A 144,179-nucleotide genomic window follows, 5' to 3' on the forward strand; every position below is an offset into this window, starting at 1 on the left:
AGATGACACTTTGTTATTTTGTGAGGCAAATGCAGGACATATCAAATCTTTGAAGGCCATTCTACTTTGTTTTGAAGCGGTTTCTGGATTGAAGATTAATCTGGCCAAGACGGAGATGGTTGCCGTTGGCAATGTTAGCAATATTAGAGGGTTGGCGAATATTTTGGGTTGTGGGGTTTCCTTATTGCCATTGAAGTACCTTGGACTCCCGTTGGGGGCTTCTTTCAAAGCTAAAAGTATTTGGGAGGTGGTGCTGGAAAAATTTGAGCGTAGGTTGGCCGGGTGGAAGAGGTTGTATCTTTCTAAAGGGGGAAAATCACACTCATTAAGAGTACCTTATCCAATCTCCCCACATATTACTTATCTTTATTTCCCCTACCTGCTAGTATTGCTTCTAGAATAGAGAAGATCCAACGTGATTTTTTGTGGAGTGGGCTAGGAGAGGAGTTTAAGTTTCACTTAGTAGGGTGGGATCAGGTATGCTCTCCTTTGAGAGATGGTGGATTGGGGGTTTGGAATGTGAGGGTGTTCAATAAGGCACTATTAGGTAAATGGTTGTGGCGTTAGAACCATGAGAGGGGAACTTTATGGAAATGGGTGGTTGACATGAAGTATGGTAGGGAAAGGGGGGGTTGGTGCTCTAAAGAAGGGAGGGGGACGTATGGTGTGGGGCTATGGAAGTATATACGAAAAGGTTGGTGCTCCTTTGTTAGTAATACTTGGCTGCGTTTGGGAGATGGTAGTAGGATTAATTTTTGGCAAGATGTGTGGTTGAGAGACACGGCCTTGAAGGATGCTTATCCTATGATTTTTAGAATTGCACGGGAAAAGGAAGTTATGGTGGCAGATTTGCGGGTTATTAATCAAGGTTCACAGGAGTGGAACATCAGCCTTACTCGAGATGCACATGATTGGGAAGTGACGGTGCTGATGGAATTTCTGAATATGTTGTACAACATCCCTATTGCTGTCACAACGGAAGATATGATGGAATGGCGACATTCTAGAAAAGGGAAATTCTCGGTATGCTCTTTTTATGACTTTATTACTATGCATCAAAGGCACAATTTTCCTTGGAAGAATATATGGAGGACTAAAGCACCTATAAAGGCTGCATTTTTTGTCTGGACGGCAGCTCTAGGGAAGATCATGACCATTGAAAATCTTAGAAGACGTGGCCTTATTATTACGGACTGGTGCTGTTTGTGCAGAAATAGTGGTGAATCGGTGGACCATTTACTACTACACTGTGAGTTTGCCCAAGATATTTGGACTTATTTTCTTAGTAGAATGGGTATAGCATGGGTGATGCCGGGTAGGGAGGTTGATTTGTTAGCAAGCTGGAGAGGGATCACAGGGACACTACAGATTGCAGCCATGTGGAAGATGGTTCCTATATGTATTTTCTGGTGTATTTGGAATGAAAGAAACGAGAGACTCTTTGAGGACCATGAACGTTCCTTGGAAGAGTTTAGGAGTTTTTTCTGGAAGACTTTATTTTTGTGGGCCATTGCTCTTGATTGGAATGGTCGCAGCTTTCATGATTTCCTTGTAACTGTTCATAGTGCTTAAATCGGTGTAATCACATGTATACTTCTAGTGTACCTGGGCTATGCCTGCTTTTATTAATGAAATAACTTATTACTTATAAAAAAAAAAGAATATTGTCAAAGAAGGCCAAAATGAATTTTCTTAGATGAGGTTTAAATATATCATTCAAAATGTCTTGAAAAGAAGCCAGTGCATTGATAAGCCCAAAGGGCATTACCAAGAACTCGTAGTGACCTTTGTGAGTTCTAAAAATAGTCTTTTGGATATCTTCGGGATGAATCCGGATTTGATGATAGCCGTACCTAAAGTCCAACTTGCTAAATCTGGTAGCACCATAAAGCTCATCCACAATTGGGATGGGAAATTTCTTTTTAATGGTTTCCTTGTTGATGGCTCTTTAATCAACATAGAGTCTTCAACTACCATCATGTTTTTGCACTAAAGGGACAGGTGAAGAGAAATGATTATGGCTAGGTCTGATTATACCATTAGATAACATTTGTTTGACCAATTTTTCAATTTCTATTTTATGGAAGTATGGGTACCTATATGGACCTACAAACATTGGTTTTGTGTCTTTTTAGAGTAAGATGTGGTAGTCATGTTCTCTTGGAGGAGGTAATCTTGGTTCTTCAAAAACTATTTGGCATTGATCAATTAATTGACTCAAGGTTGGGGCGAGTTCAACAAAAAAAATAAAGGGTTCTGTGGGTTCAATAAGCTATATAACTTGCCCCTTTTGGTCATTCTTAATAGCTCTACCAAAATTTTCCCCTTTTGTCAATGATAAACTAGTGGGCAATATGCCTTGAAATGTTCTACAAGTGCCCAAATAAGAGAAGAAGTCTTGAAAAATCCCTTAGAATAGGCCCTAAGGACCTCAACCATTGGATTCCCAAAACAATATCACATCCTCCAGTGTAGGCAAATAAAATTCAGTGGAGTAAGAATTACCTTGTATGTGAAGATGCACCTTTGAACCCATCCCTTCACTGCTTAGGGCTGCCCCATTTGCTACCTTCACTATAACCCCTTGGTAGGTTGGACCTTCAGTTGTCTTCCTAGCAATTGATGGATCCATGAAGTTATGGGTGCTACCCGTGTCAATAAGGATAACCACTACACACCCTTGCACCTTGCCAAGTAATCTCATAGTTCTTGGATTGGGAAAACCCAAGAGTGCATGGGCTGAAATTCTTGATTCCACTTCCACAATTTCTTTTTCATTCCTTGAGCTACATTCCCATTTTTCGTTGGTCCCCGTTGTTGGCTTTGGTTCATCTTCATCATTGGAGTCATCGTATTCCATAATAAACAACCTTGCCACCTTAAATTTATGTCCCTATTTCTCATCACAATTAACGAAGACCTTTCTCACACCTTTCTCTAATTTGAGTAGTGGATAATCTTTGAATTGGAACAATAGCCCTTTTCTTAGGAGAAGGAGGACCAATGACCAGCCTCGGTGGTGGAGCACCCACTTTGACCAATGTCACATTCTCTTCTTGCATTTTATCCAAACCAAAAGCAACATTCAAATTTTGAGGATTTAGCATATGTACCATGAATCTTATGTCCTCTCTCAGCCCCATAAGGACACAACTAAGCTTGTATTGCTAAGCTAGTCCCTGCAACTAATTAGATAAGAATTCAGATTCTGCTTTATAAGCTTCCACCATAGTAGTTTGCTTCAATTTAGTAAAAGCCTCCAAAGGATCTTCATAAGACGTTGGTCCAAACTATGTCTGCAACCCTCTAACAAATGCATCAAAACTTGTAATGCCTCTTGAAGCCTCCAAGTCTTGGAACCAAACTAATGCCTTGCCTTCCATACAGAAGGAAGCCAATAGAATTCTATGGCATGGATTAGTCTGGTGATAAGCAAAAAACTGATTTGCTCTATAGATCCACCCTTTTGGGTTGTCACCATTGAACCTAGGGAAACCCAAGTGAATGGAACATGTTTGAATTGCCCCATATTCTTCATATAATGGATTAACCATTTTTTGCCCTGACTCTGATATATTCTCCTCGAGTTGTTTCTCCTTGCTACAGACCAAGGACTACACATTGTTTGCTATTGCCTGAAGTTGTGAGCTAAGCCCTCCACTATGGGTGAAAAAAAACTGTCGAATCAAACCGAACCCAGTCTAGTCTAAAACCAGTTCCATCTTTTTAAAAATTGGTCAAAACCGGTCCGCTTCGGATTTTTTTTTTTCTAGCACCAGATCGGTTCATATATATTTTAATTTTTTATATTATATATAATATATATAATTATATATAAGATAATTTTATATTATATGCTAAATTGCTAATTAATATAAGATTAAGTTTTAAAATCCTATTACTCATAATAATTTAATAACATAAAATTAATATATCATTTGATGTAGTATAAAATTAATCTTATAGGCTGTATACTCGGTAAAATTGGGTTCTATTTGTGATTTCAAGGAATTCAAGTTGTAATTTTGACTAGTACTTTTGTAGTAGAGTTGAATGGCCTGTGCATTTGTACTAATATGCATGTAGTTAAGACAGTGAATGGACTGCACTCGTACTAGAATGCACGTAGAAAATGCGAGGTGGCTAGACTTTTTTAACTTTTTCATGCACGAAGTTAAAGGAATATGCTATCATCGTTCTGGATGGATGCAGATGTAAAATATTACAATCAGGTGATTTGAGTCACTGCTGTTGGTGTGGTTCCCGGAGTGATTGCCTTAGTTAAAAACATGCTCTGGAGCTGCAGTAAGGCAGAATCAACTATGTCTCGAGTCTTAGTTAAGATCCTAATATTTTTCACGGTAGCTAGTAGGCGTGTCAATATGTAAGCTTGTAAATAGAATTTTTTTTTCCCTAAAATTATTTCAATAAGAAAATAGTTATAAATATCATACATACACTTTTTATCCTAGTGCCTAGCTTGTCCGCAACAAAAGGTGTAACGTGGATACTTGGACATTGCAGAAACAAACATTCACATAGATACAAGTAATCTGGAAGACAACATTCTCGCAAATCTGGAAGGACTTTGGCAACGGAAAGAGAGACTAGACAAAACCTATAAAGGCAATTTAAGCCTATCCTATCCTACCCAACTACCTACAGCTACAGGACTTTTATCTTCTCTGTATATTTTGCAACACCCCTTTCCACTGACATGTGGATTGAAAGCATTGCATAGACTTTTTCCTGACTTTTAGAATTTAAAGTTGTTCCAATATGACTAATCAAGGAAAAAAAAAATATATTGTTCCAATATTACTACATATATAACGTGTGTTGATCAGGGACAGAGGCAATCCATCTTGGACCCACATCTGGCAAATCACTTGGGACTGTCCACCCTCCAATGCCAATGCCAATGCCTAACCCAAGCTTGTGTTTCTGTGCTGATTCTATTTGGTAACAAAGCATATAGGGGTTTGGCTGGAATTTGACTGTTTGAACACTGATTACAAGACTTAAATGCAATATAATCCCTGTTATTAACTTATTCATATAAAAGTCAATTTAAAAGTCTCAAATGGGGTGTATGATTTAATTTGATTTATCATTTGGACTCGACAGTTCTGTCCTCGATTACTATTTGCCGACCTACTTAGAAAAGGAAGCAAAGAAAAATCAACATTTACCACAATCTTAAAATGTGTCCAATCCCTCCACTAAGATGACAATATGATCCTCACTTTTTCTCTGCTATGGCACATTGTATCATGCATAAAGGACCTAGGAGGTGCTAATCAAACCTAAATGATTGGATTATTAACAGTTCCCTAACCAATCAATCAGATTATTTAGTTTTTTTTTATATATATATATTTTTGTTGGGGGGGGGGTGGTTTGGCGCGGGGGGAGGGGTGGCTCAGCAGTCTAGCTTTATGGCTAGGACTTGTGATTGTGATTGCCAACATGAAAATCTGTCTTTGAATGGACTTTCATGTTTTCTGATGAATGCTTTTCTAAGTATCATTGGTGGGTAAGTCAAAAAAGTAACAAATTATTATGATAATCCATTTATCACTTTACCATGCAACTGAACGCGACTTTATGATGGAAGTCGAGAATCTCCTTTTAATGCAGACTCGTGATTTTGAGAGAGAGAGACGGAGTTCTGTAGCAGCTAAATAAAACTTGGTGTTGATTTTGGGGTCCATTAATTGAGAAGGAAACGTGAAAACTTGAATGAGTGAGGTGCTTATAAGGCATGTTACCAGGACTGCATAAACACGATCCTTTCAGAAATGGCTAATGGCCTTTGTCTTCCTTGATTTCTCACTACTAAGTAAAAGTGGATAAATCAGAGACTGTAACTGATCGTACTCTTTCATCGATCCCTAATTATTTATGATTAGTTTTTGTCAATGTTTTCTTCCTCAATTTCCCAACAGACCTCAAGTTATTTGAGACATCATCACAAGAACAAAAAGTGTCGGAAGGACACATGAACTTATACATCTCTTGGGTAATTATACAAGTAATCATGATTTCATAAAAGTAGCAAATCATAACTTACCCTCTTTGATGACCTATAATTGCACAAAATATCTATCACTATAAAATGGATTTAGATCTTGTGACAAACCAGAGATGATCTGAGTGACATCCACAGAAATACAGGGAAACCCACTATTATTGATTATACAATAACTTAAATTTAAGGACGCTTACATATTTTTTGGTGGATTGGATTCGAAAAGCTAATATGTTGATGCATGGACTAGTAATTCCATAACCTGGGTAATGCACAAGTACTAGACAAGACCCTGTTGGTTGGAACCCTACCTGTGTTTTTCTTTCTAATCTTTCACCAGCAATATCTCCCTCCTTCCCTCCCTCCCAGTCTTATCAAACTCCATAAAGAAGTACTTTGATTTCAAATTTTGCAACCTTATTTTCAACATGAGTCAGAGTCATAATCCCATAATTTCATCAACAGATATGGAAGTCCTATGTCTGCACAATGCCAATTGCACACGCTCCCTCCAGCTCATGGATATTACTCTGCTTCTTTCTCTACTTAATTACACTCTTATTTTTGTGTATGTGTTGGAGTTACAGTTCCCCTAACATATATATGACAACGGCCTCCAGAAACCCTGACCCACCTGAAATTATGAGCTTCACATGTAGATCTGATCATGAATATATATATATATATATATATATGTGTGTGTGTGTGTGTGTGTGTGGTCGTTTTAGTTTCTCAAGTAGAAGTTGACCCACAGGAGTTAATTTCTGACCCACCTTGCGGGAACAATTTGGCATGGATATATGTTATGTTATGATGATTTGGAAGGAATCAAAGCGTCTCTCTCTCTCTCTTTCTCTCTCTCTCACACACACACACACACGCACGCACGCACGCACACGCACGCACGCACGCAATTTTGAAAGCCATTACACCTATTCCAACTTATATTCTTTTGCTCTCTTAGAAAGCGAAGCCCAAAACAAAATCAACTGCCCAATTCCCAATATATGGTATAAACAAACCAGAAGATCAGAGGAAGACTAAAATCTTACAGTCAGATGTTCACACCAATACTTCCTTTTTTCTTTTGTCAACACACTAGGCAGAACGCGTACCGGAAAGAAATAGATCAATATATACATATATATATATATATGTATATCTGTGTGTGTATCAATTAGATGTTACTCACCTGGTGCTCCATCTCTTCTGATGATACATGGCCCCGCCGATTTCAAGTTTCCGGCTGGCTAGTAGTACTTGACGTTCCTTAATTTGCTTACTGTGAGTTCGTTCGTTGTCACTTGTTTTTGCCACAGAATAAGAATTGGAAAGGGTTCCGTACTCGGAGGTGGATATATGGTTGATGGAGATAATAATGCTAGAAGCTAGTAGCAAAGAACATTAAATCCTCAAGAGCATATATATGCTAAACGGTGATAGAAGTTATTCGTGTTGAGGGGAATGAAGCCTGGTCCGAAATCATTCAGATGATAGCTTGAGCTTTGCATGAATGGTCTCGAACCAGACAACATTCCCCTCAACTTTTCATAAATCAGAGAGAGAGAGAGAGATGGCAGAGAGTTCTCGACATGGCCATGCATTATTTTTTTTTTCATGGGGTCCTTATATACGTGAGGACGAGAGAGAAATCTTTATTGGGTCACCCATGACATATTGTCCAATTTCCACACTATTAACCTGCTTTTCACACAGGGTCCCCAATTTATTAGAAATTTCAGATTATAATCTCCACAAAAACATTGTTTTTGGGTATAATTAATTAAAACCTACTCTTCAAAATACAATATGCAGGTTGCCATATATAAACGTTTGATATCCTTTTAGTAATATTAGGTTTACTACCATTACACACCATTAACATAGATAATAAACAAGCTGCTAAAATATTGAACAGCTCTCTTATCATGATGTATATCAACACCAGCCGGCCACTAAATTTCTGCTATATATACAAAAACTATATGCGTGTCATGTGTAGATGTCAAATATGCATGCATTGTTTCAGTCTTGCAGTAATACATATGTTATCCCTCGAACTGCACCCATGAGATCATCCTTCATTAGTGAAGCTGATTAGTTTTTAGGGTCTGACTTCTTTACAGGGATCTTGACTTGTGTTTGTAATTCTCGGCTCTTATGTAAAGGATATGTCTTTTGCTTGCCACTAGGGTAAAGGGGTGGTGGGAGGGAAGGAGAACCTTCTGTCAATGATGGCATATGGTGCTCATGTGATGCCAAGCTTAAATTCGAAGCTTAATTAACACATGAATGTTGGCCTGTTAAAGCTACAACAGGACCATCACATTTTGAAAAGGCAAAGTAAAATGTAAAGCTGCTATAAATTTGTGATTGCTGATCTGCATGACACTCTGATTATCTTCTCTTGACTTCTTTCTTATGTTTAAATATTGCTCATTTTTCTGCCAGACTCCATAAATTTGTGCTTACTGTATTCCATTAATGCTATATAAAAGCTCATTCGGGAGACAAATTTCCTTTTGGCGTTTGGGTGGATGGATTTGAGAGAAGATTTGTATTTGGGTATTTAAAATTCAAATTTCTTGTTTGGATCATATATTAAAATTTGGATTTGGATTTGCACTAAAGCCTAACAAGCTTTTAAGCTTTTTCAAATCTTGAATTTGAAATCCAAAATCTAAATTCAAATATAATCCAAATGAACCTATAATATCTATAAAAATAACTGTAGTATAAACTTTCATAACGTCAACTATTTAGCCAAACCTGTGAAAGCAGATTAGGCTAAAATGGTTGAGTTCTGTTATTGCATCATTTAAAGTTTACCGCTTAGATGGTCATTTTGATGTGGCACCACATGCTCGTGATTTATTATAAAAAAAACTTTTTAAAACCAAAAAGGCATTCAAAAACACAAAAAGGAGAATACTGAAATCCTAGATTTACTCTTTTCTTTTTGTGTGTCTTTTTTTTTTTTTTTTTTTATGTCTTTTAGTTTTTAATAAATCATGTGGTGCCACGTCAAGAGAGTCATCTGAATAGTAAGCTTTAGATGTCCCAATAGCATTATTCAAAATAGTTTTGGTGTAGGTCAAAGATTCATTCCAATCGTATTTTAGAATGGTCAATCAAAATAATTAACCATTATATTTTGAGAGAAATGTTTTGAGACAATTATTCGCAATAATCAAAATAATTTTCTTTTATTTATCTACCAGATATTTGATGGCGTGTTGTTAAAAAATGATAAAAGGATAATGATTAACATTTTTTTTGCAATGTACTAGCAAAGATATGACCGTCAAGATTGTGACCTCGGCCCCATTTAGAACTTGACTGAATTGAAATCATCTTAATTAAGTTTAATTTTAAATTGAATTTAATATCGAAATACTCAACTCTCAAATTATTAAATTCATCTCAATTCAAAATCTTTTTGGACATAGAACCCACAACTTTTTTGAACTCAATACCTCTTTATCGGCAGGACCCACAATATTTTTTAACTTTTTATAAATACATCTAAACTCATTATAATACTTCTAAACTCATCTTAGATGGGCCTTACAAAACTCACTCTACCATCTCAACTTATTACTATTCATAAAGAATTTAATTCATCTCAACTTAGCTCAACGTCTAAACGGGACCTTCATCTATTTTAACAAGCATAATTATCCGTGGAAGAGTGCGAAGTCATGTATTTATTTTCCTCATTTTACAAACCAATGAAACCATAGAAATTTCAGAGACATAGTACTCATGATGCGCCAAAATGGTTTTTAATCTACCTGCAGATGGCTGGTGTGGATAAGATAAGACTTGACAATCATGAATTGAGATCCAGCTAAGGAAAATCTGTACCAACACATTTCAGTGGACACAAGTCATCGTGGGTTTCCACCATTAAAAGGAATATCAACAACAGAAGAAATATCAGCAACACAGTTAGAAATACTGCAAAACCATTCTTGGCCCAGAAATCTAAATAATCCAATGGAAATCGTTCCCAATAATACATTTACTAGCTACCATGATTATGATCAGTTGGATCGTTAAAGTTTTAATATTAGTTGTTGGATAAGGAACTTGAGATCGATGGAAACCCACCTAGATCAAAAGCATGATCACAGATCAAATCTCACCAACACATGCAGAAAGAATAGAAGTTTTGAGGGGGAAAGATAGTACTGCTTTCTGTAGTCTAAACCATGGATCCAATGCACTTCGAATAAACCAAACAGAAAATGCCAAGAAAAAAAGAACAAACAGAAAAAAAAAAAAGCTTTGATTGGGGAAAGTTTCTAGTCAAAATGAGAGCATTTTGGGCCCTATTCAGTTCTGAAATGCAGGCAGAATAAAGTTCTTATGTATTACTTCCAACAACAATAGATAAATCCATCGCCAATCAAACTATACACAAAAAGCAAATGAATCATGACTTGTGTGCAAAATTAAAGATATTGGTGCTACACAATTAGCCTAAAAGTCAAAGCACCTTTTCGAATCGCATTCTGTTTCCACATTTTAAGCATGTTCTCCTCAAAAGTGTTGCCTTTTCTTTTTTTCTTTTTTTTTTTTTTTCTATTTTTATTTTTGGTTGGTTTGGTAGAGTTGTATAATTGAAACCACTTTTTATGAAAAAATGGTACCTGTCAATTTCCTTTGGTTAGGGGTACCATTGTAACAAACCAATAAATCCTTTCATACAAATAAAGTGCATCTTCATGGTGAGGTCCCTGTGCCTATAGAGGTTTAGTCATCAGCCATATGATTTCAAGATGAAGGTAATGTTAAACATCAACTCTCTTTAGGCAACAACCGATTGGTTCAAATACACTATAATTGAGAGTTGATAGTTTCAGTGAAGAAATAAACCTTGGAACAAGAGCATGGCAGAGGATCTGAGATGGGATGCTTCAAAATTGATTCAGCCCTACATCTCTAATTAATGCCAAAGTATTTCACATACTTTTTAGAGTGTATTTTGAGAAAGACAATAACAACCCATATGCTTATTTATTATTATTCTAAACAACAACCTGATCAGGAAAATGACACAATATATATGCCAGAGAGTGTACATGTGATACATTACCATCGTTGTCATAGACATCAATATTATTGTTATTGACGTATTTGCTCTCATGCATCGTTTTGGTCATATCTTGGGTTTACAAGGCGAAACTAAGGTTCCAACTTCCAAACTTTGATATCATTCTGCCATTGTTATTGCAGAATTGGTATTACTTTCTCTGCTGCAAGAAACTTTGCCTAATTACTGTGCTCTTTCTTGGCCCCTTGGGAAGTTTGAGATATTCATTTTCCATCCACTTTGTTTGATGCATCAGATGTGAAAAAGTTAAAAAGGGTCAGTTCCATGTTTATTTCTTGATATTAGAGCCCGAGGGATCTGAAACAAGATTTTGGTCTTGTCTTTGATCACATTCCACAAGAAATGAGTACCCTTTTAGAGTTATCGACCAAGTTCGTACAAAGCAGCAGGCTAAGCAGCTGCTTCAGTATCACAAGTCATCTCTATGGTTAGATTATTTTCTGAGGCTTTGTTAGTTAGCCTGCAATTTAATAAGTAAGATTCTAATAATTCTAGGTACTGTATTCATGATATTCATTACCAGCGTCTTGACTCTTATCCTTCTGGATGCTTCATTGCTTATCTCAGACTTTTGAAAAAAAGTTGTTAAGAATGACAACAGATTGTTTTGAAGGGATTTACGGTTGCTAAACAAAGATAAAAGCAAAGAAAGGCGCCCCCCAAAAGCGAAGATCACTTTGCTGCAGTGTCTGCTGACTTTTACCAACAGACATTGCTGAAATATTTGACATGTATCATTATATATATCAACCTGGTCTCCGAGCTGTTTTTTGACTTTTTTACGTTTCAGTTTCCCATGAAATTCTACCTCGTGCAGAGAATCATATAGCTTTGTGCATTCCCACCTCTTCTAGAACCAAGAAAAAGAAGCTGAAGAAGAATTTCAGTTTCCAGTGCTAGCTGTAATCGAGAGCCTGCAACCTCGACAAAGTTGACATACCTTTTAGCATGGTCTTCGACCCATGTTTGTTTAAGGTCGCGACATGTTCTTCACACACATCATAAATTCATAATGGGGATCAAAGATAAAGAATCAAGGTTGAAACTACTGTCTATATAATTTGCTTGGGAATTGTTTGATACACAAGATGTTTTATGGGATGATCTGCAATTCCGTGTGAATATCATTACTGGGGATGGTAAATATGTCTTGCTACTTGTTTGGTATGAAAGAAAAAAGAATAATAATTTTCCACGCAAACCAGTTGGGCATGAACGGACAAGCCTATTGAAGAATCTGTAATATTATTCAAATGTCCATTTTTGTTTTTCTCAACTTTGGAGGACTCTTAAAGCATCCTCGCGTATTTAGCTATCAGAGTACAAAATATGATCACAATGCTATAGTTACTTTCAAAAGAATTTCTAAATTTGAAGGTTATTGTATATATTTTATCAATTATCTCTCTCACTTTCTTTCTATCACATATTTTATCTGGGTTCATGTGCACGGTTTCATGTGTTGGGGGCTTTGTTCATACATTGATATATTAATTTGAGTTAGTGATATATTAATTTAATTAAAATATAATTATTCTGATTACTAATTAATATATAATAGATAGAATAGGAAAATATAATAAAATTAAATAAATTAATAATTAAAAAATTAAATATTTTTGAAATTATTAATTACTTATTACTATATAATAAATAAATGGATAATTCAATGTGGAGATTTGATATGAATAGTCAAAACCAAATTCATCTTATATTATTTTATTTTTATATAATGAAAAAAATAGTTATTTCAATATGAAAATTTATGTGAATGAAATAGTCAAAAGTCAAATTTCTCATACATTCATAAAAATTGTACTTTAACTTTGGCTAACCTATAAGAGCATTCTCATTGGATTAGCTAAAAGCTAAATCCAATGAGAATTTAGCTATTAGGTCAATAAATTGCTCACATTGAATTAGCTATATTCCAAATATTTGGAATATAGCTACAGTAATATCCAAATTAATTTCCAAATTTGGAACACACTATTCATTCATCAAATCCTTTTTATATTATTTATTTCTCTCTCCTTTTAATATTAATTATTTATCTCTCTATTTTAAATGACAATTGAAAAAATATAATTAAAATACAATTACAAATTAATATATAATATTATAAATAGTAAAATATGATAAAATAAAATAAATTTATAATTAAAAAAATTAAAAAATTTTCAAAATTATTAATTACTCATTACTATATAATGAATAAATGGATAATTCAATTTGGAAATTTGATTTGAATAGTCAAAATTAAATTCATCTTATATTATTTTATTGTCATATAATGAAAAAATGGCTATTCCAATGTGGAGATTTATAAAAATGGAATAGCTAAAAGTTAAATTCATCTTACATTCATAAAAAATGTACTTTAATTTAGCCATTCCAATGAGAGTGCTCTAAGGATGCTCTGATTAGACAAATGCCAAAAATATAGATATTGAGAGCTATTGAGATAAAATTCAGCCCACATTGGATTAGCTAAATTTCAAAAAAGCTATAATGACTTCCAAAACTATTTCTAAACTTGAAGGTGATTGTAGATACATCAAATCTATATTTCACAACAGACTCTGATTGTCGTTTGAGTGCCAACATCTTAGTTTCTAAATTCCTTAATTATGGATATGTGGACTGTTTAAGATATATAAGACCCTCTTGTAGTTGATTTAGGCGGATACCCTCTGCCATTTCTTGTATTCTTGCTTACAGGTCACTTGAGAACTTGTCTCTAGATATTACTTGTAACAATACACTGCTGTTTAGAAATACTCTTGTCTCTAGAAACAAGAATATTATAATTTTTGGCATAACAAACCCATGGCTCGGGGTACAGTGAAATACTCTTAACGGAATGGGGAAAATAATTCCCAACACCTAACTGTTATGTGATGCTAAATGGTAGTGATATAGTTACTACCCTATTACTACACATTTACTACTTACATGTATTTGAAAATTATTTATTTTTATATCATTTTTTTTAAGTATTTTTTCAACTTCCTTAATCATTAAAAAAAATTTAAAAATATATAATTTTATTAATAGTTACTCTATTAACTATTAAGTAAAATAAAAATATTTAAAAAAAATCAAATAAAAAAAAATAAATAAATAAATGGGCAATAAGAGTGTAGTAACTCTTTTATTTTCCAATGCTAAATGAAAGACAATAACCAGAGATGGGCATGAAGGCCCATAAACCATAAACTAACCCATCAACTATCTAATACTAACAGATCCCTTTCATTAACTCCAGGCCAAGGCCCATACCACCAAATGCCCTTATCCCCTAGCCCATTGACTTCAGACTTCAGAATTCAGATACACTTCACTTCCTTCCCTTCCCTTCACAACTTCCAGCGCCGCACTCCAGTTCTTGCACCGAACGCTTCTCCCTTCGCCTCCATGAACGGCGTGTGACAGGCTCAGAACGTTGCCCGACTGCCGCCGGTAATCCCACTCCACGAAACGAAACCTGACAACATTCTCCAGATGGGTTTAGGTTTTGGAACTCCACCTTCTGCTGCTGCCGCTGCTTCTTTTTCTTCTTCTTCTTCTGCTGTTTTGGCATCATCGTCTTCTACGAGAGCAGCTCCGGAAGGTAAACTTTCTTCTTTGTTCAGATACGCACACGAACCCACTACTTCAAATACTGACTCTTCACAAAAAGAACCATGCCCACATAAAACCATTTCAAGCCCCAAAATTGTACAAAGAAACCTTCTTTCCGATGCTCATGTCCAAATCCCAGTTGAAAAATTCTTGAAAACCAACTCTAAGTCCAGCAACATCACTCTTAATGAAGCGTTGCACCGCTTCGATCACATGCTTCGGTTGCAACCAGCTCCACCGATTCCTTCGTTCAATCATTTGCTTGGTGCAGTTGCTAGGAATAAGCATTATTCTAGTGTGATTTCACTTTTCAGAAGAATGCAGTCATCTGGGCTGCCTTCTGATTTTTTTACTCTGAAAATTTTGCTTAATTGCTTTTGTAGTGTAAATCGGGTTTGCGACGGTTTTGTTGTTATGGGGAGTATTGTGAGGAGGGGATATAGTCCCGACACTGTGACTTATACATCTTTGATTAAGGGATTGTGTAAAGTGGGTAGGGTTGGTGAGGCAGTCGGGTTATTTCAGAAAATGGTCAAGTTGGGTTGCGGGCCTAGTGTGATTACATGTGGGACTTTGATTAATGGGTTGTGTCGAACAGGCAATACAGGTGTTGCACTTGGGTTACATGAAGAAATGGTCAGTGGTCAATTTGGTACTGAGTGTAAGCCTAATGTGGTTTCCTATGGTGTGATTATTGATGGGCTTTGTAAGGATGGGACAATAGAAAAGGCAAAGGAACTTTTCCAGGAAATGAAGGGAAAGAGAATTTTTCCGAATGTGTTCGTTTATAGCTCTCTAATACATGGTTTATGTTGCGAGCGTAAATGGGAAGAGGCTAAAAGTTTGTTTAACGACATGGTGGATCAAGGCATCCAACCTGATGTTGTGACGTTTAATGTGTTGATTGATGCACTTTGCGATGAGGGGAAGATGAAAGAAGCAAATGGGTTGTTTGAATTGATGATTCAAAGAGGTGTGGATCCTGACATATTTACTTACAGCACGTTGATGGATGGGTTCTGCTTGGTGGGCAGGCTTGGTGATGCAAGGAAGCTATTTGATTCAATGACTAGAAAAGGACATAAACCTGATGTTGTAAGCTACACTGTACTGATCAATGGATATTGCAAGAATTGGGAGATGGAGGCAGCTATGAATTGCTATAGGGAAATGATTCACCAGAAAGTTACGCCAACACTTGTAACGTTTCGTATATTAATTTCTAGTCTATTTATGGAAGGTAAGGTTGAGGATGCACGGAAGCTATTGGGTGAGATGCACGTTCATGATCTGGGACCAGATTCATTTGGTTATAAAATTATCTTGGATTGGCTTTGCAAGAACGATCCTTTTCCAGAGGCAATGGAATTATTTAATAGTTTAGATGATTGCAAAGTTGAACCAAGCATTACAACTTAGAACAACCTCATTAATTGGTTGTGCAAAGCAGGGAAGATTGAAGTTGCCTGGCAGATATTTCGTAGATTATCTGATAGAGGCTTGGTGCCAACTGTTGTTACATATTGTATCATGATTGATGGGTTCTGTAGGGTAAGGGATTTGGAAAAAGCAAATGATTTGTTTTTAGAAATGGAAGAAAAGGGTTGTGCTCCAAATGTAGTCGTATATAATGTACTTATGCGCAGTTTCTGCGAGAATAATGAGTTGCAAAAGGTGCTTGAACTTCTTCACAAAATGGTGGAGCGAGAATTGTCACCCGATGACTCCACAGTCTCCATAGTACTAGACTTACTTTCTAAGGATGAGAAGTATCGTGAATGTTTGGATCTGCTACCAACATTTCCTACCCAAGAGCCTGGAGGTTGTAATGATGGATTTTCACTATGATTTTTACTTACCAATTCTATCTTCAAGGTACCTAGGGGGGATAACTCTTACACTGACCAAAAGTTACAAAATGTGAAGGCTTGTCACTGCACTGTCCAAAATCCCAATTCTGACTCTTCTCAAGTAAAGGGGCTTTAAGGGTTTGATCTAGTGAAGTTGCACTCGGTAATTGATTGGGATGTTTGTAGGACCACGGAAATAAGAAGCTTGCACTAAAAATGATTGTATTGAGCAGCTTGTTTGGGCTGGTGAATTTAGTATCTTCATGCACTTCTGGTGGTAAATTGCAGCTGATTGATCCACCTCTAAACGTCTCGCTTCACAAAATTTCTTTTAACATTACTCTTGGTTGATTGATGGATGGACAGGATCTGTAGTGACACCACCAACCATTGGATCTCTTGTAGCTTTATGCCTCAGGGGATATCTGAGGTGTGAATTATCTGATAATTGTATATACAAGTATTCGAGCTATGAAGTTCTTTATATTGTCTCCATTGGAAATTCCAAGCTTCTTGTGACATCTACATCTAGAGCCATATACAAGAATTGTATATTTAATGCACGAGAGTCTTTGCTAGAGTACCTTTCTTATCCTTTTATCTTGATATTGGTGCTATACAATTAGCCTTAAGGTCAAAGCACCTTTTCGAATCGCATTCTGTTACCACATTTCAAGCATGTTCTCCTCTTAAGTGTAGCCTTTTTTGTTTTTGGTTTTTGTTTTGGTTGGTTTGGTAGAGTTGTATAATTGAAACCACTTTTTATGAAGGAATGGTACCTATCAATTTCCTATGGTTATGGGTACCATTGTAACAAACCAATAAATCCTTTCATACAAATAAAGTGCATTTTGATGGTGAGGTCCCTGTGCCTATAGAGGTTTGGATACGTTTGGGTAGTGATAAGTGTTGAGAATGTTTGTGAATAGTAGTGAAAAAGTAATGAAAAAGTAATAATAAAATATTAAATAGTAGTAAAAAGTAGGTGAAAAGTAATGAATAGTAGAAAAGTAGGTAAAAAGTAATAATAAAATAAAGGATAGTAGTGAGAGTACTTGAAGTACTCTCACTTGCCAAACATAGTCCAGCCATATGATTTCAAGATGAAGTTAATCTTAAACATCAACTCTCTATAGACAACAACCGATTGGTTCAAATACACTATAATTGAGAGTTGATAGTTTCAGAGAAGAAATAAACCTTGGAACAAGAGCAGGACAGAGGATCTGAGATGGGATGCTTCAAAATTGATTGAGCCCTACATCTAATTAACACCAAAGTATTTTGCATACTTTTTAAGGTGTATTTGTAAATTATCTCCCCAAAATGCAGCTACCCATATTAAAAGAAAAAAAAAGGCCCTTAATTGAAGTGCATTTCTAAGTTATTATTCCATGTCTATGCATCACATGACATAATTAATATTTGGTGGACAAAGAATTTTTACCTAAAGTTTTGATAAAGTAAGAATGCTTGGTAAAATAACCAGTTAGAGCACCTAACCTTTCCTAAAAACCCATGTGCTTATTTATTATTATTCTAAAAAACAACCTGATCAGGAAAATGACACAATATATATGCCAGAGAGTGAACATCTGATACATTACCATCGTTGTCCTAGACATCAATATTATTGTAATTGACATATTTGCTCTGATGCATCGTTTTGGTCACATCTTGGGTTTACAAGGCGAAACTAAGGTTCCAACTTCGAAACTTTGATATCATTCTGCCATTGTTATTGCAGAATTGGTTTTACTTTCTCTGCAGTACGAAACTTTGCCTAATTACAGTGCTCCTGCTTGGACCTTTGGTAAGTTTGAGATATTAATTTTCCATCCATGCTTTGTTTGATGCATCATATGGCACTCGTTGCACATACTACGTGGCTTCTTGTAATTTTTTTTTTTAAAAACCAAAACGTGCGTTTTGATTCAATTTGAATGTTGGTTTCCTAATTTCATCCCGATTCGAGACCTCCACCCTCGATAGCAACCCGTGTCGGCTTCCTCTACCCAGCGCTCCCGGCGACGTCTCTCTTGTCAGCGCCACCGAGCGGCGCTCCTAGTTTGCCCAACGCCACTAGTTCCCGCGAGCTCGTTTAATGGAGTAAACCAGAAACCAGAAACGAGATTCAAATCTTGCGAAACCCACCCTCCTTCCTCGCCACGAACCCGCGTTGGCTTCCTCTTCCCAACGCCACCTCGCGACGGCGTCTCTCTGTTCAGCGCCACCTCGTGACGCTCCTACGTCTCCCCAGAGCCGCCACTCCCCTCAAACTTGTGATTGAACGGACCAAACGAACGACAAGTTCCAATAGCTCTATTTTGCCAAATGGTTTGCTCAGCTTTGTAGGTAAATATTGTACCATTTTCTCTTCCATACTATTATGTTCTTCATGTGTACATCGAGATGTGATTTTTGTGTTTTCTAAGATGGGTATTGTGGCTTAGGGCATGGAGAAAAACATTTTTCTTTCCAGAAAAACAGGGTTCGTAAACTATTGTTTTTTGTTAATACAACTTGAGTTTTGAAGACATGATTGGAACTTGTTTGTTTTAGTAGGGATGTGTAAATAAATATGTGTTTTTTTAATAGAATTGTAGTTTTGATGCTCAACTGCCTGATTAGGGACCTGCAGATGATTTCATTTTTGTAAGGTTATTTTTGTCTTGCCCTGTGATGAAAATTCTTGCTCATTATGGGTGTAGGGTTTTTTTTTTTTTTTTTTTAAATAAAGATGGCAACTAGAGAAAGAAATTGCAGATTTGGATGCCGAGAACACAGATGGTTCAAGGTTGCTGGAGCTTCGCAAGAAACAGTTTGATATTTTATTGCACGTGGTATGTGACAGTGTGCATAATATTTTTTCATGCTTTTGTTCATAATTCATGAACTTACTTGCCTGTTTTTTATTCACCATAAATTCTTCTCTCTTAGTTTTGCTACTGTGTCAACTGACAAACTTGCTACTTCTTTCACATGCCAGTTTAAAGTTTCTGTATCATCACTAACTCCCTTGGCACCATTACGACATATATATATGGGGGCCGGAAGATAAGTGTGCATATAATTTTTATTCCTCGAGTTAGATGCCATTTGAGTGTGTAATAAGGCCTTGATTGATTTATGGGGAATTAATACACTGACAGCACCTGATGGTAGCAGTAAATTACTCATTCTCTTTGAAAAATATGAAAAATATTTGGTACTGCTAGGTCTACCTCCACGTTACCGAGATGCATTCCTTGTTTCAATTTTTTTTTTTTTTAAATTCTAGATTTGGTGTTGCAATTTTGGCTAAATCTCAATTGGAGAACTCTGTAATTTACGACGTGCAAGTTTTGGTAACAAAGATAGTTCAGTTTTCAAAAAGTATTTATCTATCTCAGATTGGTGAGATCATTAGCAGATTTGAGAAGAAGGGGTTCAAATCCTCTATATTCTGTCCTAGAAGCAGGGAAACGAAAAACTAAAGGAAGCATGAAAACTTCTGAACTAGATGTGCAGACCTGAAGTCATAATTGGCAAAAGGAATATTTTGATGGAATTTTCCTTAGTTGTTTTTAAAAAATGAACTTCTCTAGTCTATGTTTAACTTATTCAAAATAAATAAATTTTTGCTTATCTTGTCTGAGTTTGATTGAAAAATACCACGGCCTCAACTGGGTATGGCTTAAAGTTAGCTGTTGAATATTGGAACTCCTTTTTTCTTCTCTAGTTGAGTACCTGTGACTTGTTTATGTTTATTATCCACTTGGTTTGGCTCTGGTGTCAACAGATTTTTTCAACTGTGGCTCTGATGAAGCTACGTTGTTTGCTGGAAGGTTATTCACGAAAGTGATTTGGTTGAAAGTGCAAGGAAAGAAATTGCTCTTTGGTTCCCCAAAGGCCCTGCTAACTGGGGGAGTAGCCTTCACCCTTGGATCTATGAGTAAGGAGTAGTACTTTCACACAACCAACACCATCAGGCAATGAGGAGATGTGAGGTTGTTGTACGACAAGAATGTAAACCGGACTTCTTGTGTGAGGTTTTGTGATGAAATTTGTTGTGGTTGTGAATAATGTAAACTGGACTTGTGGCTGTGAGGCTTTGTAATGAAATTTGTTATGGTTGTAAAGAATGTGATGGACATATTTGTTGATTACCTATTATACTTTGAAGTCTTTGTATTCTTGAAGTTGGTTAATCTTGATGTTGATTGAAATATAAATATAAAGATTTTCTTTACAGGTAGATTATAAAAAAATGTTCTTGCATTTAAACTCTTTCCAGGTGGATTATTTTTTTGTTAGATTAGAATAGGTGTTGGATTAATATCCTTTAGGAGGAAATTAAGTCAGGAGATTTGGTGGGATGTACCTGAGCATGAACATGTGGGTAATGTGGTGTTGGGGGTCTTTTTTAGAGTGATAGTTAATGACAAGAAGTTGGTGATGTCTAATGATTGGTGCTGTTGTACATACATTTGGCTTTAAAAAATGATAGTATGCCTCATAATTCTACTTTTCAACTTAGTTTTGCTGTTCGTGAATCCCCTGTTTCTTTCCCTACTCATTTTTCCATTTCCAAGCAACTGATATGATTTTTCTAACTCAATTTCCATTTGCAAGCAACTAACATCCGTCCATCCAAGCAATGCCATTCCCACAAAAGCTAAACCAAGGACATGTACACGTATAGTACCATTCTTCCAAATCAAATAATTTAACATCCATAGTGATACTCAAATCTTACAAAGCACACATTTATTAAAAAATATTCATATAGATTCGACAATTATAATTATGGCTAAAGGATCCATTTACAATTTTTCTATTAATACAATACAAAGCACCAACATGATCGATCCACCATAAGAATTTAATAGCTAAAACTGCTGCTGCAAGGCCAATTGATTTTGTGATCACATCGAAGAGATGGTCTTGAGTAGGCCTTCACAATAGCTCTTGGGAAAGAAGGCCGTATGATGGCAACTGTTCCAACCTTGTTATTCCTTCAAGCAATTGCTCTTGTTCCAGCTGATGACGGGTCGATTTCATCACCGCCTGTAAGAAACACATATGAGTGAAAACAAATTTTCCTTTTTTTTTATTATTATAAAGTAATATAAGATAACACAACCTACAAGTTTTGCATTTCAAAAAAGAATGATGAATTAGGTGAAAGTAGAGCTTCCTCCCATATAAGCTCTACACCAACTTCCATAAACAACAATGTAGAATAAGCAGTATAAATATTGCTCCCATCAGTGTCCTGACGAAAATCATTAAACTCCTATTTAAATTACTTGATTGAAAGATAAAAAATCCATAGGTGCATGTCTCCAATTTGGCATTTTTATCAACCACTATACTCTAGGACACAATCATTTCAGAAGTTTATAAAGATACATCAACAGAGATCTCTATCAAATATAAAATCCATAACATCGTAGAAGTACCAAGAATTCTATTTCATTGCCCCTCATGCCGAAACAAAACAAAAAAGCAGATAATTGCTCATAACATGAATTGAACAAGAAAAAAAAATATTAACCTGCTTCCAGATCAAGCATTTGAATAAGCATGAATGTGATGTTCACACCACCTACAGCAAATGGGTATTCCCACATTGACTGATCACCTTCCTGCTTTTGGAGAAGATCCTGGAAGGTTTTCTAGATTTAAAAGTTCAGTGAGCTTCAAGAGCAAAAATAATAGCAAGAGCTGCATAGAAGGCCGTACTTAAACTTGCTTGACTCTAAAAATTAATCTAGTTGGAAGAGTGCCACAACTCTAGAAATAAAAACAAGTTGATGAGGTACATAGAATAGCAGGGTGATATGTATGTAGTACCACACAAGATATAAACTTCTCACGCCTTGTTGTCAGCATGAAAAACTTGAATCTAAAAATGAATCTAAAAATTTTATACATCTTTAAAACATTTTATAGTAAAAAATATTTTAAAAATTATATATACTATTTTAAATTAAATATCTTAAATTATCCTTGCACATTACACCGAATTTGTAACTAGTATAAGAAAAAAACATCTAGCCAATTCTACCATATTTAGAGGAAATGTTATGCAATTAATTTAACAAGACAAAAACAAGTGGCATTAGTTCTCTCTCTCATTCACTGCAATGTAGACAGAAGCTCATCTCTCATAGAATTCACAAGTGCTTCTCCATTTTCTATGATCAAATTTCTTCAAAATTGTTGGTAACAAAAGCATTTCCATATATCAAAACATCTATTTGAAAACATTACAAATAATTATGGAAAAAAAGCGGGAGGGGTATAGAGAACAATATAAGAAACAACTATACCGAAAAATTCTTGACAAAGAACAACAAAATCTCCAATGATATGAAACCACCACCTCTACCAGACAAAAATCAAAATTCAATTAATTAGAGGAGAAAAAGGAAAACCAAAATTAAAGCAAGGGTTAAATACACTTTTAATCCCAAAACTACCAAGGGTTTTACACTGCAACTTAAACTTCCAAAACTGACACATTATACCCTCAAAAGGCTAGGAACTATTAAGCTCTCGATACCTTATACTTCCCGACAGGAGGGCTTAGTCTTTAAGCATGTACATGCAAGAAATTGGTGGGGTTGGTTTAGAGCTGCCGAGAGAGAGGTTTGTGCAAAGCCATGAGAGGCAACATCTACAGAAGGGTACTATTAGTTTCTAGCAAATACAGAGAGAAAAAAGAGATAGAGTAAACAGAGAGAGAGAAAGGAAATAGAAAAAAGAAAAAAGAGAAATGTATGCTAAACCCTAGAATCACATATTATTTTGAAGAAACGATACATTACCCTCCCGTAGATCTGAGGGTTTCGGTGGACTGAGGGCAGCTTCACGTTGATGGACTGAGGCTTCGTTGGTGGACTGAGGGACCAAGGGCTTGGGGATTGATTTCCTCGGGAAGGCTGAGGTCGTGGTGGGGAGGGCTGAGGTTGTGGTTGGGAGGTCATGCTTGGCTGAGGTCGATGGCTGTGCTTGGCTTCAATGGCTGATGTTCAGGTGAGCTTTGAGGGCTTGGGGTCGGGGGGGCGGGGGAATTCTTGAATGAAGGGAATGAGGGTTAAGAGACAGAACGGAGCAAACCGGTTCAGTGGTGTTAGTGAACCGGTCTACACGTCATGTGCGCATTGGATGCAACGAAATAGTGGATTCTGCAAAGATTTTCTGAAGTTAAAAAGGCTCAGTTCCATGTTTTTTTCTTGATATTAGAGCCCGAGCTAGGGATCTGAAACAAGATTTTGGTCTAGTCCCTCACATTCCACAAGAAATGAGTACCCTTTTAGAGTTATCGAACAAGTTCGTACAAAGCAGGCTAAGCAGCTGCTTCAGTATCACAAGTCATCTCTATAGTTAGATTATTTTCTGAGGCTTTGTTCGTTAGCCTGCAATTTAATAAGTAAGATTCTAATAATTCTAGGTACTGTATTCATGATATTCATTACCAGTGTCTTGACTCTTACCCTTCTGGATGCTTCATTGCTTATCTCAGACTTTTGAAAAAAAGTTGTTAAGAATGACAACAGATTGTTTTGAAGGGATTTACGGTTGCTAAACAAAGCTAAAAGCAAAGAAAGGCGCCCCCCAAAAGCGAATATCACTTTGCTGCAGTGTCTGCTGACTTTTACCAACAGACATTGCTGAAATATTTCATGACTTGTTGCATTATATATATCAACCTGGTCTCCGAGTTGTTTTTTGACTTTTTTACGTTTCAGTTTCCCATGAAATTCTACCTCGTGCAGAGAATCATATAGCTTTGTGCATTCCCACCTCTTCCAGACCCAAGAAAAAGAAGCTGAAGAAGAATTTCAGTTTCCAGTGCTAGCTGTAACCGAGAGCCTGCAACCTCGACAAAGTTGACATACCTAATTTTAGCATGGTCTTCGACCCATGTTTGTTTAAGGTTGCAACATGTTCTTCACACACATCATATATAAATTCATAATGGGGATTCAAAGATAAAGAATCAAGATCGAAAGTACTGTACGTGTATATAATTTGCTTGGGAATTGTTTGATACACAAGATGTTTTATGGGATGATCTGCAATTCCGTGTGAGTATCATTACTCGCGGGATGGTAAATATCTCGTGCTACTTGTTTGGTAGAAAAGAAAAAAGAATAATAATTTTCCACTCAAACCAGTTGGGCATGAACGGACAAGCCCATTGAAGAATCTGTAATATTATTCAAATGTCCATTTTTGTTTTTCTCAACTTTCTAATGACCAAACATCATCTCGATCGATCGTTACCGCTTCCATTGGACATTTGAATAATACAGCTGCATTGTACATTATAAACTTGGTCATGTCTCCGGGTAATCAGCCAGATGTTATTATAGATAGTAGTCTTGTAGTATTTATTATTATTTTATGTGTCTCATTAGCCAAACAATATTAAATGTATAAGATGGGAATTAACCCCCTTCTGATTTTTCAGTTGAATTTTAAACCTAGAATGAATGAGAGACACACCAAATAACTCATACAATATTTATTGATGCTCGTTTGAGTCTATAAAGACAATAAGTAACTAATTACTCAACAAATATTCTATGGATCATCATTTCATGTTTTCAACTTTTATGTCTCTCATTCTAGGCTTTCGATTCCAAACGAACATATTGAGATTATTATCTTACTTTACGTGTATGTTTTTCTCACTTTAAAAACTTAAAGTCTTGGAAAACAAATACACATCTATAATAAAACTGCTTATTTGTTATAGTTATTTTTAGCGAAAATGATTATTTTTTGTAAAAAATGAATGTATTTCTATCGCAAATAGTTATTATCGTCACAAATATACATTAGACCCTTACCTTAAACTACCAAGTATTTTGCATATTACACCCTCAAACTATGAAGACAGCTAGTTTTTAAACTTAAATGATTAAAATATTTGATGTAAAGTAAAAATAATGTGAACCATTACGTATGTTCAATATATCGGTTCGGTTGTCTAGATTTAAATGAAAATGTGTTTGGTAGCTTGAATCAATGTATGCCTCTTAGGGATATGAGTCTTAACCGCTTCCCAACCAAACAAATAGTTGTGTCATTTGGTGAATTAAAAACATTTTCAATGTATTCTCTAATATTTGAGAAATTTTGATTTTTTAAAAGTGTTCATTCATTTTAGTTGTGACTTTTCTCTAATATCATTTTATTTATATAAGTTGTGAATTTTCACAAGTACCATTTCGTTTATGTGATGTGACTTTTCACAAGCATCATTTCATTCTCTATAAATAGAGAACTCTACCCACAAATTCATTGACTCCAAATTCTCTACAAAAATTAGAGAAACACTTCCTCTTTTATTTTTTCTTTCTTTCTTTGGGTTTTGGCTATTTTATATCGAGTTCGAGGATCTCATTTTGTTTGTGTTGGCATGAGGTTAATGGGAATCGACGTTGTTGTATATTAGGAATAGACTATCAAGAAGCCTAGTGTATGTTTAAAATTGGAGGCGGCGGAATTTACTCTAAGGAAAGCATACATTACAACATGCCTCAACACCGGGTTCTCTCTTTCTAATTTGTTCTTGTTATTTTACATATTCTCTAATTTACAAAACATTTCAAAATATTTCTTAACAATCTTAGAGTAGATTCTCTTTGTTAAACTAGATGTGTGTTTTAATTGGTTGCCACCATAACTTCAAATGAGCTTATTGTACTCAAGAAATTAGGAGGAGTCAATTTTAAGTGTTGGTAAGAAAAGATGAAAATCTTTCTTTCAATACTTGGATTATATTTTGTTATTGAAAATGATTATCCTTATGATGATTTACATGAGCCCGCACATATTATTGAATTGTAAACATATGTAGAAAAAGATAATTTGTGTAGGTATAGGATTTTAAATCATTTAAGTGATATACTTTTTGATGTTTACCTACACATTAAATCTGTCAAAGATATTTGGAATGCTCTTGATAAGAAATATGGTATACAAGACGTCAGAATGGATAAGTATACCACAAGTCAATTTCTTAGCTTCAAGATGGATGATTCCAAGTCTATGGTAGAGCAAGTCCCATGAGTTAACTATCATTTACTATGAATTGGGCCAATGGGGAATGAGAATTACCAAGTGTCTCCAAGTTGCTTGTACAATATATAAATTGCCTCTTTCATGGAAAAATTTTGGCCTATTTCTTAAACATAAGACTGAAGATATGAGCATAGAAACCTTGATTTTTGCCATTAGGATCCAAGAACAACATTTGGAAAATGATCCTATCCCACCATTGGTTTATGATTTTCAGTCTAAAGCAAATATTGTAAAAAACCATAAAACATATAAGAACACATTACATTAGAAGTCCAAATTCAATAAAGGTAAAACTAATTATGGGAATAATTTGAAACCAAAGTCCTATATTAACAAAGATGATAAGATACCCATTTGTTTTAACTGTAACAAACAGGGTCACTTGGCAAAAAATTATCACTATAAGATGAGGAAATATCAAGGCAATGAATAACTAAGATCGCCTAACCCACAGGCTCATATGGTGCTTTCCGAGACCGACTCTGTTGGAGCCTATGAACGGTATATAACTTTAAGTCTCAAAGTTTATCTGGCTTGTAGTGCTATTGATTGGATAGTAGACACAGGAGCCAATATACATGTCACTTCTAACTGCAATATTTTTTCAACATATCAGGATACAAGTGGCATGAAAGTGACGATGGGTAACTCTACCTCTGCACAAGTATTTGGAGTAGGAAAAATTGAACTCAAATTAACGTCTAGAAATACTCTTCCTTTAAAAGAAGTATTTTACGTACCAGAGGCGAGGAGAAACCTAATTAGTGGATTTTTACTTAGTAGGGCAGGCTACACATTATTATTTCAATCCAATAATTTTTTTTTAGTTTTTTTTTATAAAGATAATAATATCATTAATCAATAGAAAAACGATTATAGACAATTATCAAGCCAGATGGCTTGAGAAATACATTCTAGAATACAATCCCACCAAACATCAATACTTTCAACCTTGAATGCATATCTAGCCAACTTATGTGCTACCATATTGCCTTCTCCATATACATGTGAAAACAAACAATTCTCAAAATATATCACAAGTTTCTTTATCTCATGATATAACACCCCCAAATAAGAGTTAGTCATGCTATCATTTTTTAGTAATTCAACGCATAGCAAACTGTCACTCTCCACAATAATGTTAGAAAGACCCATAGTAGCACATTGCTGCAGACCCATGAAAATGGCAAGCAGTTCAGAGCCTTCAACCTCTTCCATTAGTACCTCAGCCTTGCTAAAAGCCATAAGAACTCTTCCATGTGCATCCCTCAAAACTGAGCCCACACCTGCTCTACCCCACTCAACAAAAACTGAAGCATCCACATTTAATTTGACCCACCCAGATTGAGGTGGCTGCTATTTGTAGTGTCTCATGAGCCGAGTTCTTGTTTTGTGCTTAACATGGTCATAACTATGCAACAAAACCGTAGCATTCTCTACTACCAGTTTATGACGTATCAACTCTTGATCATGAACAAATTTATTCCTACAGAACCAGAAACCCCATGCCAACACAAACAAAATAGCTAACTGCTCATACACTTTCCTATCACATATTTGCATTGCCATCTCAATCAAGGATATATTATTGTCCAACATCAAATCAAGTAGGAAAATTCGCCACATACCTTGGAGAGCAGGACAACTGAGCACCGCATGAGTGATAATATCATCCCTTGTTGCTAAACAGAATCTGCACTTGTCATAAATAACCACTTTTTTCTTCATCAAGTTGACAGCCGTAGGTAAGCCATCTTTGCATGCACGCCATGAAAAAATTCTAATCTTATTTGGCACCTTCATCTTCCACAAATGCTTCCAAAAAGCTTGTTGATTCCGCATGTTTGATGATTTAGCACCCTGGAAACCAATCTGCATATGTATAAATCAATAACAACTTCGCACACTAAATATTCCATTTCTTTCATGTCCCCACACCCTTCTATCTTCTACATTATCAAAACATAATGAAACTTTTAGAATATTTGAGACTACATTTGGATTGAAGAGAGATCTTAGCTTTTGAACATCCCACATATTTGCATTATCCGAAAATAAAGAATCAACAAAACCAACTCTTGTACCATCCCTTTCCACTCCCCCTTCCAAGAGCAAAGAAGTGTGCCTTGGAATCCACATATCTTTCCAAATGTCGATAGACTTTCTGTTCCCTATCCTCCACCGACAACTAGCCACAAGCCATTTTTCGTGCCTCCCAAATGCCCCTCCAAGTATAAGATGGATATTTTCCCAAACTCGTTGTCATGAAACTGGTATGTGGGAAATATTTCGCCCTTAGAAGTTTATGAAGTAGAGAGCTATCGTCTTGCAATAATCGCCAGCCCTGTTTTGCTAGCAAAGTAAAATTGAAACTTTTTAACTCCATGCATTTTCTTTTGACACAATTTACTTCAACTCAACCAATGAATCTTCCTCTCATTTTCTTTTTGTCCCCACCAAAACTTTGACATCAAGCCTTCCAACTCCTGACAAAAACTAGAAGGTAAGAGAAAATAGCTCATTGTATAAGTTGGAATAGATAGGGCAACAGCTTGCAAAAGGATCTCTTTGCCGTCTTGTGACAGCATCTTCTCTTTCCAAGCTTGAAGCTTTTGCCATACCTTTTGTTTTATAGATTGGAAAGCCCGTTGCTTAGACCTCCCAACAATAGTTGGAAGTCCCAAATATTTCTCATACTGTTGTACTTCACTATTGCTCCAAAGCTGCTTAATCTCACTCTAAAGTTCCGCACTCACATTTCCACTAAATACCATGGCAGTTTTTTCTTTATTGATTCTTTGGCCAGAAACAACTTCATATTTCTCTAAAAACCTTTGCACCCTCTTATTTTCTTCCACATCAGCCCAACAGAAAACTACACTATCATCTGTAAAAGGCAAATGATTTATGTTGGGTGCCCTTCGACAAATTTTAAGACCAGAAATATCTTTTCTCAGCCCAGCATTTTTCAACATGAAAATTGGTCCTTCAATGCAAAGAAGAAATAAGTAAGGGGACAATGAGTCCCGCTGCCTTAATCCCTTAGAAGGCACTATTAGACCTCTAGGCTCCCCATTAATTAATACAGAAAAAGAAACAGATCCAATACAGTACATAATCAGCTCTATAAACCTCAGGTGGAACCCCATTACTTTCATAACAGCCCTTATAAAACTCCACTCGACCTGGTCGTAAGTCTTGCTCATATCCAATTTCAAGGACATAAAGCCCTTTTTACCTTTCTTTTTATGTTTGAGGAAATTTACTAGCTCATAGGTAATCAAAACATTATCAGTAATGAGACGTCCGGGAACAAAGGCACTCTGGCTCTCACTTATGATACTTGGTAAAACAGCCTCGAGTCTATTAGAAAGGACTTTTGCAATGAGCTTATAAGTCACATTACATAGGCTAATAGCCCTATAATCTCCCATTTTAACAGCACACTTCTTCTTTGGAATCAAAGCAATGCGAGTGTGATTCAAAGTTGAAGGAAAAGAACCTAAATTCAGTGCTTGAAGCACTGCTGAAGTAATATTTGCTCCCACCACATGCCAATATTTTTGAAAAAATATTGGAGACATGCCATTAGGTCATAGGGCCTTCGTGGACCATATTTGGTTTAAAGCTGCCTTCACTTCATTTGCGCCGAACACCTTCATCAAATCCATATTCATATGAGTAGAGACTTTTCCAGCCAGAAGTTCTAAGAAAGCCAAAGAGTCAACATCAACACTTGAAATTGAGCTTGAAAACAAAATCTGAAAATAATCAAGGATAACTCTATCTCGTTGATTGCCTTCTTGCCAATGACCCGTTTCATCTTGGATCTTTAAAATTTGATTCTTTCTTCTTCGCTGAGATGCCTTATATGAAAATATTTTGTATTATTATCCCCCTCTTTAAGCCACATGGCCTTTGAACGCTGCCTCCACATAATTTCATTTCTTTCCAACCAAATCTGCACTTCATCTCTTGCTACATTCAGTTCTTCAGTAGGAATTAAATCTGAGCCCCTTTCATATAAAGAATATAAAGCTCTCTAGGCCGTACTCAGCTTAGTCTGAACATTTTCAGTTTAGGCCCTACAACTGAGTTCCACATTCTTTCAGCATTTCAGAAACATCTGCCATAGTAGTAGGCGCCACACACCTCCCCTAAACACCTTTAATAATATCTTCACACTCTTTCACACCAACCCACATGGCCTTAAACTTAAAAGACTTTTTAATAAAATGGGGCACTGTTACACCCTCTAAATTTACCCGAATGGGTAAATGGTCAGAATAAGCAACCACACCATGAGTCACTCGTGCATTAGGAAAACTATCCCACCAATCAGAAATGGCAAAGAATCTGTCAATTCTCTCACTAATACAGTGATCTCTAGTTCTCTTATTAGACCATGTAAACTTTGGGCCTGAGAAACCCAAATCCCTCAAATTACACTCATCAATAACCTCCCTGAAAGCATAAAGTTGTCTTTCAGACCTAGGTTGGCCACCCCTCTTCTCATGATTGTACATTACTTCGTTAAAATCTCCCATCACTAACCATGGCTCACTGTTCACACGACACAAAGATCGAATCAAAGCCCATGTATTATGCCGCAAATTAGTTTCTAGCCATCCATATATAGCAGTAAAAAACCAATACCCTAGTCGTATATTAGGATCTCTAACAACAACATCAATATGATTCGAAGAATAATTAAGGACAAACAAATCAATATTTGCTTGCCATAACAATACAATTCCCCATTTCCTACCAACAGAACTAATAGCCAAGCAATTTTGGAAATTTAATTTGTACTTACAGGATTCAACTTCTCGAGAAGAGAGTCTGGTCTCCTGCAAATACACTACCTCGGGCCCTTCCCTCTTGATTAAATCAGAGAGGGTTCGAATGCCCCGTGGGTTCCCAAGCCCACAAACATTCCAACTGAGGAGTTTCATGGCTCCCAACGGTGCTGTTCAACAGACTACTGATCTCTCAAATTCCGAATCACAGCCCTTCTCATCCCGAACGTTGTCCACATGAAGGCGCTTTACTAACCCACCCTTTGAACGCCCCTCCTCTGGAACACCCTTTCTCTTCTTCGGACGCCCTTGCAACGAAACACACCTAGGTTTTGCGTCTAGAGACAGCACTGAAGTCGTTTCATGCAACTGAGCCGTGCGTTTCCACTTCTTACTGCGAAGCCCATCAGGCTTTGACACATCACCCTTCTCATGGCCCTCCTTCACACTACTAATCATCTCCCGTTGAGGCCCATTAGGCCCATAAGGCTGACCAGCCTTACTCAGCAAGAATTATGTATCGTGCACAATCCTTTTCGTTGCAACCGTCCCTAACCTTTCGCCCACCTCAGCCTTCCCACTCTCATTTTGGACTTATATCTCCCGCATTTTTCGTAGTTGCCACCGAGCCGAAATGAGTCTTTGACGGAAGCAGGTCACCTCCTTCCACCACCGCATCGTCCGCCACCTTCCCATTGAGATCCTTTCCCCTGGAGACGCCAGCAACAGAAGACGAGGAAGAATTAGGTACCCCATTAGCTCTGTTTTGCCCTGCAAATGGCGAGAACCAAACCCTTGACCACCATGAAGCCACATTCCATATGGGAAATTCTTCACTACATGCAACTCCAAGCCCCTAACGCATTCACACAATCCTTCTCGCCATGGTCCAAACATCCACACCAGAAGCAGAAATTTGGAAGCCTTTCATAGGAGAAACAAACCCACACCAGTTCCCTCCCTTCAATCAAAAATTTCGATCCTTTGAGCAAGGGTTTTTCTACTGGCAGAGTAACCCTAACTCGTAGATATTCCCCCCAACTCCATCGCCCCCGTCCTCAACATCCACTTCTTCTACAACACCAATTTTTCCCCCCAATAATCGACCCACATACTCAGTACGAGCCATTAAAGGCAGATCATGAAGCCTTACCCAAAAAGTTGCCAAGGGAAACTGGATCTGTTAGACCTGCCTTCTACCATCAACTTTCGTCATTAAGACTAGATGTTTGTCAAAGGACCAAGGGCCCTCAAGGAGAACCTTTTCCTTGTGCCGAACGTCTTCAAAATCAGCAAGCATGATCTTGGAATTCAAATCTCTAAATTTCACCCCTCGCCCCAAATGCCACACTTTCTTCATCATACTCTTGAAAAAATCTTTGTTGTAGTGTTTCTCGGTAAACACCTTCAGAATCAAGCACTTACCCCCACTTTGGAAAGCATCCCCCAATTTCCCTGAGTCGACCACCACCTATGCATTTTCTGTTTCGGTCAATGAAAGGCGTTGGTACAGATCGTTGAGAGGCTCCTTCATGAGAACTAGAGATCACACCAAAGAATAGGACATGCACAGACGGCAATAATAATGACCTTTACTTAGATAACCCACGGGAACCTAGAAAGGAAGAAATCCACTTAAACTCCTCTATTTTTAACTCAATCCAATAAAATTATTGTAACTAAATATGGATCATTTGTGGGGAAAGGCAATGTGGTGGTGGTTTGTTTGTAATAAATATTTAAAATAATGTAGTAGACAAATTTGATTCTAATAATAAATTTGTATTTTTTACATGTTCCTCTTCAATATGACATGCTAGATTAGGCCATGTTAATTATCATAATGTTAAAAAAATGATGGATTTAGAGATTATTCCTAAAGTTCCTGTTGATTTAGATAAAAAATGTTTAATCTATGTTAAATCAAAACAGCTTAATAAGTCATTTAAATTTGTTATAAGAAATTCATCGTTACTTGAATTAATTTATAGTGATGGTTGTTATTTAAATGGTGTCTACTCTAAAGGTGATAATAAATATTTCATTATTTTTATAGATGATATGTCCAAATTTTGTTATGTTTACTTGATGAAAACAAAGAAGAATCATTTAGTAAATTTATCGTCTATAAAACTGAAGTTGAAAACCAATTGGAGAGAAAGATTAAGATTATTAGGTCTGATAGAGGATATGAATACTCATCTAATCAATTGGTTCAATATTGTGAGGAGAATGATATTACACATGAGGAAACAGCTCCATATTCTCCTCAATCCAATGGTGTTTTTGAAAGAAAAAATATAACCTTGGTAGATATGGTCAAATCCATGCTTTCTAATTCCAGCCTATTTGAGCAATGGTAGGGGGAAGCAATACTTGCATCTTATTTTATCTTGAATAGAGTACCATTTAAAGGATCTAACAAGACACTGCATGAACTCTGGAAGGGTAGAATACCCAATATTAATTTCTTTAGAGTTTGAGATTATCTTGCAAAGGTTAATGTTCCAAAAATTAAGAAAAGTGAATTAGGTCCCAACATAGTAGATGCAAGATTCATTGGGTATGCTAGACATAGTTCTGTATATAAGTTTTTGATTATCAAATCAGAAGTCCAAGGTATTGATCCCAACACCATTATGGAGTCTAGGGATGCAACATTCTTTGAAGATCTATTTCCTTTCAAAAATAAGTTAGAAAGATTTTTACCTACAGTAAGTTTTTCTTCCACCAATAGTCAACCTACCATTATATCTAATTCTGATAGTGCATCTGGATTAGAAAATGAACTTGGAAGAAGAAAACGAGTTAGAAAGGAAAATGATTTCGAACATGATTTTTATATTTATTCTATAGTGGAAGATCCGTTGACTTTCAAGGATGTCATGCTTTCCATTGATTCGACTTTCTGGAAAGAAGCAGTAAATAGTAAGATGAAATCTCTTAACACTAATGGCACTTGGAACTTATGTGATATTCCTCCTAGATGTAAAATTATTGGATGTAAGTGAATTTTTAAAAAGAAATTGAGACCTGATGGTATTATTGATAAATTTAAAGATAGACTGGTCGCAAAAGGCTTTACATAAAGAGAGGGTATCGATTCTTTTGATACATATTCTCCTGTTACTAGAATAACCACAATTCGTGTTCTAATTTCTCCAGTAGTGATCCATAAACTTGAAGTCCACCAAATGGACGTAAAGACCGCATTTTTTAATGGCGATCTAGAAGAAGAGATATATATGGATCAACCAGAGGGGTTTGTAGTTCCAGGACAGGAAATGAAAGTTTGTAAACTTATTAAATATCTCTATGATTTGAAGCAAGCCCCTAAATAATGGTACCAAAAGTTTGATGAAATAATTTTATCTTATGATTTCAATATAAATGAATCTGATAAGTGTTTATATACTAAAATAGTAGATGGCGCATGTGTAATGCTATATCTTTACATTGATGATATTCTTATCTTTGGTATCAATATAGATATTGTTCTTGATGTTAAAAAATTTTATCTAAGAATTTTGACATGAAAGACATGGGAGAGGCACATATAATTCTTGATATTAAATTAATGAGATATCGTTATGGTATTAGCATAAATCAATCTCATTATATTGAAAAGATTCTTAAAAAGTTTAGGAGATTTGAATGCAAACCTGTCAGTACTCCTCTTGATCATTGTTTGCATTTAAGTAAGAATTTTGAAGATCCTATGTCACAACTAACATATTATCAAATTATTGGTACGTTACTGTATATTGCTAATTCTACTAGACTTGATATTTCAGATACTATGAGTAGACTTAGCAGATATACTAGTAGGTTTGATGATTCTCATTGGAAGGCATTGGAAAGAAATGTTAAATATTTGAAAGGAACCATGACATATGATATCCATTATTCTGGGTATCCCACTGTATTAGAAGCATACAATAATGTTAGTTGGATAACTAACACAGTAGATCGTAAGGGAACGAGATATATTTTCAGTCTCGGTGGAGCAGTTGTGGCTTGGAGATCTTTCAAATAAATTGTGATTTCACGATCTACTATGCAAGCTGAGTTAATAGTCTTGGATACTACCGGAGATGAGGTAGAGTGGCTTAAAAATTTATTATTAGAAATTTCACTAGTTAAAAAATCAATGCCAGCTATTTTTGTTCTTTGTGACAATCATGTTGTGATAAGTGTTTGTAATAATAAACACTTTAATCATAAGATGAGACATTTGAGTATCAGAAATTTTACGATAAGATATATGATAAAAAATGGATACCTGACTTTGGAATATGTAAAGTTAGAAGATAAACTAATGGATCCTTTGATGAAAGGACTGGCAAAGTTGAAGGTTATACGTACATCAATGGGATGAGATTGAAATCCATTAATTAGGTCACCGGTAGCGACAATCCAACCTTCTTGACTAGAGATCCTAAGAAGAAGGTTCAATAGGAAGAACAAACTATTTGAGTGACTGGATAACACTATTAAAATATTATTATAGGTCATCCATAGAGTATGACGGTTTCAAATGCAATGACAAAGGAAAAATGAAATGCTTTGAATGAGTCCAAGACTAATGTGAGGTATTGAATTGCAGGTACCCTTGGAGAACTCATCTATGTGAGTGTGACAATGAGGCCGCAATTTTATGGTAATTGGGCTATTCCCTAGAGTACTCATAAATCCAAGATACGGTACATAACCTTTATGCATCAGTTTGAAATGAACCCGATATATGTTATACTATGTGTGTGGTGTAGAGAAGTCTGAGTTAAAAGATTCTGATTCAAGACCTGTTCACCATGAATCCTTCAGATGGAAACACGTTAACACTAGGTAGACATTTAAAGTTGCAAGCTACCTCTATTGATGCATAGTACTTAGTCCAAAAAAGATTGTATTATATTCTGTTCTTTAAAATATTTTAATCAGGTGGGAGATTGTTGGTTTTTAAACTTAGAAATGATTAGAATATTTGATGTAAAGTAAAAATAATGTGAACCATTACATATGTTCAATGTATCGGTTCAGTTGTCTATATTTAAATGAAAATGTGTTTTGGTAACTTGAACCAATGTATGCCTTTTGGAAATATGAACGTTAACCACTTTCCAACCAAACAACTTTGGTGAATTATAAACATTTTCAATGTATTATCTAATATTTGAGAAGTTGTGACTTCTTAAAAGTGTTTCTTCATTTTAGTTGTGACTTTTCACAAATACCATTTCATTTATATAAGTTGTGACTTTTCACAAGTACCATTTCACTTATATAAGTTGTGACTTTTTATAAGTACCATTTCATTTATGTGATGTGACTTTTCACAAGTATCATTTCATTTAAATAAGTTGTAACTTTTCACAAGTGTCATTTCATTCTAATTGTGACTTTTCACAAGTGTCATTTCATTCTCTATAAATAGGGAACCACACCCACAAATTCATTAACTCCAAATTCTCTACAAACATTAGAGAAACACTTCCTCATTCATTTTTTCTTTCTTTCTTTGGATTTTGACTATTTTATATCGAGTTCGAGAATCTCTTTTTGTGTGCACCGACGAGGAGATTAACAAGAACCGACGTTGTTTGTATTTTAGGAGTAAGCTGTCAAGAAGCCTAGTACATGTTTAAAATTAGAGGCGGCGGAATCTACTCTAAGGAAAACGTCCATCACAACATGCTTCAACATCGAGTTCTTTCTTTCTAATTTGTTCTTGTTATTTTACATATTCTCTAGTTTACAAAACATTTCAGAATATTTTCTAACAATACTTCGCACCATAATTCTGATAATTAAAATAAATAATAAATAAAGATTGGATCTTAATTAGAGAGGGTGCAAAGTATTACCTTTTTATTGTTTGAGGATGTATGACTCACAATATGTGTCTACATGTCACTCACTCCAAGACTTTAGATTTCAAACACATATTGAGATTATTATACTTTATCTATCTTTCTCGCATTAAAAATAAATAAATTATTGGAAAAATATACTTTTACACTCCTAAAATATTAAGGGTGTTGCACATAATTTTATTATCCAACTATTAAAAATGGAACTATGCTCTCTCATTTCATTTTAGCAGTTAAAATAGATAAAAGAAAATTGACCAATTAATTATTTGGAAAAGTGTAGAATGCCATTTTTAGATAGAAGGATTAAAATAAATTTATAAATTTATATGATTTGATCTCATACCTTAATATCTATTTTTTCATAAAAGAATTTTATGATTTAACGTAACAACACATATTTATCTTCATAATATCCCTTTGCGGATGAAATATTTTTGTTTGAAGATTGCATTGTATCAAGTGTAAAATCATATTTATCAATGGCAATTTGCATGAGATCTTATTCCCGGATATCCCCTCGATCAGTCACGCGTGACCAGTCTTGGATGCTCCCATTCAAAATTATTAAAGGTGCCAAATTCCCCCATGATATCACTTAGGAGTGATTTAGATTCAAAAATGAATTAAGATGATTTATGAATAATAAAATAAAATTTAAATTACTTATTATATTTTGTATGAAAATTTTAAAAAATTTATTTTGAAATTTGAAAAAGTTAAATTATTTATTATATTTTATGTAAGAATTTAAAAAAATTATAATAATGAGATGAGATGAATGAAAATGAGTTAATGTAAATTGTGAATGCAAACGAAATATTGGGTTTGGTTATATAAATTATTTATTTAAAAAACTAAAAAACAATAATAAAAAATCATATTATAATAATATTTATTTTACTGTTTAACATTCATTTCGAATAGATTTAGATGTTGAAGTGAGTTGAGTTGAGATGATAAAATATTATTAAAATATTATTATTTATTATTATTATTATTTTGAGATTTAAAAAAGTTGAATTGTTTATTATATTTTATATTAAAATTTAAAAAAATTATAATAATGGGTTGAGATGAACTCAACTTCAACTTCCAAACAAAGCCTTCATCTCGAGTAACCAAACACGATTTTCAAATAAAAATAAAAATAAAAAAAACCTTACTACTCTCTCTATCTCCCACTCTGTCTCTCTCTCTCCTAACCTAGACGCTACGCTCTAATCGGTGTCTCCCCAGCTCTCTCCGTGCGGAAGATTTCAAAGACTGATCCCTCTGTAAGTAGATTCAATCTCTAATATACTACAGATAAACTTCGTTTATTGTACGCTGTTTATTCTGTTCCTTTTTCCTCAATGAGTTTTCCCCCCTAGGGTTTCATATAAATACGTTAATAGGAGTGCGTATGCGTATTTGTGTATCCAAATTGTTCAGTTTCTGGAACTCGCTGTGTAGCTTTGAGGTTTTGTGTGATGATTGAATTTGGTTAACTTTTGATTTACATGTTAAATATGGGAAAGGACGGCGAAATGCCATATTAAGACTGAGAAATTGCATATTTTTGGCTTTAAGATGTAATCGGAATTGTAAAATTTTTAATACTTGGAAGTTGTTAAGTGGATATGGAAAATTAGTCACAGTTGGGAAAGCTTGGATTTGCTGCATCAGTTTTTCATTCACAACTAGTTTTTTTTTTTTGGCAGTCATTTACATAAAAGAGTAGTTAACTTCATATACTCATAGTTTGATGAAAATGTAGATAAGGTGTAAGCAGCCAGTCCTTTTCTAATTTCTTTTTTTTTTTTTTTTTTTTGGGGAGGGGGGGGGTTGTTCTTTAATATGTTCAATTATAGATGTACATATTAATTAGTTTCCATAGGTTGGTTTTTCGCAGGAAGCACTGAAATGGCTAATGAAGATGTAAATGAACACGAGTCAACTGATGCGCCTGAGAATATAGATCCTCCACAGAAAGAAGGATCTCAGATTGATTTGAAGGGAAGTGGAGAAAAAAAGTGGCCTGGATGGCCTGGAGAGAATGTATTCAGGATGTTGGTTCCTGTGCAGAAGGTTGGTGGCATTATTGGTCGCAAGGGAGAATTCATTAAGAAAATCATTGAGGAGACAAAGGCTCGGGTTAAAATCCTGGATGGTCCTCCTGGGACCTTTGAAAGAGCAGTGAGTTACTTTTTCTATAGATTTATATTTATTGGGGGTTTATCCTTATGTTTTGGGCATTTTTGTATTTGTTTCATTTTCTGTGTTTAAATTATCAATCATCTGATGATCCCATATATTTTTACCGTATAATGGTTTGACTGATTATCTAACCTGCTTTTGATTTGTGAAATGAGTTAGAGTTGTTGCCAATAGCATTCTTGTTCTCATGTTTCTTGTGATATAAATGTGTGGAGTACTGAACTCATTTAACATAGCCTTAACTTCAGTTTAGTTGGGGAAACCTATGGATACTTTTTAACTAGTTGAGGTCGTTAACATGTATATTTTTCCTATGATAATCATGTTCCGTGGATCTCCCCTGACTAAAATATCCTTTCTTAACGTGAATTAAATAAAATCATGTTTCGTCATGTGTCATTAGTTGGTCTCCATGACACGTGATGAAACAATCTTAAACACTTATCTCATCATTTTTTCTTAATAGGAGACACCTCTATCTTAAAAAGGATGACTGCATTCATCACCTAATCTTTCCTTGTAGTCCTACTCATCTATCTTCAAATTTCTTATTTTGTGTACGTTTATTATTAGGTAAATAACCATGTAAATCATGCATAAATTTGGATGGAAAACGCTTGACATGTGCAACATGCATTTGATCAATGTGAAATGAGGAAAATTCTCTGAAGAGAAATTGGGACCCAAACTCACCATTTATGACCCTATCTATTAGTGGGATGAATCAAATGAGTTTAGTTCCCAGTTTCATTAAGGAGGGCGGCCGGCGGCCGGCGGCGCTGGGTTGGGGGGGTGGGGAGGTTTCCTTTTTTTTTTGTGTTTCACTTTTACATCCACAGTTCTTGCAAAAAAAAAAATGAAACTAGCAACTTGAACATGGGCCCAAATGATCATTTCCCAAGCACCAACATAACAAAATGGAAGAGAACCCTATAGCCAAAGTTGAGCAATTACTAGAATTGTCAGGAAGCTCTTATGGACCCAAGATCTAACCTGGTTGCAAGATGTTGCCATCTTAGCCCAAGGGACAGAGCCCTTCCAGGAGGGGTAAGGATTCTCTCAAATATAGAGTATGCCCTACATGCTACCTGTGTGCTAGGGCTTTGCCTTTTGTGTCTTTTAATAAAATCTTTGATTACTTATTAAAAATAGTATCCAATTTTTTTTTTTATAGTTAAAAAGAGATCCAATTAGTTAAGATATGAGGTGTTTCGGTCATTCCTGTCAATGTAAATTTTTTGGAAGCCAAATTACCAAAACACCTTATATTTTGCACTAAAGGGATATCATTCATTTAAGATGAATTGGAAAAAGATCCTATTGTTTCTGGGGGATCAGGATGAAACTTGGCTGTGGCGGACATGCTTTTTTCAGCGGTGAAGTGCGCAGCTTCCATAACTTGCAGCAATATTCTATATTGTAAAGAGCTTCTGTACTCTATTTGCATGTCTTATTGCATAGACACCTAAAAAGAGAGTTTGATATTGCAGAAACAATGAATTCTCATAGGAGAACTCTTTTTGGGGTTTTCGAAAGGGGAAAAGAGACGATACAAAAACAATTGTAAAGGAGCAAAGAAGTAGAGGCACGGAAAAGAGAAAGATGGAAAAGTAGTTCTTTCTCATACATTTTCTTGTCTTCTTAAATCAGTTCAATACCCATCTGTTTTGTCCTACCCCATAATACCACATTGATTTCCTTTTGAAAACCTCCTCTTTATGAACAAAGACCGAGAGATCTTTGGATTGTCAAACAGTGACTGGATGGATAAGAGCATTCTGCACGTGATATATGGTTTTTCTTTTCCTTCTCCACATTGTCTGTATAAGTTGGTCATTTTCTATTTCAGAGGTTCTTTGATTATTTTACATAGCAAAAGTGCGCATGCATGAAACACTCTGAAATTTCAAATTAGGAGATTGGTTGCAGTAATTTTAAGTTTGGTGGTGTGTTTGAAAATAGGGGGGTATTTTTAAATGAAGATGTTGATACGTAACATCTCAATTAATGGGTGCAGTTTTATTGGTTTTTTTCTTTAACCTAATTAATATGTGCAGTGCTATATACTCTAGAATTGTTATTGGTTTGGTATTGCTTGTTGGAAGTCCATGAAATAGATGCATGAAGCTTCTTGTTTGTAATGAAATCACTATCAGATGTTTCGAACAACCACTGCTATCAAATGTTCACAGAAGGACTAACTGTTTATATTGATCTGAACGCAGTAACTAGCAATAGATGAACACTGTCATTTATAATAAAATATGTTCACTCAAATATTTAAAAGAGATGCCAAGAAAATTGGGTTACTTAATTTTTTTTAAATTGTAAAAGATAATAAGACTGAAGTTGAAAGGTGAAAAGAAATTAACAGAGGCTAAATCTAAAACAGACAAAAAAGTGTCTTTTGTCACAATAACCAAAATGAATGTGTGCAGGTTCTTCGCATATCTAAGGCAACAAATCAGTGAACAAAGTGGCTTCAAACTAGAAGAACCAAAGATCAAGTTTGCAGGGATCTGTTCTGAGCATTACAATTGCTGAAAAGTTCTTTTTGTCTTAACAATCAGGATTACATTGTGCAGAATTTGGTATCGTGAAGCTTTCACTGTATCTGGTAACTACAGAACTTGGTCGCTGGTGTCTTGCTGGACACTGTTAAACTTTGTACTAGGAAACTCTTAAATTGTCATCACTATGATCTAGTATTACTAACAAGCGTCACAAACTTGTTCCACATAATATTGAATTAGCCCAAACTAAGTGAAAGCAGAGTAATATAGCTTGTCAAAACATTGACTAAAATCTAGAATGTGAAATATGTCTCAATCCACTTTACCACTAGAGTGGCATAAGTAAATAGCTTATTAGTAGTCCTAAGAAAGTCATTTAAACATATAAGTTTTAACATAAATAGACAAAAGGTAAAATGCATACACAAAATATGCGAAATATTAAAATGCTTGTGTTCAAGATTTTATTCTTATCATGTCTTAATATGTATGCACCACTCTGGTTTTGGGGTCTTGGTTTTTCACCACCACCATGTCAAAAACCTTTAAATTGATAATGGAGTGGTTTCTTGCTAAGAAAGGTTGGAACACAGGTGTTGTATGGTTTTTGGTGATTGTTGTGTTAGCTTCTCCTGACCCTCCCCGCTCTCTCGCAAACCCCCAATTTTCCTTGTCCTTGTGGACTACGTTAATCAATTTTAGTCATGTGTTCCTCAAGTCTCCTGTATGTGGCACCTTAATGACAGTTTCACAGTCTTAGCACTGTGGTGGTTTTTCATCTACGTATTGTGAAATTCTTTTAGTTTGATGTATTGTTTGGATGATTAGACAGATCAGGATGGGATGGAACACTTCTTTCCAGTATTATAACATAGATTATTCATTGTGTTGTTGTAAGAAGCTAATTTTTTGTTTCAATGGATTAAAAGGTTGAATAAAGTTTTGGTTTTGGTTTTTCTGTCTTCCATGAACTTCATGAGCCACAGCTGGATGTTTTGTCTCTTAAGAATCATCGTTTGCTAATGTTGCTATCTTCACTGTTTGATTCTCTTGCCTTTTGTAAGGTGATGGTTTCTGCTAAAGAAGAGCCGGATCTCCATCTTTCTCCTGCCATGGATGCTTTATTAAGAGTTCATAAACAACTTGTCGACTTAGACACTGACCCTGCTCATGCTGTATCTGGTGCCATGGGCACTATTACTACAAGGATTCTAGTGGCAGATATTCAGGCAGGAAGCCTAATTGGGAAGCATGGCTCCACTATAAAGTCTATTCAAGATGCTTCTAATTGTACCATCCGTGTTCTTGGTGCAGGTAATCTTGCAAAATATTATTTCCATACAAGAATGTTACTTGTTTTTTCTTCATTGAAGATTTTGAGACAATGTAGTTGTATTCTTTGGGTTGTGAGAAATGCATTTGTTAGTTTTTCTGTGCTGCCAAAGATATGAGGGACTCAATTTACTCCATCATAATGTTGATAATTTGACTGTTAAATGTATATCACAGAAAGGCTGCTTCAATGTCCTGAATTTTATCATAATTTACCGCAGAAAATCTGCCAACTTTTTCTCTGCAAGATGATAGTTTAGTTGAGATACAAGGGGAACCCACTGGTGTGCACAAAGCAGTTGAATTGATTTTGAATCATCTCAGGAAGTTCTTGGTTGACCGCAGTATTGTTGGGGTATTTGAAACTCAAGTAAGTTTCTTCCTTGAGTAATATAGGATTAGAATTCATGTGGGACCTGGTAGGAAGTTATGTAAATGTGCTTGAATCAAATGTTTTTGCTTCTAGAAAAGTTGAGATGTAGAGTTTGACCCATTTTCTCAGCCAAATTACATTTTCTTTTTGCAAGAGTATTGTGGGCTCAGGGTGGGTAGCTTTGATTGGTTTTAGGCAGTTATTAGATTTTTTCTAGTCGCCCACCTATTTTGACATGTATAATTGTTTCTATTGGTCAGATGCAAATGCCAAATGTCCGAGCAAATCAGAATGTTCCTCCACACCAATCCTGGGGTCCACCTACTCAAGGTTTTCCAATTAGTGACGGTGCTGGACCTGGTTTTGCTCCTAATACTCAGTATATGCAGCAGCCTCCACGTCATAATGAAAATTATTACCATCCTGCTGAAATAACTCCTTTGGACAGTAAGCATCGTCAGGGGCCTCCTATGTATGGAAGGGATGCTTCTGTGGGGCTTCGTTCGTCAATTGGGCAGCCACAACAACCAGTGGATACGAAGGTTCTTTCTGCTTGCTATGATCTTGACTACTATTAAGAATTTGACTTGGGTAATCACTATGATATTGTTACCTTCGAGTTGAAATCCAAAATCTTTGATAATAGAGCAAATGACAAGAAATGACAGATTTTTGGATTTTATCTCACTTTTGATCTTTTTGGTTTAGGAGTCGTCTTCTGTAAAATTTATACCTATCAAGTGTTTTTGGTTGAAGGGTAAAACTTATTATGCATGCATTTCCACCACATGCATCTGCTTTCCTTTGGCTTTGACTCTCATAAATAAGGGATTGGGCTGGATGGTATTGACGCTAGAGGTCCGGACCATAATTCTTTAAAGCATCATTGGGCCAGAACTCTCCTTTTGTGGCCCACATAGTTTTTGTCTTTTCTTTTTTGCTGAGGAAAACTGCTTTATTTGTATTGCTGCTGTGAAAATGAACGTTTGGTGTGATATCAGTTATTCAATCTGCTTTATAACTAGCACCTTAGTGTAACGTTAAATAATGTATGAAAACATTCCAAATTAGGGGGTTTGTTCAGTAACTTTAATCACACAAAAATTACAAGTTGCAACTGATTTTTTTTATTGTATTTTTCTCCTCCTAAAAACCCAGAAAGAGAGTGGCAGCAGGGAGGGAGGGGGTTGGCTTCTTCTATCACAAGAATATTTATATATTATGCTGTTTAATTCTGTTGTGTAGGTTATGCAACACATGCAAATTCCTCTATTATATGCAGATGCTGTAATTGGTAAATCTGGTGCGAATATAAGCTACATACGTCGTGCAAGTGGGGCAAGTATTGCAATACAGGAAACAAGGGGTGTGCCTGGGGAGATGACTGTTGAAATAAATGGATCGGCTTCACAAATACAAACAGCTCAACAGTTAATTCAGGTATACATTACAATTCTTGTGGTTGTAACATGTGCAATGCTTGCCTTTATTCTCTTGTTTCTTTCAGTTTAATTAGTTTAATTAGTATGATTTTGTTTGTTTGCCAGTCTTATTTTTATTTTATGATGGTTATTTTCTTATCTGCACTTTTTAGTACTTTGAATTTTTTCCTTGATTTGGTACTGGCATGAAATCTGAAGTGGTATTTGCTTTCTGTTTTTCAGTTGTATGTTTTACTTGTTTTGTTGAAATAGATAATAGGTAATTAGAGTATGAATGGATATGATTTTTCTAGATGTAGTTTAGCCGTCGTGTTAAAGTTTGTCTGTTTTATAGTGACAGTTTTCATGCGTTTTCGTGCTGTGTTCTAGTTTTTACTTATGAGACTCAGATGTATTTATGAAATATGAAAACGTAACTATCTTTTTATTTCCTGAACAAAAGAGAGCCTTCCCATCTGCGTGGTGGGAGATGGGGGAGGATAGACCCTTTTTTTTTCCTTCTGAACAAAACATAGCTGGTTTTGAAATCTATATTTGATATCTACTGCCGATACTTCAATGTTGTTTGAGTATAGGTTTCTGGTTACCATCATGTGATGCATGTCTGTCTCTCGCTGGTGCTTTACCTTTTACCTTTACCTGAAAACCCCTTACTCCTATATGCAATGATGCAGAATTTCATTGCCGAAGCTGCAACCTCTACGCAGAACCCAACCGGGAGATCAACCAACCAGGGTTATAATGCTTATCCGGGGCATGCTGCATATGCGTCTCCACAGTCCAACACTGGTGGACACACAGGCCATGTTGCACCTGGCCCTGACTTCGATTTGGCATATGGCAATAGTTATGGTTACTGAGAAGCCGGTGCGGTTTTTGTTGGTGTGTGTTCAGAGTTGGACACATCAATATGTTCCTGAATCTGATGACATTTTGTCTTCCATTTCTTAATACATGAACCAATGTGTTTGGCCTTTTTAGCTTCGGTCACAATACCCTCTTGCTTTTATTGCTACTTTGGTCCTCCAATCAGGTCTACTTTATTTTTCGTTGACAGAGAAGGAACTCGCGAAATCCGCACGGAAAGCTCATCATTCTTTCTTTCAAGATGAATGTTGGAATGCGTAAGCCTTTGCTTGCAACGCATATCTAAAAACATAATGATTCCTGAAGAAAGTTGTTCAAACGACTCGAAAAAAGCAGTTTCACTTTATTGATTACTGATTTCATCTATAACCACCTACTCACTTTCTGTCTTTGCACTCATATTAGAAGCTTGCTCGGTAAATAAGCAAAATAATGCCATTCTTTGTCCATAGTTTTTCTACTAATGCGGTACAATAATACTATTCATCATCTTAATTTTCATCATCTTCTCATCTTTCCATCATCTCATAATGTAGCAATTGGAAGTTATTTATTATATTTTACTTGTGAATTTATCTAATGTCACATTATGGGATGATGAATAAAATTTTTTCTTTTGAAAAATGCTTCTCCCACCTGATTGTGTGTTTTTTTTTTATATTTTTTCTTTATTTATTCATTTATTTAATGGTTAAGAAAGTGTTTTTTAATAAATTTTTAATTTTTTTTTCAAAATGTCTAAAGGAATTTAAAAATTATTTAGAAAAAAAAAAGAAGAAATAAAGAGAAGTACAATTTGCACCATCGGTGCAAAGGTCACATTTCTCAATGCCCTAGCATTGTCCTATTTTATTGTCTGTGCTGGCACATTTTGGTGGTGATTACGTTGTCATAATACGGAGAAATAACATCATCAGTGTCACAAGTTCGAAGATGCAAGTAAATATTTACAAATCTCAAATCCTCCGCAAATGCCATTAAACTCGATCAAGTCTGACTTGTGAGATGGGTGAAAAATAAGGAAAGCATTATAACGTAATTAAAAGCAAAGGAGGGGGAGTTGAGCTCTATAGAAACAATGCAATGGCCAATATTTAAAACAAACAATGGAGTGGACATGTGAAGCTGTCGCCTATCTAAGCTGAATATTTCTATAGAGAATCCTATGAAATAATTAAGGAAAAAATTCTGAAAACAAAGGCAGCTAAAAACTAGAGCTAGACAAATCTCTCTCTATATAGGTGCTGCACATGTTGTTCGAAAATGGCCAGTCTGATTGCAGCGGCTGCAATGCACAACACGTTTCACACGACCACCATCCTCCGAACGAACTCGCCGTTTCCTTGGTCGTCCGGGTGGCCGGAGTGATTTTGGTGGGTTTATGACCACCTCAACATCTTTATCCCCGTCATTCTGAAATACCTCTGACGTCTTCCACATTGTTTTATCTGGGATTGGGTGTATCGTTTGTGAATATGCCTTGCGATAATTTGCCACTGTGAAACAACTTTCAGTAAATCGATAAACATTCTGCCTGCAAGAGAGAAGAGCTGCCACAGCATGAGCACAAGGCAGCCCACAAAGTTGCCATCCACGACATGAACAGCAACGGGTTCGGATGTCCACTATATGTGAGCCTTCATGTGATATGACTTCAAATTCAGCTTCATTTGCTCGGAGCACTTGGTAGTTATGTGCACACTCAATAGCATCTGACACGCGCTGTTCAGCAGAAGGAACAAGTATAGTCGTCCACTGCATGCTTGCTTCACGACGCTCGTTAAACCAAGTCATCAGCTGTCGACGAATGTACTCCATCATTTGAATGATTGGAAGCCCAGAAGCTTCAACTATCCAAGTAGTCAAATATTCAGCTATATTAGCTGTCAGATGGCCAAATCTTGTACCCTCAAAATACGCAGTGGCCCACAAGCGAGGTGGGATTCGTCGAATCCAATAGGCAGCATCCTGTGAGATCTCTTCAATCTCAAGGATTTTGGCTTCAAACTCAATGATAGTGAGAGCATGAGCAGCCTCCCAAAGAAGATTGATGAGAATGGCACTGTTGAACTCCTTCTGGAAACTGTCACTAAGATGGTGCATGCAAAACCCATGGAAAGCAGTTGGGAAGTTTGCTTCTACTCCATCCACGATTGCCTTCTTCCTATCAGACAAAAGTGTAAGCCTTGGCATGTTCTCTGCATTAATTTCAAGCAGGTTATGCAGCTCAGAAAGGAACCACATCCAGTTATCATCATTTTCCTCATCAACCACCCCAAATGCCAAAGGAAACAAAGCACCATCTCCATCAAAACTAGAGGCAAAAAGTAACGTCCCAAGGTATTTGCTTTTCAAAGAAGTCCTATCAAGTCCTATAAATGGCCGGCATGCATTTAAAAACCCATAAATTGATGCTTGAAAGGAAATAAATAGGCGTTGGAAACAGTTATCATCAACAGGATTCCCATGAACGAACGCCATACTTCCTGGATTTTTCATTCTTATCTGGTCACAATACTGGGGAAGCAGACGATAATCTTCCTCGAATGATCCGCGAACTGAGGCCATGATTCGCTCCCTCCCCCTCCATGCTTGCTTGTATGATAATGCGATCCCATGGACCCGGTGTATCTCTTCTAATATCTCCTTCGGTCTATAATTTGGATTTTCCCTCAGGCGCTGTTCAACAGACTCTGCAACCCACTGCACTGAGGCTTGTTGATGACCGAGATGGGTAATTCCACCACAGGTATGTGGCTTATGGATGGTTCTAATTGTGAAGGTAGGAACACCTGGAAGCTTTGCAGCATGAATTCGCCAAGGGCATCCCTCACTTGCACATTTGGCAGTAAAACGAGTTTTGTCAGACTTGATTGTCTGCATCTCAAAGCGAAGAGCAATGGCTGCATCCCTCAGCGCCCTTCGGCAGCTATGGACATCAGAAAACTCTTGTCCAACAGTCAATTTGACATCAGAATCCAAAACTAGGGCTCTGGACTGGAGGACAGGAGTACCAACTAGCTCAGGTGCCATATCTGAGACGGGTATGATACCCATCTCATGATTCTGGTCCACAGCTAGATCTAAGCTCACCTGAAGATCATGGTTTTCTACAACAACCAACTCATGAGTATCACATAAACCAAGGGCATGATCCTGAGCCGTATGAGCCAATTCATCATTATGGTTTTCAGCATCAGTATGTTCTTGATCAGCTTCATAATCTTTATTTCCGTCCAATTCTAAACCATCTTCTTCACAATTTGCAACATCTGCATGTTGAGGAGCCATTCCGTGTTCATATGTCAACCCAAGAGCTAGTCCGTGGGTATGTCCTAAACCCAAGCCATGGTCATGGCCATCACCTAAGTCCATATCAATATCATGGGTCTGTTCAAACCCTGAATTATGACCATGGCCCATGATGAGATTGTTATTATGCTCTAGTGCGAAATGATGATCCAGCATCAACGACAAAATCCCAATTTTTCCTGAGAATCAAGTCATGGTTCACCATAACAAATCTAACAGTTAACAATTAACGCAACCTGTTAATGAAATCAAAAGCTCAACTTACAGCCAAAAGAAATTTGTTCTTTAATATGTGTTTTTCCTATTAGACCTGTCCAGAAAATAAATACTTACGGATCTTTTCTGTTACCTCCCACACAGGGCACAAACATATATATATATATATATAAATAAAAAATTCGGGACACTGTTCCTGGACACCCGGTGCCAATAAAAAAAAAAAAAAGAAGCAAAAAACAAGGTCAGAATTATTGTATCGAAAGAGATTTACCTAAAACTACATTCGCAAAATGCGTTTTTGCTATCCACCAGCGTTTTCCTCCAGCAGAAAAATCTTGTACGAATTAAGCTGAACAAACTGATAAATAGAGAGATAATACCGGTAAACACAAAGTTCATGAAGAGAAATCGAACTTGCAAAGAAGCCACATTAATGTTAGAAACAAATTCATAACATTCAAAAATCTTAATGTTTGTCATTATTTAGGACTAGACACTAGTTGTGTTTCTTTTCCTTCAAGAAATCAAAACATATATAGAGTCAAAGTTTCCATGACGCTGCGAAGCCTAATGAAATTACGCAACTGTTCGATTTACATTGGTTTTACTTCTCTTTTCAGTGGGTATATGTAACTAGTAACTGGTTGAGTTAAAAGTTCTATTCACTGTGAAGCCAAAAGCAATACAATTTTATTTCCTTTTCGTTAAATTTCTAGGGACCCAGACAGAAAAAACTTTCGCTCAGATAGAGAAAAAAGAGCACAATGAAGAACTCACGTTTAACAGAACCTTCCCGGAAACAAGCTTCAAGAGAACCCTGCAAAATAAATAAATAAATAAATAAATTATTAATTATGAAAGAGTCGATTTAGAAAAATAAAGTGAGCGTTAATATCATTTAAGAAAAACTGCGGAAAAAATGAATGAGATAGAGAGAGAGAGATGAGAGTTTGAGGGAAGGGTGGTGGGGGGGTTTTTTAGGGTTAAAGAGGGGAAAACCTGAAAGATGAAGGGCAGAGAAGGTGAAGACAGAGAAATTTCGAGGGGCAAAAGGTTTGGGTTCGCCTGCTCAGATTCGAGGGTATTTACGTCATCCCATTGTCCCTTTCGTACCATTTTATACCATTCCTTTTATTTTTCTTACCCACATTATTATAAAAAATTCTATTCATCACATACCATTTACCACACACATTACATAATTTTTTAATTTTTAATTTTTTCTCTTACAAAATATATAGTGTATAAATGATATGTAAAAAAAATTCAATTAATTTAAGAATAATAAAACAAACAAAATTAAAATAAATATAATGTATAGAGATGATGAGTAGCAAAATTCTATTATTATTATTGTTATTTTTTGGGTTATTATACTGTATAACCTCCATTATAATAATAATTAAAACGAATTTTCATAATTTGTAGAAATTATTTTATATATTTAATTAAGTAATCTAAATTTTCCATGATTCTTGTCATACAATAATAAAAGAAGATTGAAGAACTTAAACGTCCAAGGAACCTTATGAACCCTTCATGAACAGAAAAATTCCAATCCAAAGTTACCAAGTTCTTATTTAAGAAATAATTTAAATGATTCCTTCCAACTTTAAGGGGATTGTTTGGTCACAGAAGTCTGAGACATGCAGTTTCAGAAGTATGATCCTTTCCTTATATTGAAGTCGGAAAAAAGGAAAAGTCTTCTTAAAAGCAAATTCACACACCATCCCGCACACCGATCCTAACATATATGACATCCGTTTAATGAAACAGTACAAATTGAATATGAAAATGATTTTCAAGAGACAAAAAGCTTTTTTTCTTCACTCAAGATATTTTTTCTTTAGTTTTTTTTAATAAAAAAAATTATGTCAACGTTGGTACACAATTTGGTGTGTCAAACCATTTGTAACTAGAGGCTCGGGAAAAAATAGCATTACAATACCGACATTACACAAGGAAATGCTGCAATGGTGCAAAACAAAAAAAAAAAAAAATGAAAGATCTTTACAACGCATGAAAAATGCTGCTTGCAGAAACCCGGGTCAGATTTAAAGCTCTCGGTGCTATAATGGTAAAGCAACACGATCACCAAAATCCTTGCTGAAAGAAAACATTAGGGCTCTCCAACCATGTTGACACCTTGAGCCATGCTTTGCTTTAGCCAAAAAGTACCTCATCTGTTTTGGTCGATATGAGTCCAATCTGTGTTTAGTGTCCCACTCGTGGCAGTAGAATTTTGAATGCAACCAAACCCAACAGAACTGATAGGATTGAAATAGTTCCAACAAAATCATGTCCATTGCTGAAAAGCTACTGTGCATCCTAATCTCTCAAGATAGCACTTTTCCATCAGCGCTTAAAGAATTAAGCTTCGGCAGCAATTCGGAGACCACCTTCTGTAGCGCAATGTGTTTCAGCTGGTTGTTTGTTCCATTTACGACAACTTTTGAGAGGAATGTAATTTCTTGAGAGTCCAAATTTTCAGGAAGCATTTCTTTCCAAAATTTATCATCCTCATTGAGGTCAGCCACCTTCATTAGTTCTATTACTTTCTCCAAGGTTGCTACATTCCTACCTGCACCACAACCCATTGCTGTTGCAGCACCAACTGCATTTGCGATTGCTAATGAACTAACCATGGGGATATTGTGTATGAAACCAAATGCAATAGCGGCCACAAAACTATCTCCACACCCAACAGTGTCAATGACGTTCACCTGATCACATCGCAGCTGATATTAGGTAAGAAAGGAAGATGGAAAAGAGAATCAGACGGATCAGAATCATAGACCCCATGGTGTGGATGGATCTGGATCTGGACTTCTTCATATGGAAAAACTATTTTGTACTATTTAGTTAATATAATAGGTTGAAACAAAATATATCAAACAATTGTGTTCAATGCATGTCCAATTCCAACTCTTGGGGTTTTATATTATTATTATTTTAACAATCTTAACATGATTTGTCACAAAAGCCTTCCACTATGATGCGAACGAAAAATATTTACTTTTATATTGATCCTGAAGAAAAAAAACTGAGTGCCCATTATTAACCCCAAACCAGAGGCTGTTCTAGGGAGCACAAACACAACGTTCAACAACAGTCATTAACATAGTGGCATCAAATAAGTTCGAAAGAAACTTATGAAACATCACAAGAGAGTGTGTTTGGATTGTAAATAATACCTTGAATGCAGGAGCACAAGATACACTTGACATGGTTATTAAAATTGAACCCCTTGATCCCATCTTAACAATCACCCATTTTGTGCGCACCCCTTTCTTGAGCAACTCCTGTCCTGCTATTATTGGATTTTTTATGCCAGTCAATGCTTCAGCCTGGTAAATCATTAACATAAGGGAACTGGATTAGGAAACAATTATCCAGTTTACTAGAAACAAACACAATTTTGCGTGTTAATTCAGAGATCGAAATCAGAAGATTCGTTACTACGATGAGGGGCACTCCAAAGAGGTAGGGACTAAAGAAAAAGTTCCTTGTGCTAAGTCATAACTTATTCCACACCAACATGATTCAATATTTCCATTAAGGCGAGTGGAACTTTACAATCCTAATAAATCAACATTACAATGTAATCTTTTGGTATTCATTGCAAGGAGGACTCATTACAATACAATTATTCCATCTATGCAATTAAAAGTCAATCAATTGTGAGCTTCTCAGAAATATCAAAATGCCATGGATATTACCACTCCTGCCCCAAATACTTGGAAAAAAAAATTAGGACCATATGGAAACTATCTCAGTATGTTCTGAACAACTGACGAAATTGAGCCAACCCCCACTACCCATCAAAATGAGCCAACTCTTTCAGTCCCACTTACATCAAAATTTGGTTCCAATATAATCACCAAAAGCTTGTGCGGACTAATTTCTATAATTTCAAGACTCACATTAACTTAATAGCCACTGCAATTAAATCACATTAAAAAACGCAGGTAGAAGTACTAAGAAAGATATGTTAGAAATGACAGAAAGGCTAGAAAAGATAGAATGGCAAAAAAGGAATACAAGAGGGTGATCCTGATTAATCAATGAGGTTCCTGACCAATTGGGATAGGTATGTCTAGACACCTGAGTGTTGACTGATTGATATAGACCAATCAAACAGAACGGAAACTACAGTATAATGATCCAGCCATCCACTGATATACGAAATGCGATCAACATCTACCATGCCCACAGATTGCCTAGCCTAACAAAAATGTTTAGCAAAATAAGTGACAAACTGACAGAAAGAGGGTTAAGGCATTTTGGACATGCATAAAGAAAACTAGTGTCTACAACACAAGGTCCAATGCATTTCAAATTGGAGGCGCTCCAAGGGCGTGAGAACAACCAAAAAGGACTGAAGATCAAGGAATAGATGACAAGAGTGATGATTAATGGCTGTAACCAGAAACAGAAATGATCTTGAGAGAAGAGTGGCAGACTAACATCATATTTTTTGCTTTTAAAGAAGTACAATTATTACCACAAAACATTGGAAGCCAAGAGGTACATGGCAACAGAAACTGAAACATGAAAGAACACACAGACAGACAAATAACCCAACAAACAACAACAATTAACAACAACAAAATTAAAAGATCATCTCATAACATCAAGCAAAGTTATCAGTCAAACCTCATCAGATGTCAGAAGGAGAACATCACTCATTCTCAAAAACTGGCCAAGTGCCCTCTGTTCTTCAGGTGTTCCATTGCAAAGGCTCTTTCCACGTGGTCCTGGATCGAAGAAAATTGATGTGCCAACCTCAACAGCAAACTCTAGAGTTGAGGTAATCAGCTTGGGAGAAAGCTCGTCAAAACCATAACCATTACAGAAGAGGATCTTTGACTTCTTGACAGCCATCTTTACATCCTCAGATAGTCTGCTCAGCCAACTGAATGCAGGCTCCTTGCTAAAATCAGCTCGACTGATAAACATAATAGGTTCATTCAGATACAACTCGTTGACAAGGGACATGTTCAGGAAGCTTCTCAAAAGCATAGCAAGTTTATATATAAATATAAGTTCAATATTTTACCTGCAAAATCCATGTCTTTGCAAAGGGTCCACTAGAACCCAGCAAAGAAGTGTTTCATAAGAGGCACTGAGATCATCAACAACATCAGTATCTTCACTCATCCCAACAATACTAATTCCCTCATCACGAAGCACATCTAGGAGGAAATTCCCGTAAAGTTCATTACCCACATGACCAATTGAGACACAACGAAGTCCCAGTCTTGCTGCTGCTATTGCCATATTGCAATTACCACCAGCTTCCCAATATTTCTGTATACGCAAATACCATATATTCAACGTCCAAAGCATTAGCAGCTGAGGCAAGAGATTAGTTTTATACAAAAAAAAAAAAAGACAACAAACGGTAGAAAACTAACATCTAAAATATTAGCTCCACAAAACATTCATAATATTCGATACAAATTAAAAAAACCATAAGATTTTTAGATTTATATTTGTTAATCCTGATTCATCGCATTCAAATTCAAACATCGTAGTCACATCTGTTTCAACGACTTTAACAAAACAAGCTGAAGATTTAATCAAATCCAGACAAAATTAAGATTAAACACAACAGTTAAAACCACTTCGATTTTATTTTAAAGAAAAAAAAATACAAGTAAAAATCCTATGCTCTGAGACACAAAAAATAAATCGATCAATTAGAATTTTGAACACATTTTACATTCACAAGTTTAGTACATACCTCTCTAAATATTTCATTTTTATGTGTAAAAATGCTTCAAGAATAGAAAGTTAGAGAATTTGACAACAGAGAACCGAAACCCGAACCTTATCGGGCGGTGAAGCCGATAACCGGTCCATATAAGCCTTGCGGTCATGGAGGTTTTTCGGGGGCAACTTGGGAACGCTGAGCACAATATCTACGCAGAGATTTCCCAAGGTCGCAACGTCTATATCTTTGACTCCGACGCCCCTCAGTTTCCAATCCTGCTGCACGACACCGTTCTTAGAACCGGAGCCGTGCTCCGGGGGAGAGACTTGGATTCCGACGCCTCTGCAACCGAGGACGGATCGCGGGATTGGCGGGATAATGGGGTGGGCCAGACTAGGGCGCTGAGGGGAAATTGGGAGTAGGGAGGGTCCATGGTAAGGGACTGGGGTTTTGAGAGTTATCAGGTGGAGGAGAGGCATTCAGAGTGGAAGAATAAAGATTTAAGAAGAAAGAACAGTGTGTGTGCGTGTGTGAGAATCACTGAAGACCGAAGAGGCCTTAAATAACTTAAAAAAAAAACTAAAATATTATTGGAATTTTCTTTATGGGTTTTAGATTTGAAAGGTTTATATCATATAAATGCAATAATAATAATGTATGATGAAATTGGAATGGCTGTAAAGTCTCTCTCCAAAGCAAGTGGAAATGTGGGGATGCTCGGAAAAAAAAATAAAAAAATAAATAAAAATGTAGAGAGTCTGGGAGAATCATTTTTAATTAGAATTCTAAAATTTTTACTATTTTTTTTATAATTGACACATCAACATATATGGTTGGTTATGTAAGTAAAATTGTAAGTATTGATAATATTTTTATTTATTAAATGTAAGTATTTTTATTAGGATTAATTAAAGTGAATGCAGATGATACACAAATATTAGAGCTCGTTTAGACAGTGAGATGATATGAAATGATTTTAGATGAGTTGAATAAAATATTATTTTTTAATATTATTATTATTTTGAGATTTGAAAATGTTGAATTGTTTATTATATTTTGTGTGTAAATTTTAAAAAATTATAATAATAAGATAAGATGAGATGAGATGAAACTACCTCTATATCTAAACATGACCTATAAGTTTATCCACGATTGGAGGTCCAGAGTCAAGACATAAAATGCATATTCTAAAATCGACTTTCATTGCAGCCGTCAATTTAAGAATATGTTCTTTATTCTATGATGGTGGCGGCTGACGCTGTGAGTCTTTGAGATGGAATAACTAGCGAAAAGGCATCCAAGTTGCATACCAAATTGAAGGGGGTAAGGCTAGCAAAAGCATATATATATATATATTATTTTCTAGCAATCTTTATACTCCATCACCCCATTCTTTTGCAGCTTCATATTCCCGTTTCAGGGATATCCGAATGATCCCCCAAAAACTTCAATTCTATTCCAAACATCTAAAAATGGTGCCTATATTAATAAATCCACCCCCCACCTCTCTCTCATCAAAAGGTTTGGTTTGTGCTTTCAAACTTTGACCCAATTTTCCTACTTTTGTTTTAGCACTTTCCAATCCAGAATCATCTTTTTCTACCATTCTTTGCCTTTCATCAGCTAACTTTTTTGAATTTCAAGATAACTCTTGCAATACGTATGGCAAGCTAGATTGTTTTGTACCCTTGATATCTTGTTTACGTATTCATAGATACATCCAACAAAAGAGCCTACGTATGAAATCTAAACCACCTTATAAAATACTCCTCATTTCAAGTTCGGACCCATATTTCTTGATGATCATACTACAAAAACCATTTAGTTCTTTCAAGAACTTATGTGGCTCCTGGAAAGCATCATACATGAAACCTTATTTTGATTTTCATATTTGCAGTCAAACTGATTTATCAGAATGTAAAATGGGTGATTTCTTTTGATCAGTTTAACATTTTTCTTCTTCTCAGGGTTGCATGCTCGATCCCCATAGACAAATTAACTAGTACTTACATTGTTTTTTTTTTTTTTTATATATATATAAAGGGAGTGGGAGGTTTCAAATCCAAAATTTTCATTTGGAAAACCGAGCTTGGTATTCCACTTCTGCAATTGAAGGTGCGACAATAGCTTGCTTCTTTGCCCCCCAAGACAACAAATTATTTCCAAGAAAACTGCAAAACCAGATGTTGAATGTCTGCCATCTCTAGAACTTGCCCAGTCGGCGTCACAAAAACCATGCAAAACTGTCATGGATGTTTTTGTGAGATGAAGACCAGATTATGGTACCCTTGAGATACCACAATACGTTTAACAGCAATGAGATGAGAAGCTTGAGGTGCTTGCATAAATTGGCACACAAAATTTACAGCAAAAGTAATATCCGGCCTTGTCATAGTCAAGTATTGTAATGTTCCTACCATCTTGTGATATTCTGTTGGATCGGATAGGAGTTGACCTACATGTGCAGAGAGATGTGCACTAGATGCAAGTGGCGTTGTCACTGGTTTGGCTCCCTCAAAACCAAATTTTTGTAATAAGGTTAGCAAGTATCAGGACTGAGATAGAGTCAATGAACTGGAATCCCGTGTAACCTGTACTCCAAGGAAAAAATGTAATTCACCAAGATCCTGCACATGAAAAATGGTGGACAAATGAGAAATGATTTTTGCAAGAGAGGAAGTTGATGTTCCTGTCAGAATTATATCATCCACATATATGAGCAAAATAATAATTTCAGAACCTTGACACCGAAAGAACAAAGAAGTATCATAGGGACATCTTTGAAACCCCATTTGATATAGATAATTGCTGAACTTGAGATATCATGCCCGGGGAGCCTGTTTTAAACCATAGATTTCTTTGTGGAGATGACAAACATATTCATGATGATTTGGCTTCTCGAAACTTGGAGGTTGAGTCAAGAAAACTTTTTCTTACAAATTCCCATGCAAGAATGCATTACTTACATCCAATTGTTTCAAAGACCACCCATGAGATAGAGCTAAAGTGAGAATTAAGCGAATAGTCCCTGGCTTAACAACCTAACTAAACGTTTCTTCATAATCCAGCCCCTGCAATTGAGTGAAACCTCGTGCCATTATGCGAGCCTTGTATCGTTCAATAAAGCCATTAGCATGGGTTTTAATTTTGAATACCCACTTGCTAGTGACAAGGTTCATGTTCGGTGATGAAGGCACAAGTGTCTAGGTTCAATTTTCATGAAGAGCATTGATCTCCGATTGCATGGCTTGCTGCCATTTTGAGTCCTTTAAAGCCATTTTATATGTCTTAGGCTAAGTTGAGATGGCTTTCAAATTTGCAAGAAAGCATGTAGGTAAAGGATGCTTTGTGGAGAAATAAACTTTAGGTCTCCGTGTGCCATCTTGTGATCGAGTCACCATGGGGTGAGTTCGAATAGGATCATTGTTGTGTGAGATTGTAAGAGCATTTAAAACCAAGTTTGACTCTGAAATTTCTACTACAGGTTCCAATATTGAATCAACCATATCTATGTGATCAGAGTTAGGGGCCATGGTTGATGAAGAAATAGCACTTGTAAAGTTGTTATTAGTAGGCATGGTGTTTCGGGGCTCATGTAAAAGGCTCTTAGGTAGAGCTTGAAGCTTGAACTATGAATATTTTCCTGGAGGATGCACCTGCGTAGAGGAAGAAAAATGAAAACTTTCTTCATTAAAGACAATGTGTTTGGATATATACACACTGCCAGTTTCCAAATCCATGGATCTATAGCCTTTGTGATGGGGCGAATAGCCAACAATTACACATGGGATGGATTTAAGATCAAGTTTGGAACGGCCGAAGGCGACAGTTTGGAACACGGCAGGCTAAAATTTATTTGGAAAGGATGAATGGGCCGTTAAGGTTAGAGATGTATCAACAATGTGGCAATTATGCCTTTCTGCAAAACCATTTTATTCCGGAGTTCCAGGACAAGATAATCTTTGAATAATGCCTTTAGAAAGAAAATAATCTTTTTATGTGTTTGATTTACGAACTCCGCACCTCCATCACTTTGAACAATTTTTACACGAGTATGAAATTTATTTTCCATTAATTTAAGAAAGTTGGGGAAGATAGAAATGAAATCAGATTTTCTAGCCATAGGAAATAACAAGTATAGTGTGAGTACTCATCAACAATAACTAGATAGTATTGGAAGTCATATGATAAGGTAATAGGTGCAGGGCCCCATAGATTCCCCGACACTTTATTTGCCACAAAATTAACTGGAGATGCAATGGGAGACTTGAAATGCAGTGGGTATAGTCCGTCCTCCAAGAGTCCTTTAAGAAGTACTTGTTTCGTCCTCAGATTCTTGATGATAAAGCCCCACAGATAGAACATGAAACAACAATTATTGTCAACAGTAAACTGAAAAACCAAAAACAATTTTTTCTGGAGAGCAAGAACAATAAGAGTATTCTTCATAATAATATTGGTGTTAGGCACTTAAAAAACGGGCTAATGTATATATTTTTTTATTGTTATTATATACTTGGAAAGGGTAAAAGTGTCCCATCAGAAAGTAAAAGAGAGAGAAGAGAAAATGGAGAACAAAGGCTGGGATGTGACTCAGGAGAGTAAAGGGGACATAAAGCATAAGGGAGTGGAAGAGCGTTGGGGATTTTTTCAGGCTTCTTGGGCTTCAAGGCGATCAGGAGAGAGAGCTTTTAACCTCCGTCTAGATGGGGATCTTAACTTTATTATATGTATAATGAGTTAAGAAAGATCATGAGTGATAGGGGTGTAGAACTTGATCATTTTTTTTTTTTCAATCCGGTTGGAAACTCAGAATTCGGATGCATCCAGGCAGGTGAGATACATCCGAATCCCGTTACGGATCCGGTTTTGTAACCCAGTTATCCGTAATCGATTTTTTTTTTTTTAAATCCTGACTCATTCTATTTTCTCTCTTATGGTTTCTACTCTTTCAAATCCTCTAACTTCTCTCTCAACTCTCTCGAGTTCAGAATCGGCAAATCCTCGCAGCTTCTCTTACCCATTCGATTTAGTCGTTTTGTTTTTCTTCGCCAATTGAGCCATATTTTGGAGAGGTAGTACTGAGTTAATTTGCCAAGGGACCTTACTTCCGGTTGGCTTTCCTTCCCAACTCCTGAGAGTTATCATCACTATTGCTCATGGAAAATAAGCCCATATTCGCTTGTGGCTCCATATTCATTGCTTCCATATTCTTGGCTATCCAATGACATCCTCACCAATTCCAGCTTTAAGATGTGAAGAGTAGTAGATTATATTAGTTTAATTAATTATGATGTATTATTATTTATTTTATTTTTTGTAAATTAATATTTTGTATTGTGAATTTGTGATGTAACAATGATATTATTTATTTTGCATTATTATTTATTTTGTCCTTTATTTTATTTTAAAAAAACCTTTAGAAAGTGTTTAAATTATGTTTTCAAAAAATCTGGGCAATTTAAAGATGATATCATAATTTATTTAAAAAAACTGCTATAAAAATACTTTTTAAAGTTTTAAATAGTTTTTTTTTTTTTTTTTTTAAAAAGAGTACTAATAAATCCGGATATCTAAATCCAGATTAAATCTGATTACAATCCAGATATCTCGATTTATAGTCGAAAAAGGAAAAAAATCCGGATATTTGATTACAATCCGAATATCCAGATTGTAATCCGATTATCTGCCCAAATTATTTCTAGATTAATCCAGGCGGATAGGTTTTAAGAATCCGGATCCAATTATGGCCGAATATTCGGATCCGGATCTGGATCCAATTGCACATCCCTAATGAGTGACTGTAAAACATTCTTATTTATCGTGGATCTGTACTCCAAACGACCCGTAAATGTTGGTCCAATATTGAATCACATAAATCTGCGTGCCTTATCATTGAATCGAATATCTATTTTCATATTTAGTTGATTAGACAAGCTGAACATGATGAATTCTCTAAAATGGGAAAGAAACTGTAATACTCGGGTTCTAGACCCAATTTCGGTTGAAGCCAGCCCGATTGCACGAAGCCTGGCCCATGGTGATCACATGAAGGGAGGCTCGATCAGCGTCGTTTGGTGAGTGTTTTTGCTACGTTTCTGTTCTTCTCTCCGTGTGTCCTCGAAAACTCATCGCCGCTGACTTGGATTCCACGACAGTGAGTCATCCCTCTCTCCCTTCCTTTGTTTTCTCTGTGCCTCTTAGACAGTTTTGTGAATTTTCTTCCTTTGGGTTTCGACAATGTGAAGCGTCTTTGTGGGTCTCAAAATTTTGTGCCATTGTCGAGTTCACTCTCTGGAACTTTTCTCTTCCGTAATCATCCCTCCTATTCACTAATCTCACTTCTAAATTTTTGTTCTATCCTCTGTAATTGCACACAAACAGACCCTCTCTCATTATATTTTCTTTGGTTGTTTTTCACGCACACACCCACTCTGTTTTGGTTTGTCGTGCAAACACTCTAACCCCTCCACGCAGACCACTATCTCTTTTACTAGAGATTTCAGTGAAATTTGGGTTTAGATTACAATGGGTTGCACCCATTCGAAGTAGTTCGAAATTTTTTTTGTGACTCTTTGGGGTAAGCTTGTCCTTGGTAATTTTTTTGAATATTATGGTTGGATTGTGAAATGTAGTAGGGTTACTAATATAATTGGGGTGTTGATCAGAGTTTGCACTACTATAGTAAACTTTTGGCAATTTGTTAACTATGTTAATTTGTGCTGTTTTGGTATTTTATATGTTGGATTGTGGTTGAGTGTGATGAAATTCTTGTAGTTGAGGAGCATGATTGTTTGGATGGCTTGTGAGACTGTTTCGAGCTATTTATTGGGACTGTTTAGTGTAAATTTTTGGGTTATTTTTAGGCTGGTTTGGTTGGGTTAAGTGGTTGTTGGGTGGAAATTACTTCGTGGTGCTAGAGTGAAAATATTGACGGTTTGAAGTGAGCTGTCCAGATTTACCTTGTGACGAATTCTAGACAAAAAAGGGACTGATTTAAGTACTATAAATTGAGCATAGTGGTATACATGTTCGGATTATTAATCATGTGGTATATATTTATTGTTTTAGGTTGTGATACGATTAGAGGACAGATCCAAACTTTTTGTACACGGAAGTCAGGTAAGTGGGGTTCATATACTAGTTTTGCATAAAAGAAATGAAATGAGGTTTTCTTTGAAATAAGCATGTTTATTTTTGAAAAGAAATCTGAACACGACCTCATATGTTTATTCTGCATATGCATAAATTTTATATAAGAGAAAGTATTTTCTGTCATGGCTGGTGTAGACATAAGCTAATTTTGTGCATTTTGTTTCTGAACTATGCAAAAGAGCGAATATGAAAATCTAAAAGTTCTGTTATGAATAAATGAAAATATTTTGATTCTGTTTATTTTGAACATGTGAAGTGATCTAAAGATATTCAGTATTTTGTTTTGATATGATGTGTTATCTGAAAACCTTGGCATGAAGTTCTGATTTTGTATATGAATGTGATCTGATTCCGATGATATTTGTTCTGTTTTCTGTTAAGGCTCAGCCACGGGTATAATGGTGGTTTATAACCATACTACGGGGATTAAGCATGATATTTGCCCCGATGTGATGCTAAGATAGGATATGATTATAATGTTTCAGTCTGAAAATACCAATGGATTTTTCTTTTTGGGAAATAAGTTTGTATCTTTGGAAATTTCGCTGTAGTGTTTTTGTACCAAGCTTGTTTATGCATTTCAAGAGTAAATATGTTATTTTTATATTCTGTAAGTAAATATTTTATTTGCATACTGAACGTTATAAATGCTAATGTTTACATGGTAGTATATGCTTTCTGATTGCTGAGTTGTTGATAACTCACCCCTCCTTAATCTTCATAATATTTCAGATGACATTGATGGTTCAGCTATGGATCAGTATTAGAGATTGTGGACAAAATTATCTGTGAATAGATATTGGGTATATCGCGGTATTAGTATTGCTGTTGGATATTATGTATTTATTAAGTTGATTTCTATGGATTTAGACGGTTTATGAGGACTTATGTCTATTTTATTTTATTTTTAGTTTGTTATTTGGGATCTGAAGAAGATTTGATATTTTTATTTGAGTTGTTGGATTTAGGATTTGATATGTGAGTATGTATGGTTTATTAATTTGAAGTAGTTATATTTGATTTGAAGTTTTGGAAGTATATATTCTTGGATTTATAAATACATTAGGATTATTAGAATTGATTATTAGATTATATGAGTTAACTCTTCAAATCTTCGAATTCTCTGGGTGTTACAGAAACTCATTCTGAGAATAATCCATCTTTTCTTCTAGAAAAAAGAAGAGTTTTCTTGTTCAAAGTTGGGAATCCCAGCTCATGAAGTTTGAATTTTCTCGTGGGAGTGGTATCAAAACTTGTTATGTATTCAATATTTATGGAAATTGGATGTGATGTATGAACATGATAATTAAGCTACCTAGGACACCTAAAACTGGGTACAGCAACAAATCCATCATCATTTTCTTTCTAAGATCAAAAGGTACAAGACTTCTTTTCACATTAAGGACCAAATTATATGTACGAGGGGCTAAATGCTGGGATCCCGCATGTGGTTTTGGGATTTTTTTTTTTTTTTTGGTATTTTTTTTACACGTATTTTTTTAACATCATTTTGCTTTCACATTTTGATACTTTATATATTTTAATTTTTTTTTACTTAATAGATAAAGAAATAACTATTTGTGTATTGATTTTTTTAATATTTTTAAAAAACATTTTTAAATGATAAAAGATGTGAATTAAAAAAAATAAAATGTTAAATTTGGCCTAGCAGTCAGATTGAGCGGACAACTCTAGGCAGCAGAGTTGTCTAGAGTATTTTTAAGTATTTTCTTAAAATCTTTTATTATTTTATTATTTTTTAAGTATTTTTTAAAAATCTTTAATCATTAAAAAGAAATTAAAAAATATATATAATTTTATTAATAATTCCTTTCTTAATCATCAAATAAAATAAAAATTTTAAAAAATTAAATACAAAAAAAAAATAATAAATTGGTTGGTATCCTATCAGGGGTTCAAAACTTCAAACCGAACTTTCAAAAAAGGAACGACAAAACAAATTGGAAAATGCTAGGTCTTTCGTTGGGCTCCTGTTGGGGTCTAATAAGTGTATTTCTATGTGATTTTTTAAATTTTTTTTCTATATAAATTTTTTAAACAATTTTAAATATTTTAAAAAATAAAAAAAATCAAAATATTATTAAATAATATTTTCTAAATCACGAAATTTATTTTACTTCATGATTAAGAAAATATTTTTTAATAATTTTTTTTTACTTTCTAATTAAAGAAATTTTTTTAATAATATTTTAAACTTATTTTATTTTTTAAAAATATTTAAAATTTTTTTTTCTATACAACATTCCAACCTCCCCACATCATATTTTTCAAACAAATTATCATTCACAGGATCACATGTTTGAAAGGAGCTTGACCAGATGTGCTGGCCAGTTAAAAGGCGGCTATTTCAAATATTTCCTCCACAAACTCATATATTCAGAATTAGCCCATATTCAAGCATATATCCCACAATATCTCTTAACATTTTCGTTTACATTTTAGATTTTAAAAAGAAAAAGAAAAAGATAGATTGAGGAGATCTCATACTATGTACTAAATATTTGATAAGAAAAATGAAAAGTACAACGATAAAATGTACCGATGTTTTTTTTTTTTTTTTTTAAGAATTTGTGTGTTTATTTTTTAATATTTTGAAAAAAGAATAAACACAAAAATACTTTAAAAAAAAAAAAAAACAAAAATATAAAAATGATCGATCTGTTGCACCGTTCAATTGATATTGTCCAAATAATTTAATTTTACTTCATAAATGTGGCATATGCAAATTTAAAAGAATTGGGGGGTGATTAGGGTTAGAAGTAAACTTGAAATAGGCATTTATATAAATTTGCCAAAGAATTGGGGTGAACCTGTGCAAATATGTTGAAAGATACCGCACTCCTACCATATTATAAACACCCACCACCATCAACTGGGCCAATCTTCAAACATAGATTGTGGTATCCAAAACACAAAAAGGGTCAACAAAAGGTGTCCGAAGAAAAATTTACCAAGGATCAATCAGCCATGGAGTCGCTCCAATTCCTGGCCTTTGTTTCTCTGACTGTTCTTCTTCCCTTGCTTTCATTTTTCTTCCTCACCAGAACATCAAAACCCCAAAAACAATCTCCACCTTCCCCCAGTACCATTACTACCCAGCTCCCAAAATCCTACCCTTTAATCGGTTCTTTCTTTGCAGTGTACGCCAACCGGAAACGACGTATGCAATGGATGACTGACGTTCTGAAAAGCTCACCCTCCGCCACCATTGTTCTCCGCCGATCCTTCGTCGGCGACGAGGTCATCACGGCCAACCCTGCCGTCGTCCAGCATATCCTCAAGACCGAATTTCATAACTACGTCAAGGGAGGCAATTCTCACCGTAACCTCAAAGACTTTCTCGGCTCCGGCATCTTCAACGTGGACGGGGAGTCCTGGAAGTTTCAGAGACAAGTCTCCAGCCATGAGTTCAACACCAATTCTCTACGTAAGTTCGTCGAGACCGAAGTCGACACCGAACTCTCTGACCGCCTCATCCCCATCCTATCCTCGGCTGCCGCCAAAACCGGAACTGTCCTAGACTTCCAGGATATTCTTCAGCGGTTCGCCTTCGACAATATATGCAAAATCGCTTTCGGGTTCGATCCTGCCTACTTGTTGCCCTCTCTTCCAAAAGCCAAGTTCGCGGAAGCTTTTGAGGAAAGCGTCAAGATCAGCACCGAGAGGTTCATTTCGTTAATCCCCCTCGTCTGGAAAATCAAGAAGCTGTTAAATATTGGGTCCGAGAAACGTCTGAGAATCGCAGTATCAGAAGTTCGAGAATTCGCCACAAAGATTATAAGAGAAAAGAAGCACGAGCTCGGCGAGAAGTCGCTCGACTCCGTCGACCTCTTGTCAAGATTCTTGAGCTCCGGCCATTCGGACGAGAACTTCGTGACGGACATAGTGATAAGCTTCATACTTGCCGGGCGTGACACTACCTCGTCGGCTTTGACATGGTATTTCTGGCTACTTTCCAAGAACCCACGTGTTGAGGCTGAGGTTCTGAAGGAAATCAGAGAAAAATCCGAATCTCCTATTTATGATGAAGTCAAAGACATGGTGTACACCCACGCTTCTTTGTGCGAAAGCATGCGGCTATACCCGCCCGTCTCTGTAGACCAGAAGGAGGCCGCCATCGACGACATATTGCCGGACGGGACGGTGGTGAAGAAGGGAATGAGAGTGACGTACCATCAATACGCCATGGGAAGGATGGAGACGCTGTGGGGTTCGGACTGGGCAGAGTTTAAGCCGGAGCGATGGCTGGAGAAGAGCGAGGAGGAGGAGAAGCATTGGAGGTTCGTAGGGAGGGACGCATACACATACACAGTGTTCCATGCGGGACCGAGGATTTGTTTGGGGAAGGAGATGGCATTCCTGCAGATGAAGAGGTTGGTTGCGGGGATTCTAAGGAGGTTCAAGGTGGTGCCGGTAATGGAAGAAGGATTTGAGCCGGAGTTTGTACCGTACTTGACTTCCAAAATGAAAGGTGGGCTTCCGGTGAAGATTGTTGAGAGGGAAGATGCGAAAGAGTGACATGCATGCATCCAAACATGCCTTAATAATCTATGTAGTATGTACTACTAATATTTTAGTGTGTTTTTTTAATGTCCCTATGTTTAGTTCTTATTATATTAATTTTTTTGATTTAATTAGATAATCTTTCCATTTGAATCATTCGAATGTATTATGATTAATTTAAAAACCTAGACATTATCAAAAAATGGGACGAGGTGTGGGGAGCTTGTCCAAAATTCACGTGGTCTTTTTTCCCGTCGTGGTTTTTTATTCTGCCGCTTCGCTAGATGATGGGTAAAAGACTGACATCAAACGTGGGGTTTGTCTGTACTCTGTAGACCCTGACCTTACATAATCCATATTATCACATAAACTTAATTAACAAAAGTCTACCATCATCCTTAATTTTATAAACATTCCAAAAAAATCAATCCATGATCCGTCATAAAGCAAACTTGGACAGGCACATAACTCAATTCCAAAACAACCATCATATATATCCAACTCCATGTCTAACATGTCCCATTAAAATATGATGAAAGTACTATTGAAGTTGGTACAAGAAACAAAAAACGTTGAAGACCCCTAGCTATTAAAGACACAATTGATTCCCGCTGCGCTGGTTACTGTAAAGATATTAGAGATTCCTGCTGAGTGGAGTACTATTAAAACACTTGCTTTTTAACTTTACTATGGTCAAATGAACATTAAAAAAGAATTTACTGTTAACTATTGTTTATTGCACTTGTAAATTTGTAATCTGCCCATTTGCCTATATATATATATATAAAGGTGGTTGGCTTTGTTGAGAGACAAAGTTTATGTTTTAGAGAATCCTTAGGAGCTCCAAAACCGAAGAATACTTCTCTTCCCCTACTTCCTTGCTCTTTTTTTTGTAATTGCACAATACTTTCATGTATTATTAATTGTTCATTTGAAATGAAGAACTTCATTTGTTTCATTTGCATGCTAATCCGTGAGTATTGTCAGTATTTATCTTGCTCTTTTCTCCTGTAGTTATATTTTTATCTTTCTATTTAATTACTACTTACTTTATGACTTGGATTCTAGTCATCTAGTCCTTATTTATTTGGATTCCAGTTATCTGGTCCCAACATTTAATTTCTTACTTTACTTACATGCACTATCACTTCAGTTATCTGGTACTTCTGACTCCAATTATCTAGTCCCGATTTCAACTCTAGTCATCTGGTCACTACTTTATTTGCACATCTTTCTTCTTTCTTTGCCTTTCCTATGGTCACTAATTTTTTTACCTAGCATGATCTCTTAAAAAAAGATGTATAGAAGCATTGATGTCTTTCCTCATGAGAGGTTTAACAATAACTTGAATATAACCAATATACTGAAATTTATAACCTTTTATCAGGAAATCTTGTATGATACCACATCTGATAAGGATAATGGTAAGTGGTGTATGAGATCCCATATTGTTTAAGAATAAGAAGTTATTGCTCTTTATAAGGTTCCAATGAGAATCTAATTGTATTATTTAGAGTGTAGGTCATGCGGTTTGGACCTTCTATTGGGGCGTCACAAATGATATTAAAGTCTATCACAACCAGAAATATAGGATTTGAGCCATACCACCTACGATGGACAAGCTCGACGAGGACATCGAAAATTTAAGGGAGAGATTGTGATACCCCATATAATAAGAATAATTGTAGGTAGTGTATGAGATCTCACATTGCTTAGGAATGAAAAGTTCTTACTTTTTATAAGATTTCAATTTGACTCTAATTGTATCATTGACTAGTCATTTTGGAGTGTAGACCATGTAGTTTAAGTCTTCTATTGGAACATTACATCTTGAATAGATTTCTGTTAAATAAGCAACATTTTTCGTGAGTTTTCAAAGATTTATTCAATAGTTTTAATATTGAACTTAGTCTTAAAAACATATTGACTTTTAAGTATGATCATTGCAATATATAATATAATACTTGATATTGTGTGTACTTACTTATCAAGTGAGACTAATCTTTTTTTATTCTTTATTACATTATATTATTCATATATATATTCCTCTAAAGTACTCATGACTAATAAATAAGATTATACCATTTTTTATTAACCCTAATACGCCAAAAGGCAAACAAATCAAGTCTAGTTTGAAAACAAATTAATGGGAAGTCGGTGCCAGTACTGGAGATGAAAAAGAAAAATCAAGACGAGGAAAATTAGTAATTGACATCTGTGGATGAGTACTTGAGAAAGATCATCATGTGAGTAACCAAGAAATTATATATAGTCCTCGATCGATCGTACTTAATTTGTGTGACGCATTTGCAAACGTAAATATATATCAAATCTATCTTTAAGTAAGAAAATATTTACGGAGTAATTATTTGTACCTATATATATAGGTTTTGCATGAGTAGTCTTTTACAAGAAAAATAGATTTTTACTATAAAAAGTATATAAAAAAAATTATTTTTATCCCGAAAGAGATTAACCTTTTATAAAAGAACTGCACAAAATTTTCACGTATTAAAATTAGATCTGTATTTTTAAATGATTAGGATTTCATGATTTACGTCGTTGAAACTTGACCATTAATCTAGATATATATTTTTGGGTCCTACGAACGGTACGTGAGGCGCGGGTTATAGAAGCTTCGCCTTCAAGAAAGAGGGGACCATACAAAGACGGAAGAAGACTGTATGGTTCCACGTTCACACAATGTGGATTTTTCCCGCGCTGGCGTAAGCAATGACTCTAACCCCTTTTGCATATAAAATAAATAAAAAAAGAAAAAAAAAGAGGAACACGAACAAAACAAATTATCATTCACATGTTGTTTTAAAGAAGCTTAACCAGTGTGCTGGCCAGTTAAAAGCGGTTATTTCAAATCTTTCCTCCAACTCCACAAGCTCACATATTCTAATGTAAAAATCTTTCTCATCAGAGATTCGTATATTCTACTCTGCACACATCTAACGTGACAAACCGGGTTCACAAATTAAATATAAAAACACTCAGGAGACGTTTGGATTCGAAGATGATTTGAGATGAGTTGAGATGAGCTAAAATAGATTGTGAATAGTAATGAGATGAGTTGTGAATAGTAGTGAGATTTATGAGTTAAAGTTGCTGAATAGTAGTGAGATGAGTTGAGATGAACTGAGATGAGCTGAGATGAGTTAAGATGAGCTGAGATCACTTACGAATCCAAACGAGTCCTCAAACCAATCGAGATACTCTCTTCGTTCATGTGTTTTTGTGCCTTTGCATGTAAAAAACTTCATGAAAAAAACAAGTACCGAAAATGAACCCAACACAAAATTTAGAGAGAGAGAGAGGGTTGTGTGAGAGAGAGAGGGCTTGGCAAGAGAGGGCTTGAGTAGATCAGAGAGAGAGAGGGCTTGGTAAGAGAGCTTGAGGAGAGAGAGAACTTGATGAGAGAGAGAGGGGTTCAAGAGAGAGAAGGGCTTCGTCGAGAGAGAGCCAGAGGAGAGAGAGATTCAGAGAATGAAGACTAGATTAGTAGATTTCGAGGAGAGAGATGTGGATAGGGTTGTGGCTAAAAAATCACTGAGAGAGTACGGTGTAGAGACTATTGAGTAGCAGTACTCAAATCAAAATTGACCCATATTAAGCCATCCCAAAATAACTCTTAACATTTTTGTTTATATTTTAGAATTTAAAAATAAAAATAAATAGAGAGATTGAGGAGACCTTATACTATTTACTAAATATTTGATATTGTCGAAATAATTTAATCTTACTTTACAAATGTGGCATATGCAAATTTAAAAGAATCGGGGGGTGATTGGGGTTAGAAGAAAACTTGAAATAGGCATTTTTATAATTTTGCCAAAGAAATGGGGTGAACCTGTGCAAATGTGTTGAACATCGCGCTCCGACCATATAAATACTCACCCCCAACCGCTGTCCCAATCCAACTTCAAACATATAATATTGTCGTGCCCAAAATAGAAAACACAAAAAGGGTCAACGAAGGTATCCGATGAAAACTTTATCAAAGATTGATCAGCCATGGAGTCACTCCAATTCCTAGCCTTTGTTTCTCTGATTGCTTATCTTCCCTTCCTTTCATTCTTCCTCCTCACCAAGACGTCAAAACCCCAAAAACAATCTCCACCTCCCCTGACCATCACTGAAACAGAGTGATCAAAGATCGAGGAGAAGAGAAGATGGAGGAGAAGAGAAGTATGATACGAGAGAGATGAAGTTGGAAAAATGTATTCTCATTCAGTGTGTATTATAAAAGAATAAGTCTTTGCAATACAGACGTGCAAAAGTAATTGTAATAACTACCTTTCTATGTAAACCAATGAAAACATTACATGTGTTTATTCTAAAATCTACATTTAATTATATCAATTTATAACAGTCCCTCTCAAGATGATGTGTATATATTAAGCACATTCATCTTGGACAACAAAGTATCAAATGGTTTGGAACCAAGAGGCTAAGTCATCAAATCTGCGATTTGATGAACATAAGCAATATGTAGAACAGTCAGTGATCCTTCTTCTATTTTCTCATGCACCAAATGACAATCCAGCTCTATATGTTTGGTCCGTTCATGATGAACTGGATTGTCTGCTATATGAAGAGCAGCTTGATTATCACAAAACAATAAAACTAACTGTGTATGTGATTGATGCAGATCCTTAAGTAATGCCTGAATCCATATTATTTCACAAAATGTAAATGCTATTGATCTATATTCAGCTTCTACTGATGATCTAGAAACTGTATATTGCTTCTTCGATTTCCAAGATACCAGAGAATCCCCAATGACACAATACTCACTGACTGACCTGCGAGTATCTATACAACTTGCCCAATTTGAGTCTGAAAATGCCTTTATATGCACTTTGGAATCACTTGGAAATAAAAGACCTTGTCCAAGAGCTAATTTCAAGTATATGAGAATCCTCATTGCAGCTTGAAGATGAGGTATTCGAGGACTATCTAGATATTGACTCAAATGGTGGACTGCAAAAGTAATGTTTGGTCTGGTATGAGTAAGGTAAATTAATCTGCCATTCAATCTTCTATAACCAGAAATATCATCAACCAAGTCACCTTCATCTTTTGACAATTTAACATAAGTATCCAGTGGAAACAAAACAGGTTTGACATCTAATAAACCAAAATCTTCTAGTAGCTCTAAAGTGTATTTTCTTTGAGATAAAGAAATGCCTCTTTGTGATCTTGCAATTTCCATCCCGAGAAAGAACTTGGCTGGTCCCAAATCTTTCAATTTAAAATAAAGAGTTAAGGTTGCTTCGATAGATTCAATTGCCTCTAAATCACTGCTAGCAAGCAAGATATAATCCACATAAAGCAATAAAACCACAAATGAATGTCCTTCCTTCTTAGTAAACAAGGAGTAATCTGCCTTTGACTGTGTAAATCCAATGTCAAATAACATAGATTTGAACTTCGAATTCCATTGTCTGGATGCTTGCTTCAAACCATATAAGGATCTTTGAAATTTGCATACCCGAGAGTCCCCCTTAGGTAGATCACCAGGAGGTGCTTTCATGAAAACTTATTCATCTAAGTCTTCATATAAAAATGCATTATTGACATCTAGGTGAAAAAGATGCCAATTGTGTATTGCAGCCAGTGATAATACACATCTAACAGTGACCATCTTCGCAACAGGTGAGAAAGTTTCAAAAAAATCTAGGCCTTCCTTTTGAGTGTACCCTTTGACTACAAGTCTTGCCTTATATCTCTCAATAGAACCATCTGAATTGTATTTAATTTTATATACCCATTTACAATCTATGAGTTTTTTATTTGCAAGAAGTGATGTTAGAACCCAAGTGTTATTTGATTCAAGTGCAGAAAATTCTGCAGCCATGATATCTCTCCAATGAGTATGCCTAACAGCTTGGTGATAAAAACTTGGTTCAATTTCAGTAGATATGGCAACAGAAAAAGCTCTATGTGATTGAGACAATTTGGAGTATGATAAGACATAAAAAAATGCTATATTTAGTATCTATATTAATGGAAGGATCTATGAAAGAAGATTAAGAAGTAGAACAGCCAGATTGCAGTGAAAAGATTGCAAGTAACCAGGTGCTTTGTGTTGTCGAGTTGATCTCCTCAAAACAGGAAATTGAGTCTCATCATTCATATTTGGTGAGTTTGTGTTTTCTGGATTAGGATGACTACTGGATTGTTCTTGAGGATTGGAAGGTATAGAAATATTTGTATTCTCAGTAGAATCAGAAATTGGTTTTGGAAAGACTATGTTATCAGATGATGAATGAGGAATAATGTCCAAATTTGAAATGAAGGTCGAAGAATCATTCTTTGATATAAAAGGAAAAACTTATTTATGAAAAATCACATCCCTAGAAATAATGAAATTCTTATTTTCTAAATCATACAATTTATATCATTTTATACCAAAAGGATAACCTATAAAAACACATTTTTTGGCTCTTGGTAAAAATTTGTTTTTGTTTTGAACAAGTGTTGATGCATAAACCAAACAACCAAAAACTTTCAAATGATTATAAGATGGATTTGAATTATAAAGAACTTCATGTGAAGACTTGTTATTTAAAACTAAATTGGAATGCGATTTATGAGATAACATGCAGTTAGTATGCATTCTTCTCAAAAAACTAAAGGGACATTTGACTGAAATTTTAAAGCTCTTGCTACATTTAGCAAGTGTTGATGTTTTTTCTCAACTATAGAATTTTGTTGAGGTGTTTCTACACATTACATTTGATGTACTATTCCTTTCAATGCATAAAAATCTGCCGTTTTAAATTCTGAACCATTATCACTTCTTATACATTGTATTTTCTTCCCAAATTGTGTTTCAATTAAATTGTAAAAAAATTTGAATATGTTTCTGACCTCAGATTTGTTTTTCATCAAATATACCTAAGTAAATCATGAATGATCATCAACTATAGTAAGGAAGAGTCTGGAATCATTATGGGTTGGAATTGAAAAATGGCCCCATATATCACAATGGACAATATAAAAAATGAAACTTTCATTATATGGATGAATTTAAAATGGTAATCTTTTACGTTTTGCCAATGGGCAAATAGTACAATGATGATCAACAATTTTATCATAAATGTTGATATCTGGTACATTATTGGAAAGAAATGATAGTCGAGATATAGAAGGATGTCCTAGTCTGATATGCCAGACTTTAGAACTTGTTACAGAGTTTACAAGAGTTGATTTAGGTTGAACCACAACATCACTAGCACTTGATTTTTGCCGTATGTAAAGCCCAGCTGATCTTCTAGCTATCCTAATCATCTTCCATTAGGTAAGTCCCTGAATAAAGCAAAAATCAGATGAGAATATAAAAGAGCATTTCTGATTTGAAGTAAGTTTGCTTACTGAGAGCAGATTATATGAGAAAGATGGAACACAAAGTACATCTTTAAGAATTAGGTTTTCAGATATTTGAACTGTACCAATATGAGTTACAGGTACAGTATTTCCATTTGGGAGTTTAACAGAAATGTATAAGGCTTTTGTGGTTGAGGTAAAGATGTCAAATGAATGAGCAATATGGTCTGTAGCCCCTGTGTGAGCAATATGGTCTTTAGCCCCTGTGTCTACAACCCAAGTATTTTCAAATATTAAAGATGAAATTGAAGCACTTAAAGAAATGCAAGAATTTGATGATATACCTTGAGCAGAATGACCAATCGAATTAGAAATGATGTTTGCAGCTTGGTGATTGGTATTATCATCAGGTTGTGGGTGAATTAATGATAACAGTTTTTTATAGTCTTCTTTAGAGAAAGACATTTCATTAAAATTCTCAAAATGAGTACTCAAGGTTTTGCCTGAAATCTGGTTAGTAGTTGCTGTAAATTTTCCTTTCTATCGAAAATTGGTTGAATTCTGTTTGAAGCCTAGAGGGTACCCATGTATCTTGTATCATTTTTTCACTGTATGATTGTTCATACCACAATGAGTGCAAAACAACTTATCTTTTTTCGGCTGTTGTTTTCCTGGAACAAACTTCTTTATTGCTGGATTTGTATCTTGAACTTTGCTCATGAAGGCAGCAATGTCAATCATGTTGTTCTTGCTAATCTCTCTTTGTTTCTCTTCTTAAACAACTAAAGAAAAAACTTTATTTATATTTGGCAGAGGTTCTAATATCAAAATTTGCCCTCTGATATGGGAAAAACAATAATTTAACCCCATAAAAAATTGCACCACATGCTGTCTATCTTGATAATTCAAGAAAATCTTTATTGTATCACACTTACAGATTCTTAATGCTCCACATGAACATTTAGAATCTGATTATAATCCAGCAATTCGTCTCATAGGGATTTGAATCTTGTATAATAATCTCGCACTGATGAGTCTTCTTGCGTCAAAATTGATAGATCTTTCTGTAGTTGAAAGATTCTTGGACCATTTCCTTGTGTAAATTTGTTTTTCAGATCATCCCACATGTCTTTAGCTGTTCTTACACATATTATGCTCCATCCTATTTCTTTTGAAACAGAACTGATGATCAGGAAAAAAACATATTATTGCATCTCTCCCACAATTCGTAGGCAGAATTTGTTGAACTTGGTTGTGCAATCGATCCATTCACGAACCGAATCTTGTTCTTGGCTTTCAAAGCCATCATCATGGACCTGCTCCATGTATGATAGTTTTCCCCAGTGTGGACGTTCGACACCAATATGTTTCCTGGTCAATCACCACTTTGTAAGTGATAGTAACTTGGAATATTCTCCATATTTAAATCAGAAGCGGAATTAGCCATTTATAATCTGATACCATGAAATAGAGTGATCAAAGATGGAGGAGAAGAAAAGTCTGATACGAGAGAAATGAAGTTGGAAAAATTTATTCTCATTCAGTGTGTATTACAGAAGAATAAGTATGTATTCTCATTCAGTGTGTATTACAGAAGAATAAGTCTATATTTATAACCTGCAATATAGACGTGTAAAAGTAACTGTGATAACTAACTCTTTATGTAAGCCAATGAAAACATTACATGTGTTTATTCTAAATCTACATTTCATTATATCAATCTATAACAATCACTACCTAGCTCCCAAAATCCTACCCTTTAAGCGGGAGCACTCTCATTAAATTAGCTAAAGTTAAAAGATATTTTTTATGAATGTAAGAGAAATTTAACTTTTAGCTATTTCATTAACATAAATCTCCACATTAGAATAGCTATTTTTTCATTACATAATAATAAAATAATATAAGATGAATTTGATTTTAATTATTCACATCAAATCTTCATATTAGATTATACATTTATTTATAATATAGTAATGAATAACTAATAATTTCAAAAATATTTAATTTTTTTTAATTTTTATTTTATTTTATTTTATCATATTTTATTATTCTACCTATTATATATTAATTAATAATCATATTCTTATTAAATTAATATATCACTAACTCAAATTAATATATTAATTTCAAAAATATTTTAATTTTTTTAATTATAAAATTATTTTATTTTATCATATTTTACTATTCATAATATTATATATTAATTAGTAATTATATTCTAATTAAATTATGAATTAAAAATAGAAATTAGAAAAACATTAATAGAGATTTCGGGAGAGATAAACAAATGATATAAAATAGATTTGATGAATAAATAGTATCTTTTAAATTTAAAAATAATTTTAAAAGTTACAGTAGTTTTATTTTAAAATATAATTATTATAATATAATATATTTTATAATTCAATAATTAAATTTTTATTAGATTTAATTTTAGCAACGAGCTCTCAATTGGATCATTCTTTGCAGTGTTCGCCAACCGAGAGCCACGTATGCAATGGACGACTGACGTTCTGAAAAGCTCACCCTCCGCCACCTACGCTATCCGCCGATCCTTCAACAGCTACCAGGTCATCACGGCCAACCCTGTCGTCGTCCAGCATATCCTCAAGACCCCATTCCATAATTACGGCAAGGGAGGCAATTCCCACCGCGTCCTCAAAGACTTGCTCGGCTTCGGCATCTTCAACGTGGATGGCGAGTCCTGGAAGTTTCAGAGACAAGTCTCCAGCCACGAGTACAACTCCAAGTCTCTACGCAAGTTTGTCGAGACCGTCGTCGACACCGAACTCTCTGAACGCCTCATCCCCATCCTATCCTCGGCTGCCGCCAAAACTGGAACTGTCCTAGACTTCCAGGACATTCTACAGAGGTTCGCCTTCGACAATATATGCAAAATCGCTTTCGGGTTCGACCCTGCCTACTTGTTGCCCTCTCTTCCACAAGCCAAGTTCGCGGAAGCTTTTGAGGAAAGCGTCAAGATCAGCACCGAGAGGTTAATTTCGTTAATCCCCCTCGTCTGGAAAATCAAGAAGATGTTAATATTGGGTCCGAGAAACGTATGAGAATCGCAGTATCAGAAGTTCGAGAATTCGCCACAAAGATTATAAGAGAAAAGAAGCACGAGCTCGGCGAGAAGTCGCTCGACTCCGTCGACCTCTTGTCAAGGTTCTTGAGCTCCGGCCATTCGGACGAGAACTTCGTGACGGACATAGTGATAAGCTTCGTACTTGCCGGGCGTGACACTACCTCGTCGGCTTTGACATGGTATTTCTGGCTACTTTCCAAGAACCCACGTGTTGAGGCTGAGGTTCTGAAGGAAATCAGAGAAAAATCCGAATCTCCTATTTATGATGAAGTCGAAGACATGGTGTACGCCCACGCTTCTTTGTGCGAAAGCATGCGGCTATACCCGCCCGTTGCTGCAGACACGAAGGAGGCCGCCGGCGACGAAATTCTGGCTGACGGTACGGTGGTGAAAAAAGGGAATGAGAGTGACGTACCATCAATACGCCATGGGAAGGATGGAGACGCTGTGGGGTTCGGACTGGGCAGAGTTTAAGCCGGAGCGATGGCTGGAGAAGAGCGAGGACCCGGAGGAGAAACATTAATGGAGGTTCGTAGGGAGGGACGCATACACATACACAGTGTTCCAGGCGGGACCGAGGATTTGTTTGGGGAAGGAGATGGCATTCCTGCAGATGAAGAGGTTAGTTGCGGGGATTCTAAGGAGGTTCAAGTTGGTGCCGGTACTGGAAGAAGGGTTTGAGCCGGAGTTTGTACCGTACTTGACTTCCAAAATGAAAGGTGGGCTTCCGGTGAAGATTGTTGAGAGGGATGATGCGAAAGAGTGACATGCATGCATCTAAACATGCCTTAATAATCTATGTACTACAAATATTTTAGTGTATTTTTTAATATCCCTAAGTTTTTTTTTTTTTGAAAGATAATATCCCTATGTTTAATTCTTAGTATGGGTTCAGAGTTGGAGGCCACTTTCACTTCTGCAGAAGTTTACGAGGCATTAAAACAAATGAGCCCTTTCAAAGCCCCTGGTTCAGCTGGATTTTTTCAAGAACATTGGGAGGTTGTAGATTCCAAGGTATGTATGGTTGTTTTAAATTTCTTAAATGGGGGGAGTATGCCTTGTAATGTAAACCATATATACAAATATTGCTTTGGTTCCTAAGAGTAATTTCCCTGTGTCAGTACATGAGTATAGGTCAATTGCTTTATGTAATGTTTTGTACAAACTAATAGCAAAAACATTGGCAAATAGGCTTAAGAAAGTGTTATGTCATATTATATCTAGCTGTCAAAGTGCCTTCGTGCAAGGAAGATCCATTACAGATAATGTGATGATAGCTTTCGACCTATTGCATTCTATGAAGCAAAGGAAGAGGGGATCAGTTGGCTTTGAATCTGGATATGTCAAAGGTTTATGATAGAATAAAGTGGTAGTTTTTGGAAAATATTATGAGAAGGATAGGGTTTGCTGAGAAATGGATTCAAACTGTTATGAAGTGTGTTAATTCTTTCTCATATTCAGCATTGGTGAATGGTAGGCCTGGGGAGAAGTTTCTACCAACAAGGGGATTGAGGCAAGGTGATCCATTATCACCTTACCTCTTTATCTTGTGTTCAGAAGGATTGAGTTCTTTGCTTAACAGAGCTACACAAAGGGGCTTGATGAGTGGAGTGGCTGTTGTAAGAGGTGAATTAAAGCTTTCTCACTTGCTGTTTGCAGATGACTGTGTCATCTTTAGCAAAGCAAGTAAGGAGGTTTGGAGAGCAATTCAAGACACATTGCAGGAATACGAGAAGGCTTCTGGTCAAGTACTTAATAGACAGAAAACCTCAATACTATTCAGTTCCAACACAAAAGAGTCGAGCAAGGGAGAAATTTTTCAAGAAGCAGGTTCAATGTCGTGTGGAGACCGTGGAAGATATCTTGGCTTACCAACAATGGTGGGAAGAGTAAAATATCAGGTTTTCCAAGAGATAAAAGAGAGGATCTGGAAGAGGATTCATAGTTGTAAGAACTCTTTGTTATCTACAACTGGTAAAGAGGTAATGATAAAGGCTGTATTGCAATCCATTCCAACTTATACAATGAATGTCTTTCTACTACCAAAGAAATTATGTAAGGAGATAATGCTTTATTCTCAAACTTCTGGTGGAAGAATAAGAAAGTAGGAAGAGGAAGTTGTTGGAAGAGTTGGATAAGAAGGGAAAGAACAAACTGCAAGGTGGAATGAGTTTTAGAGATATAGAGGTATTGAACAAAGCAATGTTGACCAAGCAGTGTTGGAAATTGCAGCAGGAACCTGATTCTCTTGTGGCACAAATATTCAAAGCAAAGTATTATAAAGGGGCTGACTTTATGAAAGGAAGGATTGGTTCATCTCCTTCTTATATATGGAGAAGTTTAATGGCAGTTCAAGAACTAATAAGGGAAGGCATGGCTTGGAGAGTTGGCAATGAGTCAAAGATTTCAATTTGGAATCAAAAGTGGTTACCTCAATCACCATCTTTTAAAGTCCATTTTCCAGTGAAAATCTTAGCAGAAACAGCAAAAGTAGAGTTGATAAGTGAAGACTTGCACTGTTGGAATGAAAAATTGGTTTTTGATATTTTTGAAAAAGATGAAGCTGCTCAAATCTGTAGTCTACCCTTGAGCAGAAGGCAAATTGAAGATAAGGCAATATGGGGCTATACCAAAGATGGGAAGTTTACTGTTAAAAGTGCCTATTATGTTGGGAGAAACATGATTGCAGCAAGCCAGTGTGAATGCTCAAGCAGCAAAGACAACAAACAGAGGTGGGAAATGATATGGAAAATGAATATATCAGGTACTGTGAAGCAGTTTCTTTGGAAGGCACTCCACATGATATTGCCTACAAAGGAAAATATTTTGAAGAGGAGACCATTTACCATGTACTTGGAACTGTCATGCAGCTGGTGATGTATGGGCAGTGAGGAAGAGATCATTGCAGAAATGGAACTGTGATGAAGGGGATTTTATTCAGTTATGAGACAAATTACAACAATGCTTTAATCAAGAGAAACTGGGCGAAATATCTGTTATTTTAGCAGGTATATGGAAGAGGAGAAATATGGCAGTTTTTGAAGATAAATTTGACAGTCCTAACAAAGTAGTGCAGAAGGCTTTGCTCAATCTTAAAAATTTCAAAGATGTGGATGATGCTATTGTTGAACCTCAAACTCAAGGGATTTGTACAAGGGAGGTGTTAAATGGATGCCATCCACAACAGACTTTACAAAGGTAAATTTTGATGCAGCCATAGACCAAGCAGAGAAGAAAATGGGAATTGGAGTAGTAGGCAGAAACTTTAAAGGGGAGTTGCTGTTTTCTGTCTATGCTGTTAAGATGTTTATTGGACCTGTTGATCTAGCTGAAGCAAATGCATTATGGAGAGCAATGGAAATATGTAGTGATTTAAATATGCAGCAAGTTCAGTTTGAAGGGGATGCTCCTAAAGTTATTACTGATATCTGCAAGAAAGGAGCAACAAGTTCATGGTTGGGACTGCAAGTGGATGAGATCAAGTCTGTACTTCAACAAATGCCAGATTGGGATGTTAAGTTTGTCTACCGAGAAGGCAATAGTGTTGCACATGAGTTGGCCAGAAGGGCTTTACACATGAGTGATGAAGTAATTTGGATGGAAGAGGGACCGAGTGATCTCATGTATCTGATAGACAAGGAAAAGCCATATATCTCATGATCTTATGTATTCCTGATTCTATTGATTAATGAAATGATGTTAAAAAAAAAAACTTAGTATATTAATTTTTTTGATTTAATTAGATAATCTTTCCATTTGAATCAGTCTTCTTCTATATGAATCATTCGAATGTATTATGATTAATTTAAAAACATAGACATTATCAAAAAATGAGACGAGGTGTAGGGAAGTTGTCCAGAATTCACGTGCTCTTTTTTCCCGTCGTGGTTTTCGATTACGCTGCTTCGCTAGGTGATGGGTAAAAGACTGACATGAATCGTGGCGGTTGTCTGTAGACTCTGACCTTACAACATTGGTAGCGGGACATAAAGTATTTTTTTAACAATTTTAATTATAAAAAAATATATAATTTTACTAATAATTATTTTTTTAATTATTAAATAAAAAGTAAATAAATACAAAAATTAAATATATCAACCATAAGATTGAGAGGTAAAGTTAAGGGATTCCATTAATATTTTCTATTATATTATGTAAAAGAGAAATAGTTTTTACAACTTTTAAGTAGAAAAGTCTCACTTAAATCCTTATAAAAAAAGGAGATTTCATTTCTAAAAAGTGTTAAAAAATACAGAAGATTTGCATGTAAATTATCTATTTAGAACTTGTACCTTTATGTAAAATTTTTATCCAAATTTGATTATTAAAGGATATTAATTGTCTAGGATGCTTGTGTGTGTGAATGTTTATATGATAACTGTGCGTGCTGAAAGTCACGGGTGACCGTTTAGCGATCATTACTAAACACTTTATTTTCATGGAAAAATATTTGCATCAGCCTACTATTTATCACACACTCAACACACTTAGTGTATTGAGTTAGAAAAAAAAAAAAATTAAATGTATGGTATATGGAGAGTGTAAACTGATGCATAAAATTACTCTATTTTCATTTTCATTTTTGCTCGAGCTAGTAAATTTTTCCCTGGCCTTGAGGCGATTTCGCATTATTCCATTTTCATTTTGGCTCGAGCTAGTAGATTTTTTCCGTTGAGGTGATTTGGCATTAGTGTTGTTGCTTTGGCATCAAGTTTAAAGTTTATGGATTGTAACCCTTAGGGTGAGTTTGGATCTCAAACTCATTTTAACTCATCATTACAATTTTTTCAAATTCCAATACAAAATATAATAAATAATTCAACTTTTTCAAATCTCAAAATAATAATAATATTAAAAAATAATATTCTAACAATATTTTATTATCTCAACTCAATTTAATTCAACTCATTTCAACATCCAAACACACCCTTACTTAAATGATTAAGGAGCGCATCGAATCTCTATGTCCATCTTTTCATGTTGTCGAATTTGATGACTCGTTAAGAGTTTTACTACACAATCTCTACCACACTCTACATTTTTTTAAATTTTTAAATTTTTTAAATTTTTAATATTTTTTTTGAGTTTATTCTTTTTAAATTATTTCAAATTTTCTATTCATTATTCATATAATAAATATTTGATAAAAGAAAATAATAATAATTAAATATTTGATAATAATTAAATATTTAATATTTAAAAAATATTTAATTTTTTAATATTCGATTCTGTTGACGAGTCAAGGTTCTTGAGCTCAGGCCATTCAGACGAAATTCGTGACGGACATAGCGATAAGCTTTAATAGATTTCTAAATCTGGTTTCCTTTCCTTCACAGAGGGACCAATTAACGTATTTAATAGAGTTCAAACAACGTTATAAAAAAACTCCTCATTTCAAGTTCGGACCCATATTTCTTGATGATCATACTACAAAAACCATTTAGTTCTTTCAAGAACTCATGTGGCTCCTCTTCAGCATCATACATGAAACCTTATTTTGATTTTCATATTTGCAGGCAAACTGATAATTTATCAGTGTGTAAAAGGGTGATTTCTTTTGATCAGTATAACGTTCTTCTTCTTTTCAAGACTGCATGCTCGATCCCTATAAACAAATTAACTAGTACTTACGTTGTTATTATAACTTTTTATATATATAAAGGGAGTGGGGTTTCGAACCCAAAATTTTCATTCGGAGAATCAGATTATAAGTCATCAGGTCATCAAATTATTGGTACTTACATTGTTATTATAAGTAAATCTATACATTAGCCACTGTTTATTAACACCATGCACTTGACAGTGGCATCTTTTTTTTTCCCACCGTTTTCGCCCCTTTGCCCAGTTCGTGGATGCTTTAACCTTCTTCTTAGTACTGGTTTCTTTATTGATCTCTTTTCAAATTTTGTCCTCAATTACTTTTAGAATAATTGATCTCGAAAACTTCAATCATGGTGTTTTAGTTTCAATCATAAACATCCATTTATGTGGTTTTCTCCCTTCAAAAATCCTATGACAGCCTGATTTGTCAAAATCATTTGCCTGTATTTGGAATAGTAGAAATCTTTTTTTCACAATTTTTGGCCGACTTCTAAGAAGGAACCATTATCGTCGTCTCCGAGGACCAAATCAGCATAAATTTTTCCGTGAGCAGAACTTTTTCAAGTATGGATTTAGAGATTCCGACCATTTGGGGGCAAAAAGATATGGAAAGTCTGCTATTTGTTTTGAAAGGAAAAAAGTGTGGGAAGTTCTGATGTTTGTTTTCGAAATGCATTGGTTAAACCCAGAAGATTTCTTCCAAAACAACTTTTCTTCGACCCTCGGTGACCTCTCCGGCTTTTTAATATAAGAGAGGAAAGAAAATTCACAGCAATGAACAAACAAAACTCATAACAGGAGAAAGATGGAGACGTTGGAGAACCACATGAAGAGAAGAAAGAGAGGAGTTATCTCTCTGCTTTTGTACCACAACCATGGTTGAGCAGCTTGGAAGGATGCAACTTGTTCCTTTTCTATCATTTAACTTCTTAGGAATTTTAAAATTTTGGATATAGCGTCCCAAAATCGTGGTCATAGAAGGGCTGGGTGAAGGGGGTGAAGGGAGGCTTATGGTGTGGGGTGAAGGGCAGAACTGGTTCACTTGTTAGTGACTCGAAGGAGAGTGGAGGGGACATAAAGCATAGGGGAGTGAGAGTTTCTTTAGCTTTAGACGGGAATCTCAGCTTTACTATATGCACAATGATTAAGAAAGGTAATGAATAACTGTAAAATATTTTTATTTATAATGGATTTGTACTCCAAACGATCCGAGGATGTGGGTTCAGTGTCCAACTATATAAATCTGTGTATTTTATTCTCAATTTATGTTTATCTCTTATTCATTGCAGTTGACGTAATTACGGTATCATATATATCAAACTATATAAATCTACGTATTTTATCATTAAATCAAATATCTATTTTCATATTTGGTTGATTGGACGTGCCTGAACATGATGATGAAGTCTCTAAAATGGTAGAGAACACTCATTCTGAGAATAATCCATCCTTTCCTCTAGAAAAAGAGGATTTTTCTTGTTCTAAATTGGGAATTCCAGCTCAGGAAGTTTAGAAAAGTGATATATATATCTATACACTAGCGGTTGGGCAATGTGCGAGTCACATTTGCTATTTTGTAAAATATAAATATGTTTTGGGTTAAAAAAAATAAAAATAAAAACGTAATCATAAGTAAAATAAGTAGTATATAGAAAATTTTGTATGAACTCAATTTCTGCACCTAACAAGTGAAAAGAGATGTGGAGAATTTTTGTGATAGTGATAGTACTTCATTGCATAAATCGAAGCAATCCAACCGAAGAAAAAAAAATAAAAAGTGGTAAAATGATGGGTTGGATTTAAATCTTAAAAATTTTAATGTACCAGCAGCAGCCTCATCCTTCAAAAAACAACACACGTAGACATCATATCCTTAGATATGATTTGGATCGATGTATTAATAGTAGTGACATGATTTGTGAATAGTAATATATAAAATTATTTGAATTAAGATGTTTTATTTAATTTTAGAAAATGAGAGAAAAAAAATTAAAATAAAAATATTATAAAAGTTAAAATATTATTGGAATATAATTTTTTAATGTAGTTTTTGTTTTAAAATTTAAAAAATTTAAAAAATTTATATTTAAGAAAATTGTAATGATTAGATTAATAAATAAAAAATATTTTATATTTAAATAATATTTTAAAAAATATATAAAAGTTTATGAAAACTTAAGAATCTATTAATCTCTTTCTCGAACTCAATAATTTTGTTTGGGAAGAGATAGATTGTCAATTCTCTCTTGACCCAATGATGTTGTAAATTTTTTATTTTTTTAAAAATGTTTATGATGATTAAAAAAATACATGAAAAAATGAAAAGAAAAATAAAAAAATGAAATACACATTCATGACATATTTTGAGGTTACTTTTTTATTAGTTGTAGCAGTTATCTTTAGTTAATTAAGAATATTATCATATTTAAATTATGTTAAAACTCTAATTATTTATATAGTTATACTTTTTTAAAAATATTTAACAAAATTTTATTACTTATTTAATTGATAAAAAAAAGTACGTTTGCCACATTTGTCAAATTGAAGAAAAAAATAAAGTATAATTTCAAATATTAAAATAGTTTAATGTATAAGAATAAAATTATTATTTATTTATGTTCATCATTTATTATGAAATTTAAATTATATTAAAAATTCAAATTAATTAGATAGTTTTTTCTCTTAAAAATGTACAGTAAAATTTCATCATTTATTTAATGATAAAAATTATTATTTTATAAATTAAAGTTGATTTTTAGTGTATGATATAATAAACAGTAATAGGATATGCGAAAAAAACATGCGAAGAAAAAAATATAGCTTATTTATTGATCATTTAAAACTCAAAAATCAATATTTTTTTCACTTTTTCTTTATTCCTCTCTCTCCCATTCTCTACGTACGATTGCGGTATTACGTCGCACATTGGCATTCACATGGACAAAAAAAAAAAAAATATTTACTGTTTATTACTGTTCATCATACTGTCGATGAATAGTGATAAGATATGGAAAAAAAAATGACTGATTTAGATTTACTGTTCACGACAAACAGTAATAAATAGTAACGTTATAGCGGTTTTTAAATATAGGCATATATATATATATATATATATATATATATATATATATATGACCTTTGAATTTTCTCGTGGGAGTGGTATCAAAACTTGTTACGCATTCAATATTTATGGAAATTGGATGTGATGTGTGAACATGATAGCTAGGCCACCTAAAACTGGGAACAGCAACAAATCCACATCATTTTCTTCCTGAAGATCGAAAGGTACGTACAAGACTGTCTTTTCACAAGGACCAAACTATATATAATACGATGCTTGGTCCTGATCAACCTAATATTCATCGCTATCTTTTGGCGTTAAATGCTAATTAATATTTTTATATATGCAAGTTGCCTTGTCATTGTTTTAGATTAACAATATAGATTGGTTTTACTAAGTAATTAACAAACCTAAAATCACTTCAATATAATACTTGATCATGTTGTATGCAGTACGTACTTATAACTTTCTTATTAGGTGGGAGTACTAATCTTGTTTTTCTTTATTAGAATATTATATTATTAATATTCATATTCAAATCCCTCTCTAATTAATAAGAGTATACTATTTTTATTAGAGCGGTGCTACTTTGCCGTTCAGAGTGCACTACTCCATATTATCACTAGTTCAAATTTTTATTTTTATTTTTTTAATTTTTTATTCATATATTTTTTATCATTTAAAAATATTTTTAAAAAATATAAAAAAAAATCAATGCACTAATAGTCATTTTTTTAACTATTTAATAAAAAAAATTAAAATATATGAAGTATCAAATTGAGGAGACAAATGAAATAGACAAATATCATTTTTCTTTTTATTAACCCTAATACGTCAAAAGGTAAACAAATTAAGATAAAATATTGTGGTACGTACTTTTATTTATGGGCAGTCAGTGTCATTACAGATGAAGAAGAAAATCTAAGACGAGGAAATGTTGACATTTGCTGCTGATTTGAGACATTAACATAATAACATCATGTGACTAACCAATAAATTGTCCTCACACGTTGTGAGACGCATTTGCATACGAAACCATATAAAATCTATCTTTGAGTATAAAAATATTTATCTATATATCTGGTTGGACCAAGTAGAAATTGACACGGTAAATGATGATCATGTACGACATTTTCAATTTAGTAATTTACAGTATTGAACCAAAAGATTTTAGAAACAAAGAAATTTGATAGTATATATTGAAATTTAAAAAAGTATAGAAAAAATATTTATCTATATTTTTGGGTCCTACAAACGGTCAGGCCGCGGATTATAGAAAACATCTGGTTGAGAATTTTGTTGATAGTATTGAAATTTGAAAAAAGTAGTTGTATTGTTTTTTTTTTTTTTTTTTGAGAATTTTGAAGAAGTTGTCAATAATTAAATAAAAATATTAAATATTTAAAATTAAAAAAATTTTAAATTTTAGTGTTGTTTAAGAAAAAAATTATAAAAAGTTTTTAAATAACAATTTATTTTATATGAGGTCTCGTTTGGATATATAAATGACTTCATCTCATTTCATCATTATAAATTTTTTTAATTTTTATATAAAATATAATAAATAATTTAATTTTTTTAAATTTTAAAATAATAAAAATAATATTTTATTTAACTTTTAAATTTTATTTAAAATTATTCCATCTCACTGTTTAAACGGAATAATTGTCCAAACAAATCCTTAACGGAACGTACGTATAAGCTTCGCCTTCAAGAAAGTTAGACGAGGGAAAATAATGAATGGTTCCGCGTTCACACGAGGTGGAAGTTTCTATAATTCTATGGCGTAAGCGATGAGGCTAACCCCGTTTGCCAAAAAAATAAAAAAAGATCTTTCAAAAAACGAACGACAAGACAAATTATCATTCACATGTACATGTTTGAAAGGAGCTTAACCAGATTTGCTGGCCAGTTATAAATATCCACCAACATCCACTATCCTAATCTTCAAACATATACTGTGGTATCCAAAACCACAAAAAGGGTCAACAAAAGGTGTCCGAAGAAAACTTTACCAAAGATTGATCAGGCATGGAGTCGCTCCAATTCCTGGCCTTTGCTTCTCTGACTGTTCTTGTTCCCTTGCTTTCATTCTTCTTCCTCACCAGAAAATCAAAACCCCAAAAACAATCTCCACCTTCCCCCAGTACCATTACTACCCAGCTCCCAAAATCCTACCCTTTAATCGGTTCTTTCTTTGCAGTGTACGCCAACCAAAAACGACGTATGCAATGGATGACTGACATTCTGAAAAGCTCACCCTCCGCCACCATCGTTCTCCGCCGATCCTTCAACAGCTACCAGGTCATCACGGCCAACCCTGCCGTCGTCCAGCATATCCTCAAGACCGAATTTCATAACTACGGCAAGGGAGGCAATTTCCAGCTTGTCCTCAAAGACTTGCTCGGCTACGGCATCTTCAACGTGGACGGCGAGTCCTGGAAGTTTCAGAGACAAGTCTCCAGCCATGAGTTCAACACCAAGTCTCTACGTAAGTTCATCGAGACCGTAGTCGACACCGAACTCTCTGACCGCCTCATCCCCATCCTATCCTCGGCTGCCGCCAAAACCGGAACTGTCCTAGACTTCCAGGATATTCTTCAGCGGTTCGCCTTCGACAATATATGCAAAATCGCTTTTGGGTTCGACCCTGCCTACTTGTTGCCCTCTCTTCCAAAAGCCAAGTTCGCGGAAGCTTTTGAGGAAGGCGTCAAGATCAGCAGCGAGAGGTTCATTGCGTTAATCCCCCTCGTCTGGAAAATCAAGAAGCTGTTAAATATTGGGTCCGAGAAACGTCTGAGAATCGCAGTATCAGAAGTCCGAGAATTTGCCACAAATATTATAAGAGAAAAAAAGCACGAGCTCGGCGAGACGGCCTCGCTCGATTCCGTCGACCTCTTGTCAAGGTTCTTGAGCTCCGGCCATTCGGACGAGAACTTCGTGACGGACATAGTGATAAGCTTCATACTTGCCGGGCGTGACACTACCTCGTCGGCTTTGACATGGTATTTCTGGCTACTTTCCAAGAACCCACGCGTTGAGGCTGAGGTTCTGAAGGAAATCAGAGAAAAATCTGAATCTCCTATTTATGATGAAGTCAAAGACATGGTGTACACCCACGCTTCTTTGTGCGAAAGCATGCGGCTATACCCGCCCGTCGCTGCAGACACAAAGGAGGCCGCCATCGACGACATTTTGCCGGACGGGACGGTGGTGAAGAAGGGAATGAGAGTGACGTACCATCAATACGCCATGGGAAGGATGGAGACGCTGTGGGGTTCGGACTGGGCAGAGTTTAAGCCGGAGCGATGGCTGGAGAAGAGCGAGGAGGTGGAGGAGAAGCATTGGAGGTTCGTAGGGAGGGACGCATACACATACACAGTGTTCCAGGCGGGACCGAGGATTTGTTTGGGGAAGGAGATGGCATTCCTGCAGATGAAGAGGTTGGTTGCGGGGATTCTAAGGAGGTTCAAGGTGGTGCCGGTAATGGAAGAAGGATTTGAGCCGGAGTTTGTACCGTACTTGACTTCCAAAATGAAAGGTGGGCTTCCGGTGAAGATTGTTGAGAGGGATGATGCAAAAGAGTGACATGCATGCATCCAAACATGCCTTAATAATCTATGTAGTATGTACTACTAATATTTTAGTGTGTTTTTTTAATGTCCCTACGTTTAGTTCTTATTATATTAATTTGTTTGATTTAATTAGATAATCTTTCCATTTGAATCTTTCGTCTTCTATTGAATCATTCGAATGCATTATGATTAATTTAAAAACATAGACATTATAAAAAAATGAGACGATGTGTAGGGATTCGGGAACTTGTCCAAAATTCGCGTGCTCTCTTTTCCCGTTGTGGTTTTCGATTCTGCTGCTTCGCTAGTTGATGGGTAAAAGACTCACATGAATCGTGGGGGTTGTCGGTAGTCTGTACCTTTACATTATTCGCAATCATATTATATATGAATAATGCTAGAGCTCTGTCATGTATTTTTATTTGTTTTTTTTTTTAAATTAATTTTTATATAGATTTATTTTAATATTTTTAAAAAATAAAAAATTTATAATATTATTAAAAAATATATTTTTAATTATGAAGATTTTTTATTTTACTTTGTGATTAAAGTAGTTTTTAATAATTTTTTTTCTTTTTAATTAAAGAAGTGTTTTTAATAATGTTCTAAATTTATTTTATTTTTTAAAAATATCTAAAATTATTAAAAAATTTTATAAAAAAATAATTTAAAAAAACACGGACGGGAGCTCCCAACGACAGCTATAGCATTGTCCATTATATAAAAGAGAGATGATTTTTCCTACTGATAAGTCTTATTTATGCAAGTCTTCATAAAAATATAGATTTCACTTTAAAAAAAAATGTAAAAAAAATTATTTTTTATTAGTGGGAATTATTTTTTTACAAATAAAAATTTACAATCATTTTTATGTATTTTTTTGTACACTTTATTAATGTGATTGACTGTATATTGTTTTAAATATAAAATAACTGTTTTGACCAATCACAAATCAGTAGAGTGCGTAAGAAGTAAGGGTGTAACTGATCAGGTTTTGGACAAAATCTAAGATCGAACCGGTATGTATCGGTTTTACATTTTTCAAAACCGATTACGCTCCAGTTACTCTTCTAGATCGGTACTTCCGGTTTTCGATCCTGTCCGGTCTGGTTTTCCATTTTTTTTAAAATATAAAAAATATATAATAAATTGTTATTTCTTATGATAAAATGTTATTAATAATTTAATATATATTATGTTTAAAGCATATGATCAATTAAATTTTTATCTTTGATATTAAACTTTTATTTTATAAATTATAATAATATTATCTTATATATAATTATATTAATAACATATGATTAAAAAAATTACAAATATTTATATTTAAGATTAACATTTTATGTTATAATTTATAAATTATAATATGAAATTATCTCATATGATATATAATTATATATAAAAATTTAATATATAATTATATATTATATATAGAACTTATATATATAAATATTTTGTATAATATATAAAATTAATTTATATATTTTTTTTTTCTAACCTGTCCGGTCCGGTATTGGAAACTATGGAACCGAAGCCGGACCGGGCCGGTTCAAAACCGGACCAACTAGTCCAATTCGGTCCAGTCCAGACCGATTTTCTAATTTAAATTTACACCTCTAGTAAGAAGTACGTAAAAGTGACTGTATATAGTAGAATTCTTTTACAAATAGCTTATATGAAGATTGTCTAATTAAAAATTGTACCTAACATTACTCTATGTAAAAAATTTATCCAAATTTTTGAATAAAAATTTAAAATAGTCAAATGTAAAATATTATGAATTTAATCAAAACAAAGTTGCATTAGATTAACCAAAGAGATAAGTGGAAAGCTTTGAACTACAGTAAATAGATGAGATTCTTCAAATTTGAAGAGTTACTATTCACTCATCAAATCTAATTTTTATTCAATTTAAATCTCCAACGATCTTTTTTATTCATATTTAATCTCCAACCGTTTTGTAATAATAATGTAAGAATCAAATTAAATTATTAATTAACATATAATTAGTATAATTGTAAAATATAAAAAAAATAAAAATATTATTATTAAAAAAATAATATTATCTTATTATTTTGATGAATTCAATATCTAATTCAATGTAGGGTTATGGCTATGAAGGTTTTTTACTTATAAAAAACATGTACTTTTCATTAAATCTTAAAGATGATTTTGATGAAGACAATGCCAATGCTCCCAATCGTCACCAAACACTCTATTTCCATTTTCAGTTTTGGTCGGGCTAGTAGATTTTTTTCCCTCGAGGCAATTTCGATGTTGCTGTTTTGGCATTAAGTTTAAAGTTTATTAGTGGTTAATAAGTCCATCGAGTTTTTGGGTCCATTTCTTCTGTTGTCGAATCCGTTAACTCATTCTTAAAGATAACTTGCACGAGACAGTTATGGAGCTCAGAGCTCCATTCCTGAAGGTAGTTTGCTAGTTACGGTTTTGGTTAGTGCTCGCTACTTAAAAAAATGAAACATATATATATATATATATATGTATATATATAGTCTTTTGTGTTATGGTTGTACATAACAACTTTTTTTTATTTTAAGGTACGATGGAATATTATTTGCCTAGCGAGAAAAACATTTGAAATGGTAGCACCGTATTGTAAGAAATGCTAATTAATTGCATGCCTAATTAATGGAGTATCTTTATTTTATTCATAACTCTTATCTCTTCTTTTCATCCCCATCTATTTTTAATGTAAAGTGCAATACTCGTGATTGATGAACTTTTAAGCTTCAAAAAGATTCTTATCTAATTTGAAATTAAAAGAAAAAATGCTCTGTTTTCTTCTTTAAAAGAAAATTAATTGATTATTCCACCAGACTTACACGTGTATTAATAGCCAATCATTCAACTTTTATTACTAAACAAACAACTCGTTCAGCCAGACTGAATATAAGGCTGATTAATTTCTTTTATCACCACTGCTACCTTGTGTTATCTTACAGCCTCTTTTAACCTTCTCTATTGAATTTAAAATAGCAAAGCAACCGATCCACTCCATTCTTATCACAACACGAGCTATTCTAAATGGAACTCAAAATTATTACCAAATAAATCATTTCCAAGACCAAAGAAGGAAGAAATCAATTAAGTAAAACAAAAATTCAACCGAAATTTTAAAAAAATAAATTTATAAATTGATATATCTTCATCTAATACGTCATTTTTTTTATTATAAAATAAATTCAACATATTCCATATCATTATATAAATTTACCCGTCCTAAGATCTAGATCTGGGGACATCCCACCCATTCAGAGTCGGAGAAGGCCTGTAGAGTGGAAGAGTTGGATGCAGGAGAAGACCATGATGGGCAGTAAGTTTGAGCCAACGGAGAATCCTTTTTACTGCACTCCAATGATCATTGGTTGGTCGGTGCATGAACTGACATACCTTGCTTATAGAAAATGTGATATCCAGACAAGTAAGACTAAGATATTGCAATGATTCGAAGATGCTACGATAAAGTGTTGGATTTGAGAAAAGGTCACCATGATGTTGAGAGAGTGATGTGGTAGAAGACATGGGAGAGGAAACACCTTTGGCATGAGGCATATTAGATCACTTCAGTAGATCAGAAACATACTGTTGTTGTGACAAGAGTATGCCATCATTCGTGAAGTGGGCTTCAACTCCAAGGAAGTAGTGAAGTGGGCAGAGGTCATTGAGAGCAAAGGAGTCTTGTAGAGTATGAATGATATGGGCAATAAGACTTGAGTCAGGACCAATAATCAATATGTTATCCACGTATATGAGGATGAATACTGAACTTGGGCCACACTTGTAGATAAACAATGAAGTGTCTGCTTTGGAGTTCAAAAAACCCAATTCAAGAAGCTTAGAGCTGAGGTGAGAGAACCAAGCCCGTGGGGCTTGTTTAAGAACATAAAGAGCCTTCTTTAAATGATATACATGATTGGGCAAGTGTGGATGTTGAAAACCAGGTAGTTGAGTCATAAAAACATCCTCTTCAATAACTCTATGTAGAAAAGCATTTTTGACATCAAGTTGGCGAATACACCAATTTGATGCAATAGCCAAGGATAGTACTAACCTGATCATTATTGGTTTAATCGCAGGACTATATGTCTCACCATAATCAAGTCCTTCTTGTTGATTTAGCAACAAAACAAGCCTGATAACTTTTAAGAGAACCATCGTTTGACTTTGAAGACCCATTTGCAACCCACAAGATTCATTTTGGGCAGGGAGGAACTAAAGCCCAAGTGCCATTTTGCATCAAGGTTGTGAATTCCTCAGCCATTGCCTTGCGCCATTCGAGTGTTTTGCAAGCAGTGGAGTAAGATGTGGGCTCTGTTAGTGTTTGGAATTCTTGATCAAAGTGGTCCCAGCATTTTAGGGCAGTATGGCCTATTTTGAAACAAATTTGGCAAAAATGTTTGGTGAAGTTTGAAGGTGATTTTGAGTTGTTGATGCTACATCCACCTATAAGACCACGCCCTCAACCACCCGACGAGCCACCACCATAATTTGAGGAAGATCGTCCTCGGCCACTTGAGTTGGAGCTTCGAGTAACAAGGTTCGGTGATGGGAGATTGATATCAGTAGTAGTAGCCATTTGCTCAAGGTGCATTTCATGAGTAATAAGATGGCCATAAAGTTCATCAAGTGGCATGGGTTCCAGTCTAGTGTTGACTGAGGTAATGAGAGAATCATATTCAGTTGGCAAACCACTAAGTATGTAGGAAATAAGTTCAGATTCACCAAGAGGTTGACCAATAGCAAAAATAATGTCAGATAAATTCTTGGCTTTTTGAAAGTAGTTGGGAACAGAGAGATTGCTTACTTTAACGTGCTAAGTTGGTAAAGAGTTTTCATGATACGGGCACGAGAGGTAGTAGAAAATATTTTTTCTAGAGTTACCCAAACAACATGGGAAGTGTCTAAACCAGTAGCTTGTGTAAGAATAGAATCAGAAAGGGAGGAAATAAGAGTGCTAAGGATCAGTTGATCTTGTTCAAACCAATAGTCATACTTAGGATTGGGTTGTGGGGATTGGCAGAGGAAGCAGTTGGAGGGAGGAATTTGGGTGGTGCTGAGATACTACCATCAATGTAGTTGAAATGTTTTTGACCACGTAGATAAGGGAGAAGCTGGCCTTTCCATGAAAAATAGTTGTCACGATCAAGTTTGAGTGAAATTTGATGGGTGGGATTTATCAGAGTAGATTGAGTATGAGACATGGAATTGGGGAATAAAGAAGCAAGTAATGGATTGGATCAAAGATTGTGGTCAGATGGCTATTGATACCATAACAGATTTCTAAATTTGGTTTCCCTTTCCTTCACAGAGGGACCAACGTATTTTATTTATAGAAGATATGTACAAAGTTGTTACACCAGTTACATCAAGTAAATATTTGAATTATATCAGATGTTATTTGTTATTATCCTTATCAGATATAACTGAGATATGTACATGATTATCTTTATCTTCAGAGTTGTTGGTGGCTTCACGTCTGCGAGGTGTTGTCTCAATAAGCTTCATACTCGATGGATGGAATACTACCTCGGCTGCTTTGATGTGGTATTTCTGGCTACTTTCCAAGAACCAGCACGTTGAATTTGAGGTTCTGAAGGAAATAAAATAAAAATCCTAAGCGCCTGTCTATGATGAAGTCAAAGACATGGCCTCACGCTTCTTTGTGCGAAAGCATGTGGTTATACCCACCTATTTTGGTGGACACGAAGGAGGCCATCAGTGAAGACGGGTTGCCTGAGGAGACTCTGGTGAAGAAGGGAATGAAAGTGACGTACCATGGTTACACTATGGGGAGGTCGAAGATGCTGTGGGGCTTTGATTGGGCGGTGTTTAAACTAGAGCGATGGCTAGAGAGGCACAAGCCGGAGAAGCGATGAAGGTTTGTTGGCCGGGACCCGTACATGTACCCAATGTTCCAGGCAGGATCGAGAATTTGTTTGGGGAATGAGATGTCTTTCTTGCAGATGAAGAGGGTTTTGGCGGGGGTTCTAAGGCTGTTCAAGGTGGTGCCGGTTCAAGGTGTGGAGCCAGAATTTGTTCCGTACTTGACTTCCAAAATGAAAGGTGGGCTTCCAGTGAGAATTGTAGAGAGGGATGCGAAAGACTGATCCTGCACAAGCGAATGCTGACTTCCAAAGTTCAATACTCCATCTCTGCATCCAAATTACAAGTTTTTTTTTTTTCTTCTTTCTTTCTATTTTTTGATTGTTTCGCTATTGTTTTTTGTTCCAAGTGACGTGTGAAGACTACATGAATTGTCGAATATGTTTACCAGTCATATATACGAATAGAGAATTGAATGGTATAAGTTTCATTAGATAAACTTTGCGTAGGCTTTCTATAAAAAAGTGGACTCTATAATGAAAAAATATAAAAAAATATTTTTCTTTTAGAGTGTGACCTATATTTTTATAAAAGGTCTATACGGAGTTTGTCCATTTGAAATTTGTACCTAACATTGTTCATATGAATATACTTATCAGTTATGTATATTGATTTGATTAAGGTTAAATATAGTTACACCATGCCTAAAAAGAGCAAGATCTACTATTAAAAAATGATTTTTTTTCATAAAAGTTTCAAATTTGTCATTTTTAAAAAGAGAATATGTGAGCCTTGCATACTTTATAAATCATTTTCTTATTAATTTTTCAAATTGTTTGTTTCATTAATTTGAAAGTGAATACATTTTTTATTTTTGAGTTACAATAAGTTAGGAATGTTTCAAAAGTGACTAATAAAAGTCCTACAACATATTCTTTATTAATAAAGTTTATTTTTCACTGATTTGAGACCCTTAGATTGAACAAAAGTTTGAGGACACCTAATCCATAACTAGGACTATTCATTCGGGTTCCGGCTCGGGAACCTGAACCGAGTTAGCCTAGGTTAGACCCGAGCTGGAACCCGGATGAATCCGGATTTTAAAAACCTGAATTTCGGGTTCTGAGTTGAACCTGATTTGTTTTTTCTTTAGTCTACAAAGACCATCCAGGAAAGCCTTTATTCTCTGCTTTGCTTCCCTAGCTTCGAGTCACACGTGGTCTTCTTCTTGATTTTAAGGGTAAATGAAGAGGTATCTTGTAGTCCTGGACGGCATTCGGAGTCTTCAACTATGGGAGGAGGTAAGATATGCTTTTCCTGATAACTTGAACAGAAGCAAAATATTAATCATAACCAAGATAGTTGATGTGAGTCCACCTGCAAGGTCTGCTTACATGAACTTTCTCCCATTCCTTAATAAAGATGAAAGCTGAGAGCACTTCCATAAGAAGGTGTTCCAAGGAGAAGAATGTCCTTCTAGGTTGGGCAAGGTGGTTCCGTATGGAGAGGACGCACGGGAGTTGGTTTTTCTGATGCAGCAACGCCATGGAAAGTGATGCCAAGTTGCATCTCGAGCTGGCTCGTTTGCGCAGTGGAGTAGTGGTTGAAGAGGGCAGTAGCGGCTGCAACTCGATGGAGGGTTTGACGGAAGCTGAGCCGCAGTGTGTCAAATGTGGTGGTCTAGTGCAGTGTGAGCATGCTGCGAACGTACATGCATGGGTGGAGGCGTTGGGCTGATTTTCGGGTAGTGTGAGGAAACTAAGTGTGATGTTTTGCAGGAAGTATGTATGTATATATATATATATATATATATATATATATTGAACATAAAAAGAAAACCCTAGAGGAGGAGACGTGCATGGCAATTGGCATGGAGCCTTGCTTGACGTGGGGCCTATTCTTGGTTCTCATGGTCTTGGGTCTAATAAAAAAACACTAGGTCATTTCAAATATTTGGCCCATGTTTCGTAGTGAAAAAAAAAAACTATTAATAAATAGGTTGCTCTCTGAGTTTTGGCCTCGACTCATCTTAAAAATATATATATACTTGTTCCATAAATTCCTCGGCCCATAAAAATATTTTCCATCCGACCCAAAAAAGAATATTTAAGAAAATTACTAAAATAGTAAGCCCATTTTAAAAACATTCGATATGCACCAAATACAAATTGGACCCGCAATGAGTATATAAAAAAAATAATACTAAAAAATTAATTGGACTCTTTCTACGTATAAATTCAAAACCAAAAGTTTTAAAAAACAACTTGTTGCTAGACTCGGGTGTTACATCCTTCCTTTTAGATTCACAGTTCTACCTCTAGCTAAAACTTTTGTTAGGTCGATTTCGATTTTTATCCAAAAATCTTTCCCCAACCCATTCCATCTTCTTGCACATCGAATTCCTACACATCTCCTATGGGCTTTCCATTAAGGTTCTCACTTTCATTGTTCACACAAGCCAGAGGAAAGCTATACAGTTGAACCTAGAAAGCCTCAGAATTGAAATTCATCATATGTGGTTGAGAGAAGCCATCAAACGCTTTAATGATGAACAAGTTATTGCCAAAGAACCATGGTCTACCCAACACTCTCTCCTTTTCTGCTTTGCTTGCAAACGTGATGATAAATAAATGTTACTGCATCCTTGAAGGACGCTAGTTTGCTCATGAATTTGTGGATTTTGGCCATTGTAGACTGGAGCACTTCCAGTTCGATCAGCACATATCTTCCCTACTAGACTCCGTTCTCCCTTTCTCAATACTTCCTCAGATATACCTTCGTCGAGATTTATCGAAGAGTTTTCCTCTTCTGAGAATTGAAATTGGTCCCATACTTCCTCTAATTCCTCCATGTTCCTTCGTCGCACCAGCCTGCCAAAGGTGACTTACCAGTACTCCTACTCTCAAGAGAGTAAGCCGAGACAATGGCCTCTCCCCTACCTTCTCATAGAGACGAGAGAGATTATACTCATAAGTAACTAGTAGACTCATAAGAAATCGTCCTGATTAGCAACAAGAAGTTGTACTTTGCTAGTCTTCAATGTTTGGAAAATCAAGAATTTATTAAATATTGGAACCTAGAAGTGTCTTGAGAATCGCAAATATCTCATGTTAATTAATGTTTATTCTTCAATTTAATTATCTCCACAATCTCATTCATTTAATATTAAAAAAACTATTCACGATCTTTTCATCATCTATTAATATGGAATCAAATAATTAATAAACAAGTAAAACAATAATTATAAAGATGATGAATGCTTATCATTTCTCCAAAATAATTTACAGTGTACAATTAGTGCCTACCCTCTATATATCTCTTCTCTTTATATATATATAAAGTGACTATTAAACAAAAATTCTTGTTTTAACGGTTTTTATTATTTTTCCGTTACAATTTAACGCCGTTCGTCCTACTAAAAATGTCTACAGCCAATAATATTATATGAGTAATTCTACATACAACCGTGAAGTGCGTAATCACCGCGTAATCGCTTTGAAAAAGAGTAGGGTCCACTATTAAAAAATTAATTTTTTTTATGTAGGTCCCATATTTTATTCATTTTTTTCAAAACGATTACGCGACAGTTACGTACTTCACGGTTGTAAGTATCTTTTCTCATATTATATTAATGATGACAACAAGCTTGTTTTGTTTTGATACCCGGCCACATGCATTAACTGAGGTTTTAGGGATCAGTACGTAGTCATCTAAATATTATTCTCAATCTATTATTATTATTATTATTATATGCCCAACAAGTCCTTAAGATCAATTTTTAATATTGATCTACATAAACATTGACAGTTCTATATACTTAATTAATAATGATCAAATTATGAAGAAAAAAAAATAATAAAAGAACTATATATCATGTATATATTGTCAATATTTATACGTTGTACGTACATTATTTAATTTGTTTATAACTGATGATCTTCTATATGTATATATATTATATACTTAATTAATAATGCTCGAATTATGAAGCAAAAAAATAATAATAAAAGAACTATATATCATGTATATACTATATATTGTCAATATTTATACCTTGTATGTACAATATTTGATTTGTTTATTATTTTGTTGAAATTTAATTTTTTTTTAATCTTGATTTTTCTTATCTTTTTTTAATCTTGTATTTTCTTTTTTTAAACAAAAAAATTATTGATTTTTTTTATTTAAATTATTATATCAAATACATCCCGAACTAACACATCCGGGCCGTTCCTTAGTATAAATATATATATATATAAATATATATATTTATATATTTCGCCCTTTTAAACTTCCAGATCAGTTGTGACGTGATTGTACATAAACATCCTTTTAGCAAGACAAATATGCATGATAATAAATTGGATAATGATACACCATCAAAAAATTTGTACTTGCAACAGTTCAAAGTAAATAAAATACTATTTTTATTTTTATTTTTATAGTATAGTTATTCTTATATCATTTTCCTAATAAATAGAAAGAGCTGGCCGGTTGCACCACGACCACTGTAGGTTTATGTAAGCGTGGTAGCGCGTAAGATGCTAACTAACTGTATGCCTAATTTGATAAGATTAATGTTAGATATACTTCCCCACCATACTGATCTGTGTACTCCTTAAAAAAAGTGGAGTCTGATATTAAAACATAATTTTTTTATATGTGTATTAGATTTATTTACTTTTTAAAAAAAAAAAAATTCTTGAGACTTGTCTACCCTAGAAGTATAAATATAATTTCTTATTTGATAAAGACATGCTCCTTTTATCCATATAAATTTATAAAACTAAATTTACATATGAAATCACATCAATTTATAAATTTATTTTTATAAATTCATGTGTGTCCACATTATATTTCTCTTTTTACAATCCTACTATAAATAAGATATTTTTATAAAACAAAATTATATAATTATCATATTTAATAAAAATGCCATTCATTTAAACCATAAGGAAAAAACTTTTTGTCATATCTAATAAAAATGGTATTCACTTAAAACATAATTAAAAAAATTATAAGAGTAGTTTCTAAAGTTGCGTTTGGATAGTGAAGTATTTTAAAGTATTATATAAATAGTAATAAAAAAGTAATAATAGAGTATTAAATAATAATAAATAGTAATAAAAATAAATAATAAATAATATTAATCATATATTCTCAATTTGGCCATAGTCATGGTTCTTGTTTTATTCATAACTTTGAATGTGACTCAGTACTCAAGGAAAGCCTGGGCTTGCACTTTTACCTTTGATTTCTTTTCGCCCCCGTCTCTCTTTAATGTTAGTGGTGATACTCGTGATTGATTCATTTTGAGATGCAAAAGTATTCATTTCTCTCTTTTTTTAATAAAATAAGATTAATTTTTTTAATTAATTACTATTTACTAAGTCACATCTTATAAAAAAAAAAGTTGTAAGTACGAACTAGATAAATAGTGATCGATACATATACAGCAAAACCTACAAAATAAGAGATTCTTCCAACTGACTTATCTGTCATTTAAAAGTTAATAAAAAAATATAAATTAATATAATACGTCATATTATAAACTTAATTATTTTTATAATAAAATAAATTTAAGATATTATTTGAAATTAAATTAATTTCTATTTTTTTTTCCACAAAGGTAACACAACCCAAAAATAAAAAACATTCTTCAATTCAACTTAAAATTCATGATAAGGACAAATTAAAGAATGACTTGGTTCTTGACTTTAGAAGAGAAGTCGACTCCATTCTTATCCATAACAATAGAAAATATTAATAATGGAGCTCCAAAATCAGGACCAAATATATAAAACAATACAACAGTACTGTCATGTCACATTAATATTAATTTAAATAAACAAAAACCGATCGAAGAGACACCTATACAACTATGTCGAGACATAAAATAGACTTGCATGCGTAGCTCACAAACAAATTTAAATACGTACGCTGATTCAATTATCTTGAAAATGTGACCTTAACTCTCACCCACAAATAAAAACCAAGAGTCCGAAACATCAACCGAAACAAAGAGCTCGATCTCCAAATATCAGCCATGGTGTTGCTCCAACTTCTAGCCTCGATTTCACTCCTCGTACTACTCCTACTTTCCTTCATCTTCCTCACCAAAACATTAAATCCTAAAAAACAATCTCCCTCATCCTCTTCGACCACCACTCTCCCAAGATCCTACCCATTAATCGGTTCGTTCTTTGACATTCTAGCTAACCGCAACCGTCCTCTACAATGGACCGCTGACTTCCTCCAAAACACACCGTCGGCAACCTACGTCCTCCACCGCTCCTTCTTTAACACCCGCCAGGTCTTCACGGCCAACCCCACCGTTGTCCAACACATCCTCAAGAACAACTTCAACAACTACGGCAAGGGCGACGAATCACGTCGCACCCTCCAAGATTTGCTCGGCAACGGTATCTTCAACGTCGACGGCGAGTCCTGGAAGTTCCAGAGACAAGTTGCCATCCAAGAGTTCAACCACAAGTCTCTGCGCAAGTTCGTCGAGACTGTTGTGGATACCGAACTCTCTGATCGCCTCATCCCCATCCTCTCTTCGGCAGCCAAAACCGGAACTGTCCTAGATTTCCAAAACATTCTTCAGAGGTTCGCCTTCGATAATATATGCAGAATAACTTTTGGATTCGACCCTGCCTACTTGTTGCCCTCTCTTCCAAAAGCCAAGTTCGCTGAGGTTTTTGAAGAAGGCATCATACTCAGCGGCATGAGGGCTAGTGCGTTGATCCCCATGGTTTGGAAAATCAAGAAGCTTTTGAATGTTGGTTCCGAGAAGCGTTTGAAAACCGTAGTCTCAGAAATGCGAGAATTCGCCACAAAAATTATAAGAGAAAAGAAGCACAAGCTCAGCGAGAATGCCTCGCTCGATTCTGTTGACCTCTTGTCAAGATTATTGAGCGCAGGCCATTCAGACGAGAACTTCGTGACGGACATGGTGATAAGCTTCATACTTGCTGGACGGGATACTACCTCGTCTGCTTTGACGTGGTGTTTCTGGCTACTTTCCAAGAACCAGCATGTTGAATACGAGGTTCTGAAGGAAATCAAAGAAAAATCAGAAGCGCCTATCTATGATGGAGTGAAAGACATGGAGTACACTCAAGCTTCTTTGTGTGAATGCATGCGGTTGTACCCGCCTGTCCTGGCGGACGCGAAGGAGGCCATCGGCAAAGACGTGTTGCCGGACGGCACGATGGTGAAGAAGGGAATGGTAGTGACGTACCATATTTACGCTATGGGGAGGTCGGAGGAGCTGTGGGGCTCTGACTGGGCGGTGTTTAAGCCGGAGCGGTGGCTGGAGAGGGACGAAATGGATAAGCACTGGAGGTTTGTGGGAAGGGACCCGTACACGTACCCAGTGTTCCAGGCGGGACCGAGGATTTGTCTGGGGAAGGATATGGCGTTCTTGCAGATGAAGAAGGTGCTGGCGGAGGTTCTGAGGCGGTTTAAAGTGGTGCCGGCGCTGGAAGAGGGTGTGGAGCCGGAATTTCTTTCGTGCTTCACTTCCACAATAAAAGGGGGGCTTCCGGTTAGGATCGTGGAGAGGGATCAGATGGAGTACTGAAGTATAGACAATGGGCGTAAGTAGTGGTTGTTGACTTGTGCTACGTTTTGCGTATTAATTAACTCAGTTTGTATATCATTGTAATATTTTTAACATGAGTTTTATAATGTATAAGTAAGTTTGTATATTAATCTATATATTATTATTATTAATTTTATATTTTAAATTTAAATTAATATTATTTTTAATAAAATTTATATTCTGACTAATTATATTAAATGAATATACGTATTAATATACAAAATCGCTTATCATTAAATTTTTATTTTTAACATTATATCAATTGTCAAATCTATAGTATTTAAAAGTGGAATTTTCTTCGCTTGGATCAGTAAAAACCAAACCCACAAAAATCTATAATGAGTAATTAACTATCGCAACCAATACGGCGTCGTTTTCTTATTCTAATTTTAATGCAATTTGGGAGCTAGCATGACGTGTAAGGGCATAGAGGTCGGCACGATTCGAAAGCACAATTATTAATGCATGAGGGTGAGACAATTCTCTGGCATTGCTATTGATCAGTAAAATATCATATATATATATATATATATATATATATTATATATATATATATATATCAATTGCGACTGGCAAATTAATATGGTCCCTATATATATTGGATACGTCATGACTTGGCGGCCAAGTCGCAAGAAATTTATAGCTTTCGTGCTAGTTTTTCCAGTAGACTTGTCATCAAGTACTTTGAATACTACATTGTCTTAAGTTAGTATATACATTTTGATCCATTCTTCGAATTAATTACAGGGAAACCTTAAAATCAATGGGTATGTACAATTGTACAAAACAAACAATATAGATGGGCAGAATTGCAGCATGTAGTTTTTTTTGTTAAGAATAATGTTACTTAGCTATTGAAACTTGTCATTCAGATGACTTTTTTAACGTAATACTATCATGTGATGTCTCCTGATTTCAATAATTCTCTTTTTATATTTTTGAAAGTCTTTTTAATTTCAATATAATTATTATTTTTAATAAATCACGTGACACTTCATAGTAGTATCACGTCAAGAAAACTATTTGAGCATTAAATTTCACGTGACCAAGTATTAGTACTTTTTTATTAATCTTGCAAAAGAGCTAGCAATGTACATTAAAGATATTTTTCTTTGTTTGAGAAGATCTACTTAATCATCAATATCATGATTATTGCAATCTGATCCCAAACTAAATGGTACAATCGATCTGAATAGCGGTGTGTATATATACCCACACACATATATATATATATATATATATATATATATATTCTACTTTATGTTTCAAATTGTGGTATCAAATGACTAATTTAGTACGTAGTTAATTTGAAAATCACCTTAAACCATATACTTACCATTATTTAGTTTAGAATTAATTAGAACAATAATCGATTAATGCCAACGGAAGAAAATGGATTACTTAGGTGGTAAGTTGTGTGGTAACTCATGGTAACCCTTACCCCATTAATGCCAAATATAGAATCATATATATATATATATATATATATATATATATATATTATATATGAACTTTTATTTCATTCTCTAAACTATAAATTTTGATACAAATTTAAAATTAAGAATAATGCCGGAGAAGAAGAGACGGAGGCTTGCATGTGTGATCGATCTCTGTCACAGGAATCATAGATCATTTTCCCATGATTTCTTACTTCATAATTAGCGTTTTTCATATTATTTTACACAAAATACCAAGCTTTTTTGTTGAAAAGAAAATCGGATATGTCTGGTTGATCAGTACGTGACAGCTCAAATCCAAATATGTGATGTCTACATGCATATTGGCGCAATATTTATTGCACCACACTCTAGATTGACACTATCGTACGTAAGTGTTTCTAATTCTTGTATTAAAAAGTAAACGCGTTTCTTAATATTGTATTTAGGAAAAAACAAAAAAATTACATCAGCTACATGCATTTACCCAACATTATATTATTATAATAAAGGATGGTAGAGTCCTTTATGGATAATGATATTCCTTAGACCGAAAAGAAATAACAATTAGAGGCACGAGCATATATAATATTTTATTGAGAGAATAAAAAATTTATAGCATCACGATGCACTAATGCTGCATGATGTTAAATATTTTAATATAAATATTAGTAATGAGATATTTGATTTTCTATCATTCACGATAATAAAATAATAACAGTTAATAAAAATATACATCCCTCTATTATAATTTAATAAAGAATCCGAGTTGATTATAAGAGAATAATCATCTTAATAATTTTACTTCCGAGTATCTTCCAATAGCTAAATATATAATGATGTTATAAGTAAAAATCTTTTAACCCCTCGATATTATTTATAAACTTTTGAAAATCATAAAATTTAAAAATTTTATATTTCACTGCAATTAAATATAAAGATATTCTCAGATCATTGTGGTTGATTAATTAAGTGATAGCATATGAACTAATGTAAACCCATTCTGATTTGGGTGTGCGGGGAGATTTCCATTATTCTACGTACGCACCTACTGCAATGACAAGACATTATGACACTGCCCTTCCACTCATGTATTCCACTCTGAGAAAATAATTATGAAATGATGTTGATCAGGATTGTTGGCATCTATCTATAAAAGCCCCTCGGTCTTGGCTTTCTGAGAACTCGAAGATCAATAAACCACGCCTTAACGTTTTCGATCTTTCGTTAGACTGAAACACCAGCACCAATAAATAATAATCCATTACTGTTTCTGTATTCAACAATGGAAGTTTGTAATGAAATTATCTACAGGTATTGCAAGATGATATTCTGTCTCTTTTTAATTCTTATCACAACCAAATCTGGCTCAGCTTTCAGGCCTTTAACTGAAGATCAGAATCTAGATCAAGTCAATGGGGAAGTGACAAAGTTTCTGCCTACAAAAGCTCCAGTGCCTCCATCGTCTCCTTCTGCCTGCACTTACGTGCCTGGGGACGATCACAAGGGACATTGCCCAAATATCTACTGAACTTGCTCATCTTGTGTGCTCTCCATGCAAGTCTCGGCCGCCTGCATGTCCCATGTGGTACTGCCATAATAAACTAGCTAATTATTAGTAAATTAGCCTAATAAGGCCGAGATATCATGCATGGTTATGTCATAATCTCTTTTTCCATATAATAAGACTGTCTCCCTTGGTGTTTTATTTATGTCAACCTCTCTAGCTATATATCACCTCTCTTCGGCAGGCCGGGGATCGAGCTAGGATAATCCAAGTCTCATGAGGATTTAGAACATAATTAAGAACTACACACAATTAGTACTTCTCTATATATCATATTGATAACTGCACAAATCAGCTCTAATTTAAAACAAACAAGGCCGGTGTCGTACGTAGTCATTGCATACATTTCAATCCTAAAACACATGGCCCAACACACGATCTTCCCAAGCTTGAGCTACCACCATCTCTCCAGTACAGGCCACCTCTAATTTCGTCAGACTCCGTACGTCGGTCTAATAACTAAGGTATATATTTCAAGGTATTTATGCTTCGACTCGCTGTTGTATTTTTATTTTGTCCCAAGTTTACCAAAGATTTGATTGCGGCGAGATGCTTTTTTATACAGCTTGCATGGTTTCGGTCATAATTGATGATCAATAGCTCGGGATGCAAGTTGCATGTAGGGGTATAAATTTAAATCGAAAAATCAAAAAATGGATCCGGATCAAACTGGTAGAACTGGTTTTGAACCGGTCCAGTCAGGTCCAGAACCGGTTTTTATAACTGTAAAACCGGCCGGACCAGGTCTAGTCCCGATCGAGCGATTCTATGGTTCTCGGGACCAGACCGGCTCAGTTGGAAAGAAAAAATATAAAAATTAATATTTTATATATATGTATATAAGTTTTATACAAAATTAATATTATACAAAATATTTTTTATACATAAGTTTTATATATAATATTATTGCATGTACTTAATTTGCGATTAATTTGACGATTAATGGGATGAAATTAAATATCAGTATATTTGGGTAGTCGATGGAAGCTCATAATTAATTTTGGCTCAACTGAAGGGAGAGGCTGTCTGATGATCAGTCGGCTCATGTAGTACTGGATCGATGGCCCAAATAATAATGTTAATTAAGTTGGATATAAACGTATTTTGGGTTACCGAAATGGTGTGCTCAGTTGATTTGTGCTTGTTGATCAGTCATGTTAATTAAGGTCCATTTAGTTCGAAGTGAAATAAGACCTTAAATTAAATGAAATATATAATAGTTATATATATCATTAATTTAAATGATCTCGATTATCAGATCACTAGATCAATATATTAAGAAGCTGGCTATTATTTGTACGCACCTACAACGCAATGACAGTACGACACAATACTAACTCATAAGTACTCTTTCCACGCATAATGCTAGACTCACCTTGGGCTCCCGCTGGGCTCTTTATTTGTTTTTTTTTTTATTCTTTTTTTATATAATTTTTTTAACACTTATTTTTTAACACTTATAAATATTTAAAAAAAAATTCATAATATTATTAAAAAATACTTCATTAATCTCGAAGTAAAATAAAAAATAAAAAAATATTAATCTTCTCACTGGAGCTAATAAAAAAAATTTAATCATTAAAAAATATATTAAAAAACACTTCGTGATTATGAAAGTGTTTTTTAATGATGTTGTAAATTTTTTTATTTTTTAAAAATATTTAAAAGTGTTAAAAAATCTATGTAAAAAAAAAAAAACCACACACACACACACACAAACACACACATAAAGAGCACAGCAGGAGCCCCAAGCGATGGCTCTAGCATTATCCTTAAATGATAGTACTTGAACTAGTCTAAACCAATTAGGATATGAGTGTGTGGGATATAGAGTTTTAATAAAACTCTTATATTCTCACACTTGGCCCATATACCCATAAAATGACATTTTCTATTCATGGGTTTATTACAGGAAATTAATCATACTGTGCACGATCATTTCTAGAAAATTTTCCTAACTCAAAATACATTACATGCGTTATGTAATATCAATGTCAAATCAACTAATACTAACGTGAGTCATGGCAATCCTCTGTTATATAACCAGCAAATTTCCTTCTATGTCCTACAACATCAGTAACTTAATTTAGCATGATCTTTAATTGGGACAATTAAGCCTAATACTGTGATGCCTTGGATTCCAATTCATGTTTATTGCATACATTATCTTGTCATCATTCATCCATACCATTAAATGTACATGTAAAGTGGAAGACAAGACAACATAAATATTAACCATAACAGATATATTTCAATGTTCAGTAACAAAATACTTAACATATCAATTATATCTTTAACATGTTCACATCATGGGTATAAGCATATGACCCATCTTTTCAACATGTCCTTTAAAATATAATCATTAACACACTTTTGTTATAGACATATTTGTTTTTGTACTTTCTCCTTAACACTTAGGTATTCATTAAATACTTATCATTCGAAAAAAAATACTCTAAGAAATTCTTGCAATACTTTCTTAGCGGTCTATCTATAAGTCGATAATTCCAAATCCTAAGATAAATTTTTTCAGTCATATATCTTACAATGTAGCCTTAAAGCATACCACAAACTAAGTCCTTATTGCACATGAAGCAGTAAGAGATTTGCATAATACTTTTATATAAAACAACTCTACTAGATAATAAAATATATAATCATAATTGTATTTTTCATCATTAGAGTAATTCCACAAAATAGAGTATGAATATCCAGTTATCTTAAGAGTATTAATTCTTCTTAAGGCAACAATATAGTTTTTAATTTCTTGCAAATAACTTTACATTCTTTTCAAAACTTTTAAGTCAAACATCATTGGATTACGTTGGCAACAACAATGATGTCAATGGTAAAACTGATGTTAAGCTATATATAAGTTTGTGTAACCATCAAATTACTTATAATCATCATATACAAATATTTTTAACAACCTAATCAATTCAAGAACACTATAAAATAATGAACATGTCACATTTTATTTTTAAAGTATCTATTGACCAACAATTCTACATGCAAAGTCTTTCAAAACTCTACACAAATATACTAAGACAATCCTAACAGTTTTTATCTTGGTATTAAAATTGAATCTCAATTACGTAGGATCTTTCATTTATAAAATTCATTTATAAAATTTTTTAGAGATATTAATTTAATGTCATACTACAAACCATGATTCATACTTGCCAAAAAGTCATATACATGCATGACCATAAATACAAATATACTTACATTGGTCTTAGGGTATATATACATTAACAATAAATATTTTTTTTAAATAAAAAAAAAAAGTTATTGGTATTATCAAATTTCGATACCAATTTTCAAAACATTTGTTACATTTCTTAAGTAATCATTTTATTAGTTTCTTTGAGACTTCAGACTTTTATGCATCAATCTTTTATAAAATCATTTATTTTTGTAATTTGTGAAAATATATGTGAACCTTCATTTATTTTTATGTCAAATTTAAATTTTGAAAATAGATCACGTAGTCTAACCAAAAATCAAATCAAGAAGATCATATGAGGTTATCTATTCTGATGTCTCCATGGTCAATTCTTTAGCAGTGTTTCTCTGATAAGGTAGATGATCATTTACTTATTGTTCTATGATATCATTGAGATATCATAAAAATGAACTACAAGCATTTTCGAAGTACAAGAATGCACTTAACGAGAATCACGTCTCTAGTTTCTATACTCCCACTAATTTTGCCAAACTTAAGAAATTTGACATTTCAGTTTCCTCAAAATTCAATCTATAAATAAAAATAATACAACCTAAATCATTTGAATCTCCTCGAGTAATCAATAATGTACCCACTAACTGTTATACGATCCAAATTCCTTTTAGATGATAAAGTCTTAGGCCCGGTTTGGATACGTAGTTCAGATGAGATGAGATGAGATAATGTATTTTGAAAGTAGTAAGTTTTTTTGAGTTAAGATGAGATGCAACAGTTTGTAAAAAAATGTATGTTTGGATAGTAAGATGAGATGAGATAGTTTTGACTTTTTGAGATTTGATAAATGAGTGGGTCCCACCAAATATTGAAAATTATTTTATAATGATTGAATAATAGTTATGAATATATTAATAAAACATAATATTTATGACTAATTAAAAGATCTATCATAAACAAATTTAAATTCTAAAATATATTAGGAACTTGTTGGCCAAAATTACTCTATAATTCCAAAAAGTAATCTCTCTTTTTTAAAAGATATTCTGCTAAAAGATTTTAGTATTCTACCAAATAATTTAAACCCCAAAATATATTGGGAAATTGTTGGCCAATATTTATAATTTCTCTTTTTTAAAATATATTTTTATCTATTTATTTTTTTTATATATAGGGAAATTCATCATTTTTTATTCTAATTATAAATTATAATAATTTTGATTATTGTAATAAAAAAGTAAATGAATTATATTGTAGAGTTCTCTTGCAGATTTAAGGTTCCTCTGCCCTTAGATGAACTTGGTGAAGACAACAAAGGCTTGGGTGAAGAGGAGAAATCGCATATTAGATGGGGGAAAAAAAAGTAGGAAGACGCCAAATAGGTTTGAGAATTGGGCAGTGCTTTTCACTGTAGCTGCTTTTTATTGTTCATGTCAGAAATGTTTAAGATGAGTTGATAATTTATAGATTAAATAAAGATGAAATACTAACGGTTTGGATGTCCAAAACCCTCTCACCCGTACATCAAAACAAGGCATTACTTTAAATTGACTATTCATACATGTATATGCCTTCAATCAGGTATCTTATCACTCCACAACTCAAGACGAGTCTTTTAGACTACTTACTAGGAACACAATATAAGATATACATAATTATTTTTAAAATTTTTACCACACATTTTTTCAAGAAGTTAACCAAATAAGTTAGGTTTATGGTCCAACTCTTAATAGTTTTTTCATGACACTATTTCAATTCAATTTAATGATTTTCACATTTTTATCTAATTGCAATTCCTCTCCATGAGAAGTACCTCAAGAATTATTAATAGCTTGAGACTTCTCATGTAGCAGATAGATACATCCATACCATGAAAATCATCTATGAAAGAATGAAATACTTATATCTATCAAACAATATAGAGAAAAAGGTTTACATGCGTTTATATACATTATCTCAAGAAACTCTATATTTTTTGTACCATCTTTTCTTGATATGTTTGATTTGTTTTACTTTAATACAAATAAACACACATCTTGAAATTAGAAATCTAAATGCGGAAAATATTTTATTTACTAACCTCTACAACTTTTCTTGGAGATATTCTCCAACTTTTATGTCACAAATTATGTTTCAAATTTTATGCCACAAATTGTAAAAAAATTTCATAAATAATTTTTCATTTGGTTGCAATACATGCGTCATGAGTGAAAAGGAAAAACATTTAACAAAAACACTAATAGGAAGGCATGACAAATAAAAATTTTATTGGAAGAAAAGATTAAACAAACATAAATGAGTTTTGAAACAATTTGAACATTTGAACATTTGTGCTCGAGTTCAACCACTAAAATAAGTATAAACATTTATAGAGTTTTGATTTGAAACTTATTCAGACAAAATAAATATGAATATTTGCACTTGAGTTTAACCACTAAAATAAGTATCAACATTTATAGAGTTTGATTTGAAACTTATACAGGCAAAATAAATATGAATATTTGCACTCGAGTTTAATCTAAAAAGAATGTATAACCATGTATAAGATCTGATTTGAAACTTATATAGAAAAATGTTTACCCTTCCCATCGAATCATGTGTCATTGTTTCTTTCAAACTTCTATTGACACAATTCTTATATTTTCATCACTATCATTTCCTTCCTTTCCCAAAAGATACAGATGATTTTTCATACAAATTAGAAAAATAAATTTGTATCTAGCTAACAATCATGCTACCAACTTGTTCATATCTCATTACTTTAATGAAATAATAATAACTCTTAAGTAAACCATTATGTACAAAACTAAGAAATTCCTATAGTTTGATATGTAGTAATTAATTCAATCTTCTTAAATATTCTACTTTTCTGACCCTTATCACTTTTCTCAATAATAATTAATGTTAGACTTAAAATGGATAAGCCAAGGTCTAAACTCTTAGTGTAAATTTGACATGCTCATGTTTCTCTATACTAGTGTCCATTCCGTACAGAAAACATTGTAAAGACATTCTTATACTTACTGCAAGAAAAGCATAACAATCACATTGATGCTTTGAGTTCGACACTCGTAAACAATAATAGAATTTAAACCATTATAAATGAACTAATAGTGTCATCGAGGTCTCTCTTTTGGGAGTGAACCCCAACACACAAAATGTTCCTTCCAATGATGAATTAGTTGTATCATTAGAATTCTCCTTTGGGAGTAAATTTTGACATATAAAGTGTTCCCTCTAATTTTAAAATCTGTGGATAAACTAGTTGTATCACCGAAATTCTCATTTGAGAGTAAACTCTGACTTACAAAGTGTTACCTTCAATTTTAAATTCTGTAGATGAACTAGCAGTATCATCAGAATTCACCTTTGGAAGTAAACTCCAACATACAAAGTGATTTCTCTAACCTTATTTTGATGGATGAGCCAATAGTGTCATCAAAACCTACATTTGAGAGTAGATCTTACACACAAATTATTCACTCCAACTTTACTTTAATGGAGGAACTAGTAGTGTCATCAAAATCATCATTTGGGAGTAGATCTTGACATACAAGTTGTTCACTCTAATTTTATTATAATGGATGAACTAGTAGTGTCATCAAAATTCTCCTTTAAGAATAGATCTTGACAAACAAATTGTTCACCACATCATACCCATCTTTACTATGGAGTTTAATAGTTTTCCCATTCAAAATTAAGAAAAATCATGTACATTTGGACAACCAATCTTTTCCTTAATTTTGATGCGAACCATTTGCCCCATATGAGATAAACAATTATATATGGCATAACAATAATTTAAACAAGAGCAAAAAAATTAACAATGAATAACTCATGCATTTATTGAATAGTAAAAACATGCACATAAGAGAAAATAAAATTTTCAAAATTTTTTATTTTTTTAAGTAAATAATAATATTATATTATATTATAATTTGACTGATCTGGGTCTGGACTGGATTAGTCCAGTAACCCGAGCCAAAACCCGATTTAATGGTGAGACCGTGGGTCCGGTCACACTGACCTTAGGTCAGGCTTACTGTACAGACCCGACTCCTTGGCCCATTTTTTTAAAAATTTTATTTCTATTATTAGGCCGGGCCAAATTTCTCCCACTGTGCTGGTTCGTACCCTTATTATAGTTTTAAATCTTATTGGACTGGGCCAAAAGCCCACGGTCGGGCCCACAGCCTAAACCCTTACGTAAATGTTTAAAAACCCTAGATAGCAGACACCTCCTTCTTTCTTCTTTGTCCAAGCAAAGCTGCACCAGTCAATTTACAACCTTACTTCAGTTAGGAGCAATAGTGGACCTCTTCGATGAGGAGAAGAGGGCATGGCGTCCCTCCTGCCGCCGCCGACATCCACCACCTTTCACTATTATCCCCATTTTTGTTTTACCAAAATCACTGCTATGGCCACTGGGCTTTGAAGCCCTTTGTGCCGCGGTCATATATGTGTCATGGAGGAGGTTCTCAGCCTCTTCCCAGTGCCAAACACCCCTCCTTCTGTTTTGTTACCAACAAAAATCAAGAAAAATCACTATCAGACAACACCCATTCGAGGCTTCACAGCCTCTTACGCCACCCCCTTTACGCCGCCATATATGTCAAGTTACGGGCACGGTGATGCCGACCACCTTACGCTGCATACTACCGACCCACACAGCGGCCCCTTCCTCAACTCAGCACAGACACACTACAAACAACAACAAACACAGTTCATAGTTCACAGTTCATGAAATCTGAAACAAGTTAAAATACACATGCATAATATCAATATGAAAGTTTTACATATGCAGAACCAAAATTACAATTTTATAAACAGGTGAGACATTCATGTAGCATTCCCAAACAACTTATGTTTTTTTTCCTTAGACTGAAAAGAAATAGCAATTAGAGGCATGAGCATATACAATATTTTATTGATGTCATAAAAAATTTATAACCTGACGCTCAGCTAATATTGCATGATGTTAAATATTTTAACATGAATATTAGCAATTAGATCTTCAATTTTCTATGATTCATGATAATAAAATAATAACAGTTAAAAAACGTACATCCCTCTATTATAGTTTAATAAAGAATCTGATCTGACTATAAGAGAAAGATTATCCTAACAATTTTACTTCTGAATGTCTCGTGATGGGTAAAGGCACAATGATGTTATAAGTGAGAATTCTTTAACCTCTCAGTACTATTTATAGACTTTAGACGATCATAAAATCTAAAGATTTTGTATTCTATTATGACTAAATATAGAGATATTCTTATCTCATATCGTGGTTCATTAATTTTGAACTAATTTAAACCCATTATGATTCGGGCGTGATGGAGATTTCCATTATTCTACGTACGCACCTACTGCAATGACAAGACATTATGACAGCGCACTTCCACTCATGTCTTCCACTCTGAGAAAATAATTATGAAATGATCTTGATCAAGGAATGTTGGCATCTATCTATAAAAGCCCCTCGGTCTTGGCTTTCTGAGAACTCAAAGATTCAATAAACCACACTTGCAATCTTAATGGAAGTTCGCAAGGCAATTATATTCTTCAGTAAGTTGTGCAGAATTACGTTGTTTATGTTGTTAATTTTCACCGCCAAACCTGTTTATGCTCTAAGGCACTTAAAAGTAGATCAGAAGGCGGGAGGACTCACTCTGAATATTAATGCTACTAAAGTTTCGCTCGCAAAAGGTCCGGTGCCACCCTCTGCTCCTAATGCTTGCCCTTATATTCCTGTGAAAGGTATGTGCCGGAAGGGGAAGTAACTTATAAATTATGCTCTGCTACTAATTAAGCAGCGCTGCTTATGCTTTGGGTCAAGTCTCATCAATGCGCGCAGCATTATCTTTAGATAATATGAGTGTAACTTAGCTACCGAATAACGTGAGGTCATGTGTGTTGAGTGTGGAGCCTGGTTCTACAGCGGAGGCAATCCGAGAAATCGCTTGTTGTTCGTTCGATCTATCGCTGGAGCGAAGCTCAAATAAAAGTGTTAATGTTTAATTTCTCTATTTTTCTTTACTATTAATCTCTTATTATCATTTCCCAACAACGTACTGCATGTACATGCGTGTGATCTTTTTTCCTTCGATCTTTTCGTTGGATTCGGATCGAAAACCCAAATGAATTATCGCCTACTGCTTCTGTTAAAATAAAAGGTGTAGTCTGGACCTATTCGGCAATTAATATGTTGGATTATAATTGCTAGTGTTGCTCGTTTCACAATTTATTTATCCTCCAATCAAAAACTGCCAGACTGTCATGCACGTCAATTCTTTCATAGTAAGTAATTAAATATCCTCACTCCCACATGACTATTAATTAAAACAAAACTTTCAAAAAAATGATGATGATCACAACTCCGGCCACGTCTGATCCTCGTATTTCGACCAAATCCGGCTGCAGAATTAATAGTGATCTTAAAAATAGTTAAGAGTCAAAAGATTTATGCTTGTAGATAGTTTATACGTGATGTATTAGATACTGAGTATGCATCAGCTACAAGTCGTTTTAGAAAAAGGATAACAATCTGTCCATTCTACTTTTACTTGTATTCTATTTTTATTTCTTTTATTACTTTCTGCACATGTTACTTTAATTAGCTGGTTTTCTTCCTTCATTTCTGAATTATTATATGGTATCTAGAGCCTAAGAGAATCCTGCCATGGAGGACCATCTAGAAAGTTCTGCCGATTCTTCATCTACCCACAGACAATTCCACAAACACCTCTCGTGCCATCAATATGGCTCGATACTTGAACTTGAGTGACCCCAGCAACCCTTTTTGACTAGACAACAGTGACAATCTCGCCGTGATTCTAGTCACCGATTTACTCACCATTGATAATTACCCTACTTGGTCGCATGCTATGTGACGGGCACTCCGTGCTAAGAATAAATTGGGGTTCATCACTGGTACAATCCCTCAACCAACTGACCCAGCGGATCCCCTCTTTGAGCTCTGGGAGCGTTGCAATGACATGGTGGTTTCATGGATCCAGAATTTGATCAACCCCTCTATCAAGTTTAGCGTGGTGTTCGTTGATGACGCGCGTGACATTTGGTCTAATCTCTAGGATCGCCTCTCCCAACAGAATGGCCCTCGCATCTTCCAGCTCAAGAAAACCCTAGCCAGCCTTCTCCAAGACCATGACTGTGTAAGTGTCTACTATGGTAGCTAAAAACTCTCTGAGATGAGCTTTCGATATATAACCCAATCTCCGTTTGCAATTGTGGCACCATGAAAACACTGTTAGACCGATACCAGTGTGACTGTGTATTTCAATTTCTTATGGGTTTACATGATACATATTCCAATGTTCGTGACCAAATCATGCTCTTAGATCCCTTACCCTATGTCACCAAAGTTTTTTTCCTCATCCAACAACAGGAACATCAACACCAATTCCTTTCTCATTCCCCCTCTCCTGATTCCATGGCCTCAGCTGTTAAAAGACCTTTTGTTCCAAATGCCAAATACTCACCTCAGTCACGACCCTTCCCAAAGAAAGATCGAGCTTATTGCACCCATTGTAAAATTTCAGGCCACACTTTTGAAACATGTTTCAAAGCTGGTAATGCAGAGGCCCCCGTGTGCTCCCACTACAACTTGTCTGGACACACCATGGAGAAGTGTTATAAATTGCATGGCTACCCACCAGGCCATAAACTCTTTAGCAAGCCCCATACCTCTGCTGCTTTTGATACTCAATCTATGTTATCTTTTGCTCCTAACCTTGAGGAAGTTAGTGATGAATGAGTGGGTCTAACAAGGTCTCAGTATCAACAGTTAATAGCTTTACTTCAGCCAAGGGAGCCTTCCATTCCTGCTTAGCCATCCGCTCAACAGATTCAGTCCAATCATCAACCTACCAATCAGCCTTCCACACATTCCCATCTCTCTAGTACCTCCATTTGTCTCTCTACCTGCACACACAACACCCTCCACTCAGTTGATAGTTATTGGATTATTGACATAGGTGCAACAGATCATATGGTCTGCTGCACTTCATTGTTCACTCAAATCACTACACATGTTTCCTACTATGTTAAGTTACCAAATGGCACTGAAGCTCCTGTCACTCACATTGGCACTGACCATTCTACTTTTACTTATATTATATTTTTATTTCTTTTATTACTTTCTACACATATTACTTTAATTAGCTGGTTTTCTTCCTTCATTTTTGAATTATTACATGACGATTGGGAAGAACGTTGGAAAGTGCATGCAGCATGGTTAAAGGAATCATTTTGTCCGTGGAAAGTGCATGATGATCAAGTTCAAAATTACCCACTTGATAAAAAGAGGTGATTGATCGTCAGGTGAACGCAATTAAGATGTCATGTATACAAGAAGTATTAAGATGTTGCATGCATATTCTTCCTTAAGTCCCGTTTGGAATCTGGATTGAACTAAAATCAACTTAATTCAGTCTAATTTTAAGCTGAGTTTAGTATCCAAACATCCAACTCTCAAATCATTAAACACATGTCAACTCAAAATATTTTTACACGTGGAACCCACAACCTTTTTCAACTTAACATCACTTTATACGCGGGATCTACAACCTTTGTCAACTTCTCATAAATACATCTAAACTCATCTTAACATCCAAGTACATTTGAACTCATTTTAAGTGGACACCACAAAACTCACTCCACCATCTCAAGTACTCACTGTTATTCATAAAAAACTCAATTCATCTCAACTCAATGTAACATCTAAACGGGGCCAAAATGTTGCATTGAACGATCATGTTTAGATTGGAAATCCTCTCTCTTCGGCTAGTAATTAGTTGCAGCCATTATATTTGAAGAGAAATAATTTAGTCACAAACAAGTTTTATAAAAGTAAACATATAAATTGACGTGATTTGATACAGTATATTAGATTCTAAAATTATTTTTCTTGTAAAATAGATCTAACATATTATATAAAATCATATCATTTTGTAGGCAATTTGCTTTTGTGTAATCACTTCACTTCAATTTATGTAGTCATGTATGTAATATAACCGTTCCATACACTTTGCATGTCGTGCTATAAAATAGCTAGAGAACAATTATGCAAATGAAATATTGAGAAATATTTAATTGAATGGAATAGTACACTATATTCCTCTATTCTGATCATTCGAGCTAGCTAGCTTTACATGTAAAGTTAGAGTTTAAACTCAGAACTTCTATTCTGATACTATGTGAAACCATCACCTGTATAAAAAAACTTAAGCTGATTGAAAGATATAGATTTGATTATTAATTTATATTATATTCTTAACATGAAAAACTTTATATCATGTAATAGATTAATAATTAATTAGTGCGGTGGCCAAATAGTGATAGAAATATCATGTCCATTATGAGCTAATTATATATCTTAAGTAGTACAGATGATCTTGCATGGTAGGGCCATAAACTCAGAATAACCATAAAGAAAACTTATTTTACAAAGTATATATATAGGTACTTCACGATGAAGATCAGCAAACCAGTACGTTAAGTGATCTATGATCTGTCAATTAGCTAAATATTTCTGAATAGCCATTTCTATAATAAAAGTCATCATGTAAAATAAGGCCGATTTGTTTTAATCACTTTATATTTCTACTTATATATAAATTATTAATTAGCTGCTAATAGACATCATCACTTTATTTCTTTTGATACGATCGGCAGCCATTGCACACTTAATTTATCACAATATGGTATAACGTCACATGATCATCATGATTGGATTGCACGGTGCAATTTTTTTAAAACTTTTCAAAAGGAAAGAACTGAACATGAGCTAGCTTCCACATATTTGACCTAATGGATTTGCTTTGGTTGTTGAATTCAACATATATTAAATTAATTTGCGAGCTTATCGCAAAGCATTATCTAAGTAGCTAGTGATTATGACAGCAACGGACAAGCGCATGCTCAGTTCCTCTATCCTTTGTCTTTTTCCTTTTTGTTTCTTCCTCCTCTTTTTCTTTAGTTTCCTTCTCTCCTCCCCTTTTAGACTCCGTTTTGTCTTTACCCTCTTCTTTCTTCTAGCTTCTCCTCTTGCGCTACTATTTTTCTCATCTTTTCCTTCACTTTTTTCCCTCTCTATAGTCGAAAACTGATCTTTCGAGGCAACCTGCCCACCAGGGTCTTACGTGCATCCCACTATCAGCATTGTCAGAACTAATTTAATTGAAACTCATAGGCACTACAAGGCAAGCTAGGCACCTTTACTAGCGATTCAATTTCGCTGGTAAAGGCACCAAAATCGCTGCCAATCCTCTTTCTTATAAATCGCTGCATATTCACCGGTATTAAAGCCCAATTTTTGATCTACTTCAATGGATACAAAAAATCGTCGAAAAATTTCATTACCGGCGGCATGAAATTTGCCGCCAATAGTAATTAAAAATCGCTGCAATTTCATGTTACGAGTAACTTATTCATCGCTAGCAAAGATTATTTCCAGCGATTTATTTCGTTCGCTAGAGTATAAAAATCGCTGGAAATATTCAATTGCAGCTAATTTTTTATATCGCCGCAATAGAAAAACGGACGTCAAACAACAAATTATAGATTGAAATTGACAGAAAATCCAAAATAGAGAGAAAAATTTAAGAGTAAGATTTATTGATAAAACTACTCCTGAAACTCACAAATCGGACTCAAATAACTAAGGAAATCCAAGATTTTGAGAATTTTTATCCACAAAATCGCAGTATCACATAATAATAAAATGCATAATCCCAACTATTTTATTTTATTTTTATAAAACAAAAATAGAAGTGACAGTGAAACATTTCTATAAAAGAAAAAAAAACTTAAATTAACAATATTTCGGAGGGGGAAACGACTGATTTTGGGTCGAAATGTGAACTATCAAGCATTGCGTGGTTATCAGGACATATGTGTCAAATAGAGCTTTCCGAATTGGGATCATATGCACAATCCTGATACTCGTAGCCAAAATTATGAACAAAATACTGACGCGTGCGCAATATTATTTCAATTTCGAAAAATCTTCAAATTTTATTCTCATATTTTTGCTTAGGGGTGTAAGTCGGTTGGTTCCGACCGGAGAAACCGATCGGACCTGACCAAAGTTGGTTCGGTCTGGTCCCAGTCCAAGAAATAGAGGACCGAAGTAGGTTCGGCCAGTCCCGGTTTAAGTTCCCACCCCGGATCGGACTAGACCGAATTAAAAAATATATATTATTTTATATATATTATTTATATAATAATTGTATAATTTATAATATAATTTTCATCTAATTTATTATCATTGATCATATCAAATATTTTTTTATTAAGTTAGTTACATAATCTACATTAATAATTCACTGAATTTTAATTTAGTATTTTAAATAACTTTTTTTATTATCTTATTTTTAATAAAAAGGAATAAAAATAATAATTGGGCTGGACCGGACCGGACCAAACCGGTCCTTATGCCTATTCGGTTAGGTCCAGGGTGGGAAAACCCTAGACCGAATAGGCCGGTTCGGTCCACAAAACCTCATCGGGACTGACTTGACCGAACCGAATTCACCCCTATTTGTGTTGATATATTCTATCATCATAGTCAAGCGCTATCAACGTAGAATTTGCCACCTCACTATTATTAGACCTAAATGCACCTGTATCAGTACGTGACTTTCATGATCATGATCCACTTACGATCCTTACCGAAAATCTCTTGATACCTGGGTCGACTATGCACTAGATCCATCTCTATTTTGCCTTTCTAGATTGTTTTAAAAATGGTCTGGAGCTGGTCACTTTTTCACGTACATTGCCATGCAAAAACTATGAGATATAAATTTTACTTTGAGAAATGTGTTTTTACATTGATATTTTGTTGGATTTTATTTTTGGTAAAGTCATGCAAACTGTTAAAATATATAAATTAAATAATAAAATTATGTATCTTCTTATTTGTTTAAGTTTTAAGTAAGTGAAGATTTAATATGATATTAGAGCAAAGATGTTGAACTCGAACCCTGACTTTAGACTTTATTCCATTTAATTAAATATTTTGTCTGCCTGGGAATAGTAATTTATCCATTCAAAAATTATTGCCATTTGGTGACGATCATCAACATTGCCCTTAGTTTTTTTGCATGCACCGACTATTAGGCATTTGCTGATTCGTATGGTTTCGGTTAAAGTGGATCACAAACCTAGATTAATGTAGGATTAATTTACTAACAAAAATCTAGTGAGGAAGTACTGTGCTAAAAAAGTAGGAAATTAACATAGCACATCAAGTGTATGAAGAAAGTCCTCAAAGGAGAATTGTTTCATTCATAGTGTAAAACAACGTCTCTGTCTTACTCTGTGCAATGTGTTCACAATGTATTTATAGAGCCTTTTTACATCACAGAATTATATTCCACAGTTGGAATATTTTATATCTCAATTACACAATAACAAAATCTCTTATGAGGAATATTTTTTAGAGTATTCCTTCTAACACCTAGCGTATGATTTCACCATTTGATTGTGCAATATTCTTTCTAGAGTCTTCTAGAGCCATCTTCATATTTTTGTTGGAGCTTCTCAAATTATTATCATGTTATGATCCAAAGGAGTTCTTTTCTGTAACAACCCCCTGCGAGTCAAGCGGCACTGAGCAGATGGTGAGGCTTTAGCGTAAGAGAGTGAATCGAGCTATGGAGAGTGGTTTAGTAAGAATGTCAGCAAGCTGATCTTTGTTAGACACAAAAGAAATCTTAAGAGCTTTGGCTCCCACTTGATCACGGATAAAATGGTAATCAAGGCAATGTGTTTAGTGCGAGAATGCATGTTGATTAATATATAAATAAGTTGCACTCAAATTATAACACCATAGAGTAGGTGGTTTAGGAAGAAAAATGCCAAGTTCTTTCAATAGTGATTGTAACCATAGAATTTCACATGCTGTATTAGCTACAACCTTATTCTCAGACTTCGTAGAGGATTGAGAAATAGTGGGTTGCATTTTAGAACTCAAACAGATGAGGTGTGATCCAAAGTATATACAAAAACTACCAGTAGACTTGCAGTCATCCAGGCAATAGCCTAGTCAGCATTGGATTAGGCAGAAAGAGTGGAGGAAGATGATGAAGTGAAATGAAAACCAAACTGTTGAATAAGACATAAGTAAGGAAGAATTCGATTGATAGCTTGCCAATGAGGAAGACTAGCACAGTGCATAAACTGATCACAATTTGTTAACTGGAAAAGAGATATCTAGCCGTGTAAAGGCCAGATATTGCAGGCTACCCACCACACTATGGTATAATTGAGGATATTCAAACAAGGGACCATCCAGGGCAGTGAGTTTGATGGTGGAGGACATGGGGGTAGACACAGGTTTAGAATTATGCATATTGGTCCTATGTAATAGATCACAAATATACTTGGATTGAGACATGAATAAACCAGACGAATTATGACAGACCTCAATGCCTAAGAAAAAATGCAACGGGCCTAGATCTTTAATAGGGAAATAAGATTGAAGAGCATCAATGAAATCTGAAATAAGAGAAGCATTAGATCCAGTAACAATAATGTCATCTATGTAAATTAAAATATAAATTGCATGAGAATGAGAATAAATAATAAATAATAAGGAATCTGATCAGGAATCTTGAAACCCAAGAGAGAGCAGTCTATCACTCAGTTTAGAGAACCAAGCTCTAGGGGCTTGTTTAAGTCCATAAATGAACTTTTTCAACTTACAGACATAAGTGAGGAAGTTCAGATTGACAAACCTAGGGGGTTGCTGCATGTGTACGACTTCCTCTACATCATTGTGTAGAAAGGCATTTTGTATGTCTAGTTGATGCAGTGGCCAATTGAAAGCAACGACATGAGAAATGAGAAGGTAGATGTGACTAGCTTTACAACCGGGCTAAGTGTTTCAATATAGTTTATGCCGGCTTGTTGATGAAATCCCTTGGCCACCAGACATGCTTTGCGGCATTCAAGGGTGCCATCAACAAGTCATTTAGTTTTGAGAACCCATTTAGAACCCGAAATATTAAGATCAGAGGATAAGGGTACCAGAACCCAAGTTCTGTTATGCAGGAGAGCTTGAAACTCGATATCCATGGCAATGCACCACTCGGGGTACTTGGAGGCTTTTGTATAGGAATTGGGTTCTTCAAAGATAGAAGGAGACTAAGAGATCGTGAGAGAGAGCGGGTTTAGGAGGAAGCCTTGGGACTATGCCATATGAGCAATGAATTGGGAAAAAACTTGTTTGCTTTAGAGTGGGTGATCATAGGATGAGAAGTGGAAGGCCGAGGTTCTAAGTCATGGTAAGGGAGTGAGGAAGAAGATGGCGCAAAGGGAGAGGCACCTGATTCGTGTCGGGAAAAGGTGGAAGAAGATGAAGGGGAAGAGGTATCGAGTAGGGTTGATCAGTGAGGGAGAGAGTTTGGTGTGGGCTCAATACTGAGTGGGTTTGGTATGGGAAGGCCCATAGAGGAAGATAGAGGTCTGGAGAAAAATAAAGGCCCAGGGGCAGAAGGGACTGAGGACGTGGGGGATGAATTGGGCTGGTTGGGGGGCTAAGAGGCAAATAGAAAATGTAATTCATCAAATCTTACATCCCAAGAGACATAGATTTGGCTTGTAGGAATATGTAGACAATTATAGCCTTTATGATCAGGACTGTAACGCATAAAAATAGAGTTAAGACCGGAGATCCATGTTATGTTGACTGAAGGGCCATAAATTGGGCCAGCAAGCAGACCCAAAGTTCCGTAAAAACTTATAATCAACAGGATGATGAAAGATTTTTTGAAAATTAGAAATGTTAATAAGGACGGGAGTGGGCATTTGATTAATTAGAAACACAGCGGTTTGAAAAGCCGCAGACCAATATTTGGAAGGTACAGAAGCATGGGGTAAAAGAGAGAGCCCGATTTCAATGATATGGCAATGACGCCGTTCGACACTTCCATTTTGAGCATGAGAATTTGGACAAGTTAGTCTATGATTGATTGCAAAGGATTTGAGTAATGAATTAACAGGGCAGAATTCACCACCCCAATCTGATTGAACTGAAATAACATTGGTAGAAAAAGAATTACTAACATAACACAAAAAGGCCAAGAAAATAAAGGACACATCATATTTTGATTGAAGCTAAAAGAGCTAAATGTATTTAGTGAAATCATTGACAATAGAAAAATAATAACGACAACCAAGTGTAGACAGCATAGGTGCTGGCCTCCAAACATCAAGAAAAAAAAGTTCAAAAGGCTTGTGAGACTGTGAATGAGAGCATGGGTGAGATAGAGCATGCAAATTGGTTGAGAGCAAACTGGACAAGGATATGAAGTTGTGCCGTTAGGCACTGGAAGTTGAAAGTGTCGAAGAGTAAAAGATGTAGTCTGAGGAGATGGATGACCAAGTCGTGAATGCCAAATTTGAGGAGAGGTACGTTCACCCATGCAAGCTTGCGGTGAAGAACAATTAGACCCAATGGAGACAATTTTGGGAAAGACAACAACATCAGTGCGGAGAACATACAATCCATTTTCATTGGTACCCTAAAGAACCACCTCCCAGGTATGCAAATCATTCACAAGAAAATAAGAAGAGTGAAATTCAAAGTATATAGAATTATTAACACAAAACTGACGCACAGACAGTAAATTTTGAGAAACAAAGGGAGCATGAAGAAGTTGACGGAAAAGAAATTTGGCAGAAGAGGTGTGTAATTGAGCCGAGCTAGTGTTCTGAATAGGGAGTGTAGAGCCATCGTCGATGCTAACTTGGTTGAGACCTTGATAAGTTGCTAAGTCTAGGTTGAGATTGGAAAAATCTACAGTGAAATAGTTAGTAGTGGCTATATCAGGAAACCAAGCATTAGAGTGAGTTGAAGAAGATGGCAGAGCCGTCAAGTGAGCAGCCAAGAATGGTGGAGCTGGGGGTTGGTAAGTTTGATTGAAGTGGTGATAGCAAAACAAAGTCGTGTGGCCTGGTTTCTGACAAACCTAACAAACAAATCTGGTATCAAGTTTATTTAAGAAGAAGTTGGAACTGTTGCGACTAGCCCCATAACCACGACGAAATCCACGAGCTCCTCTACCTCGACCTGAAGGTGATGTTGGTGATGCAGGCTTGGTGGTGGTGATATGGGCCGATAGAGGACTGCCCGAAAGAAAGGACTATGTCTGGTGGGATAGCCATGATTCATCGTTGAGGAGAAAGCTGTAGATTTGTTGAGGGGATAAGGGATCTGGTCGTGTAGTGATGGAAGTCACAATGGAGTCATGATCAATACCCAGTCCAGCTAAGAGAAAAATGGAGAATTCAGAAGGGGAAATGGGCTGTCTTGCAACACCAAGAGAAGCTGACAAGGTTTTTGCCTTACTAAAATATTCAGTTATGGTTTTAGATCCCTTTTTGAAGGTTGCAAGTTGATATTGAGTTTGCATTACGTGAGCTGATGATTGAGCAGCAAATAGACTATGAAGAGTAGTCCATACCTCGTGTGAAGTTGTGCATTCCAAAACGTGGGCTAAAACATGATTTGACAGAGAGGAGTTAATGGCTGAAATGATAAGTTGGTCTTGTAGAACCCATCTGGTATACGTTGGATTGGGGTTGCCTTCAAGTATAGGGGAGGGCATGGGAGTAGTCCCATCGACATGGCCAAATAATTAATGGCCTTTGAGAAACGGAACTATTTGTGTCTTCTATAACAAATAGTTGTCAATGGTAAACTTGATGGTGACAAAATGAGTAGTTGAGTTGATGATGGCAGCAATGTTGGAGGATGGTGGTGGTGAGGTTTCGATAAATTTTTCTGAGATATCTGAGGGATCCATACTGTTTTATTGGTAGAGAAGTAGACGTAAGTGTTTTGGAAGCTCTGGTACCATAATAAAGTGGGAAATTAACATAACACAACAAGTGTATGAAGAAAGTCCACAAAGGAGAATTGTTTTATTCATAGTGTAAAATAACGTCTCTGCTTTACTTTGTACAGTGTGTTCACAATGTATGTATAAAGCCTTTTTACATCACAAAAATATATTCCACAGTTGGAACATTTTATATCTCAATTACACAATAACATAACTTGTTATGAGGAATATTTTCTAGAGTATTCTTTCTGATACCTAGCATAAGATTTCACCCTTTGATTATGTAGCATTCTTTCTAGAGTCTTCTAGAGCCATCTCCATATTTCTGTTGGAGCTTCTCATATTATTATCATGTTTGAGAGGAATTCTTTTCCTTAACATGTGCTATCCAAACTTTTTGGCAGTCAACTGTATATTGGAGCTGGAACCGTACGTACAATCTGATCTTACATTGCAACCCTATTTCCCTCCCCAAATAGAAATGGAGGTTTGGACAGAAAATTAATTCTACAAGTTTTGCAGAGCCATAGTCTTTGTCTTATTGATTCTAAATACCAAACTTGTGGCAAACTTCTAGGCCCTTGAAGCCAGAGGCCGACCATGAACGCTGCAAAAAATGTAGTTGCAACAGCTCCTAGCCTCTTCCACCAATATCTGCTTGATCTTCTCCTTACACTTGCATTCCTGCAACGAATCAAGAGGGGCTTTGCCCGAGCCTTCGGTACTGAACTTCCTTACGTATAATGCGTCATGCAAGTTTCAGCGCTAGCTGCGCATGTGATGATATGCATGATGTACGTATCAATTAACTATACATGAGTGTAAGGGTACCGTTTATATATTTGAATTTAAACCTGATTTGAATTAAATTTGTCTAGCATTCAACAGTATTACTGTTTTTGGGCTCCTTCCAAAAATCAAGCTGGCCCAATTCAAGTATCAAATGCCCTGCCTGATCATCAGCTCATTCCAAAATCGTTGCAGGGTCAAGCCCGGTTAGATTGAAAATTGGGCAACCAAATTTTGCTCCCCCACCAACTTCTACAATAATGCTAACCTATCCAAATTTCATGTTATGCAAATTAGACTGAAATATTCACCGAAAACAAAAATAGTGAAAATGAGAGTAGAGAACAAAGTGTATAAACGAATCTTCCTTTTTAATTTCCATCTTAATTATTCTTCTTAAATAAATTGGTTAACGTACAGCACAGTAGAATTGACTAAAAGTATGGCCGACTTGAGCTTATATATATATATGTGCATTTAATTAGTCACATAATGACTAATAAAAGGATATATAGGACTGTTAATGTACGGCCGGCAGCTAGCTTTGTCCTTTTCATAAAACAAAATATATAGGATGGAGAAATCTAGAGATCAATCACATTGACTAATTATCCGATGGAAAAATATTTGGCCGGTCCCAACGTCATTGATTAATTCGCTATTTAATTAATTTGTTAATATATATATATATATAGATATATTGTTGGACCATCTGTGAAATAAATTCAGTCTACAAACCCATCTGCCCTTGCAATCACAGAGGGAGAAAACAAGAGAGATGGCAGCTCACACTGGTAAGGGTTATGGTCTCATGTCCATGTTAGCATACATGCATTCAATAATTGCAGCTTATTGCGCGCTTTTCCATGTATATATAATATTAGAACCCTATATATATAACACATGTTCTTGATCCTCTCTCTCTCTCTCTCTCTCTCTCTCTCTCTATATATATATATATATATATCAATGAGTTTATACTTAATAATTTCTATTAACGATTTTTCCCTTATTTGTGAATTATGTCAATTAATTACATTAATTCGCGAAGAAAGCAGTGGAAAGAGGTCATGGCCGGAGCTGGTTGGAGTAAAGGGAGAAGAGGCAGCAGAGACGATTGCAAGGGAGAATTCAAAGATTGGGAAGGTCGACATAGTGAAGGAAGGTATGATGGTGACCATGGATTTTCGTGCTAATAGAGTCAGGGTTTGGGTTGATAATAGCGGAGTTGTGAAGAAGCCTCCTCAAATTGGTTAGCACGCACGCACGCACGAGGACTACTACTTATTAATCAATCGATGCATAGTACTCGTATTAATTATTAAATTAGTTAAGCAAATGTTCTTATATATATATTTACTAAAGCAAAATATTAATGCGTAATATATAATGGTGTGTGCAGTACTGTGTTTATTATTATACATCGCAAAGTGCTTCATAATTATGATCAGCATGTACGTACCCAGCTTGTGAAATCATTTCTGTGTTTTAAGAAATGAAATTGACTCTCTTCTCTCTCGCTCTCTCTCTCTCTCTCCAACCCCGGCCGGCCTGGTTCTACATATATAGAAGATGGAAAGTCATAGCCAACTTGGCATGCATATAATTAACTCATTTGTCCAATCATAAAATGACATATTAGTGTATTTTGAGCTTGATGCGTGGACCACATGATTGATATATATATTAACGATTAAACGTCCATTAGAACTACGGTTTGGAAAAAACAGTACACTTGTATAATTTATCCTCTTCTTAATTGTTGAATGAGAAGAACAACAAATTTGGTACGTATGAATTAAAGTAATTGGTCGATAACATGATGATCAAGCTGCGATCCCAAACATATATAGGCCAGGTCATTAATGGATGACTTTTTGTAAAAATTTCGGATTGATTATATATATGATGGGTCAAACAAGGATTAACCACTAGACTACAGGACAAGCTAGGCAGGTTACTACTTTAGATTATCAAATTCAATGCATGGTTTAATTATGGATGAGAGATACAATAGAAAGAACCAATTCGCATTTCTACAGGACATGAAATACCCCAGCCTATACATTTTAACAAACACCTTGAATGCAAGTCCGTATGAGCACTAGTACTACACCTTGAAACTACAAAATAGTGCTGATGGTTTCCTATACACTACAAGAAAAAATGTCTATTCCGGCGATTTTTGGTCTGCTGGAAATAATATCGCCGCAATAAGGAATTATTCACGGCGATTTTCAGTTCGACGCTGCTTCGAAGGGGGGCGTTTTTAATTTTCTTTTTTGCAGTGAATTTAAACTGTTTTGCGGCGCATAAAATTCGCTGCAAAAATTATTTGATTTTATGCTGCGATTTTGAAGATAATTGTGGCAAATTTAACCGCTGCAAAAGGTAAAAACCTTATACCGTCGCACAATTTCGCTGCAATAGTCATTTTAGATCCTTGGCGCCAACACCCCAGAAAAAGTTTAACATTTCCCCCCAAATCCCGATTTTACATTTGTCGTCCCCAACTTTCATCTTCTCCATTTCTCTCTAGCTGCAGATTACTCACCGCCCACACAAAATTTCCTCTAATCAACTTCCACCGAATGAAACCACTAACATCGACACTGCTCCAGTCCAGTGATTCTCGCGTAAGCAATATACGCAACTCTGCCCTATCGAAAACCCACTAATCGGCATATTCGTCAGTTTATGCAGAGTCGACACCAGTGAAAAAAGTCCCATTTTTTTGCACCCTAAGGTTTTGTTCTTCATCATCGTCGACCCTTTTCCGAATCAAAGTGGGTTGGAGTCGATTTTTGGTCCCATTCATCTCCTGATCCACTCAGTTGAAGTCGATTTTTCAAGGTAATTTACTCTGTTCTAGCTCTTCATGGTTATTAACGAAATCGTTTGGGTCAATTAGAAATGGGGTTGTTTTGCTATAATATTTATGCTTAGGTTTTCCTTTTGCACACACATTTGACAATCCCGAGCGGGAGCAAATGTTTGGGTTTTTTCGACTCTGGCAAACTTCATTCCGAGTGCCTGGGTTACTGGCACAACAAATTAAACCCAATGAAGTTGTTTTGTTAGTTATTAAAGCAGCATTAGCATCTTATGCCAACATGAAATGAGTTAAAATTTCTAACATTTGGTTGGATGATGGATGATGAATTGTTGATCAAGTTTCTTATATTTAATTGATGAGTATAGGAATCCAAATACATGGACCACTTGTTTTTTGCACTTCTATTAATTAATTGTTATTCACGAATTCGTGAATAAAAGTTTTTTGCCCCATAGGCTATACCAAGGTATAGATATACCCAAGTAGTCTATAGACACCGTAACGTACACAAAAGCTCCCGATTGTCTTGCTTCATCACGTGGACATGACCGTAACTAAAAAGGTAATTTTCTCGCAATCTAGTCTAATATTTCAAACAGACCAGCAAATGATAGTGCTGGACTCATGATCAGGCTTTCATGCCTAGAACAAATATCACTATAAGAAAAATGGGCTTTTGTGATCATTTAATTGCGACGAAAATATTATTTGTGATCAAAACAGACTAATTTTAGTTATAAATAATCATTTCGCTGGAATTAAATAGCCACAAATAAGCAGTTTTCTTGTAGTGTATTTTATGTATCTAATTTTTATATATGATGATAATGATAGCACGTTCTAATTGTCAATGATCTATTATTGCTCTTATCAATCATGATCATGACCTTTTTTTTTTTCAGTCAAGACCTAATTTTGTTTTTATTTTCTTTTTCAATCATGACCTAATTATAATAAGACTAGTGATCAATGAAAAGTTGGCTGATCTTTTATCAATTGTAGGCCGCTGCTTTTTTTCTTTTGTCAACTTGGTTCCACTAGCATTGATAATGTCAGGGATCCACGTACTAGCTTCTAACCCACCATCACTGTATTCTAATGTTTAAAAAGTATATTAATTTATCATATTCAAATAAAGTTCTGAATTAGGTCGGAAATTAACGAGTTATTCAAATCAACGAACGACGTGTAATTGAGGATCAGGGACAGTAATTACGAAATGTGGGGAACTCGAGTACTATGGCTAGCTGGATTCAAACTGGACTTTGGGCCTCTTAATTTGTGTTATTTCAGATCAGGTTAACTTGGAAGACACAGTTTAATTCGCAAGTGAGGACGTCAATCCACCCCTTCACTTGCGCTGATCATATGCACGTTTCTGTTCCGTACCCACATATTTTAGAAAAATAACAATTTTTTTTTTCAAGCTATAAAAAATTCTCTTCTAACTTTATATCGAGCACGCATTATATATATCATCGATCAACATGACGATGTTCACACTTCACACAGTTCTTCAACAAGGTAGAGAAATAATTTAAAATGAAAAATTATATACATTATACTATCATCTTACTGAGTAAAATGTGATATATTTATTATTATTAAATAATTATCTATTACATATTTTTTTATCATTTAATGATGATAAATGTATCATATACTACTTAGTATAATCAAAACATAATGAAAATATAGTGTATAACATTACTCGTAACCAAAAAAAATATCCTAATTCCAAAACATGTTCTTTTGGAGAGAATTAGCTCTGTGCAATGCTGCAAAGGTGGTGATCGATCGTTGCGTTCTTGATTTTTACAACAATGCATGTCTCTAGCATGAGGCTGCAAGGCCGTTGGATCATGACATTCATGCATGAAGTTCTCACCCGGTACTGAGACAAATTAATAAGGTGTCATTATTCCGGCAAGTTCGAGGAGGTTCGTTTACACCGTCTGGCCTAATCCTAGTTTGCACTTACAGCTAGTCCAAAACCTGGCGATCATGATGTAGGTTGCCACAAGTGATGACATCACCGAAATGGAGTGATCTTGTGGGGTTGTCAATATCGTAAGTTGTGACGTCCGACGCCTCTTATATTAATATATATTAATTGAAAAATTTTATATACTACATTATCATTTTATTTATATCCTATTAAGTATGATGTTATATATTTATCATCATTAAATAATAATTTATTATATATTTTTTTATCATCTAATAATGATAAATATATAATATATTAATTAATATTATCAAAATAAGATGATAAGAGTGTGATATATAATGACATTACTCATATTAATATTGTTACCAGCTCGCGTAAGAATTGTGGCTTTGTTAATTGACAATTTGATTATCTTCGTTAATATATATCCTATCGCAAGATGGTTGGCTCGCGGTTGGTCAAAGTAGTGTTCCCTGATTAAGATTGTAATCAGAGCTTATTAATTATAATTTCACTCTTAGCTTTATCAATCGAGAGTAGGCTACTCACGAGGCCCCTCAATTAGCTGTAACCGTATCTCACTTTCTCCGTAAGCAACTTTACGCATGCATGGTTGTGTACGTACATCTCTATTATTCATCCTAAATATATCTTTTAACAAAAATATTATCGAGTTTTGAATTTCTTTTAACAAAAATGCTACTTATAGCCGCCTTACGTAAATGGCTCGCAAACGGCTGTTAACATGGAATTAAAAACGACGTTGTTTTGAATTTATCGAGTTTGCCCCAGCCCTCCCTCCTTCTCTCTAAGTTTCGAATCATCTACTGTGTTTCTCCTTCCCTGAAGGCCTCTGTGTGTTTTTCGATCCCTCTTCCCGGTTTTCTCCCCAGTTGCCCCTTCCATCCGTCCTCACTATTTTTCTTAGACCCTCAAGAAATTTCTCTCCCTTAAAGCCCATTCCTTCCTTCCTCTCTGTGTTTCGAAGACCCTAAAGCTATATTTCTCTCCAGCGAAGCCCTTCTTTCCTCCCTCTCTGTGTTTCGAAATGCAAAGCCCTTCCATTTCCCTTCATCCAAAATTCTCACCTCCAATTCTCTGCACGAAGTTCTCCTCGACCTTCCCTCCTTTTCATCTAAGGTGGACTTTTGCTCTTTCCTCAAAAAGGTCTCCAAATTTGGGCTTCCTGAGACCTCATGGAGATCCAAGTGCCCATTCCAACAGCCTCCACCATTGATTCTTGCTAGGGGACTGGAGGAAGCTCAGTGGGGAGAAGAACAAAGGAGAAATTACGTCAGGAAGAGGATGATAAGGAAACATATGGGAAGTAATATTCACCCGCTGATTCCTATTTTGGTTCCAGATTTTTTGTTGTTTGCTTGATTTGGAACCCCTTTCCTGATTTAGATTCCTGAGAATTTTAAAGCAAAATATTAATATGGGTTTTTGTAAATGTAGAATCTTCATAATTTTGTTAAATCAAAATCTAATAGCAAGATGCCATGAGAATAGGTGAGGGTCATTATCTCCAATAGCATGTGGCGTACGCGATAGTGGGGGAGGGCATGCAACTTGAGTTTTATAAGAATTCAAGACAGAAAGCAAGAATTTATGACTAAATATCCAAATAATATGTTGCTGTTAATGAAGAAATGAGCAAAAACTGTTGTGGAGCATAAGGGGAGGAGCAGAAAGTGAGTCTTTATTTTTGTATACGTATTTGGCTCACTGTTTTAAATTTCATACCGTACTGGTCGGTATGGTTAAAAGTTTCCGTACTGGCTACTGGGCCGATACAGGTATCCCATACATTTCGTATCAGCTCAAATATCGGCCAGTACCTCAATTTCGGCCTGTATCGGCCTATATTTGGGCCTTCCATTTTTTTTTTTTCATTTTTTTAAATTATAAGTTTATTTTTTATCCTCAATTCAGATTAGATTATTTATTATTTATATACATATATATATATTTATATATAATTTATTTATATATAAATTATTATTTTAAAATATTATTTATATATATAATTTATATATATATTAACTATTTTAAAACAATATATAAAATGATATCAATAGTAAAATATTTCGTTCGACTTTCGATATGACATTCAAAACATTAATTTGACTCTCGCTTTGTTTTTTTTTTTTTTTTTTTCGCTGACGTCAATCGACAGCATCTACATGAGTCCTACCAAGAGAGAGGGGAAGAGGCGTCCTACCACGTAATACAGCGAAAAAAAAAAATGAGAAATACTAATTTATACTAGCCTGCTAGCTAGCTAGGTACTCTCGTTCGTCCCAAGAAATTCTTTTCCAGGGAATAAGTACTCTCGTCGCTGGCAAATAGTTGGCAGCCATAATGATATTTGGAAAGGGTTAGGCTAGTCATCCTTCAACGCCATGTAACACAAAAACTCGTTGCCTCGCTTTATGTACACGTCGAACGTAAGTAGCAAAGTTTAGGGATAGGTTACGATTTATTTACTCTTTATGGTGTATTTATTTATTTTTTAATTTTTTAATATTTTTTTAACATCATTAATCATTAAAAAAATTATATATCTTTATTAATTGAACCATTAAGTAAAATAAAAAATTAAAAAAATAATATAAAAAAATAATAAATAAATAGCAGAGGGTAGTAACCTATTTTTTTTTTTTTTAAGCAACCTATTATTTTTCTTAATAGTGCTGGACTCAGGCTTTGATGCCTATAACAAATGTATTAATTTTTGTGTGGTGCTGCTACACCCACCGAAACGTCCATTTTGTTTATTTTTTTAAAATATTTTTGTTTTAATTCCTCGGTGAAAATATCATTTTTCTTTATATATATATATATATATATATATATGATGATAATAAGGGGTTCTTATCAATGATCTATTATTGCGCTTATCAATGACGTTATAAGAACAAAGGAAAACTTGACTACTTTTTCGTGGTAGTTGGTTCCCCACGCACTGTCTGACTGATACAGGTCAGAGATCCACTATCTAGCTTCCATCACTAATTTTTAACAAAGTTTATTAATTTATCATATTGAAGGCAACCCCGGCCGCATGCATGCTCGAGTTCAACCCCGTTAGGTTCCTAACAGATCGGTTGATAAAGAACGTACGAGAAGAAACGTTTGTATATATTTTGTAAATTTACTCCTCGATCGATCGCTGTTCCGTGAGAGCGTTCTGAGCGATGATTTTATTAATAGGCATTCTAAATATATATATATATATATATATATATATATAATAAAGTATAACGTACACCAAACAATAAACACGGAGAGAGAGAGAGAGAGAGAGAGAGATTGAAGTTTATCTTCTTCTTTTTTTTTTTTTTTAATAGATATAATTTTCCAGGCCATTTCAAGAAAAACAATGTTGAGCTATTTCCAGTTTAGTTTAATTATCTAGTACGCTAGCTGTTCACATGATCATGAGATATCCTCATGTGGATTAAAATAGCTCGCAAGTAGTTAAACACCAAACAAATCAAGCTGAGAAAAAAAAAAAAAACACCAAACAAATCAAGATAGAAAAATTTGCATGGTTTCCTATTTCGATCATAATTTAAGCTGTCACCAGTGGCCTTTGGAGCAAGATTCTATAATCTTCGCATTAATTTATTAAGAACATAACTTACCGATACAAATTTATTAACAGCATAAGCCAAATACTCTGAATACAGATGAAACCGGCCACGTTTCACCGCGTGTTTGTAGGTGTTGAAGCGAGCGTTTGTACGTGTCAGTATTGAGGCCGGTAGACTGACATGAGCTGATTCCGGTGCTTAGCTAGCTTCTTCAGTGAGTATCGGGGAGGAGATAGTGTGAATCACGTCGATGCTTTGACTGCAGGTTATTGAAGTGGGTATCTGTGTGATGACAGGGTTGGGTGCAGAGGGAGGTACCGACGCATTCTTCAAAGAGAGTCGCAGAGGTTCCACGAAGGCACTTTGATTGGCTGTCGAAGCCGCGGGGACGTCAGGAGCGGTCTTCAGCGAGCGTCGCGGAGGCGACATATTGTGACCTACGGCGGCTCTTTGACTTGTTGTCGAAGCCGGTATGTAAGTGCCAGGGTTGGATGCCGAGGGAGGTACATGAGGCACTTTGTTCAGCAAGCGTCGCGGAGGCGAGATACTGTGACCTACGGGGGCGCTTTGACTGGTTGTTGAAGGCGGTATGTAAGGGTTGGGTGCAGAGGGAGGTACAGGCCCCCGTCGCGGTGGACTCGCGACGGCACCTTGATCAGCTGTCGGAACGGTGGCTTCATGAAGAGCCTTCTTCGACAATAATGAGCGTCGCGGAGCAGATATATGGTGAAAGACCTCGGCGGCGCTTTTGCTGCTGGACGTTGTTGAGGCGCCAGTTGTGGTGTATCCGCCCGAATTCGGTGGAGAGAGACAAGCGAGTACGATGGCGAGCAGCACTAGAAGACGAAGCATTTTAACCTAGCTACAAGCTTGGGTCTCGTTCTACGTAGATCAAGACTGAGAAATTATGCGTTATTTATAGAAGTAAGGATGGTTTTGATCTAGAGATAGAGAAAATATAGTTTAAAATTAAAGATAGAAAATTAAAAGTTGAATAAAATATTGTTAAAATATTATTTTTTAATATTTTTATTGATTTGAGATTTGAAAAAGTGTTAAATTATTTATTATATTTTATGTAAAAATTAAAAAAATTATAATAATTAGATAAAATGAGTTGAAATATTTACAGAATTTAAAAATATTTTAGATGTTAATATACGAAAAGGCAAGCACTTACTCAATTGATGATTGTTAACGGTTAATAAATAATATAACAGTGTCGACTCAGTCAACGTGTCTTAGTTTGAGATGCATGCCATGCTGCGTACCATATTAAAGAAACATGATTTTTAAAAGCCCAAAATACATTTAAAAATAAATATAAATAAAAATAAAAACCCTTGAGAGATTTTAAGAGATTTCATAGTTTTATAATTATTTACGATTTTTTAAATTATTTGCAGGATTTTATTTTTTAATTTCGTGATGTGAGATCGTGAGGGCTGTGGTAATTAAAGTTGCAAACTTTAGAATTGCGCGTGGCACCAAGAGTTGGACTACTTGCCGTCTAGATTAATTCGCTTAAGTTTATTTTTTAGTTTTTTTTATACTTTTTTAATATTTTTAAATATTTTTAAAAATTAAAAAAAAATCTCAATATATTTAAAATTATTTTCTTAATTATTAAATAAAAAAAACTCTTTGACAAGCAGTCAAGTTGAACGGTACAATTGAAAGACAAAATAACTTTTTCTCTGGCATTAATGGTCATTCTTTTAGTTGCTTGTGGCGTGAATGAATTTCTACTGTGTTTAAATCTCAACGCAGTACGTACTTTGACCTAATGTCGGCAGTGTGCATTCGGAACTCACGCCAGCTCATTTTAACTCATTTTATTTTATTTTTTTATTTTATTATTATAATTTTTTTAAATTTTTATATAAAATATAATAAATAATTCAATATTTTTAAATCTGAAAACAAAATTTTCAAATTTCCACAAACTTCGGGCCTGTGTTTCATCTTTAAATCCACTTTCAGTTTTTCGAATCCACTTTTTCCAGAGATTCCCAGAAAAGTCGTTCAGAAAAGGCAGGCTGACCGCTGACTTACGTAGAGGCGGTTTGGCGGGCACTCACCACATCTCAGTGCGTTTATGAAATGGCAGGCCGCCTTAATTGGCTTGTTTACCTAAAAGCAAGTGGAAAAATTCAAGGTATCGAGAGAATATATAAATACCCTAAGTAGTAAAGGTAGTATTTACAAGGAAAATTATTTGTACAGATTTACGGGATAAGCCTCGCATAATCACTTTTCACATGAACGAACAAACTTACTTTTTCACGGTAGACTCACTCAAATATTTTTTAAAGGGATTACAAGATGTATCTATCATTTTTCTATTTATAACTTTAGATCCATTTTTTATAAATAAAATAAAATAAAATAAACAAACTTTAATATTGATGATCTCCTTTATAAAAAAAGGAATGAATACAAGATAACTCTCCTCCGTATCAAAAATATCACTAAAAATTTTAGATCCACTTGACACACCTAACATGACAATCTTTTTCCCCCAAACGTAGTAACTTTCTTGAAGCTTAAAGAGTTACCCGCGTCTTTTTTGGGTTACCAAAACAAAAGGCCTAAAGACGATCCACAAGCTGGTTATCCCATTTCGGACTACACCCTCATTTTCATTTTCCTTAATTATGGTTGGTTATCAGGCCTGATATTTTAAAAATTACTGGTGGGCTTGAAAGGCCTCACTCTTTAACAAGCCCATATAGTTGATGGCCCGGCCCACTATCTAATGCCTGCACTTGGTGTCAGTTAATTCGTTTCCTCTCCTGCTGGATGGATAATGCTAACCCATAAAAACGCAAATCTCTTCAAATCGAGTCCAAAAGTCAAACAATTCTACCAGAAAAGAAAAGTGTCAACTTCTCCAAAACAATTGGGGGTTGTTTGGCTTTAACTTAGCTTAATCCCCAAGCCACTACAGAACCGGATCATAGAATGAGAGCACACTCTCCGCAAACAACACGCCACGTGTCCAAACCCCACCTGTAAACAACACACCACGTGTCCATCATTTAGATTTTTCATGTATACGAAGCAATGTCCATATAAATAATATTATACATCACACTCTCATTATATTTTAATTATACTAAATAATATATGACACATTTATCATCATTAAATAATAAAAAAATGTAATAAATAATTATTTAATATTGATAAATATATCATATTTTACTTAATAAGATAAAAAGGATATAATAGAATGATGTATTGAATTTTCTATGTCTATATACATGCACTGAGTGGCAATATTAGGTTTTAGATTTTTACTGGAAATTTTTTCTTTTACAATTTTTTTTTTTTGGAAAATAGGACGTTACGTCTAACTTTATTAGAAACCTCACTTTTGAATGAAATACCGTGTAAACATCAAAACAGTACAAAAAAAGGACAAATAAATCTATAAAGACATAAAAATAAAACTAACCAACCGGCCAATAAAAAATCGAACATTTGGCAAATCTAATTTCTCCAGTTTCAAAACCCTTTCATTTTTCCAAGTAGCCGCACACCCCTTCGCCCCTAACTTAGCATGAAAATTTGTCGACGAATTTCCTTCACGTACGCGTGATAAACATAATTAACGTTAAAATCCAAATTGGGTTTGCCAAATGCTAATTCTTCATAAATACTCTATTTTTTTTCTAGTGATTATACTTAATTTGAAAATAAGACATCAACTATGACGCCAAACAAGATATCCATACAAAAAAATTCATTTCAAAAGCAAAAAAGTTGATGCAAAAGGACGTTATCATCCTGGGAATATTTATGCTGTGAATATATGTCCAGCTACGTACATCTCCACGTACATGTTGTGAAAGACGATCATGTATATGCAATTTCAAGTGAAAAATAATTAAATAAAAAAGCCTATATATATATATATAGCATGCAGCTCCGATCCGATCATGCGAAAGGGGTATCTTTATAATTTTCAAGATATAATATATATGCGATTACGAATGGGAGAATTTGTGAAGGTTGTGATTGAATTTAAACTTTGTGCGTATATATATAATTGCATTATTTAAATATTCAAATAAATACTATAAGATACACTTTGTGCGTCTATTTCTCTGTCAGTTTAGACCCTAGAGCTCAAGCAGGAACACTAAGAGATCCAAATTCAAATTAAAACCATCGTGCTTTAATTCTATTTACATAACCACATATATAGGATCATCATCCTAATTAATTTCAAGCAATGGTACTGAAATATCTGATCAACACTGTTGAATGCGGTTTGCATGGAGGAAAATACGATATGTTTGGGAGTAGCAATGGTACTGAAGATGTTGAACAAGACATGTAGAAAGTACTACATATATATATCGGATTGTCATATATCAGTAATGAGTACTGCAATTTCGATCTTTTGGTTGAAAGTAAAATAGTATTTTTATAGCCGTAGTACTACTTGTTCATAGTGGCGTGTTAGGCTCTGATTCCAGTATATTCGGGGTTTGAAAGCATAGGAATGTTGACTGAAATAGAAAAAAGGCAATGATATATATTGCAATTGAACAAACATTATGCCATTTATCTACCTAATCCATTGCTCGACCAAGAAAACGTACCAAACCGACCGCCAAAATTCTTTACATTTATTGTATGTTCTTATGAAATACGGATTCTCATAGACCAATCAAAGCAAACTAAATTAGAGCCACTCAACAGATATTATGCCCCCTTAAAGCCCTTATGGATAAAAAAAAATACTTTTGCAGGCTTTGAAACATATTCTGTTGAAGTAATGGCTTACTAACCCTATTGTTACTTTGGCTTGTCGGCCTGGACTGCTTGACATCCTGCATGCGACTCGCAAAACTGTATGTGGAGCTTCTACTTGACCTTTGAACGAAAACAGAAAGGCCAAAAGTGAGGAAGCTTGATGCATACCTTATTCTGGTCTGCTCCAAATTTTTGGAATAAATTCACGACTTTTGATTCTATATATTATATATGAAAATAAAAAGTTTCGGGATCAGTCCATTTTGATGAAGAATAAAACAGATGGTCACGATCTCTTGGCGTTATGGTTGTTTCTGTAATCTGGAGAGAGTAGATCTCATTTTGAGCTATAAAAATAGAGGGTCAAGAGTACTTGTTCCTTGCAAACTAGTGCTCATGACCCCATTCATGAAGCAACACGAGAGTCAATATTGTTTTCCACATGCAACAATGAAACTCTGGACACAGAATTCTGGAGGCACTTGGAGATCAATGGTCTTTATTCTGTTGATTCTCATGGCAAAAACTCTTGCGGCTGCAAGGCCCTTGGATCATGATCATTTGAAGCCTCAAGTTGGTGATATATCGGTAATGAAAGCTGCCCAAATTAATAGTAAAGGCCCTATCCCGCCTTCTGCTCCTTCTGCTTGCACTGATAAGGAACACATGTACAAGCCGGGGAGCCCGCGTGGCTTTGGATACTGCCCGCCCAATCATGCCTAAAACTTGCTGCTTATACATGCTACATATTGTGCATTAATATATTGCTGAGTGCGTAGCATCTAAGATAGATGTGTAAGAAACGCGTGCATGCTTGCAGCATGCATGTTTAAGAAGCATATATATCTATAGATAAAGATAATATGCTAGCTTAAGGTCATGTACGTACGAAGTAGACAATGCGATCTGGCCGAAGTACTGAATATATAATCCGCTTTCATATAAGTTAATTTCTACTCTCTTAGTATTGTTATAGATCTAGAAAGTGTTATCTTTCGGAAGATATAAATAGTGCTAATTTTTTTTTCCTTGATTCTAGCTCGTGGGCAACTAGTTGAAGTTGATCTTATAATATCATTCTGTTCGAAGGAAAATGTGAAAAGAATGAATGAAAATTTGAAAGTTTCTCAAAATTATGATATATGGGATTAATTAGATCAATGTGATATTCCATTTCATTCATTGGAGTCCTATCGATCGATTATTGGACGAGTAGTATATTTAAAAAGTTAGGAAATTAGAGTATATAGTACTAGTCGACAGAAGTTCATATGATACTGGTGCAAGCTGGTATAGTAGTTGTAATATTAACATAATGGTAATTAATAGCAATATAAAGAGTAACGGAGATGGTATAAGAAGAGATCAGATAGTACTGTTGATGGAACTTTACAATTGCATTCTTCTCTCGTATAATTTGAAACCTGGTATTTGGATGCATGCCTAAATCAATTAGTTCAAGGAATGTTTTAAATTTGTGAGTGAATTAATATACCATTTATAGTTAATATACAAATTTATACCTTACTCTATATATATATATATATAACAAAATTAAAATTGTTTCTTCTACACTTTTCGCCTAAACCTAGGGACGAGGCCAAGGGCCCCCAAGGCTCTGACCCAACAAAAAAAAATTATATATATATATATATGTATATATATGTTTAATTTGTATATTTCTCTTAATTTTTTATATTTTTGGTCTTGTTGACCTTGTCCACAACTAATAATTAGCACTGGTCATTACTTTTAAATGGCCAGTCTTGTGGGGTGCTTGCAAATTGTCAACAATTTTTTAATATATAATAGATCTTTTTAATATATCATCATATTAGAGTTTGGTATCATTTAAAGTCTTATGATAATACATTTAGTTTTCCTATTTTAGTTCAATGAATTAAATTAAAATATACTATTAAAAAAACTCCAAATTTACTGCATAGTTGGCTATATAATATGCAATTGTGCTAGATAAAATCTTTTAAATATATGACGTTACTACTATAAATTATTCACCAAAATATAAACTTAGTGTATGGTTTATATATATATATGCGGATGATATGATGATTTTTGCTAATGGTGGTAAACGGTCCGTTAAGATGATTAAAGACATTCTTAATAATATATATGCTTGCTAGTCTGGACAAGTAGTCAATGAAGCAAAGTCTTCCATTTTTTTTCTTTCAGGATTTCATTTTCTAGACTACGAGAAATTTTGAGTATTACTGCAGGTTTTACCGCAGGAAGCTTTCCGATAGGATATTTGGGTGTTCCTATAATTACTGGTCGTATGAAGATTCTGTATTTAGATGATTTGTTGATGAAAATTCAGAAGAAAATAGAGGGATGGAAGGTTTAGTTTCTATATTTAGGGGCTCGACTTATTCTCTTTAAACATGTGTTATCAAGTTTACCGATTCATTTGTTAGCTGTTTTACACGCTCTGAAGTCGATGTTTGCTATGATTAATTGGCTGTTTAGCACTTTCTTTTGGGGTTCAGTTGAGGGGAAACCAAAAAAGAAATGGGTGAAATGGGAGTCGTTATGTAAACCAGGTGATGAGGGAGGTGTTAGCCTATGGAATCTTATGGATGTTCAAAAATCTCTACACTTTAAATTTGTTTGGAAATTGCTTACTGAAAACTCTTTGTAGACAAATTTTTTCAAGGCCAAGTATGTAAAGGACCAACTTATTTCATTAGTGAATCCTTTGAGGGGGACTCAGTTCTGGAAGAGAATTATGGCTCTTATTCCGTTTGTGCTTAGTTGATCTACTTGGATCGTAAGAGAAGGTAATCTCTACTTTTGGTGAGACAATTGGTAGGAAACTGGACCGATATGTGATGAGTGTAGCATTGTTGATGTTCCGACTCTGAAAATAAAGGAATGCATGGTGGAGAATAGTTGGGATGTGGATTTCTTACTGCAAATTGTAGGTCCAGAATTCATTGACAAGATCCTAGCCAAAGTAGGGGCACAAAAACTAGTTGACATTTTAATTTGGTTGGGTAAGTCGGATTGCAAGTTCTCCACTTCCTTTGCTTGGGATTTGGTGCATGTTGTAGCTCCAAAACGGCAGTGGTCTGAATAGATATGGCATACGACTTTACCAAAGGAATTTTCCATTGCAATGTGGAAAGCTTTTTTCACATAGCTTGAGTGTTGATGATCGAATACGGCGTATCGGTATTCCGATGGTCTCTAAGTGTGAATGTTGCGAAGAGGGATCAATTGAAGATTTAAATCATGTTTTATATGGAGGTAAAATGGCCTCAAGGCTATGGCAGACTTGCTCGAATTTTTTAGGAATTCCTTTTGTATCAAATCGTTCCTGGTCTCAATCAGTGGAAGCTTGGTTTCAAAGAACTAAGAAATCCTCACAGGTGGGCGATTTGATTGGCTTAGTTCCAGCGATTTTAACGTGGAGCTTGTGGTCATGAAGGTGTACTGCTCGAGTGCAAGGAAGTAAGGAGCCGTTTGATGTTTCATGGTGTAAAGTTAAATACTGGATTGCTTGGGTAGCTAGCTGTTTGAGAGCTTCTAACGGTTTGGACAAGAGAGACATTTCTATTTTGCAAGAATTGAAGTTATCGATAGATCCTTCCCGTCCAAAGCAGGTGCTTGCAATCTCTTGGCATAAGCCAAGTCCTGGATGGTTTAAATTGAATGTGGATGTGAATAACCTTAATAATCCTGGAGAATCTAGTGCAGGTGGTGTGTTAAGAAATCATGATGGAAAGCTGCAATTTGCATTTACAGAATATACTAGAATTGGTTTGAATAATAGGGCGGAGCTGATGGCGCTCTTACTTGGTTTGCAATGCTCTAAACTGCATGGTTTTAACAATGTTATACTTGAACTAGACTCATATTTTATAGTTAACTAGTTGAAGGAAGGTCGCTGTAATGTTTGATATTTGGAGGATTTTTGGGATGAGATTTGCAGTCTTCTAAGGGACTTGAATGTGTGGTTTCAACATGTCTTTAAGGAGGGCAACTCTACAGCAGACTGGCTTACATGATTGG

The 144,179-nt window shown here is 34.9% G+C and overlaps 8 protein-coding genes and 2 pseudogenes across 12 annotated transcripts; 6 read left to right on the plus strand and 4 right to left on the minus strand.

Moving 5' to 3' along the window:
• The first annotated feature begins 14,494 nt into the window (after nt 1–14,494).
• LOC108995980 lies at nt 14,495–20,797 on the plus strand (annotated as a pseudogene).
• Nucleotides 20,798–21,318: 521 nt separating this feature from the next.
• Nucleotides 21,319–23,993, minus strand: LOC108995982. 3 transcript variants are annotated; one of them, XR_001996942.2, is made up of 4 exons: nt 23,440–23,993; nt 23,175–23,288; nt 22,164–22,284; nt 21,319–21,673 (listed from the first exon to the last, which is right to left on the minus strand). XR_001996942.2 is itself a non-coding variant. In XM_018971682.2 (3 exons), the coding sequence occupies exons 1-3, from the start codon at nt 23,596–23,598 to the stop codon at nt 21,624–21,626; spliced, it is 318 nt and encodes a 105-aa protein (XP_018827227.1). In that variant the 5' UTR covers nt 23,599–23,975; the 3' UTR covers nt 21,319–21,623. The 3 variants fall into 3 exon arrangements, 2 of the variants coding, with proteins under 2 accessions (XP_018827227.1, XP_018827226.1); XM_018971682.2 differs by lacking the exon at nt 23,175–23,288 and having other exon boundaries at nt 22,164–22,272; nt 23,440–23,975; XM_018971681.2 differs by lacking the exon at nt 23,175–23,288 and having other exon boundaries at nt 21,320–21,673; nt 23,440–23,966.
• A 14,535-nt stretch (nt 23,994–38,528) lies between these two features.
• On the plus strand, nt 38,529–46,228 carry LOC108995970 (flowering locus K homology domain-like). Of its 2 annotated transcripts, none has more exons than XM_018971663.2 (7): nt 38,529–38,653; nt 39,271–39,554; nt 43,153–43,402; nt 43,642–43,790; nt 44,054–44,335; nt 45,039–45,233; nt 45,910–46,228. In XM_018971663.2, exons 2-7 carry the CDS (start codon nt 39,282–39,284, stop codon nt 46,093–46,095), a joined length of 1,335 nt encoding a protein of 444 aa, XP_018827208.1. In that variant the 5' UTR covers nt 38,529–38,653; nt 39,271–39,281; the 3' UTR covers nt 46,096–46,228. The 2 variants fall into 2 exon arrangements, with proteins under 2 accessions (XP_018827208.1, XP_018827207.1); XM_018971662.2 differs by having other exon boundaries at nt 38,535–38,653; nt 39,256–39,554.
• Nucleotides 46,229–47,141: 913 nt separating this feature from the next.
• LOC108995969 lies at nt 47,142–50,690 on the minus strand. Of its 2 annotated transcripts, XM_018971660.2 has the most exons (4): nt 50,633–50,690; nt 50,411–50,450; nt 49,905–49,991; nt 47,142–49,593 (listed from the first exon to the last, which is right to left on the minus strand). In XM_018971660.2, the coding sequence occupies exon 4, from the start codon at nt 49,568–49,570 to the stop codon at nt 47,336–47,338; it is 2,235 nt and encodes a 744-aa protein (XP_018827205.1). In that variant the 5' UTR covers nt 49,571–49,593; nt 49,905–49,991; nt 50,411–50,450; nt 50,633–50,690; the 3' UTR covers nt 47,142–47,335. The 2 variants fall into 2 exon arrangements, with proteins under 2 accessions (XP_018827205.1, XP_018827204.1); XM_018971659.2 differs by lacking the exon at nt 50,633–50,690 and having other exon boundaries at nt 50,411–50,613.
• Nucleotides 50,691–51,524: 834 nt separating this feature from the next.
• Nucleotides 51,525–55,877, minus strand: LOC108996047 (fructokinase-1). The gene is made up of 5 exons (XM_018971790.2): nt 55,466–55,877; nt 54,693–54,943; nt 54,290–54,581; nt 52,828–52,980; nt 51,525–52,356 (listed from the first exon to the last, which is right to left on the minus strand). The coding sequence occupies exons 1-5, from the start codon at nt 55,826–55,828 to the stop codon at nt 51,970–51,972; spliced, it is 1,446 nt and encodes a 481-aa protein (XP_018827335.2). The 5' UTR covers nt 55,829–55,877; the 3' UTR covers nt 51,525–51,969.
• Nucleotides 55,878–65,398: 9,521 nt separating this feature from the next.
• On the plus strand, nt 65,399–67,242 carry LOC108996018 (cytochrome P450 94A2-like). The gene has a single exon (XM_018971738.2). The coding sequence runs from the start codon at nt 65,493–65,495 to the stop codon at nt 67,041–67,043; it is 1,551 nt and encodes a 516-aa protein (XP_018827283.1). The 5' UTR covers nt 65,399–65,492; the 3' UTR covers nt 67,044–67,242.
• Nucleotides 67,243–71,484: 4,242 nt separating this feature from the next.
• Nucleotides 71,485–72,570, minus strand: LOC108995930 (uncharacterized mitochondrial protein AtMg00810-like). Its single transcript, XM_018971606.1, has one exon. The coding sequence runs from the start codon at nt 72,568–72,570 to the stop codon at nt 71,485–71,487; it is 1,086 nt and encodes a 361-aa protein (XP_018827151.1).
• A 633-nt stretch (nt 72,571–73,203) lies between these two features.
• Nucleotides 73,204–79,581, plus strand: LOC108995931 (annotated as a pseudogene).
• An 8,457-nt stretch (nt 79,582–88,038) lies between these two features.
• LOC108996008 (cytochrome P450 94A2-like) lies at nt 88,039–89,845 on the plus strand. The gene has a single exon (XM_018971720.2). The coding sequence runs from the start codon at nt 88,151–88,153 to the stop codon at nt 89,705–89,707; it is 1,557 nt and encodes a 518-aa protein (XP_018827265.2). The 5' UTR covers nt 88,039–88,150; the 3' UTR covers nt 89,708–89,845.
• An 11,469-nt stretch (nt 89,846–101,314) lies between these two features.
• On the plus strand, nt 101,315–103,255 carry LOC108996009 (cytochrome P450 94A2-like). Its single transcript, XM_018971721.2, has one exon. It carries the CDS (start codon nt 101,585–101,587, stop codon nt 103,124–103,126), a length of 1,542 nt encoding a protein of 513 aa, XP_018827266.1. The 5' UTR covers nt 101,315–101,584; the 3' UTR covers nt 103,127–103,255.
• Nucleotides 103,256–144,179: the final 40,924 nt, after the last annotated feature.

This window comes from Juglans regia, chromosome 1, assembly GCF_001411555.2.
Source record: "Juglans regia cultivar Chandler chromosome 1, Walnut 2.0, whole genome shotgun sequence".
NCBI classification, from domain to species: domain Eukaryota; kingdom Viridiplantae; phylum Streptophyta; class Magnoliopsida; order Fagales; family Juglandaceae; genus Juglans; species Juglans regia.

Bases quoted from the DNA above. Each gene is read 5' to 3' on its own strand.
- LOC108996009 (XM_018971721.2), top strand. From the start codon at position 101,585: ATGGTGTTGCTCCAACTTCTAGCCTCGATTTCACTCCTCGTACTACTC.
- LOC108996018 (XM_018971738.2), top strand. From the start codon at position 65,493: ATGGAGTCGCTCCAATTCCTGGCCTTTGTTTCTCTGACTGTTCTTCTT.
- LOC108995969 (XM_018971660.2), bottom strand. From the start codon at position 49,570: ATGCTGGATCATCATTTCGCACTAGAGCATAATAACAATCTCATCATG.
- LOC108995930 (XM_018971606.1), bottom strand. From the start codon at position 72,570: ATGAAAGCACCTCCTGGTGATCTACCTAAGGGGGACTCTCGGGTATGC.
- LOC108995970 (XM_018971663.2), top strand. From the start codon at position 39,282: ATGGCTAATGAAGATGTAAATGAACACGAGTCAACTGATGCGCCTGAG. The intron at 39,555-43,152 runs GTGAGTTACTTT...GCCTTTTGTAAG, and splicing joins CTGGGACCTTTGAAAGAGCA to GTGATGGTTTCTGCTAAAGA. The intron at 43,403-43,641 runs GTAATCTTGCAA...AATTTACCGCAG, and splicing joins CATCCGTGTTCTTGGTGCAG to AAAATCTGCCAACTTTTTCT.
- LOC108995982 (XM_018971681.2), bottom strand. From the start codon at position 23,598: ATGACCTCCCAACCACAACCTCAGCCCTCCCCACCACGACCTCAGCCT. The intron at 22,285-23,439 runs GTAATGTATCGT...TTTTAAATCTAG, and splicing joins ACCCTCAGATCTACGGGAGG to AAAACCTTCCAGGATCTTCT. The intron at 21,674-22,163 runs GTTAATATTTTT...TGTTTCTTACAG, and splicing joins AATGCTTGATCTGGAAGCAG to GCGGTGATGAAATCGACCCG.
- LOC108996047 (XM_018971790.2), bottom strand. From the start codon at position 55,828: ATGCCTCTCCTCCACCTGATAACTCTCAAAACCCCAGTCCCTTACCAT. The intron at 54,582-54,692 runs GTAAAATATTGA...TATGTTTATCAG, and splicing joins CAAAGACATGGATTTTGCAG to TCGAGCTGATTTTAGCAAGG. The intron at 52,357-52,827 runs GTATTATTTACA...CGATGTGATCAG, and splicing joins CTTGTGCTCCTGCATTCAAG to GTGAACGTCATTGACACTGT.
- LOC108996008 (XM_018971720.2), top strand. From the start codon at position 88,151: ATGGAGTCGCTCCAATTCCTGGCCTTTGCTTCTCTGACTGTTCTTGTT.